The 123,839-nt window shown below is 37.5% G+C and overlaps 2 protein-coding genes and 3 pseudogenes across 2 annotated transcripts; 2 read left to right on the forward strand and 3 right to left on the reverse strand.

The window, feature by feature from the left end:
* Positions 1-26,465: 26,465 nt before the first annotated feature.
* On the forward strand, positions 26,466-85,418 carry USP8 (ubiquitin specific peptidase 8). The gene is made up of 19 exons (XM_068551489.1): positions 26,466-26,575; positions 39,235-39,403; positions 43,131-43,275; positions 48,123-48,208; positions 49,893-50,055; positions 52,639-52,681; positions 54,441-54,585; positions 58,532-58,694; positions 61,712-61,856; positions 62,158-62,378; positions 65,884-66,468; positions 75,485-75,562; positions 75,977-76,239; positions 78,246-78,458; positions 79,519-79,729; positions 80,626-80,862; positions 81,576-81,718; positions 84,275-84,407; positions 84,576-85,418. The coding sequence occupies exons 2-19, from the start codon at positions 39,300-39,302 to the stop codon at positions 84,759-84,761; spliced, it is 3,264 nt and encodes a 1,087-aa protein (XP_068407590.1). The 5' UTR covers positions 26,466-26,575; positions 39,235-39,299; the 3' UTR covers positions 84,762-85,418.
* LOC137769553 (ATP synthase F(0) complex subunit C2, mitochondrial pseudogene) lies at positions 70,103-70,659 on the reverse strand (annotated as a pseudogene).
* A 1,069-nt stretch (positions 85,419-86,487) lies between the features above and the next one.
* On the reverse strand, positions 86,488-110,100 carry USP50 (ubiquitin specific peptidase 50). Its single transcript, XM_068536039.1, has 7 exons — positions 110,048-110,100; positions 108,288-108,482; positions 107,854-108,049; positions 106,008-106,217; positions 104,619-104,761; positions 101,051-101,183; positions 86,488-86,679 (listed from the first exon to the last, which is right to left on the reverse strand). Exons 1-7 carry the CDS (start codon positions 110,098-110,100, stop codon positions 86,488-86,490), a joined length of 1,122 nt encoding a protein of 373 aa, XP_068392140.1.
* LOC137765778 (acyl-coenzyme A thioesterase 9, mitochondrial pseudogene) lies at positions 90,427-100,734 on the forward strand (annotated as a pseudogene).
* A 7,106-nt stretch (positions 110,101-117,206) lies between the features above and the next one.
* Positions 117,207-117,306, reverse strand: LOC137777911 (U6 spliceosomal RNA; annotated as a pseudogene).
* Positions 117,307-123,839: the final 6,533 nt, after the last annotated feature.

Genomic DNA, 123,839 nt, shown 5'->3' on the forward strand with positions numbered 1-123,839 from the left:
GACGTGGTCCAAGGGCTCGCTGTGGACAGTGATGTTGAAGAACACAGCAGAGTTGACTGTGGCTGGGTGGTGGTGCTGTCTGCAAAGCCAAACTTTCTTCACTCTTTAGTCCAGATTGCTTGTCCTCCTGGGAAGAAATCTCTTGTATTTTTACCTGTATCTCCACAAGTAAGGACTTCACCCTAAATGAATCTTTATCACTTTTCCTTAAGGTGACTGAGTCTTGTTGCCCTCTTTGAATTTAACCTTTCCTTCCTGCCCCCAGACTACCCTGCCTGACTACCATTGTGATTTTCTTCATATATTGCCTTCATCTTGAGACTCCTCGGAGCATTAGCCTACAGAGTATCTAGGCCCTATCCAGCCCTGGGTATGAGCAGACCTGCAGTCAAAGATGACAGGATGTGAAAACACCTAGTATCGTTCCTGGCACATAGCAGGCACTGTTGACTTCTTTTTTCTCTTCTTATCAAGTTAGTTCCTTTACCGTCCCAAAGACTACCAATGGTTGTACCAGCCTCATAGATTACAGGCATACCTTGGAGATATTGCAGATTTGGTTCCAGACCACCACCATAAAGCGACTATCACAATAAAGTGAGTCACATGAATTTTTTGGTTTCTCAGTGCCTTTGAGTTATGTTTACACTATTCTGTAATCTGTTAAGTGTGCAAAGCATTATGTCTAAAAAAATACCTTAATTAAAAAACACTGTATTAAAAAAAATACTTTATTGCTAAAAAAATGCTAACCATCATCTGTGTTTTCAGTGAGTTGTAGTAACATCAAAGATCACAGATCACCATAACAAATATAATGAAAGTTTGAAATATTGCCAGGATTACCAGAATGTGACACAGAAACATGAAGTGAGCAAATGCTCTTGCAGAAATGGCACCAGTGCACTTGTTTGATGCCACAAACCTTCAATTTGTAAAAAAACACAATATATGCGAAGTGCAATAAAGTGAAGCTCAAACTTTTTGATAAAATGAAATATGCCTGTATTCTCCCTCCAAGAAATATATTCACTCCAATCTTTTGCCTCTCCAAATCTATCAAGCATGAACAAATTCAAATTCTACATTCAAACTTTAAAACAACCTTGAAGGTCACAGAAGTAGGAACAAATGGAAAACCATACCTTGTTCTTGGCTAAGAAATTTAACATCATAAAAACAATGTTATTTAACATGTCCAAAATACTAGTAAGGTTCTGGGGGGAACAAAGGAAACGGGAGGAGGGGAGCTAGCCAAGCTGATTCTAAAGCTCATATGGGAAAAATAAAGCAAGAATGGGCAGAAAACTCTGGCAAAGAAGAGCGATAAAGGGAGATGAGCATCTGTTAGATATTAGTCAGATTATAAAGCCTAAGTAAGGGCACTAATCCACCCTCATGACCTAAACACCTCCCAAACATGCCACCTCCAAATACCAATACATTGGGGATTGGGTTTCAGCAGAATTTTGGGAGGACACAAACATTCAGTCTGTAGCATCAAATGTCCATCAATAGGGAGCTAGAGGAAAAAAAAAAACACTAAAAGTATAATATAAACTATATCATTAAGGGCTTCCCTGGTGGCGCAGTGGTTAAGAATCCGCCTGCCAATGCAGGGGACACGGGTTCGAGCCCTGGGCTGGGAAGATCCCACATGCCACGTATCAACAAAGCCCGTGCACCACAACTACTGAGCCTGTGCTCTAGAGCCCGCAAGACACAACTACTGAAACCCATGCACCTAGAGCCCGTGCTCCACAAGAGAAGCCACTGCAATTAGAAGCCTGCACACTGCAATGAAGAGTAGCCCCCGCTCGCTGCGACTAGAGAAAGCCCGCGGGCAGCAATGAAGACCCAATGCAGCCAAAATAAATACGCTATTAAAAAAAAGAGTACACGCACATTTTCTAAAAATATATATATATATCACTAAGTTAAAAAGTAAGGTGCATAAAGTATATATAGTGTGCTACCTTTTAATAAAAAGAGAAGATATATATATAGATATATAGATATATATAGATATATGCCCATGGGGACAGTAGTGGAGCAGGACCTTTCAGTGTACCCCTTTTGATACTGTTTTGTTTTTGAACCATGTGAGTTAAATGTATTACCTTTAAAAGAAAAAATAAAAGAAAAAGATGCTTTCCCAACTATAAATAGAAATTTAAAAATTAAGAGTTGGGAAGGCCTTCAGAGATCACCTACAAGTTTCTTCATCTTAAAAGTGAGAAAAAGAAAGAATATAAGAGGGAAATGTTCATGAGATAGCATAGCTAATTTGTTACAGAACTAGAATACAGGTCTCTTGAGTGCTTTTCTCTTAGGTTTCTCCTTAAGTGCTGTCTACTCTAGCCCATGCTGATCTCCCTTTTTACTGACTCACTGATACCTTATTTGCTGATTTCATGGGTCTTAATTTTTTCTCATAAATGTTTACATCTTTGAAGGTATTCCTCTGTATTTTCTATAGGACTGCACATGGTGTTTGTTTGGCCCATAACTACTTTGTTCATTTATTCAATAATTTATTGAGTGTTCACTGAAAATGCTAGACACACTGCTTGGTTTTATGGATAGCTGTCAATTGGGATACTGGAAGTGGAGGTAGAAGTTTTCATCCTTGTTCTAAGCATTGAACATAAAGTCAATAAAGCCTGTAATTCATTCACCTACTTATGTGAAGCCATATTTATGTTTACTTTCTTAATAATTCTTTTGGGTAGGGCCTAAGCAGTGGGTGACATACATCCTGCTGCTCATATGTAGGTGTTAGATGAATAAGATTACTGATCACCAAGCCCAGAGTTAGGTAAACAGAGAAAACCTTTAGCCTGCCCGTGTTAGTCAGATTCCCCTTCCATCCTACTTCTGGTGACTGGATCACTCTGGGTTTTCAGGAACCTTTTAGAAAAGACTCTCTCCCCTGGTACCCAGTCTCCTATTTCTGTCAGCAGACTGCCTATGCCAGACTGTCAGTGTCTTGAAAGCAGGAACTCTTTCTTTGTATTCCTAGTGCCTGTTAAAGTGCCCAGCACAATCAATGTTAGTTGAACTGAACCAAACCTCTAGGGCCATACAAACCTATACTTAAAATACAAATGTGTCCCCTCCAATGTGTTTCCACAAGAGTGAATTTCGTTTCATTTCCAGTCTGTTTTAATGTTTCTGATTCCCAGCTATAAAACATGTAGCCTCCATTCCCTTTTCCCATAACCATAACTGCCATCTTTCCTCTGTCCCTTCTGGAAAGTGCCCTACCTGTAAGTGCCCTAAGACTACTGGGAAGCAGGTGTTTCCCTGGTGCTCAAGATAAAACTTGGCAAATAGCCAAAGTAATCTCGAGAAAGAAGAACGAAACTGGAGGTTTTACACGCTGTGATTTCAAACTATACTACAAAGGTACAGTAATCAAAACAGTATGGGACTGGCACAAAAACAAGACACAGATTAATGGGACAGAATAGAAAGCCCCAAATAAATCCACACTTATTGACATATTTTGTTAGTTAATACATGTCAAAGGAAGCAAGAATACACAATGGGGTAAAGATTCCTCTTCAATAAATGGTCTTGGGAAAACTGGACCACTTTCCCACACCATATACAAAAATAAACTCAAAATAGGTTAAAGACTTAAATGTAAGACCTGAAACTATAAAACTCCTAGAAGAAAACACAGGCAGTACACTCTTCGACATCATTCTCAGTAGTATTTTTTTGGATATGTCTTCTCAGACGAGGGAAACAAAAGCAAAAATAAGCAAATGGGACTACACCAAACTAAAAAGCTTTTGTACAGCAAAGGAAACTCAACAAAAGGAAAAGGCAGCCTACTGAATGGGAGAAAATATTTGAAACTCATCTGATAAATGGTTAATATCTAAAAATATACAAAAAACTTACACAATAGCAAAAAAATTTTTTTTTAATGGGCAGAGAATCTGAATAGACATCCTTCTAAGGAAGATATACAGATGGCCAGCAGGTACATGAAGAAATGCTCAACATCATCATCAGGGAAATGCAAATCAAAACCATGAGATATCACCTCACACCTGTTAGAATGGCTATTATCAAAAGACAACAAATAACAAGTGTTGGCAAGGATGTGGAGAAAAGTAACCATTGTGCACTATTAGTGGGAACGTAAATTGGTGCAGCCACTATAGAAAACAGTATGGAAGTTCCTCAAAAAATTAAAAATAGAATTACCATATGATCCAGCAATTCCACTTCTGGGTATTTATCCAAAGAAAGTGAAAACACTAACTCGAAAAGATATATGTAACCTCATGTTCATTGTGGCATTATTTACAATAGCCAAGACATGGAAACATCTAGTTGTCCCTCAACAGATGAATGGATAAAGAAAAAGTGATATATATATATATATATATATATATATATATATATATATATATATATATATACACAATGGAGTATTACTCAGCCATAAAATAAGGATGAAATTCTGACATTTGCAGCAATCTGGATAGACCTAGAGAGTATTACACTTAGTGAAATGTCAGACAAAGACAAATAATGTATTACACCACTTATATGTGGAAAAAAATAATACAAGTGAATGTATATGCAAAACAGAAACAGACTCACAGATATAGAAAACCAACCAATGGTCGCCAAAGGGGAGAGGGGAGGGGAAAGGGGAAAATTAGGGGTATGGAATAAAGAGATACAAACTACTATGTATAAAATAGATAGGCAACAAGGATATGTTGTATAGCACAGGGAATTATATTCAATATCTTGTAATAATTTTAAATCGAATATAATCTGTAAAAATACTGAATCACTATGCTGATAGATCTGAAACTAATACTGTAAATCAACTACACTCCAAAAAAACAAAACTTTTTAGAGAAAGACAAATATCATGTGATCTCTCTTATATGTGGAGTCTTAAAAAGAAAACTCATAGATACAGAGAACAGATTAGTGGTTGTCAGAAGCAAGGGGTGAAGGGTAGGCAAAACGGATGAGGGGAGTCAAACAGCTTCCAGTTATAACATAAATAGGTAATGGGGATGTAATGTACAGGATGGCAACTATAGTTAATACTCTATTGCATTTTGAAAGTTGCTAAGAGAGTAAATCTTGAAAGTTCTTACCACAAGAAAAAAATAGTCTTTAACTATGTATGGTGATGGATGTTAACTAGATTTATTTTAGTGATCATTTTGTAGTACATACAAATATCAAATCATTATGTTGCACACCTGAAGCTAATATAATATTGTATGTCAATTATACCACAATTTAAAAAAAGATAAAACTTGGCAAGTTTATTTTTGTTCCTCAAGGATTTCCTCAATAAAAATTTCATAAAAGCCTGATCCTTGGTCCTGGCAGGTTATGCTACCCTAGATTCAAGTGTTTCTCTAGTGGTTTCTCCAGAAACCTTCTGAGTATATTACATGATGAAGTGAGAAAGAGCTTGTGCTTGACAGTCCCATATACTACCAGCCTTCAAATCTCCTTATTTGTAAATTTAGAAATAATAATGCTCATCTCATAATGTTATGGTGATGTAGAGATAAGGCATGTGAAAATCCCTGGCATATAGTAACTGCTCTAAACACATCCCCCTTCTTATCCACAAAGTAGTTTACAAATTAATAAAGAAACAAATGAACAGCTTTCCCAAGCAGTAATATTTACCTTATTTATAGAAACCTGTGCTACCAGTTCCTGAAGAAACCAGGTCTTCAGAAACCAGGTGTCTTAGTAGCTTGCCTTGGCCTGTCTCTAGCAGTTTAGTTTTGGAACATTGTGCTCTTGAGGTGTGTCATAGTGTGTCCTGATCAAAGGACAAGCCTAGTTTTGTCAATGATATTGGTATGTAAGGATCCCTCTTACTAGGTTCCATGAGGTCCTCAGATATGACAAGGCAGAGTCTCTGCCCCTTAGGTGATAACCATCTATTAGAGGATATAAGGTATTTACATAAATAACAGTTACACAAGGTAGAAAGTAATGTATGTTTTAAGTATATAAGAGATGTACAGATAAAAATGCTATCGCGATTTAATAAGGAAAAAGTACTTCCAGCTGGAGAAGATCAAAAATGGGTTCACTCTGGGACTTCCATGGTGGCACAGTGGTTAAGAATCCACCTGCCAATGCAGGGGACACAGGTTCAATCCCTGGTGCAGGAAGATCCCACATGCCGCAGAGCAACTAAGCCGGTGTGCCCCAACTACTGAGCCTGCGCTCCATAGCCCACGAGCCACAACTACTGAAGCCCGAGCGCCTAGAGCCCATGCTCCGCAACAAGGGAAGCCACCACAGTGAGAAGCCCCTGCACCACAACGAAGAGTAGCTCCCGCTCTCTGCAACTAGAGGAGAAAGCCCACGCAACAATGAAGACCCAACACAGCCAAAAAAATTAATTAATTTTTAAAAATGGGTTCACTCAATCATTCAATAGACACTTATCATAGATGTGTCTCTGCAAGGTATTAGGCTAGACACTAGGGATGCAAGATTTAAATTATATCACATTTGTTCTGGGAGAGCTAAGAGCTTAGTAAGGGAGAATGTCACAGAAAGAATAATTGCGGTACTATGTGGTAGGGACTGCTTTGTAAGTGGGATGTTCAATGTGCTTTGGAAGTAGAGATCAAGGGTGATTAACTCAGTGTACAGAGACTGGGGAAGAAATGATGTTTGAGCTGGGTCTTGAAGGATAAAGAGGAGTTTCCCAGATAGAGAAGATTGGAAAGGGTATTTATTAAGAAGTTGCCTTTTTATCTTGAAAAATGGGAAGAATTTAGACATTCAGAAGTGGGGAGAATCCAGAATTGCATCAACAAAGATTGGAAAATCAGAAGAAAGCATGAAGTGAAATAGTTCTCATGGGTGAGTAGAAATTAATGAATTTGATCCAGTTTGTGGTGGGATTAAAGACAATGGGGAAAACTATTCAAGATCTTCAAACTGGGACAGGATAAGGTTAGAACTTTGAATTAAGAAGATTGAGCTTATAGTTTTGTACAGGATAGTCTGGATAAGACCACACTAGGAGCAAGGAGGGCAAGTAGGAGACTATTAAAATAACTAGGTAAGAGGTAACAAAATCATGTAGAATGTGGCAGGAGGAATGGAAGGGAGAGGCCAAATGGCAGAAGTGTTGCAGGCATGGGGTGTGGTTATTGGCAACCTGAGTGCTTGAGAGGATGCTGTACCATTAACAGGAGCAAGAAACATAAGAGATAAGGCTCAGGAGAAGTGAAAAGTAGACGCACTAATTTTGAGAATCTGCAGTAGACTGGTAGAAAATAGACAAGATGGGACAAGTGGTTAAGGAGGAATGGGAAGTGAGAAAGAGACAACAAATGTGACTACTTTTTGTGAACTTTGGCAGTGAAGGAAAAGAGTTTATGAGGCAAATATGGAGGGTTTTCACTGTATGATGAACTGGAGAGATTGAGCTAATTTGTAGGTGGAAAGGGAAAATGAAGAGCAGACCAAAAATTGAAGATGAAAGAGAAGGGGGTAAATGATGGAGCAAGGTCATAGCTTCAGAGGAATTAGTGGAGGAAAGGATATGAACTATTTCTGTGACAATAATTTGTAGGCATAAGAGGTGAAGAATTTCACTTTCTACTTAAGATGATGTCAGATGATTTGCAGATAATTTTTTTCCAGTATGGAAAATCTCACCCTGTTTTTCCAGTCCCTTGTCAATTAAACCAATTTCTGACCGGCTAGCAACATGGCCTACTTAGTAAGAGACACTTTGCTGTAGTAGAGTGGGAGTTGTGTAATTGTTTTCCCTAGTATTCCTGCTGCAGAGAGCTGCTTGTTCAACCACTTCAGATTTGATATCATAATACTCTGTGACTGGCTCCTCAAAAAAAGCTCTTCAATTTGGATAGATGTTGATTTTCACAACTTTCCCAACTCAGACATTTTAAAAGTCAGGAGTGAAAGAATAGAGCTTCTAGAAGAAAACAGAATAGCTTCATGACCTTAGAATAGGCAAAGATTTCTTAAATAGGACAAAAACCCGCTAATCATAAAGGGGGAAAAACGTGATAAACTTGGACTATTAAACAACTGTAAAGTCTTGTTCATCAAAAGACATCAATAAGAAAATAAAAAAGACCAAGACACAGAGTGAAAGATGTTCTCAATATGTAAATAAAATAGACACATACTCAGAATACATAAAGAACGTCTATAAATCAGTAAGAAAAAGACAGTTCAATCGCAAAATAGGCAAATAATTGAACAGGCATCTCATAAAAGAGATTATCCAAAAGACCAATCAACATTTTACAAGGTACTCAACTTCTTTAGTCATCAAAGAAATATACATTAAAACCACAACAAAATATTTTAGCCATCAGAACTGCTGAAATGAAAACACAAAATATCAAGTGTTGGATAAGGATTTGGAGCAACTAGAACACTCATACACAGCTGGTGAGAGTGTAAATTGGTACAACCACCTTGGAAAATAGTTTGCTCATATCTCATAAAGCTGAACAAATGCATACTCTGTGACCTAGCAATTCCAATCCTAGGTATCTACTCAGCAGAAACAACTGGATTCTATGCAAATGTCCTACAGTAGAATGAATGAATAAACATGGTATATTCATGCAGTGTAATACTACTTACAATGAGAATGAATGAACCACAACTACACACAACAACATGGATGAATTATACTACATCATGATGAGCAAAAGAAGCCAGAGGCAAAAGAGTTCATGCTGTATGATTCCATTTGTATAGAGTACAAAAACAAGCAAAGATAATCTATTCAGTTAGAAAAGAGGATAGTGGTTGCCCATGGTGTGTGTGTGTGATGGGGCAGGGGGGCAATGGAGCAACTGAAAGGGGGAGCAAGAGAAATTAATGGGGATGGGTAACGTTATCTTTCTTGATCTGACAATAGGTACACAGGTGCATTCAATTTGTGAAACTCATTGAGATGTACATTCATAATTTATGCACTTTTCTGTGTGCTTGCTATACTTCAGGATTTTTTTTTTTTTTAGTCAGAGTTCTCAAGTCTGTCAACCTTGTTCTCATAATAGGCTTAAATCAAGACAAGATCAGGATTGTAATTTATCATTTTCCTTCTGATTTAATCTATGAATATTTATTAAAATTATTCATGTTTCTCAGTTTCTACCTTCCAAATCTCTGACAGCCCAGTTCTCCACATCTTGAAACCCTTTAACGATTTCCGCACAAGAGAAATTACCCCAAGTTCTGTGCTTTGTGGTCTGTGCTTTTGTGTTACAGAGCACAGAGTATCTCCCTTAAAATACACAACTCTAATGAAATTGATCAAATAACCAAATGGATAATAACATCCATTTAGTTTGGAGTTCACAACCATAAAGTCCTCTCAGCACTACTACAACTATGGACATCCTCGGTTTGGTCAGTGCTTTTGATGCCTATTGCTGCCACATGCTAGTCTTCTGGTCTCTTTGAGAACATTTTGGATGTTAACACCAAGTTCAAGGGAAAATAATGATAATGGAGGGATATTAAGGTCAGGAGTTCCTTGTTTGGGGCAGCTTCCTGGTTTATTAGTTATTCACCATTCTGGAGAGACAACTAACTATGCAAAAATACCTTCAATATGGACATCTGGGTACTAGAGGAAAAAAAATGAAACATGAACTAAGTTTTAAAGAATAAAAATAAGCTTAATATCATGGATTCCTGGGATTTTTAAAATAATGCATTACTGGTTCAGACGGCATGAACATTTTGATTGGTATTGCATTTCACTGAAAATGTGATTTGCAAGAAATGACATTTTTAATAATGTTCCATTTTCTAATCCAGGAACATGATGTGTCTTTCCATTTATTTTCTTGTTCTTCTACGTAAAGTTTTAAAGATTTCTCATTTAGGCCCTGCCCATTTCTTATTGCGTTAATTAATTTCTAAGTAAACACGAGTGACGACTTTGAAATTCCTGGGGACTCAGGGCTCCCAAGGGAGCCCAAATGAGCACAAAGTGAATCCTTTTACCTCTTTAAATTGTTTATCTCCTAGTATAATTCAGGAAGGAAAGATTTCCTACTCATGAAGCCTCAGATAAATCTGTCTTTTTATTTTGGCTGGGACAAAGGATAGAAGAGAAACACATGGTCGTGTTTTACCATTCTGTTGTTGGGGTGAAAATATTAATATGTTATCTCTTTTTTTTTTTAATTTATAAATTATTGGTTCACAGCTTTCATCCTCACGACACTGTGAAGAAAAGCAAAGCATTCTTTTTATTATTATTATTATTTATTTGTTTATTTTTGGCTGCGTTGGGTCTTCGTTGCTGCATGCAGGCTTTCTCTAGTCGTGGTGAGCGGGGGCTACCCTTTGTTGCAGTGCGCGGGCTTCTCATTGCGGTGGCTTCTCCTGTTGCGGAGCATGGGCTCTAGAGCGCAGGCTTCAGTAGTTGTGGCACATGGGCTTAGTTGCTCCGTGGCATGTGGGATCTTCCCAGATCAGGGCTTGAACCCGTGTCCCGTGCATTGGCAGGCAGATTCTTAACAACCGTGCCACCATTGAAGTCCCAATATGTTACCTCTAATCAGCTAATTTTCTCATTATTATTGCCCTTCTACAGTACTGCCATTAGGCCCAGGATAAAATAAATTATTAAAGAACACAGAAGTGTCTCTGACACTCAGGATGGGATGAAACCCTTAACAATCACTCCCATGATTACTTTCATTTACTTGTTAAGGAAGCGCTTCACATCTCTTGCTCTTTGAAATAAAAGGCGACTATGTTCAAATGCCACAGAGCAGAGGTTCTCAAACGTTTTAACTCAAGATCCCTTTACATTCTTAAAAACTGACGGCCCTAAAGAGCTTCTGTTTATGTAGGTTATGTCTATTGCCATTCACCATAATCTAAATTAAAACTGAAAAAAATTATTAAATCATTTAAAAATAATAATAAATCCATTATGTTAACATAAATATTTTATGAAAAATAACTGTATTTTCTCCAACCAAAAAAATTTAGTGAGAAGAGTGACATTGTTTTACATTTTTGCAGAGCTCTTCAATGTCTGGCTTAATAAAAGACAGAGGGATTCTCATCTGCTTCCACATTCAATTTGTTAGAATATCACACATCATACAGCCTTTAGAAAATTCCATTGTATATTTGTAAGAGAATGAAAGTGAAAGTGCAAATGATGTCATAGTATTCTTAGGAAAATAGTTTTGACCTTGTGGACCCCCCAAATGGAATTGGTAACTTCCTGGGACCCCCAGACCACAGTTTGAGAGCCACTACCACATAGGGTTGGCAATTTCACATGGTTCAACCTCATATACATCTCTTTCTTCAAAATATTCAGTGCCAATAAGTCAAATAAATACTTATATCTCTTTAAACATGGTATTCACTGCTTCTTAATAATTGCCTTTTATAGTAATGTGTGGGTAGTGTGACACATGTATCCAACTTTTACCCACATAGATTTATGAAATCAGAAAATATACCAGTAGAAAAGTGCTAAAGGATAAACGATACATGTGGGAAATTCAGGAAAAAGAAAGACTAATATACATATAAAAACATTTTTTCACTACCGCTACTCAGGGAAACCCAAATAAAGCAACACTGGGTACTATTCTTCAATAGTCAAACTGACAAACTCTTGGGGGATTTACTGTAAAAATATGAATCCATATCTATCATCATCACATTTAATGTTATCAAGCTTTTGGGAAAATGCTTGATAATGGGGTATGAGCTAGTTCAACCTCACTAAAAGGCAGTTTGATAACAGGTATAAAAAAGCTTGGGATTTGCCCTGCCCTTTGTCCCAGAAATGCCGCTTCTGAAAATTATTCTAAGGAGTTTATCATGCATGTACACTAATATTTATATTACAAATCCATAAGAGTATATGTTTTTATATTCAGTGCTTTTTATAATATTGTTAAATAGGAATAATCTAAGTGTCCAATGGTAGAGTTAAATAATTAAGAGATTATTGAATAATATTGTGCAGTTATTAAAAATGATATTTAGAATAATTCAGTAATGACAAGGAAAAGTGTTCATGAAATATTAAGTGAAAAGGAGTATGACAAATCAGTATGTATACTACAACACAATTGTGTAAATGTATGTGTGCCTTTGCAGAGAAAGGAGGTTAGAAGGCAGGTGTGCCATGTCCATGTTGCATGTCGAGCTCTCCAGAGGGAGCTTAGCAGGAGGAGAGTTAGAGCAGAGGTCAAGTTCTACTCCATTTGCCTAGCCCTGCACCTTGTGCACAGGGCTGTCTACAGCCAAGGGAAGGGGATATCTTTTTCTGAATTGTTCAGGAGCATCAGCTGGACTATTGATAGCCCTGGGATTGTGACCAGTATGTATTTTCTTCTCCTGGGTAATCTGTATTTTCTATATTTTCATCAATGAATAAGTATTATTTTTGTGAAAGAAAAAATACAATTATTTTTAAAATTTATTTATTTTTTATTTATTTATTTTTGGCTGCGTTGGTTCTTCGTTGCTGCACACGGGCTTTCTCTAGTTGCAGTGAGCGGGGGCTACTCTTTGTTGTGGTGCGGTGGCTGCTCTTGTTGCGGAGCACGGGCTCTAGGCGCGTGGGCTTCAGTAGTTGTGGCATGTGGGCTCAGTAGTTGTGGCTCGCAGGCTCTAGAGCACAGACTCAGTAGTTGTGGCACACGGGCTCAGTTGCTTTGTGGCATGTGGGATCCTCCCGGGCCAGGGATCAAACCCACGTCCCCTGCATTAGCAGGCGGATTCTCAACCACTGCGCCACCAGGGAAGTCCCCAATTATTTTTTAAATATATCTTTTTACAGGCAGACAAGTGATAGTAGTTGAAGCTGGGGGATGGGTACATGGGTATTCATTATACTGTTCTATTTTTTCATGTGACATTTCCTATAGTAAAAATATCTTTTTTGACACCCTTATGGACATAATACTTTACATAACCTGCTCTTTGTTAAAATATGAACCCGTTTCTCTTGTCATAACTGGAGCTTTGGTCTCAAAATCTCTGAAAGACTTAATTTAATACCTGAAGAGGCTCTAAAAGATTAACTTTAAAGCTATGCAGCAAATACAAGTCTCTGCTAATTTAACCTGGAATGTTTCAGCAAGATTAATAGTGACTCTTTAGACTCCAGAAAGCACTATACTTACCTCACGTATCCACTTAAAATCTAAGCCTGTGGGAGTTTTCAATTTGAAAAAGATTACTAAGTCTTGGTTGATAGTTCTGACCTGTAGCAGAAAAGTATTCAAAACTAGACACAGAAACTCTCTGTCCTTTTTTCCCCTTTCTTTGAGTATATAAAATAATTCTTAACTTGATGAGCTGTTTCCTTGACAATTATCAAAAGCTAAATTGTCACTTTCTGAAATGCTTGCTTGAAATTCGGTCTTTCTAAGCTGTCTAATTGTCCCTTGTGCTTCAATCAAAAGTCATAGGAAAGTTTTTTCTCTCTTACCAAATGTACTTATTTGCTGATCACTATGCCATCCTTAACTGAAGTTGTCTACTTTAACTTGGATGAGAATTTCCTTTTTCACCTTGACTCTGTGAATTCAAGAGAGGTCAAGTCAAATTTTATCTCTAAGCTCTGGACCCATGTATCCAATTTCTCTAAATATCTAACTCCATTTGGAGGTCTCCTAGCCACTTCAAATCCACATGTTCATGGCCGGGGGGAGATGGGGGGCCATGGCTGACTAAATTAACATTTGTTATTTATTTTTTTTTAAGTATAGTTGTTTTATAATATTATATTAGTTTCAGGTGTACGGGACAGTGATTCAGTATTTTTACAGATCATACTGCATGAAGTGCTATTCCAAGCTAACGCCTGTTCAACAGTGAGTCCTTCCCTTTTCTCCCCGAGGCTGATTCTCTTCTAGTGTTCCCCATCTTAATGAATGGCTCTATCATCCACCCAGTGGCTCAAGTGAGAGTCCTCAGCATCCTCATGTTTTTCCCCTCCCCCCGATCTCCCCACATTTCCTCTCACCGACTCCAAACTATTCTCTCCCACAGTAGCAGGAGTGATCTGTAAAAAAGCAAATCGGATCATGCCATCCCTTTGTTTAAAAACCCTTGAGAGGTTTTTCATGGCTTTTAGGATAAAAACAAAATCCTAAATCCTCTGTATGGTCTACAAGGCCCCAGATGACCTGGTCCCTGCCCACTCTAGCCACTCTCAGTTCCTATCAGTTCTCCCAAACACCCTGCACCTTCCTCCTGCCTCAGGACTTCAAATATGATGTTTCCTCTATCTAGAAAGCTCTTTTTCCCCACTCCCCACTGCACTTCTAATTAATTCCCATTAGCCATCTAGAATTAGCAACAATTAACAGTTGGCTAATATTTAGAGGGAGCACTTCTTAGGTACTAAATAATTTAATCCCCAGACCCACCCTGTGAGGTGTGTTATCATCTCCATTTTACAAAGGACATAACTGAGGTTGCAGAGCAGTGAAATAACTTGGCCAAGGTCACATAATTATTAACTGGCAGAGCCCAGATTCAAAAACAGCCATCTGGTTCCAGAGGCTATCCTTTCTTAAATATTACCTTATGCTGCTCTGCCATTTCATCCAGGAAATCTTTGCTCTAGACCTCGAATTATACTTGCTGAGTAAATGGGAGGAAGAAAGAAGGGAGGAAAGAGAAAAAAAGAGGGAAAGAAAAGTGAAAAAGGATTCTCAGTTTATGCATGTCAAGTTGCACACCCTAGTTGATTTCAGTCTTCTTCCTTGGAGGTTTTCTGTTACAACTGGCCAAAGATTTAGCTTCTTCAGTTTGATACCATTTGTGTAGGAAAGATATTTCCTGGAAAGCCTAAGAAAAAGGCATAAGAAGAAACATGGAGTGTACAATATACTATTATGTAACAAGAAAGAATTGGCAGAGACACATGAAATTTAAAGACATTTTTAGTAAATGTTATGAAACTTCTGTAGACAATCTAGAGCACTTCTGTGTCCCAATAGGGGGAATGTGCACCTTGGGGTAAGACATAGACATTATTAACAGAACGGTCTGGGTTCAAAGGCAATGTTTTTGAAGATTTTCAGAAGATCATCCATTATATTTTGCAAAGACCATCAGTTCATCTGGCTGATAGACTGAGATAGCAAGGTTCATTTTGATGGGAAGTATGGATTCCAAAAGGTCCGTGAAGAGGAATGGCCTTGGGGATGGAGAGTAGGAAGGTAGGCTGGGTCAGCTGGGAATGACCGGGTGGCAGCATGAAAGCAGAAAGTGCCTGGTGAGAGGAAGGAGCTGCAGAATAGGAGGGGGAGATAGACTGTGATTTATAGGCTGCAGTTGGTAGACTAAGAAGCAGACAATCACACTAAGTAGGATAAGTATGCAATGCTAAGGGAACTCAGAAGCAAAAGCAAGGAGGGGATGAGAGTAGTGTCCAGAGGAGAGAGAAAACTTGATATGAAGATTAAAAGGACAGTGGGAATTGCCAAATGGCTTCAGGGGAGGGAGAATATTCCAGGTGAACAAAGGGTACAGAAGTAAATGCAAGAAAGCTAAGCTTATTGAGAGAACTGCAGCTAGTACAGCATGACTAGAAATTCAAGTGCTGTGGAGACCTGATGGGGAATAAGATTGGAGAGGGAGGAGTTCCCTGGTGGCCCAGTGGTTAGGAAGCCGCAGGTGTGGCCAAAACAAACAAACAAATAAACAAACAAACAAAGCCTCTTTGCTGCTGCACTGAGGGAGCTTTATCTTGAAAGTGATGGGCAGCCATTTAATATCTTAAGTAGAGAAGTTTTACTTATCAATTAATCAAATATTTTTTAATCACCAGTTGCCTACCATGTTCCAGACCCTACGCTAGATGCTAGAAATTCAAACAAGATTTTTAAAAGAAGGGAAAAAAAGATTTATAAGGAATTATTCCATAAATAATGTGACCAGTGCTTAAAGGAAGTATTATGTACAAGGTGCAATAGGAACATAGAAGTTGCTTGTTCTGCCTGCCTCCTTCACAGCCTAGGTGAAGCTTGAGCTGTGTTCTGAAGGGTGAAAAGTTTTCTAGATGAACAGAATGCAAAGATACAGAAGTATAAAAGAGTGTGGCAAGCTCTGGGGATGACCAAAGAGTCAGTATGAAAGGAGGAGAAGATGGATGTATAAAAATGGCAGGTGAGGCTGAATAAGTTGAAGACAGTCAGATCATGAAGATTCAAGTGGGTGTGCTAAGGGATTCAGACATGATGTATAGATGATGGGTGTATTAGTCACTGTTCTCCAGAGAAATAGAACCAATAGGAGATAGAGAAAGAGAAAGAGAGAGGGAGGGAGGGTGGAAGGAAGAAAGAAAGAAAGGTGGGAGGGAGGGGGAAGGAAGAAAGGATTTTAAGGAATTGGATCATGTATTTGTGGAGGCTAGCAAGTCCAAAGTTCATAGGACAGGCTGGCAGCCTAGAGATTCAGGTGAGTTGATGTTGCAGTTTTGAGTTTGAAGGCTGGAAACTCAGGCAGAATTTCTATGTTGCAATCTAGAGGCAGAATTCCTTTTAATTTCTTTGGGAAACCTCAGTCTTTTGCATTTAAGGCCTTCAACTGATTGGATGAGGATGAGGCCCACCCATATTATGGAGTGTAATCTGCTTTACTTTAAGTCAACTGATTGTGTAAATGTTAGTCACATCTGGACAAACCATGACACCACTTATATGAAGAATCTAAAATAGTCAAACTCATGGTGGTTGCCAGGGGCTGGTTAGGGGAGGAAGCAAGAAGGTACAAGGGTACCATGTACTCCTTTGATCAAAGGATATAAGGTTTCAGCTACATAAGATGAATAAGTCCTAGAGATCTATTATACAGCATAGAGCCTGTAGTTAACAATATTGTGTTGTATACCTAAAATTTGACTCAGAGGGTAGATCTTATAATTGTTCTTATCACACACTCGCAAAAAGTTAATAATCGTAAAGAAGGCAAGGAGAATATTTTAGAGGTAATGGGTATGTTTATAGCATAGATTGTGGTGATAGTTTCACAGGCATATACTGATCTCCAAATTCATCAAGTTGTATACATTAAATATGTACTGGTTTCATATGCCATTCATACCTCAATAAAGTGGTTTAAAAAATGTTAATCACATCTACAAAAACACCTGTAATCTAGCCAAGTTAACAAATAAAATTAACTGTCACAATGGGGAAACATACAGACATAGGTGACTAGTGAGCTGTTTATGTATTTATTTATGTATCTGGAGATCTGGAAGGAGTACTGGGCTGAATAACTTAGAGCCCAGGAGTAGTTGAAGTTATGAATGAATGAAATTTCCTGCGGAGGGTAACAGCGTGAGATGGGGAGAGCACTGAGGGTGGACCATGGGAGACATCAACATCTTAGGGAGGGGGTGGATGAAGAAAGTGATATCCTTGAAGGTGACTGAGAAGGAGCTATCCACGAAGTTGGAGAGGTACCAAGAGAGCATAAAGTCACAGAAATCAAGGGAGGAGAAAGTTCGAATGGATGCTAGAGAAAGGCCAAGGGAGATAAAGACTGAAATGTCTCCACTGGATCTTGCATTTAGGAAATCCCTGGTGACCTCAGCAAGAAGAGTCACTCCTGAGAGAGAGGTGAGGAAAGAGAGACCCTGAATTTAAGCATTCTATTAAGAATGTGAAGGAATCTTGCGTGTGAAAGGATAAAGGGCAAGAGAGTGATGGTAAAGGAGGATATGGGATGGACAAAGTTGGGGGGAGGTATGTGTTTAAGATAGAAGAACATGTTCATGTTCAGAGAGGAAAGGGCAATAAGAGAGAGACAGAGATAGAAGTTACAAGAAAAAAAGGGTAATTGACAAAGCAGGGTTCCTGATGAGGCATGAGGGGATGGGATATAGAACACAAGTAGCCTAGGACTAAAAGAGAGATGGGTGGTGATAGATAACAACTCTCAGAGGAAGACACAGCTCTATGAGTGTTGGAGAATAATAAACCCTAGAGTTGGAATGGACTACAAAATATCTTTAGCTTCAGTCAGGTAGTGCATTAATGTCTCCACTTTATAAATAAGAGGGCTGTGGCCTGGAGAAGTTCATAGTTTACCTATTCATATGACATTATCTTCAGAACCACTTTCTAAACCTTTGGGTAATAAGACTGCCAACTCGTGGGGCTTCCCTGGTGGCAGAGTGGTTAAGAATCCACCTGCCAATGCAGGGGACACGGGTTCGAGCCCTGGTCTGGGAAGATCCCACATGCCGCAAAGCAACTAAGCCCGTGTGCCACAACTACTGAGCCTGCGCTCTAGAGCCTGCGAGCCACAACTACTGAGCCCACGTGCCACAACTACTGAAGCTCGCGTGACTAGAGCCCATGCTCCGCAACAAGAGAAGCCACTGCAATGAGAAGCCCGTGCACCGCAATAAAGAGTAACCCCCCGCTCACTGCAACTAGAGAAAGCCTGCACGCAGCAACAAAGACCCAACAGCCAAAAATAAATAAATAAATAAATTTATTTTTTAAAAAAAGAAAAAAAAAAGATTGCCAACTTGTGCCTTCCAGAAAGAACATTACTGCCTAACAGATCTGTGACAAAAACAGGCTCTGCCTTATTTCACTATTTTTCTGATTCCCTATAAGAGAACCCACTTCTGTTCATAAGCTCTACTGACTCTTTTGCTGTATTTAAAATAAGATGCTAGTAAAGAGGTTCTGGGAATTCCGTGGCGGTCCAGTGGTTAGGACTCCACGCTTTCACAGCTGAGGGCATGGGTTCAATGACCAGGACCAAAAGTCCTGCAAGCCATGTGGCTTGACCACAAAAAAAAAGAGAGATTCTACTCTTACGTTAGTTATGAAGATGTTTACTTTTTGTTATTGTTATGTATCACTTGTGAAAAAATATTATTTTAATTAGAAATAACTCCTTTTAAACGTTTTTATAGAACCATGGCTATAAACAAAGTTTCTGTTTTGCCAAAAAGTTAAATCCCAGTAAAATGTCCTTAAGTCTGTTCCTGACACATAAACTTAGAAAAGTGATAAATAGAACTCAAGGTGCCCTTTAAAATTAAAAGTGTAATATTGTGTGTGCACCTTCTATATCCTAACAGGTCTTTCTTGCCTTTGAAATGCTGTAGGTGGTGTGACTTCCCTTCCAACTCAACATTTTTCGTGGGGGTTAGAGAAGGTTTGAGCTAGACTCTGACCATCTCATCCTATAGACAAAGAGTTTTAACCAGCAGTTTGCATGTTATCAGCTGTGGACTCTAATGTTTCTAATAATTCTGTAAGCAACAATTTTGTAGTGTTCAAGTGAGACCATTCGTGAATTCATTGTTATCTGGCCCTCATAGACATAGCTTTTTGGAGTTTGTTTCCTATTTTTAACCATATTCCACTTCCTAAATCTGCCTTCTAAATTGTGCTTTCAATTAGGCATTAGCCAGCGGTGGATGACTCTCTTCCCAGAGGATAGCTAACTAGAGACACTTTCTTTTTTTTTTTTTTAATTAATTTATTAATTTATTAATTTATTTTTGGCTCAATTGGGTCTTCGTTGCTGCGCGCAGGCTTTTGTCTAGTTGCGTCGAGCAGGGGCTACTCTTCGTTGCGGTGCGGGGGCTTCTCATTGCAGTGGCTTCTCTTGTTACGGAGCACAGGCTCTAGGCACATGGGCTTCAATAGTTGTGGCACACAGGCTCAGTAGTTGTGGCTCGCTGGCTCTAGAGAGCAGGCTCAGTAGTTGTGGCACACGGACTTAGTTGCTCCGCAGCATGTGGAATCTTCCCAGACCAGGGCTCGAACTCATGTCCCCTGCATTGGCTGGCAGATTCTTAACCACTGCGCCACCAGGGAAGTCCCAGAGACACTTTCTTGATGTCATAAACTTTTCTGCACAAGACGCTGCTTTGGAAATAGTTGTTGTCACCTGAGAAAACTCTGTTATATATGTGAGACATTGAACATCAAGGCAGATGGCTTGAGGATGGGAATTCAGGTAGGAATAAAAACAGGCAAGGAAGCACTGAGGGAGAAACATACAGGTTTTATCACTCTGTGGCCCACTGTTACTGGAATATTATAAAATTGTTGCTCACATGCTAGTATGTGACTTACAAAGCAACAACAGCTGAGATGCACGAGGACATGCATTCCATTTCTTTAATATCTGTTCCCCTGAAATCAATGAAATGATGTAGTGTTGAAGACATGCCTTGCAGTATGCCCAGATGTTAGAAGAAAGCAGCGGTCAGTATTGGGACATTCGCCCACCCTTGGCTCAGGGTCTCTGGTCTGGTCTGACTCTGAAACCTTAGTGCTCTGTCCTTGGACTTGACGCTCAGTGCCGTGTAACCCACTGGATCCTGTATTAACCCAGGAGTGCCTTGCTTGTTTCTGTGCATTTAGCTGTGAACTTAAGTACAATAAACTGAATACATTGTTTATAAACAAAAAAAGCGGGGAGCTTTAGCCCATGTAACTTCCCTTGTGCACCCATGCGTTCTCCTTTGGTAGGGAGGAGTTCATATATTCAAATCTCTTTGTGCTGCCTCTCAGCTGCCCAAAGCCTTCTATGAAACCTTGGTTCTCACAATACTCCCATCTTCTTATCTTCACTTTCCAAATCCTATCAAAATTTACCTGTCCTCTGTTTAATTCTCTCTCTTTAATAGAAGGCTGCCTGATATGGGAAACTAGTTTAACACTAGGAAGAAAGGTTTTTTTCAGAGATGCCCCATTTTCATATGAAGAAATGAATCTTTAATGGTAGCATTTCAAATACTATGATAAGTCAGAGGAGGGATTAAAAATGACCTTGTCTGTCTGTCTTGCTACTAGATAGAAGAACTAAATTAACTGTGGAAAACAAATTGTGGAAAGAAAGCAAGATTATTTCAAAGGCAACACATGTCAGTGAGTCAGAGAGCCATTGGCGGTTCCACAGTTTGTGTATAGGAGGGAGCAGTGGAACTGTTGAAAGGACAGGCTTAAATTTGCTTTTACATGTCACTTTACCAAAAAACTGATAAAAATGTTAACTGATCCCATTAAAGAACAAAGGGGGGGCGTGGTTGCTGATGGAGTGTATTAAAGGGTATTAAACCACTCCTCAATTTTTCCTCTTAGGTGCCAGCCACCTTTACAGTCAGGTGGCATATTCATTGAGGGCCAATTATGTACCAGGCATTAGTTATAATCCTTTAATTATACTTTTAAATCCATAAAAGTATAAATCATTTGATCTTTTCCATACAGTCCAATCATGAAGCAGTGGGGAAAAAAATCTACTTGTGCATTTTTCCCTTATCCCAAATCATCACACTCCTAGACACAGACTGGTAAATAGGCTCATCCAGTCATCCCATTTTTACCTGTGAATATACTATACAAAGACAGGCAGAGACACTCACTCTATTACATTCTGAAATATGCTCACCTCTCTATAGAGGTACTGCATAATCACTGAGATATTTACCCAGTTCACAGACTAATATGACCCACTGAGAGGATGCATGTTCTTACTCTTTCTGCATATCTATATATGCAATACACTCACTCCTTTGTAATAAAAATCTAGCAGAATAACTGACATGGAAGAAACATCAACCAGAATGGCACCCTGTTTTTACACATCTCAGTCACAAAAAGGACCATTAAAAATGGCTTGGGCATTGTACCTCTGCACTTAGCAGATTATAGAATGACATACTGATGGATTTAGAATTTTAAAATATTGCAGAGACAAGATTATATACTCCCCAGTAATGTATAAAGAATCTCATCCTCTAGTTAAAATCTCAAAAATCTTCCATACGATTTCTCACAGACAGCTATTACAAAAGTAAATTCAGATTGAAGAGAGTGTTTTGTCATTTCTTCAGGGGTAGTTCATGACCGCCAGCATCGGTATCACCACAGATATTTTTAAACGCAAATTTGTTGTTGCTTTTCCTTATCTACTAAATGTAAACTAGAGGTTGGTTCTTATGCACATTTGAGTAAAGATACACTAGTCTGTCTGCTGGATAACCCGGGTGCTCTCATTCTCTTTCTGCAGCCTAGCAACAAGCTAGCTCAGCAGGGTGGCTCTAAAGGCTCAGGCAGAAACTAGAATTGACAAGGAAAACTTCACAGGCGATTGGTCTCAAAAACCTTGTTTTTTAAACTGATAAAATTGTAACCCCAATAGAAAAGCTTAGTTTTCCAGATTGGCTGGGTGATCCCTGCTCCCTCTCCACTCCTCCAGAAGTATGTGATGAGGCAGGGAGTTGGGATCCCTCATCCAGAACATTTCCCAAGGTGCATCCAGTTGTGCCACGCCCAGGCACAACTCTCCATGTGTTGGCTAGCAGCTGGGGGATCCCAAGCATTGGGCTAGCCCGGAGTCTGTAAATTTTTGTTTTGGGCCTGCATTGTTGTTGTGTTTATTCAAGCCACATATTGCTTGATGATGCTGAAGTTTGAACCACTGGGCACGTATTATTTAACATATTTACCTATAACTTGGAAGACGTAAATGCCACATCAAAAATCGTACCCCTATTCCCATAGACATTACATTACTTTAGATAGTTAAGAGTTGTATAAATGGGAATAAATTACAGAAAGACTTTTTTGGAATTTTGACTTAAAAAGTATCTTCTTTAAATTAGGTGCTTCATTAAAATGTCATTATATCGAAAGCTTAATAAGTTTTTTTTGTAAATATGTAGAAAAGGCTTAAGCATGTGTGTTGATTCTATGATCTCAATTCAATACACTGATAGCTCACCAGTTCCTGTGGTTATTGAATGGGATTCTCTTTCTGCCAGTTAGAGTTAGCATGACAAAACTGCAGAGACAATTCTTAAGAAGTTTAAGTAACTCTTTGATGACCTCACTCAAGTAGGTGAAAATTCTGTGATAGGATCAACAAACTGAAAAATTTATCTTGTTGGGATAAAACCATGTGCATCACCATTTGTAATATTGTATTCTGAGTATTACAAGGAAATATCTTTCTGCAAGGAAAATCTAATGGAAGCAGGAAGATCCAGAAGACAACATTACAATGGGGAACCACTGAAGAACATAATAACCAGATTAAAACTTTTCAGTTTAGATAGAAAATCAAAGGGAGAAAGGAAAGAAGACCTAAATCTGTAAAATCATTCAGGATTGAAAAAAGTAAGTATAGTTGTTCATTAAACCCTGAAATCATAGAATGAGGACATATCTCTAAAACTTAAAGTTTAGGCCAATTAGATAGAAGTATAGGGACTTCCCTGGTGGTCCAGTGTTTAAGAATCTGCCTTCCAATGCAAGGGACGCAGGTTCGATCCCTGGTCAGGGGACTAACATCCCACATGCTGCAGGGCAACTAAGCCCACAAACTGCAACTACTGAGCCCGCACTCTTGAGAGCTCACGTGCCACAACTAAGGGCCCACGCGCTGCAACGGAAGATCCCACATGCCACAACTAAGACCCGATGCAGCCAAATAAATTTTTTAAAAAAAGATAGAAGTACAACTTCACATTAAAAAAAAATAGAACTCAAATCACCTTAAGTGGTGATATAGTAAATCTTTTACAACTTAAGATAAACCAATCTGGTAGGGTCTTAGTGAAGTGCAAAGATTGGTGAGTGCCTAAACTTTGAAGTTGATAACCAGGAGAATAGCCAAGACTTACCACCCCTTTTCTGGTGATGCATTCCCTAGAGATAAAATGTTTGATGGGCCATGCAACTGGCCCAATGCGATGATCATTATGATTTTAGGAAATAAAACCCAGATGAATAGAAAAGAATAAGTGATTAATAAAAAAAAACCACAAGACACTTGTGCTTTGGCTAAAAGATAATTGGGATGAACATTTGTACATAATGTAAATTTTATTATACATATGAAAGCTAAATTTTCTCATAAAATATTAACTTGTGATTCACTTCTTGTGTTAGTTTGGGATAAACATGTTTTATTGGCTTACAAGGCCTATATAATCTGTGCTCTAGTCTCTCCCCACCCCTTTGAGATCATCTCCTATCACGATCCCACTCATTCACTCTATGCTAGCTATACTGTCCTCCTTGCTGCCCCTCCAGCACACTCTCCTTTTCCTCCCTCACTGCCTTCACCTGTGCTGCTCCCAGTGCCTGGATACTTTTCCCCCACACGTATCCATGGCTCGCTCCCTCTTTTCACTAAATGCTCTATGGAAATGTCACTTTGTCAGAGAGCTCTTCCCTATTTCACCGAAAATACCACTGTCTTTGCTGGCCATTTACCCTGTTTTATTTTTCTTTTTAGCACTTAACAACACCTAACATAGTATACAGTTGACCTTCGAACAACACAGGGACCAGGGGCACCAAGCCTCTGCAGAGGTGAAGATTCGAGTATAACTTAGAGTCGGCCGTCCATATCCCAGGTTCATCTGGATCCACCAGTTCAGTTCCGCAACCACAGATTCAATCAATGTCAGGTTGTGTAGTACTGTAGTATTTACTATCGAAAAAAATTCACATTTAAGTGGACCTGGGCAGTTCAAACTCATGTTGTTCAAACTCATGTTGTGCATGTATTTGCTTATCATATTTCTCGCCCATCAGAATGTAAGTCAGCTCTCTGTTGAGGAGGGACTTTATAACCCAAGCCCAAAATAACCCCTGGCATAGTATACATATTCATCGTATACTTGTTGAATGGATGGAGGATGAATCAGGTTCAGTACGTTTTGGACTACTGCTTATGCTGGATGGCCTGGGTACCATAGATACTGCCGCCTGGTTTGTTACAGTACAAATTTGAACAAGAGTTAGGGTTTATAATTCCATTCAATAAGCATAGTTTCATCTAGGTAACCCTGCTCCTTAAGAACTCTCATTCCACTAATTTTGAAAAGTCCAGAGCCCGTCCCCAGATTTTTGTGAATTTCCCAGGAATGTTTTGTTTTTTCCTGCTTTCACCAACTCAGTTCAGTTTTGGAATCAGCTTGTCATCTTGTGCCTGGTTTCTCTACCACACCTGTCGACCCACATGTGGGAACTTCTTAGTTTTCAAAAAAACGCACGCAAATGACTTATGTTTTAGCAAACTTGACTGATGCTTTAGGGAAGTTGGGGAATTCCACTTACTGGGAGGATGGGATTGGGATTGGGGCAATTACATCAGAGCAACAAAAATAACTTTAGGTGAATGTTAAAGAGTCCTATTTATTAAAACCTTTCTGTCATCCCACCATAGGAGACTCTTCACTGGTTGGTTCATTCTTATGGGCTTCGATCTTTATCACCTCACATTCCTAGGATCCTCCCTCTCCGAGATTGTCTTCAGAGAACTTTTCTTCCTCTGTCTTTGTTTGGTTCCTACTCCCAAACTCAACTCTGGATTTTTCTTTGCATACTCAAATTCATCAAGATGCTCAGCAGACCAAAAACAAACCAAAAAAAGCAAACAACCAATAACCAATTTACTTTCTTAAGATCCACCCTCGAAAGATAGATGCAATTTTTCCCCTTAGTTATGAAAAATTTGCTAAGGCTTCCTAGTTAGCAGTCTCAGGTAGTATAGTATACTTCATATTATATGTCTTAAACCTTTTGGGAAAATAGTGTATAGCTTAGGTATAAAAGAGCTACCGTATTTTTGCAGGTATTTCATTGTGATGGAAAGGAAATTACCATTAATGGAAAGACCACTATATGTGAAACACTATTGGGTTAGGTCCTTTCATTTATTCATTACACGTTTACTGAACACCTATGTGGCACACACTTTGACTTAAAGCATTTGCTAGACCTCGCCTTCCAGCTTTTCCATCCAGGAGACACTTGGACTGTCCCTGGGGACTTAGTGACCATGGCCCGCAACTCCATCCAAGCAACTTTATGTTTACAGATAATCGGAGCATTCAATCACCTACAAAGAATCACCTCGCGAGAAAGTTCAGACCTCTCGTTTTGTTTTTGTAAGATTGGGTTTTTAACTGTGTATGTGTATATATAATGTGCTTTAGAACTGTGTCTATTCTTCTCTTACCAGAGGCGTGGCTTCGGAGAACGTTAAACTTTTAATCAGATTTGAGATTCAAATCCCTTTTCTAGTCTGCCTTAAATCTCCAACCTGAAGAGGAAGAGGCGTAGCTAAGGCGTTAAGAGCAGCCCTGCTTCCTTCACAGCAAGGCCCAGGATGCGAGTAACACCAGGGTGACAGAACTAAGCCCGAGAAATGCAGGGCGCAGGGGACAGGCGGACAAGCTCGCCCCAGCTCAGTGTAGCCTGGACACTACCCAGACCGTCCATCCAAAACGTCCTCCTCGGCCCTCCCCCGCCCTCCCGTGCAGCCCTCACAGGGTAGGATGGGGCTGGGAAACAGCAAATAGTCAAGGGCACGCGCGCGCAGCCCCGCCCCTGCGTGACGTCAGAGACGCGACGCGTCGCAACGCAGTGCAAATTGGGAAAGAGGGATGAGCTGAGCTGAGTTCTGTCGGGATAGAGATTTTTCTTCGGGTTGGTGGGAGATGGGCCTTTGGCGAGGAGACCGGCATTAGTGAAGCGCGCCCGGCGCCAAGGTGAGTGCGGGGCTGGTTCCTGGCCTTTGTTCGTCGGGAATCCGTCCGCAGTGAACCCCTTTCCTTCCACCAGCTGCTGGTCACCCGGGAGACAAGCCGTGTCCTCGGAGGGGGTGGGACAACCCCGAACATAGAATCGGCTTTTGGAGGAAGGGTCCTACCTCGAGTCTTTCCCGCTACCCACCTAGGGTTGCCCAGCGAGTTCCGTGTGGGCTCCGGTTTTTCCCGTCTTAGAAGGTGGCCTTGACCATTCTTCCACCTTCTTGGACACTCAGACCGACTTTGATCTCTTTCCTCTTGCCTCCGTTTTCAGATTTTCTGCCCGTCGAGCTACATTCCCAGGCCTTAATACAATCTCTCAGAGTGTTTTCCAATCCCTCCTCTGATCCAGTCAAACTTAATTGTAGTGAAGTCCAGGTATGAGTTTAAAGAAACTGCGAGCGCTTCAGAGTTAAAACTGTGACTTCCCCAAATAAAAGCTTGTCTTTCCTAAAATGTGGCCTCTCTCCGAGAGTTGTGGGACGAGTTAATTTAACCTCCACTCCACCTTGGAAATTATCAGAACCCTGAATTTGTACTTAAAGCTGCAGACCACACTTTTCGGTTTATTTCTTGCCTCCAGTTCATTTTGTGACCTTGGAGCAAGTCCCTAATCACTAACAAAATATTTACCTGGAGGCAGAGGTGTTGCAGAGTCTAAGGAATTTAATATTTGTTAAGAGGCCTGAGGGTTTCAGCTGTAGGGGATGCCGAACTGAGGATTTTACTCTCTCTGCATCAGCAAGCATCCTAATTTTTGTGTACTTTCTACGGCAGCCATGAAAAATGTCAAGTGATTTTTGTTGGGGAAGTGTTCCTCTTCTAGGCTTGCTCTGCGGCTTTGCTATGTAAGCAGATTTTGCATTTCAACAGTTTCTGTTTAAGATTCATTGTTGAGTGTCTTTCATGATGGATTTAGATCGCTTCTCATGATTCCAGAGTACTGGACCAGTCTGTCTGAAAGGTTCCATAGGTTGTGCTATGTCTTTAACACGTTGAAATGTGTATTCCTTTTCTTGTGACACATTAGGTGCATCTTTTAAATTAGATAGTAAGGACCCTATAATAAAAAACAACAACCTGTCATTAATGACATAAATTTATATTAATTGCACATAGGTATGCATTGTAGTTTTTGAGAAAACAATGCGTGAGAAAAACAAAAATATTTTAAAGATGTCTTTCTAGAATTTAATTTTTAATATATTTACTTGAACTTTGTCATTATGGTCATTTGTTTATTAGTGTGAACATAATGGGAAAGAACCAAAATGGCTTTTGTAAAGTAAGAGAGTCAGTACATCAGATTATTTTCCCATAAAATGTCTAGCATTATATTTTATTATGAACATTTTCTACATAAAAACGTACTTATTTTTGTAGAGATGAAAGGGAAAAAAGTGTCTGTTAAATATGAGGTGTTAATAAAATTAGATATTATTGAGTCTTTTTTGTTTTAATCTTGGTCATTGTCCCAGTTGCCTATTGCTATATAACAGATCACTCTAAAGCAAAGTGGCTTAAAACTACAATTCATTATCTCATGTTTCTGTGGGCTGACTGGACTCAGCTGGTTGGTTCTCAGTGAGGGTTTCATGTATTTGTAGTCAGATATCTAGCTAGGGTTGGAGTCATCTGAAAGCTCAGCTGGGCAGGACATCCGAGATGGCTCATTCCCATGGATGGCAGTTGATGTTGGCTGGGAGTTCAGCTGGAGATGTCGACTCTAGTGCCTACAACATAGCCTCTTCATGTGTCTTGGACATATCATAGCATGGAGGCTGAGTTCCAAGACAAGTGTTTGAAGGGTCAGGAAGTGGAAGCTTTCTCTTAAAGTCTTTTAAAGCCTGGACCCAGAAATTGGCACAGCGTTACTTCCAACATTCTGTATTGGTTAGAGCAGTCAGAGCCCTCCCCCAACCAGATGATAGACCTTTTGAAGAGGAGAATGCTGAAGAACTTGTGGCCATCTTTAGCCTACCATAATTTTGTTGACTGATGCTTGGATATAGTAGTAGATGCAGAATAAGTTACGCTTTTGATTTCTTTAGCCATTTCATGGCATGTTATAATTTTCGGAGCACTTTTTATGTATATTTTTTCATTGACACCTTTGAAAACGCTATAGAAGCAGATGGATTATTCCCATTTTGCAGATGATAATAAACTGAGCAGTGGCAGTGGTTGTGGTGGAGGATTTAAGGAATTTGCCCAGAGTTGTATGATAGTAAGTGGAAAATGAGACTGACTTTTATAATATAAAATTTATTAGTAAATGATGAAATGTTAAACTTATTTGTAATAACATTTATAACCATACTAATTCAAGTAACACAGTACTCAATGTACAGTGAATAAAGTTAGTGTTGAGATAGCTAAACCTTGCCTCTTCTAACACATTACAGTTTAGTCTTTCATAATACTGAATTCTCTGAAATGTACCAACAGTGATGTGAACCTGCATGTCTTTCTTGTTTTTTAAATTGAAGTATAGTTGATTTACAATGTTTCAGGTGTACAGTAAAGTGATTCAGTCATATATATGTATACTTTTTCAGATGCTTTGGCATTATAGGATATTACAAGATGTAGAATATAGTTCCCTGTGCTACACTATAGGTCCTTGTTATCCTCGTTGTTTATCCATTTTATATGTAGTAGGGTGTATCTGTTAATCCCAGATTCCAAATTTATCCCTCCGTATCCCCTTTCCCTTTGGTAACCATAAGTCTGTTTTCTGTGTCTGTGAGTCTATTTCTGTTTTGTAAATAAGTTCATTTGTATCATTTTAGATTGCACACGTAATATCATATAACATTTGACCTGATGTCTTTGTAATGTAGTAAAATGAAATTATTATGCATTTTAATACCAATTTCAAAACAAATTGAAAAGCTGTGGGTATAGGAATCCTGGGGTTTTTAATTTCTTAATTACAAAATATTAAAAATTAAAATAATTCTTCATAATTTTGGTAGGTTGGGAGTTATATAACTTAAGATGTTGATTTCATGTAAAATAGATAGCTAGTGGGAAGCAGCTGCATAGCACTGGGAGATCAGCTCAGTGCTTTGTGACCACCTAGAGGGATGGGATAGGGAGGGTGAGAGGGAGGGGCAAGAGGGAGGGAATATGGGGATATATGTATACGTATAACTGATTCACTTTGTTATACAGCAGAAACTAACGCAACATTGCAAGGCAATTATAATCCAATAAAGATGTTAAAAATAAATAAATAAATAAAAATAAAATTCTACCTTAAAAAAAAGAAATGTTGATTTCAGCTGAAAACTAATTGTCATCTTCATAGTGTTTGATTGCTTCTAGTAACATGCTTATATCCATTCTTTATGCCTATGGTTCCCTGTCTTGATTGCACGCTAGAATTCACCTGAGGAGCTTTATAGAAGTACCTATGTGCAAGTCTCACACTCAGAGATTCTGATTGAACCATTTAGGAATGGGTCCTGGGCATCAATATTTTTTTAAAGTTCTGTAGGTGATTCTAATATACAGCTAGGGTTGAGAACCATAGCTCTTTTTTTGGTACTTACTAAGTACAGTTGGGTTCCCAGCTCATCCATTTTGCATCTGCTAAAAAAAAATTAAAGAGGTAAAGAGGAAGAGGAGATAAGAACTGGATCAAGGTTATATAGGTAGATAGACACCTATTGTGTAAAACAGTTACCCTCGTGTTTTTTCTAGGAATGGTCCTTAATAAAACCAGAAAATTTGGGCATGGTACGTTAGTGCCTGTACTTTGCTTTGTATTACCACTGTGTACTTATCTTTCATCCTAAGAGGTAGAAACTATGTTAGGAGGTATATTCTTTGTATCCCCTGCAGCCCCCAGTGCTACACTTTGAATAGTTGTAGGTATTCTAAATGTTTACCACACTGAAGCTGGTTTTTAATCACTCCTCAGAACTAGGGCTAGTTATTTTACTCTGTTTTTCTTTTTAGCATTGTAAGAACTTTGTAACTTTGGACTTCTCTTTTTCTTTGGTTTCCATGATATTGCACGTTCCTGGTTTTCCTTCATTCTGTGTTTCTTTCCTCCTTTAGGAACCACCCGCATCCCCCGCAAGTTCTGAGCCCTTTCAGGTATCTTGTCAGCTGTAGAGAAACAAGATCTCATTTCCTTAGTGATTCATTCTCCTGATTTTAGTTACTAGTGTAAATGATGTTTATGTTTTTAAAACTATTACAGAAGTTTAAAAATATACATGAAAGTGAAGAGAATAGAATTATTTAAACTATATCCTAGATAGCATATTATTTCAATGTCAATACTTTGTTGTCTCCCAAAACACTAAGGATTATCAAAGTAACATTAACGCCTTAATAGTTGATTTAATATCTGGTCTTTCTGTAAACCTGATGTCTGATTACGTATTTACATCTCTATCAAGGCATCCTTCTTTAGATGTTATTCCTTTTGCATACACTCAACATGTTCAAATATTTTTGTAAATCAGTGGTTCTTATTTGGGGGTAATTTTGACACCCACCACCCCCCAACCCCCACCCCCGCCCAGGGGACATTAGGCAATGTCTGGAAACAGTTTTGGTTGTCACAACTAGAGAAGGGTGGATACTACTGGCATCTAGTGGGTAGAGGCCAGGGATGCTGCTATACATCCTACAATGTGTAGGGCAGCCCCACAACAAAGAATTATTCAGTCCAACATGTGAGTAGTGCCCAAGTTGAGAAATGCTGCTGTAAACTGATCAGTGTTTTAAACTTTTTATTTTTGTTGACAGCACTACCATTCTTCACATTTCTCAGGGTTGAAAGTGTGTGTGTGTGTGTGTGTGTGTGTGTGTGTGTATACTCAAGAGAGAAAATACTGTTTCAGTCAAAGCACATTTCTACCTTTTTATGTTCTTTTTGCCATGGCCTGCTAGTTACTCTTTTCTAAAGTATCATTCCCTTGCTCCCATTTCCTTCAAATCTGTCTTGCATATCCCCACTTTGACCTGCCCAGAGATACCATTTGCCCTTCAAGATCTGGCTTCTTATTGCCTGCTGAATTAAATATAAACAATTTGGGTGGCTTCAAAAGTCCTCCATCACGTAATTCCATTTCCTTACCTAATAGAATTTATTATTGTTAGCCAACAGTTATTAAGGGTTGCCTATAAGGACTACTAAGGTAGATGTTAAGAGATCTAGCATGTTAGAGTAATGACTTATATTTTATTTATTTATTTTTGGCTGTATTGGGTCTCTGTTGCTGCGCGCGGGCTTTCTCTAGTTGCGGCGAGCGGGGGCTACTCTTCGTTGCGGTGCGCGGGCTTCTCATTGCAGTGGCTTCTCTCGTTGTGGAGCACGGGCTCTAGGCACACGAGCTTCAGTAGTTGTGGCATGCGGGCTCAGTAGTTGTGGCTCGCGGGCTCTAGAGCGCAGTCTCAGTAGTTGTGGCGCATGGGCTTAGTTGCTCCGCAGCATGTGGGATCTTCCCGGACCAGGGCTTGAACCCGTGTCCCCTGCGCTGGCAGGCGAATTCTTAACCACTGCGCCACCAGGGAAGCCCAGAGTAATGACTTATAAAGACATGTTAGTATAATCCCTTGATCTAATTTGATTATTTCCTAATAATCCCTATAGCATTCTTTATTTTTCTTATTACCTTCCCATACTGATTTCTCATTTTGTGTCTTTGTTCGTGTTGATTTCCTCTTCTGGCATGCCCTCCTTTCTCACTCTATTCATAGCTAACTCCTATCCTTAGGGCCAGTTTCTGTCTCTATCACAGCATCATGAAACTGCATGCTTATAAGGTATGAATATCTTAAAGCCTAGTCATAATTGTCATTTGGTCCAAATTCTGTACTAAAGGAATGATATAGATAACAAATACTGATAGTATAGGATTTAGATCAAGAAATAAACTCCAGGGCTTCCCTGGTTGCGCAGTGGTTAAGAACCTGCCTGCCAACGCAGGGGACACGGGTTTGAGCCCTGGTCCGGGAAGATCCCACATGCTGCGGAGCAACTAAGCCTGTACGCCACAACTACTGAGCCTGCGCTCTAGAGCCCGTGAGCCACAACTACTGAAGCCTGCACGCCTAGAGCCCGTGCTCCACAACAAGGGTAGCCACCGCAATAAGAAGCCCTTGCACTGCAACCAAGAGTAGCCCCCGCTTGCCGCAACTAGAGAAAGACCGTGCGCAGCAACGAAGACCCAATGCAGCCAAAAATAAAATAAATAAATTTATATATACTAAAAAAAAAAGAAATAAACTCCAAGAACTGAGACCATCAAGGATGGAAGAGGTGGAACTTAAGTTGGTTTTTGCAGGACGAGGGATCAGCACAGAAGAGTACACTCTGGGCTGGAAGAAGCTCCCCCCTCGCCCCAAGTTACAGTGAATTTTTCCCTCCTTTTGACTTCCCAGTGACTGGAGTCATGTATTAATGTACAGTGTAGGGATTAATTGTTGGCTTATTATTTAATGGGTTATTAGTTTGGTCTTGATAAACAGACTAAGGTATTTGTGATCAGAAGCCCTGTGATACTCTCTTTATCTCCCTAGAGCAGTGTTACTCAAAGTAGCCAGTCTCTTACAGGCTTGCAGCTTGTGCTAGATTATAAATGAGTACATTGCTTTCTTTGTAAAGAACGTCTTGCTGCTATGAAAAATTCAGTGTGCTTAATAGGTTTACATTCTGTTATAAGCTTATTTTATCACAGACTTGTAACCAACAGTTCCTCAACCAGCACTGGTCTGTGGACCACACTTGGAGTAGCATTGCTCTGCAGGACTTTTACACTTTCAATTGTAACCCATAGACATTTCACATTTATACCCAGTGTTCTACATGTGCATACACAGGTACACAGCCAAAACTAAAGTTTCATGAAACAATTCTTAACCTTACTATGTGTGACATGCTCTGATATTTTCTCTTCAGGTTTTTTTTGTTTTTGCTTTTTTAATGGTGATTGTGACCTTCTAAAGGGATTTTAAAAAAACACTGCTATTGTCACTAGACTCATAGTAGATACTCAGAAAATACTAGAGGTTATTTTAGCAGTGATTACTTCTTAAAAGGGTTGGGCCTTAACTTTAGGATTGATTTAAAGCAGATTATTTCATCAGTACTTACTTGTCTCTGGCATTTTAACTAGAATGAGTATAGAATGGATTATATGAAATTTAAGATAGTCAGATGATGTAGTGAATACTGTTGCTATCTGAAGGCCAGAGACGGGGTGAGATGAGATGATGGATGGCCAACAAAGACAAACTGCTTTCCTTTCAGTGTTGCCAGCAACCTTGGCAGTGGCTGGTGTGAAGCCCTAGTTAAGATATCAGGACCAGTTTGAATGACAACAAACCTCAATCTTTACTTTTTTGCTTTTTAGTCATCACTCTGTGGTTCAGGTCATCCAATCTCTACTCCTTTCTTTGGAAGGATCAGAAAAATGTCAGAAAGAGAGAGAGTGGTATATATGCCTTCCATTTTCTCCCTATTGTCAGCTCATTTTCAGCACTGCTTGTATTTCATTTTTGGAGCATTGCTGTTTGATTAAGCTGTTCTTAAATCTTTATCAGGTTTACACATCTTAAAATTTTTTTTTTAGGAGAACTTTTTCTTACATATACTTAGTTATTTTATTTTTTGTACTTACAATCCTTTTTGAAGTATAACAGTTTTAGTGGGTTATATGTTGTATTTAGTTCTAGAGCTAAACAAGTAGATTTTAAAATTATTTGAGTTCTGTAGTTATTGAACATTCCTATATAAGTATCAGTGGGTTTGTTTTTACTGTTGCAACCAAAATAAGGAAATTGTAAATCCATTCAGTCATTCTGGCCTTAAGTTATTTTATGCCAGTCTCTTTTGAAATTTCTTTAATGGCAAAATGCAGCAGAATGACTTATCAAAAATTTAATACATTAAAGTTTACATACATTTAAGTTGGATATATATTTTTTGCTTTCTCATATGATTAGGGAAAAATACCCTTTACCTTGTGCTTTGACTTCTGCAGAAATATATGTGATTGTGAGGCTAAAATAGCAATTAAGGCAATGCTGGAAGTATTTTTAACACCAGGCATCTTATTTGACAGCATAACGTATAATTTAATGAATGAAAATGGAAACAACTGTGGTCCTTTGATGACATTATCAGAGCAAGTTCTTCATTTCAGCTGTTCTCAAAAATCAAATAAGGACAGAAAAAGTAACTTTAAAAAAGCACAATCTTTTTCCTGGAAACCCTCATTAAAAACTTTGTTGTCATCATAATCTTATCCCTGTAGTTTCCATTGGTGTATCTGATCGGTTGTCACTAAGTCGGAGTCCTGTCATTCTACCTTTGCAGTGTCTCTAGTATCTGTCTGCCTCCTCCATTCCATCTCTACTGCCCTAGTTCTGACCTTCATCATCTTTCCTTAGGATCATTATTATGGGTAACTAATGTCTTCCTTATCTCCAGTCTTTTAAAGCCTAACCTTGTACTGTTAGTTTAGATCATATAACTCTGTTCTTAGAATCCTGCTCTTGCTCTCTGTTACCTTTAGAAAACAAAGTAAATGCTTTAATATGACGTTCATGGCCTTCCATTTATCTGTTCCTAGACTATTTTTCAGGCCTTAGTGCCTAGCAAATCCTTGTTCATTCTGTATACTAGCTAGTTCCTAAAGATGTTCTTTACTTTTTTGACTTTTTCCTCGTACTCTTTCTCATCTCTATCAAAAGCCTTCTCTCACCAAGACTCACAGAAATGCTATCTCTTCCATGATGCCTCCCAAGATCCCTCTAGTCATACTTGATCTTGTTAATTTTCTTATTGTACATTATTTGTAACTCTTTATAGTTTGATATAATACATGTTGTATTAACACTTCTTACAACTTTCTCTTTCACATTAGTTTTTTAAACTTTGTGAGGAAATGGATCACATCTAATTCTTGAGTTCCTGGGAGCACAATGTCTTCTGTACAGTAGGATGCCTGTGAATGTTCTAATGGAATTTAACTTTGAAACAGCTAATGATTTTATTATTTTAAGTTGCCTAGGTAGCATATATAGTATTAATATTCTTTTGTCTTTTAAAGATCCAAGCTTTAAAGGTAATGATGAGAAAAAGATTTGACTGAGACATATTCTAGACCTTCATTTTAGAGGGTTCAAATAAATAGCTTTCTTTTCCCAACCAAGAAACCTAATTGTCATGAATCAACAAAATAGACTCTACCTGACTTTTTGAATATATGTCCTGTGGTTAGACCACTAATACTTAACATGCAGGTAAAGGATAGAGTAGGAAAAACAGATACTGTCAGACTGGTACGAGGTCACTCTGCCTAACTCTGGCATTAATCCTTATCTTAGTACATTTAGTGTTGCCAGTAAAAAATCATTGGGCTTTTTGGAAATAACATTTCAAGAGCTAGCCTATATCAGGGGAGCATATGTTGGCTTTTCGTGGTTGAGTAAGCTTAAGATCCTAGCTGAGCTAGGTGGGGGCAGAAGAGTCAGGGTTAACTCTTGTTACTGTTATCTTACTGTCCTTTAGCCCTCCTTAATAGTCCAAGCTCCAACATCCCCTGCCCTCTGCCACCATGGTGTCGGTTGTGGCATCACTAAGGCCTCAAGTTTCCTTAAGCACCTTCCTGAAAAGTTAGTTTCTTGGCCTTACTGTGCTTTCTCTTAGTCAAAAGTATTATTTCTCAACTGTTGCTTCTTATGTTTCAGTAGAAATCATGTTCCTGAAGCACCACTCTATCCCATCATTTTCTTTTTCATTGCCAATTTTTTTTTTTAAGTTGTCTACAGTCTACTTCCATTTCTTTATTCCTTAATGCTTGTGCTCTTGCTTCCACTCACACCACTGTATGGAAGCTGTGCTCAACAAGGTTATATATACCAGGCTCTTACAATATTCCAAATCTGTTTTTTTTTTAATGAGTATTTAAAAACATATTTTACATTTGCTTGTTTCAACCATAACTTCCTAACTGTTATATCTGTCTGGGTATTCTTTTCATATTTGTAGACAATTGGATATTTTTATTCATATTTGCATTGTTATATAATATAATTGCTTTCTTTAAAATTTTTTAATGAAATACATTACGTACATTACATATTATTTTATGTTATAAAAGCCTGATAATAAAATGAGCATCTGTACAAACTATTATATGTAAAATAAGCTACAAGGATATATTGTACAACAGGGAATATAGCCAATATTTTGTAATAACTATAAATGGAATATAACCTTTAAAAATTGTGAATCACTATATTGTACACCTGTAACATGTAATGTTGTACATCAGTTATACTTCAATAAATACATAAAACAAAACAGTCATCTGTGAGCATCTGTGAACATACCACCCAACTTGAGAAATAAAAAAAACCTTACATATCGCTGAAGCTCTTTGTGTGTGCCTCCCTTATTGTATCTTCTGCCTCTCCAGAAATAGAATTTTATATTTACCATTTCCTGCCTTTATAAATTTATCTGATTTGTATCCTTAAGCAATATATTGCTCAGTTTAGTTTGTTTTAAAACTTCTTACAAATGGTGTCACGTTATATATATTCCTGCTTTTTCACTCAGCTTTAGGGGGATAAGCAGGGGTTGAGGAGGTGGTGAGCATGGGGGAGTAGGGAATGTTCTCTTGTTAAACTTTATCCTGGAAGGTCAGGGACCACGTCTTATGTACCCTTTGTGTCTTTAACATGTAACATAATGTTTTTTTACAAGGTAAGACACTCAATACTGTTGTCTGTACAAGTATGAGGAAATCCAAGGGATCCCTATCATATTCTTTAATGGATGCTCTTAGCTGTTTTGGTGGTGCATTGTTGATGAATTATATACCTAATCAAGAAATGAGAAAGTATTAATATTTAATATAAAATGTGACAAGAATCAAAGCAAATTGGGGTGCTTTTGGAGTTTCACATAGGTGAACAGAAGCCTTTTCGCCCCTAAAGTTGTGTACCTTACTCAGCATCTTAGGATTCAATGTTCATTGATGTCCATTCGTCTAATAATAGTGAACTGATAGAATGAAGAGCATTAAGGTAGTGGAAATAAGTGATAGAAAAAAATTTGTAATCTCTCTTTTCTTTAAATTGAAGTATAGTTGATTTACAGTGTTGTGCCAGTCTCTGCTGTACAGCAAAGTGACTCAATTTTACGCATACATACATTCTTTTTTTATATTCTTTTCCATTATGGTTTATCACAAGATATTGAATATAGTTCCCTGTGCTATACCTTAGGGCCTTGTTGTTATCCATTCAAAATATAATAGTTTGCATCCGCCAGCCCCAAATTCCTAGTCCATCCCTCTCCCTCCCCCACTCCCCCTTGGCAACCACAAGTCTGTTCTCTATGTCTGTGAGTCTGTTTCTGTTTTGTTGATAGGTTCCTTTGTGCCATATTTTAGATTCCACATATAAGTGATATTATATGGTATTTGTCTTTCTCTTTCTGCCTTAATTCACTTAGTATGATAATCTCTAGTTGCATCTATGTTGCTGCAAATGGCATCACTTTGTTCTTTTTTATGCCTGAGTATTCCGTTGTATATATGTTACCACATCTTTATCCATTCATCTGTCGATGGACATTTAGGTTGTTTCCATGTTTTGGCTCTTGTGAATAGTGCTACTATGAACATAGGGGTGTATGTTTCTTTTTGAATTATAGTTTTGTCCGGGTATATTCCCAGGAGTGGGATTGCTGGATCATACGGTAATTCTATTTTTAGTTTTCTGAGGAACTGCCATACTGTTTTCCATAGTGGCTGTATCAAAAAAAGTTGTAATCTCTTAAATGTATTAATGCAGCTATTCATTCAAATTGTAATTAGTTCTTTACAACTGAAGACCTTGTATAAATTTACTTGGGTTCCTGAAGTTTTCATTTGGTGACACTTATGATCTTGCCAAGATTCCCATTTAGTGTGCTCCGCTGATCTGCCCCATCTATATGCATCCCTGCACAGGTACACACACACACACAACTTAATTGTTACATACCTAGCCTTTCTTCTTCTTCATTTTGTTTACTACCTCCATCTTCCTAGTCAGAATTTACCAGAGCAGATGAGGAAACAAAGAATGTCATGAAACATCAAAGACCTTTTCAAAGTAAACCAAAGTATTTGGGTGTATTCTACCAGAAACATGTTCATACATCCCCAGCTTCATATAATGTGCCCTGGCTACCCCTCCCCCCAACTTGTTTCCTTTTGTAAACTGATGAGGAAGAAATATTTCTAAATGAAACTTCCTTCTATTTGTAAACTATACGTTAATGCAGATTGAACAGAAGAAAAATATAAAAGCTTTTATTATTCTGTTCCTTTGACAGGAAAGATTCCTAATACTTAATGCAAAATGATACAAACAGTAATTCATTTAGTTAATGAAAATTTGGAGGGGAAAGTAAATTGTTTATTGATACCCTGTATATTGAACTCTGAAAATAAATATTCAAGATAATTGAAAATTAACTCTGTTAGCAAAGGACACAGTTTAGGAGGTTTGTTTGTTTGTTTGTTTTTTAAACTGCTCACTTGTTTTATTGTTAATGAGGAAAACTAATGAGATTATTTGTGTTCATTTTGTTTCAGAAAAGAACTACTTTTAATGAAGTACACCATCCATTGTGAAAGTGGAGAAGTAAGGATTATTCATCATGCCTGCTGTGGCTTCAGTTCCTAAAGAACTCTACCTCAGTTCTTCACTAAAAGACCTCAATAAGAAGACAGAAGTTAAACCAGAGAAAATAAGCACTAGGAAGTATGTATACTTTGCTAATTTGAGTCATATACAGGTATCCCCCGCTATTCAAAAGTAGAGTGTTCCTATGAAGGCTTTTGTAGGCCAAAATGGCATAAAGTGAGGAAACAATTAACTTTTTTCATGAAAGCAAAAATCGCCTCTGGATTTCTTTTGATTAGTGAAAAAGGTACTTAGTTAGGTGTTCTGTAAAAGCAAAATGGTGTAAAGTGAACTTTTGAAAAGTGGGGGATAGCTGTTAACTTTTAGTTCATTTCCATTTTATTAAATGAGTTAGAGAAGTTCTTAATTTTATCTTGGCAGAATACATATATATTCTGCTAATAAGCATATTATCTGTTTTCTGGACAGTATGTTACATCATAAGTTTAAGAGGTGAAGACTGCAAGGATTCTACAAAACTCATTCAGCCACAGTTAATGTCTTTTCCTAAAACAGTGTAAAAGTACTTCTTAATTAAAGATCATTTTTATCCTTGTGTATTTCACATATAAGATCTGGTTCTAGCATAGTCTTTGATTAAAAAAGAAGAGATATGTATTTTTTATGCCGTATTCAGCAAAGTATTTAATTTTTACCAATTTGACATGAACTTTTAACCTAATGATTTTTTTTTAATTTATTTTATTTATTTATGGGTGCATTGGGTCTTCATTGCTGCACACAGGCTTTCTCTAGTTGCGACGAATGGGGGCTACTCTTTGTTGTGGTGCACTTGTTGTGGAGCACAGGCTCTAGGCACACGGGCTTCAGTAGTTGCGCCACACGGGCTCAGTAGTTGTGGCTCACGGGCTCTAGAGTGCAGGCTCAGTAGTTGTGGCGCATGGGCTTAGTTGCTCCACGGCATGTGGCGTCTTCCTGGACCAGAGATCAAACCCATGTCCCCTGCAATGGCAGGCGGATTCTTATATATCCTCTTTCTTTCTTTTTTTTTTTTTTTTAAGTCTTGTTTGTTTGTTTTATTATTTATTTATTTGGCTGCGCCGGGTCATAGTCGCGGCACGTGGGATCTTTGTTGTGACATGCGTGTGGAATCTAGTTCCCTAACCAGGGAGCGAACCTAGGCCCTCTGCATTGGGAGCGTGGAGTCTCTGCACCACCAGGAAAGTCCCCTAATGATTTATTTTATGTATTTTTATTTTTGAGGGCATGTAGTCTATCTGTGTTGGGGTAGACTACATGTTGAGGCAGAGGCTAGAGATGATACTTTCCTGATAACAGTTGCAGAATTTGTCCTGAGATAAAATATAATAGAGATGGAGAGGTCCAGCTATTTTGATATTTACTGGAAGTTACTTTGCTAAAAATGGGATATCACTAAAATTGTTAACTTGTTGATAGTTTTATCTCTGTTAAGGAGGGATAGGAGACAATAGGGGAACTTTTCCTCTGAATTTATTTTGACCAACAAAGGAGAAGACTTAGAGATATATAACTATATTATTACAGAGCTGGGAGTAAGAGTTTCAGAAAGAAAGGTGGGTCTAGCCAGCCTTACAACCTACACTTGAGGTAAGCAGATTTTAGGAATCGGGGAAAACAGGTGTTCTTTGGCTGGAGATAAATGTGAGGCTCTAAAAAATGATATGTATGATCCCAAATGAACCTGTAAAGAGGCATCTTAAACCTGTGTTTTCACAGGAACATCTTTATGAGTCATTTTCTAGAGGAAATAAACAAGATGGGAAGGAAATAAAACATTAAGGATGAAGACAGGAGAGTAGTAAGAACTTTAAAGAAGGTCAGGAAGGAAAATCCCAGAATGAACTAATATTCTTAAACATTACTAAGTGTAAAATGGGCTTTTAAAAAGATCTTTGGGTGGGGAAGGGATAGGAAGAATAAGAGAGGGATTGGCCTACTTCTTGAGCTTAGTTGGTAATGTTGATGGGGTGATAGAGAAAGTAGCGCTGTTTAACTCACATTGAATGATTTTCAAATAGGAAATAGTGAGAAGGGTAAAACCACCTTGAAGCTTTCTCAGAGAGCTTCATCTAATCTTAAAACAGATAAATCTGTTTTAGCAATGTCTGGTTTAGCTCTAGGACTACCCTGATCCCACAGGAAGTGGTATGTTGGCCTAAGTGTACCACCACAACATGTAGCACTATTCTAGAGAATGCTAGAATCCTTTTAGGATATTTGGCTGGTTCACTGGGCTCACAGTGGCATTGCAGCCATCTCAGCTGGGTCTGCTACATATGGGCCCATGAGATATACATGCATCATAATGAAAGAAATTTGGAAAAACCTAAGGACTGTTGTACCCACTCCTAAACTCTTAGAGAATCTTCTTACTGGCTTTGGTTTGATTTACCTCTATCCTGGGACTTTGATGCCATGCTTAGCAGGGCATGCACACTGACTGAAATTGTCCTTGTGTAGGACCATCTTTGGTCTTAAAGACCAGTTTGGCCCTGTTCCTTTGTGTGGTGTTCTAGTTCCTTGGCCTGACCAACTTCATCACTAATCCATGTCTCAATCGTAGAGAGCACAGTTTGAAAAATATAGAAAACAAGATGAACTGATTTGTAGAAATAAGTTATTGATAAAGCATATTGTATATCAGCATTGGCACTACAACTTAGTTCCCAAAACTTTAGTCCTAAGTAAATGAATTCCTCTTGCAGAAATGTCTGTTTTATTAATTTGCTTTCTGAAGACTGTTAAACCAGGAAAATGTCCTTAGAATGAATGCCGTAGTGGACTTCCCTGGTGGCTCAGTGGTTAAGAATCTGCCTGCCAATGCAGGGGACATGGGTTCGAGCCCTGGTCCAGAAAGATTCCACATGCCGTGGGGCAGCTAAGCCCGTGCACCACAACTACTGAGCCTGCGAGCCACAACTACTGAGCCCGCGCTCTAAAGCCTGCGAACCACAACTACTGAGCCCACGTGCCACAACTACTGAAGCTCACGCACCTAGAGCCCGTGCTCCACAACAAGAGAAGCCACCACAATGAGAAGCCAACGCACTGCAACAAAGAGTAGCCCACGCTCTCTGCAACTAGAGAAAAGCCCACGCGCAGCAATGAAGACCCAATGCAGCCATAAATAAATAAATAAATAAATTTATTTAAAGAAAAAATAAATGAATGCCGTAGACCCCTCAAATTATTTTACTGAAGTGGAATTTTAAGATGACATGTTTTTAGACTTTAAATCTCTTTTCTTTTCAGGGCCAGTAAATCAGAGTGCAGTTCAGCCATTGTGTAGAAAACTCTAAAAGATTGAGCTCATGTCCCCTTTCCTGTCCCTAGTTTCTTGAGTTTTTAGGTGGGGAAAATTTTACATCATGTTTAGAAAGGAGTCAGAAGAATTGAAAAGTATTTGTTTTAACATTAAAATAATAAATATTTTAGCTCCCCTACTTCAGTACAAGTAGTATGCAGCTATGTTCTTTAATTATAGAGTATGACTATTATATGGATGCCGGAGGACCGTTTGCCTCAGGATTATCTATTGTAGCAAATCTTTTAAAACTGGATTTAGAATGCATTTTGAACAGTTTGGTGACATACAAACAACTATTAATGAAACATAAGTATTTAATTGTAGTATAAGGGGAATTTTCATGTTGCATCCAAACTTATATCTAACTTTGTATAATTCTGAAGTAGTGCAACCTAAATTATGATATGTATTTTATTGAGATTCTCTGTGGACTTTATACATGACTTTTTTCCCCCAGATGTCAAGTGTTTTAATTACTTTTTCTCTAATTTTAAGTTATGTACAGAGTGCCCTGAAGATCTTCAAGACTGCAGAAGAAAGCAGATTAGATCGTGATGAGGAAAGGGCCTATGTGCTATATATGAAATATGTGACTGTTTATAATCTTATCAAAAAAAGGCCTGATTTCAAGCAACAGCAGGTACCTTTTATTTCTATGTTTTCATTTGCTAAGTTATTTTTACACAGTGGAGATATTGATCTCCTCTAAAATTTTTAACTGATACTGAAATTTAGATATTATGTAGCAGCAAGTTCAAACTCTTCTGCAGATAGAAAAAGCAAACTAAAGATTTTGTTTCATTATTTGCAATATATGTGTATATGTATGGATACACTCACACTATATACACGTACTTAATTTGCTTTGGATTAGTACAGGTTTATAGCAACATACAGACCCATGATTAGTCTTCTGTTGTAATAAATCACTGCCAGGTCAAATAGAAGGATTCAGTTTACTCATGCATTCAATAAGAAAAATATGACTATAGTTGTACTTTTTCGAGGGTCAAGGTTTAGTCACTTGTTTTTATGTGACAGCTTTTTGTATTTAATTGACATTATAGCCATATTAAAGATCTCAGTTTGCAAAAATTAATGTTGATTAATCTATTTAATTTAGATAATCATTTTTATCTATTTATTTATTTTTTGCTTTTAATCTTTTGAGCCAGGTGCCTTTCTTCCAATTTGCTGAAGCGTGAGGAGGGAGGGAGGATGGGAGAGGTGTAAATGGGTAAAGAGAACTGATGACTAGTATAACCGTTGCTAGAGAAGATGGTTGCATTTTTATTACACCAGAAACAGACAAAAGAAGAAAATAGAGAGTGGGTTAAAGAAATGGGAAGAATATTGTGTTGGTGGTTCCACCTTTACCTAGGAATGATCTTGCTACTAGAGAATAGTAGCAAAATACTGCTTATAGATTTCTTACCTGGTAGACAAGCCATTGTTTCATTTTTTAGCCATGGCATGTGGCATGTGGGATCTTAGTTCCCCGACCAGGGATCAAACCCATGCCCACTGCGTTGGAAGTGTGGATGGAGTCTTAACCACCAGACTGCCAGGGAAGTCCAAGACAAGCCGTTCTTGAATTAATATTGAGATTTTTATTTAGTTCACTTTTGGCAGAATTGTCTTGCCTCATTTAAATTTTTTTTTTAATTTGTTTATTTTATTTATTTATTTTTGGCTGCGTTGGGTCTTCGTTACTGTGCATGGGCTTTCTCTAGTTGCGGTGAGCAGGGGCTACTCTTCGCTGCAGTGCGCGGGCTTCTCATTGTGGTGGCTTCTCTTGTTGCGGAGCACATGCTCTAGAGTGCAGGCTCAGGAGTTGTGGCATGTGGGCTCAGTAGTTGTGGCTCACGGGCTCTAGAGTGCAGGCTCAGTAGTTGTTGTGCATGGGCTTAGTTGCCCCGCGGCATGTGGGATCTTCCTGCCTCATTTAAATTGACTTATAGAAGTGGAAAAAAAAAAAGTTCTCTTATTCTTCGAAATAACCTTTTTTGGTCCACAGTAGTGGGACTAATAAAATTTCTTTTGGTTGTTGGTTATGGGATAACTTTAATGTTTTATTTAATGGTGACAAATGATTGCTGGTGTTTCTTCTCAACAGCAAAATTATGCTGATAATCTTTATGGGGTTTTAGATGTAGCTTTGGAAAGGTAGCTCCTTGCATTTGGAGATTCATCTTCCTGTCTACAAATGGCTGGGTTGGTCCTGCCCTTGGAACATTCTTGGACATACTTATCTGCAGATAGAGACAGAGGCTTGTCTTGCACACTCTTTGATGGTTTTTACAGTATCTGTTAAAAAGATACTGCTTAGAGCCAGGATACGGTTCATGTGTTTAATACTTTCTGTCATCACTGATATTTTTCCTAACCCCACTGGAAGGTTTCAGAAAACAACAATGATGTAATGGTCGTTTTACTCAGAGAGTCTTTGAGTCATGTTGTTTCTGCCCAACATAAAATTGAATAAAAGCTGCTCTGCTATATACATGATCTATGGGATATGAAGGACTACCCACAACTAAAAGTTTGGCTTATTTATGAGATAATAAAGAGAAACCCAGTGCCGGAAGACCCTGGTGGCATGACAAAAACATCACAGACTGGGGTAGAGTAGACCTGGGTTGGGAATGTGCTCTCTCACCTTGGGCTCTCTTACTTCATCTTTCCTGAGCCCCCCAGTACGTTCATCTCTAAAGAGGACCTCCTTGGTGGGTTGCTATAAGAATCGAAAATAAGTCTTGTATTCGTTCCTGTCATACTATAAGTATTCTATAAATATTGGATGGGTGAATGAATGAATAAATGACTGGTGGCAATTATTCTGCTTATTACTATTGTAAATGTATATTTTATTTATTAAAACATAAATCTGAACCCTGTCAGAAATTTTAAAAAAAAAAGATACTGCTTAAAAAGAAGTGTAAAAGTATTTACTGAAATAAATATTTTTGAAAGATTTGCGAATTTGGAGAACTTCGGAAGTTTTGGTGTTTCCTTTTTTGTCTGTTGTGGTAGGGCCAATTTTTTATATACTTATTTAATTTTTGCTTTACTTTTCTAACTTACTGGTTACCTTTTTTCTTTGGCAAGATTGGGAGTGGTTTTGTAGCTACCTTTTTTTTTTTTTTTTTTTTTTTTTTTTTTAACTTGAGAAGGTTGGGAGTAAATTTTAATCAGTAAGAAATTTTTCCATTTCCACAGAGTATCTATTGCATTTCCAAAGAGAGTATCTAATTGAAAGTGGCAGGAGTTTTTCAGGTTAGGAAGCTCCCTGCAAAGGCTCAAGTAACCCAGGCTGTTACTTCATATGCTGTAGATGTTCAGTTCCTGATATTAGTAAAGGGACTGTTTCCATTTGCTCTGTCCAGGGTACCACATCTGCTTCTGTCTTAGAACTGTTTTTTGTTTTATTTTATTTAGCTCAACGTCTCCAGTGCATTTTAAGTATGTGAAGTGTTAAATTTAGTAACTACATATTTTCTGGTTTTTACCCTTTAAATCAGGAAGCGACAGGATGTAATGTGACCAGCCTTCTTCAGAAACTTACATTTTTCACTTGTTTTACACTAAGATTTAGATAAAACTTGTTAATTTAGCAAGCTCACTAGTAGAAAACACATTACATTATTGTTTACTCATTGAAAAAAATTAGTTTATGAACAATTTTTTCAGGGTTATTTGAAAAGGGGGGGAAGGCAAATATATTGAAAATCTTAGTATAGCAAAGTCTAGATACAGTTAGAATATTTTTAAATATCCATGGCAATCATGATAATTAATGCTAAATATTATTAGTAGTGAACCATTTTGTTTGGGAAATCATGAGAATTGCTTGAATTTGTGTGTTCAGGAGTAGGAAAGTTCTACTAAGTAAACCTAAGAAGCAAATGTTTTTAGTTGTATAAGAGTTGGACTTTTTTTTTTTTATTCTGCCAATTGTCAATACTATTGAAAATTGGAAAAAAATTATACTTACTCCAACTGTGTTCCTTTAAGAGCACAGAGAGAGGTAATTATTGACAAGAAACCTCATTAATATTAGGGGAGTGTCTTCTGGGAGTTTGTACCAGACATGCCCAAACATGATTTTTTCAGCATTTTAGCAGTGTTAAGCTGGGCTTTTAAATGAGTTCATGTCAAAAAAATTAATAAAACAAGTCATATAAAGCAACCATACTCCAATAAAAATTAATTAAAAAAAAAAGTCATAGTGTTTTTTGGTTTTACTTTGTATTTTGTTTTTATCAGAGAAATATTACAGTAATGGCTAATATTGTTTTCTCTTAAAAAAGTATTGCATCAGAAGTCAGGACATTGTGATAATGGAAGTAATTACAGCTTCCACTGTAATTTTTAGTTGATATAATATTGAACAAACTATATACTTTTATTAAAAATTACATAGTGAATGGCCCTTTTATATATTTTATCTCTAATCTAGAAGAATAAAATCAAATAAAACACGATCTACTTTTAGGCTAGATAGATAGACATATGATAACTGTTATCAACAGATCTATCTTACCAGCTCTTCGTAACTGCCTCTCAAAGAGCCAGAGATGGGTATTTCTGGCCTCCTGGCCTTTCTTTTTATAACTTCTGATTACAGTATCATTTGTGATAAACTGTGTTAGTAGGCTCTATTTGCAAAGTCATAGTGATAAGTTGCGGCAAGTTAGATCCACTAGTCAGTTAGCTGAGTCTCACTGCACTACTGTCATGTTAAACCAGCCTTGATTTGGAAATATCTCTGATTGCAAGATCTAATGAGTGACCCCTTAGGGAAGTGATTTATTTTTTTTCAGTTCATTATGCTTGTTAATAAATTATGTGCTAAACCTTTTGTGTACGTGTGTGTTTTAACGTAGGTCATACTATTGATTTATTTTCTACCATTTGATTTTTGGTTACTCCAGGTTTCCTCAAGTGTAAAACTTGTTTTATGTCTAAAGTGATTTGACTCCAGTTGGGAGGTAGGTAGGTATTATAAAATACAGGTGGAAGGAAACATCTCAGTTTAAAACAGGCAAAACAAAACAAATTCTATGCTGTGGATCAATACAGAATTTCCTTTACTGCTTCTGAGACTAAAAGAAAAAACTAAGTAACATATTTACAGTAGGAAAATATATTTTGCTCCTAACGTATATGGTTTGCTTTTTGGCACTTATTCAAAAACAATAAGAATAGTATTTACACTTCATAAAGGTGCCTTACAAATAAGTAAAATTATTACCTACCGGCTTTTTTTTTTTAACATACTAATAGTATGAAAAAATATTTTTGAAACAATTGGAGAATAAGTTGTACACTTTTGTAGGTTAAAAGTTTTAAGAAATATTTTATTCAGTCATAATATTTTTATCTAAACTTTTGTTTATATGAACACCATAATTTTGTGTTTTTAGCATTAGTGCTATGTACAGTGGCTAGTACTAACAGTATAAGATGGTTTTCGTATAATTTTAGGACTACTTTCATTCAATACTTGGACCTGCAAACATCAAAAAAGCTATTGAAGAAGCTGAGAGACTCTCCGAAAGCCTTAAACTCAGGTACAGACACTATTGTGAAATCTTTAAAAGAATGTAAATATAGAAGATTAAAATTATATTTAGAATTTGTCCATTTATATATGACCATGCATATAAATCCCAATTCCTAATAAGTCTTGTATTCATGTGTTACCATTAATGTTCTTTACTGAAAATTTGTAAATGTTTAGACTGATACATTGGTAAGATAAGCATTGGTCTATTAGATTATAGCTCAGGTCCAGTTTTTTCTAAGTTTCTGACAGGATTCTTCGGAAAAACATAATATTCTCATATGCTTCATGTCATAATGTGCTACTGGACACTGGACTTGTGGGAATGAAGTATTTAATGTTAGTTTTGACTTGACTGGTTGCAGAAGTTACGTATTTAAAAAAAAAATCTAACTCTAGTATTTGCCATGACTGACTTACCAGGCTTATAAAATAATTAGAAATTAAAAACAGTATGTTTCAATTTTTAGTCATTAGTCACTCTTTAAATAACAAAATTAAAAGGGAACTATTTTTACTCCAGTATTTTTTTTTAACTTGGATCAGTTAACTGCTATAGTTACACAGGTTTTCCCCTGCTATCTGAAAGTAAAGTGTTCCTATGAAACTTTACCTAAGCCAAAATGGCGTAAGGCAAAGAAGCAACTACCTCAGGACACGTCTTGCTACAAGAGGCACAAAATAAATCGAGATAAAGCACAGATGCTCGCAGACACAGTTCAAAGCTATGGCAGCTTGATGCTGAGATGCTTGTGTAATTCCTGGGGAAGGAGCTTGGTGGTGCCACTCTCTGATCAGGGTGTGGCTACTTCTAACAGCTGGCTGCAAAACAACTACTAAACGCTATTTTCATTTTTCACCTTTTCTCCATAAGTGAATATCCTCTTCAGATTTCTTTCGGTTAGTAAAAACAAGTACTAATGTAGGTCTTTTGTAAAAGCGAAGTGGCATAAAGAAAATGTCTGAAAAGCAGAGACACCTGTATGTATCATAGCTTTTACTTAGAAATTATCTTTTTCAACTAGTGTGTTCCTTGGTCCTTTCCACAATTACTAATCTTGGGGCTGGAATATGTTAAGGTGGATGAAGTCATTTAGAATTACTATTCTCTTTCTCCTTAGCCAGTTAATCAACTGAGTAGAATAGAATTTCTCCTAATCTTTGGGTTACCCACTATTAACTGTTCTCTCTTAGATTGCCTAGTTTTTCCCTAATTATACTACTGCTAGCAATAATCATGTTCTTTACTCCTCTATCTTTGGGGCTTTAGGTTCTTTCACTTATTTATTGTGTGTACTTTTTTGTATTTTGAGCTATTTTATAAGTAAATCGGGCTTTACAGTTGATTTTAGGATTGTAAATCCTTTGAAAAGGAGATCGCAGCATATTTGAATCTTTAAAGGGTTGAAATTAGGGGGAGGGAAAGAGCAAAAAGAATATTGAACAACTTCAACTTGAGAGCACAGAGTTTCTTTTCAAGATTTTTGAGCAATTTGAAATAAATCTACAGAGGACAAATTTGTGAGTTGTGATTTGTAATGGAACACTGGCAGAGTTGAATTTCAACTGGAGGGAGAAAGAATGCAGCCGTAAAATACCTCACGGCAGGATATTAACTTTATGGAACTGGAAATCCTTTACTTTCCACCATCATGCCAATAAAAGACATCCTGACTTCTTTTTTCAACTAGATATGAAGAAGCTGAAGTTCGGAAAAAACTTGAAGAAAAGGACAGACAGGAGAAAGAGCAGCTGCAGAAACAGAAAAGGCAGGAAACAGGAAGAGAGGATGGTGGCACATCAGCTAAAAGTTCTTTGGAAAATGTATTGGATGCCAAAGACAAAACCCACAAGGTATTTCAGATTTATTCTGCTAGGTAAAAAGACTGGTTCTTTTTGTCAGATGATTTGCTTAAGAAGAGTTGAGATACCACTATATCGTTCTTTTGGGCAAAAAGGATAAAATTTAATATGTTTTTATTAGAAATTGAATTAATTATTCTAGCTTTAGTTGATTCCAGGTTTTTCTTGAAACTTCTAAAGAAATATGTTGTGTGTATTTGTTAGTTTTTAGCAGTCACTATAGACTTGACTGGAGCAGTGGAAAGAGCATTTGGGCTGTGATGCAGTATATCTGAGTTCTGGTCCCATATCAAGTCTTGCTTAACTGTTTTGGGACTCAGTTTGGCCAATTAAGATCTTGAAATAGATGATCTTTAAGGTCTCTCCTTTCTAATAAATGTAATTTACATTTGGGAAAGATTTGGTACACTATTTATTTGGTGTGAAACTTTTTTTCTATTTCTGGCGTCTCGTTCTCTCCCCTTTGCTTTTTCCTCCTTTCTCTGCCTCAGTTTCCCCTTCCTCTTTCTCTCGCTCTTGTTCCATTTGTTCAGCGACTACTTGTAGTCTTTTCAGCTACATCATTTGTTTGCCAGAAACTGTTAGTGACTCAACCTGTACCTGCTAGCTGTCACTGTATCTCCCTCCCTTTACCTCCTCAGAAACTATTCTTTCTAAAATATAATTTCTTCTGCACTGTTGAAATTCATGGAAAGATTTCTAATTTAATTTTTCTTAAGCATTTTGTAGCTTTCAACTATCATTTGTATGTGGGTTATCACTGATTTCATTAAGAAGTAGTAGTTGAATTGCTTGTGACATTGGGCTAGGCACTATGTAAAAAGAAGTGAAGAAATCGGTCTTTTGATTTTAGGAACTCCATAATGTAAGGTAAATAGTACTGCCTTAGAGACATGTTCATTTATAGGTCAAATGACTGATATAAAAACATACTAAGATTCCAAAGAACTATATGAAAGGGACTTTTCAAATTCTTCATTTTGTTGCTTTTCCAACAGCAGGGCCAACTACCTTTCGTTACCTTTACTTTTGTTTAGCCTTTTTATGTTGAAAAGAGAATACAGTTAAATCCTGTTACCCAGCTTCAATAATCAACTAACATTTGCCATGTTTTTTATCTGCACCTCTCACCTCTTCAATCAAAGTCCAGACAACATATCATTTTACCCCTAAATATTTCAGTATGCATCTCAAAGAAAGGAACATTTTTTTTAACCTTTTTTTTTTAAAATTTTATTTTTGGCTGCATTGGGTCTTTGTTGCTGCGTGTGGGCTTTCTCTAGTTGCAGCGAGCGGGGGCTATTCTTCGTTGTGGTGTGCGTGCTTCTCATTGCGGTGGCTTCTCTTGTTGCGGAACATGGGCTCTAGGTGCACGGGCTTCAGTAGTTGTGGCATGCGGGCTTCAGTAGTTGTGGCTTGCGGGCTCTAGAGCGCAGGCTCAGTAGGTATGGCACGCGGGCTTAGTTGCTCCGCAGCATGTGGGATCTTCCCGGACCCGGGCTCGAACCCGTGTCCCCTGCATTGGCAGGCAGATTCTTAACCACTGTGCCACCAGGGAAGTCCGAAAGGAACATTTTATTAATAACCGCAGTGCTATTTTCCCACCTCACAAAATTAACAATAATTCCCTGATATAATCTAAAGCCCAGTCTATTCAGATTTTTTACCCACTTGTCTCATAATGATTTTTCAGAGTCAGTATGTTTGAATCAGGATCCAAACAGGGTCCACTCATTGTCTTTTGGTTGCAATTTCTCTTAAGTCTCTATAGAATTCTCTGATTGAGTTTCCTTCTCATTTTTCATTTCCTGCATTTGGCTTTTTAATACTGGATCAGTTCTGTAAAATCAGCCACATTGTGGATTTGTCTGATTACTTCCTCCTTGTGTCACTTAATTTGTTCTTCTGTCTCCTATATTTCCTGTAGGCTGGAAGTTCAACCTAAAAGCTTAATTAGATTGAGGTTCAGTTTTTGTTTTTTGGCCAGAATGCTTCATAGGTGATACTGTGTACTGTATCATATTAGGAGGTACATAATATACATTTCTTTTTTACTTTTAGTGATGTAGAAATTGATCAGTAGGTTCTAGTGGGTCCTTAGTTTTCCCATCTATGAAATGAGTTAGTACCTTAGAGAATTATCTCATGTTATCTTGGTTAGGAAATGCAAATGTATAAAACTTTGTATCACTTCATTTTCCTTTAATTCTGTAATGGAGGACACTGAAGGGCTTGACCAGAATTTTTATTACATTGTAAGAAGTGCTCTCTCGTTAAGTTAAATACTAAATTTCTCTAATAATCTGTGCTTTGAAATCATATTTGGCCTTTAACTGGAGAAAATTTTGAGGAAATGACATATGATTGTGATATGCTACTAGTTATTTTAGTTGTTATCAGGGTAATCTGTTAATGCCATTACTGTTCATCTGTATTTTTATAAAATGCCAGTACTCTGCACATTTCATTTCCTAGAAGACTTTCAGTTTCAAAGAAGTATTAAAGTTGAACTTTTTCTGTCTATAAAAATGTGTGTTTGTATTAAAGTTGAAACTTTTTTTTCCTATGAAATAGATAAATGGTGAAAAGAGTGAAAAAAATGAGACTACAGAGAAAGGTAAGTGTGCACAGAAAGAGGGAGTTCTTTTAGGCTATTATTGAGATCTTTTAATCAGAATAAGCTTCAGATTTTAGACAGTGAGATTCTTAGCATTGCGTTTAGTCTATATATGAGCTTTATCATTTTTCCTAACCTGTACAATAATATTGAAAATGTATTATATTCTGTATTTACATGTCATGGGGAATATTTATGGTAATATGCATTTGAAAACATGAAAACCACAGTTGGTACTTGTCATTGCTTTTTTTCAAGATATAATTTAGCATAGTGGTTAAGAGCATGGACTCTCAGAAGTCAGACTTCCTAGGTTTGAATACAGGCTCCTCTGAGTTTGCATGTCATCTTGAGCTTATTACTTCCCCTTTCTACTTTAGTTTCCCCATCTGTAAGGTGGGAATAATAATCGCATCTATTTCATAGTGTTGTTGTGAGGATTGACTGAGTTAATGTATGTGACATTCTTAGAACACAGTAAACTTCATATAAGTAGCTGTTAGTACTTATGACTTTAAGTGGAAAACTTAAATATTTAAAGGCTTTTTCACTCCCCTCAAAAAAAATCTAAACCAGTAATTTGGATGTTATCCGTAGGTGGTGTTGATGCGCCAGTAACAAGTATGTGACCTAAACAACAAGACTTATTAGGCAATTGCCTAAGTTTTCCTCTCTCAGAAAAGGTTTAATTTAAACATTAATTGTATGTAACACTAAAATTAATTATCTATTTAAAATGTTTCCATACAACAATTTAAAAAATAAAACTGAGTGTAGTAAGGTACCTTCCTAAAAGCTGTTATCAATTCATTCTAAGATTAGTTTTCATCCATATGTTCCTTTGTATCTCACCCTGCTTAGGTGTTGCACGTCTTGGTGGTTTGTTCTCCACTTTAGATTGTTTTGTTATCAGAATGATCTTGATGGTTAGAAAGGGAAGTAAGATGGTTATTAGCAACTGGGTATTTTAGCTTAGGAGATGGTGTGACTGTGTTCTTCGTACAGCTTACTGCTGAAATAGTTCTTTCCATATTTAAGCTTCCTTTTAGTGCTTTTTAATCTTTCACTTCAGGTGGTAGAACCTGGAAGAGGAAAATAGCAACATAGGGAATATTTATTTTGGCTAAATATTAAAGGGCTAGATATTAAACATTTTAGGCGTGGGGGGCCCCGTTGTCCTTGCAAGGAAGCAGCCATAGACAATATGTAAACAAATGAGTGTAGCTGTGTTCCAGTGAAAATAAGTGGCCATAGTTTACCAACCCCAGATGTGGAACACAGATAACAAACTTTTGGCTTATTATTCTAGGAGACCTACAAGTTTTTCAGATAGCCCCCATAAGACCCCATGGAGACTTTTAAAAAAGAATTTAGAACCTTCCAAGAACTTTTGAACCACAGGTATTTCTTCTGGTTGACATTTCTCAAATGGCTTGATTTTTAAAAATAGAATATTTTCATGAGACACACATACTAATTTATTTTACACAGCAGCAGAGCCCACACCAGATGTAGCTGTAACATCACCAGCAAGTTTTGGTTTTTAAGTCTTTATAAACAAAGCATTGAACTAGTTTTTTGATAAATGTCAAAAACATAAATTGTATTTAAAATTAGTTTAAAAAGTAATAAATAATATGACAGACTAGCAAGTATATGACACTTCTAGGAAAAGCTATGCTTGTCCTGTATTTAGTGATGTGATAGCACACGGAACTGGGTGTTTCATGTCACTTATATTGTCTCTCTCGATTCCAAGGAGCAATCACAGCAAAGGAGCTTTACACAATGAGGATGGATAAAAACATCAGCTTGATTATAATGGATGCTCGAAGAATGCAGGATTATCTGGATTCCCATATTTCAAATTCTCTCAGTGTTCCTGAGGAAGCCATCAGTCCAGGGTGGGTCGCTGTATATTTAGATAAAATGGTAAACTGTGGACAGTAGTAAATATTACTACTTAGCATCCAAGCTAAATGTGATAAAGTAGTCTTTTCTTTTCCTGTGGACCTTTTCATTCTTTGCTCCTTAGTGGCACACCTTACCCTTTCTGAAGGGTAGTGTAAAGGACATTCCAGTTTGGCTGTTGTTTCTTATCTGTGGCATTTGGAGTCTTATTAGAAGAGAAATGAAACTCCCTTGTGTGTCCTCTTTCCCCAGGTGTTTGTTGACTAATTTCTCCTGCTATTTTTTATTTGAATTGCTTTCTATTTTGAAATTCCCCATACTATTATCTGTGGTAAAAGATTACACAAATACTTTTTTGAAGAAGAAGCAGGATAGCTAAGTGATTAAGAAAAAATACAGGCTCTAAAATCAGACTATATTCAGACTACATATTATAACTCTGTCTCTAATTAGCTACATTACTTCTAGCTAGTGGCCTAACCTCTCTAAGCCCATGTTTCCATCTGTGAAATGGGAATAATGATAGTACCTATCTCAGAAGTTTTGAGAAGTTTAAATGACAAATTTTGTATATGCACACAGATAACACAGTGCCTAGCACTAGTAAGGACTTACTAAAAAAAAGTACCTTTTTCTTTCTTTTTTGATAAGAAGGCCTTTAACCTATAAAATAATTTAAAGTTACTTGCATGAATGTATGGTATATTAGAAACTATCATAATAATGATAGGGCTAAAACTCCAGTCCAGGGCTATTTTCAACTATTACGAGTGTTATAAAAATTATATAACCTCTCTAGGTCTTATTTTATGGGACTGGATTAGTTAAAATCTATGGTCCATTCCAGTACCAACTTAAGCAACCTTAAAAAGATATATTTTTAAAGTTAGCTAATAAAATTTGCATAGTTTTTAGCATATTGCCGAGGCTTATGAATGTTCGACCTGAAGAATAAAGTGCTTTGTAAGTATGCTATTTAAAAATGAGATTAGAAAGGAAAAAAAAATTAAAAAAAGAAGACAAGAAATTTTTTTTAAATAAAAATTTTAAAAGGAAAAAAAAATGAGATGAGGGTGCATAGTCTAATCAAGTAGGTATGAATATGTTTCCAGGATTTGAAAAGAGAAAGTTATGATTAATCTTTGATGATCTAATCTTTACTGACAGAAAGCTGGTGACTTTTATTAACTGTTTCCCAAAATGTGAGAATTTGACTAATGTGAAACTCAAGATGAGTTTAGGTTGAAGATTGAAGATGAATTGCATACCAAGAAAATTATTACCTTTTAATTTCTGTTTCAGTCCTTCTGAATTAGTTAAAAGAAGTTTCAATTTGGTGCTAGCATTCCTTTTTAGTATTTGATAATATCCCTTTCTTACCAGAGAGCAGGCCTCAGAGCTCACTGTAGGCAACAGTATCTTCAGCTAGCTGATGGTGAATACTATGTTACTAGTTTTTCACTGTCTGTTTTAAAATTTTAATACAGCATAATATACACACAAAATCACTCTTATCCTCAGTATTTAGCCCAGTCAGTTTTCAGAAACTGAATGCATCCATTTACCTAGCATCTGGACCAAGAAACAGAACATTACCATCACTGCAGAAGCCTCTCTTATGCCACCTGTCAGTGGCTACCCTTATCCCCACCCACCCAAGGGAACCACCAACAGAATAGATTTGTTTTTGTAGTTTATATAAACGGAACCATACAGTCTAAAGTCTTTTATGTCTGGCTTCTTGTACTCAACCTTATGTTTATGAGAGTCATGTATATTATTGTGTGTAGTTGTAATTCGTTTATTCTCATTGCTATATGGTGATCTATTATGTGAACATAGCATAATTTACTGATCTGTTTTATTTACTTTTAGGATTATCCTTTATTTATTGGATAGGATGCTATTTTCCATGTATATAGGAATATACATTTTCCTGTTAAAACAAATTTAAGTAAAGTATCACTTTCAGTTAAATAATTAAATTAAAACATTACACAGTAGACAAGGTAGAGCAGAGTTGCAGCAGCTTGTGAAGGGGTTACATGAAAGACTGAAGTCTGGGGAGTACTGACTGATATTATTGTTTCCCAAACTAGTATTCTGCAGAATACTAATGTTGAGTTTTTAGACAGAGTGATTTAGGCAAGTATATCCTTAGTGTCAGAAATTGTCCTTAAGAATATCATGTTTCAATTTTTCTCATTCTTTGTTGACCAAGCATCCTTCTAATCGCTATATATCAAGTGAGACTTATTACGAAACAGTATTTTATATTTCTTTTTTTTTATTTCCTAGAAGGTACGGTAACCAACATTATTATATAGGAACAGGATTTTTTTCCCCTTCAATTAGTTAAACCATTTAGTTTTACTTAAAATACAAGTTTCTGCCCAGCTTGCCAATATCACCAGTTAAATACCTGAAATACCTAGGTGCTTTGCTAGGAATAATATGGAGTTCCTTTCCTGGAGGAGCAAATCTGTATTATTCATTCCATCATTCAGCAGATATTTACTGAGCACTTATTATGGGCTGGGTTACTGTGGTTCTAAGTGCTGGGGCTAAATCATTGAACAGACAAAAATCTTTGCTTCATGGAGCTTATATTTTAACAGGGAGGTGGGATAGGTGAGACAGACAATAAATCTTAAAATGTGTATCTGCTGTTGATAAGTGCTATGGAGATGGTTGTGTCAAGTGTGTATGTTGGGGTGAGCATTGAAAATTTTAATCCATGAAGGCTTCACGGAGAAGTTATTCCTGAGCTAATCTTGAGATAAGGGAAATGAGTGATGCAGTTATCTGAGGGAAGAGGATTCCAGAAAGAGGGGACAGTAGGAGCAGAGGTAATTAGGCAGGCGCATACCTGCATAAACCAGGAATTACAAGGGAGCCAAGGGTGGAGTGGAGAAAAGGGGAGTAAGTTAGTAACTAGTGATGAGGAAGTTGAAGTAATAGGATTGGAGAGAGGGGCCACGCATCGGGCCATGGGAAGGCCTTTAGGTAAGAACTTAAGCTTCTGTGTGAGTGAAGGAGGACGTGAACAGCATGCTTTAGTGTAGAGTTGGTATTGTTCACAGGTGATGATGTAGAAGGCAGCACAGCAAAACAGCTAAGAGCATAGATGTGAGCCAGATTGCCTGAATTTGAATTCTGGCTCCACTTGGCAACTGTAACCTTGGGTAGGTTACTTAACCTCTTTGGGCCTGTTTCCCCATCTATAAAATGAGGATAATAATGCCTGTTTTATAGGAGTATAGTGAGGATCTAGTGAGAGTCAATGAGAATAAAACATTTAAAATAGTACCTGGCACATAGTAAATGCTGTATGTGTTTGTTAAATAAGCTGTATGTGTTTGTTAAATAAGCATTTTGGTATTTGGTTAACTATTAATTATCTCTATAGGTATAAGAGAACTGAAATATAAAGTGTTACCCAGGTGCCCCCCCCCCCCACCAATTATTTATATTTGGCTGAGACATACTCAGATGACTTCCTGTGTTTTCATTTTTGGCCCTTTTTTTTTTTTACATAAAGGGTCAACTGAGTCTATTTCTTTCAGTCTCTAATAATTACTAAAATACATTCCAATATTATGCAGTGGTAAAGGTGTTAAACACTTTAGGCTATATACTATCTTAACATACAGTCTGACCTTAGAAAAGGAAGCTGTCTTAAAGTTTGCTATGGTATGGGGAAATTTCCTGGCAGTCCAGTGGTTAGGACTTCAAGCTGTCACTGATGAGGGCCCTGGTTCGATCCCTGGTCAGGGAACTAAAATCCCACAAGCCCCGCAACATGGCCCAAAAAAAAAAAAAAAAAAAAAAGTTTGCTACGGTATGATAAAGACTGAAGAACAAAACTCAGTGTCTTATATTAGTATGTTAGGACCTCTCATCTACTTTTGCCCCAATACAAATGTTAATACATTTCAGAGTCACTGCTAGTTGGATTGAAGCAAACCTCCCAGATGATTCTAAAGACACATGGAAGAAGAGAGGGAATGTGGATTTTGTGGTACTTCTTGACTGGTTTAGTACTGCAAAAGATTTACAACTTGGAACAACTCTACGGAGTCTGAAAGATGCACTTTTCAAGGTTAGCAAGTTTCCTTGTTAGCTTACTGTAATTGCAAGCCTTCTCTGGTTGTTAGAAAGATATGTCGACTAGTTGATTATCTTAAGGACATGAAGATCCGACATGCTTTGGTTGTAGACTTTTAAAAAATTCAGATTTAAAAGACCAGTTTTGACTCACCCAATAACAATAAACTGATCTTTATAAAGTAGGATATTAGAATTTTCCAAAACATAAATTGTCTGGAAAAAAGTGTAATTTTTTGTTATGAAACATAAAGGCAAAGGAAACAGTCACTAAGGAAAAAGAAATTGATAGATTTGACTTAATAAAATAAAAACTTAGGTGTGCAAAAAAATACCAGATTTGAAGGCAGAAGACAAAAAAAAATATTTGCAACACATATGGCAGTGATTTAGAACACCTAAAATCTGAAGAGCTTTTGCAAATAAATAAGAAAATTACTTAAGATAAAATGTTGAAATAAGCAGTGGACACAGATAGACGTGAACAGAAGAAGATATGCAAGTGACAAAAACATAAAAATGTCAACTTGACTAGTAATCAGAGAAATGCAAATTGAAACAGTAAATGCCACTTTCATGATCAAATTAAAGATAAAAAATAATACTCGGTTTAATTTGTTAAATTATTAAGCAATAATAGCACTGAATGCTGGTGAGCATGGGTAAGTATAAAACTCAGTCTGCTGGTAAGAGGGTCAGTTGATGGAACATTGCCCTCCAGGAGAGTAATCTTAAAAGCCTTGAAACAAATCATGCTTCAAAGTAAGGAATCTAGAAATATACCCAGATATAGGCCAACATATGAGATTGCCAATATTCAACTACAGTTAAGTCCCCTACATACGAACGAGTTCCGTTCCAAGAGTGTGTTCGTAAGTCCAATTTGTTCGTAAGTCCAACAAAGTTAGCCTAGGTACCAACTAATACAATTGGCTATATAGTACTGTATTTTATTAGGTTTATAATACTTTTCACACAAGTACTACATACAAAACAAACACAAAAAAATAAAGAAAACATTTTTAATCTTACAGTACAGTACCTTGAAAAGTACAGTAGTATAGTACAACAGCTGGCATACAGGGGCTGGCATCGAGTGATCAGGCAAGAAGAGTTACTGACTGGAGGAGGGAGAGGAGGTGGGAGATGGGAGAGCTGAAGAATCGTCAGCAATAGGAGACAGAGGGCAAGATGCAATTTCACTCACGCCTGACTTTGATGGAACGCACGTTCGCATCTTTGAAAGTTCACAACTTGAAGGTTCGTGTGTAGAGGATTTGACCTAAAAAAGTGGCAGCTTCATAAAGTTACCTGAAAGTTTAGTGTATGATAAAGATGATATAACAGATCAGTGAGGAAAAGATGGATTGAAATAACTGGTTTGAGGACAGCTGGCTAGCCAGCAAGTAAAAGAAAGGGGATCCCTACCTTATTTCTTAGACCACACTAGATTCCAAATGGGTAAAAGATATAAATATGTTGATTCAAACAATGAACTACTAGGAAAAAGCATTGGTAAGTGTTTTTATTACCTTGATCCTGAACCAAGAGGCTAATATTTTTGACCGTGTTAAAAACACCACAAATAAAGTAAAAAGTCAATTAAGGGAAAATATTTGTAACAAATATGACAAAGACCTATTTTCCTTAATATTCAGAGTACATTCACTGTTTACCAAGAAAATAGCAAATTCTATAGAAAAATGGGCAAAAGATGAGATTAGTTAAGCCATAGACTATAAGGGGTTAATAAACGTATTAAAATATGTTCAGCTTCACAAATAAATACTAACTAAAACAACCTGGGCTTCCCTGGAGGCGCAGTGGTTAAGAATCTGCCTGCCAATGTAGGGGACACAGGTTCAAGCCCTGGTCCAGGAAGATCGCACATGCCGCAGAGCCACTAAGCCCATACGCCACAACTACTGAGCCTGTGCTCTAGAGCCCACAAGCCACAACTACTGAGCGCACGTGCCACAACTACTGAATCCCACGCACCTAGAGCCCGTGCTCCACAGCAAGAGAAGCCACCGCAATGAGAAGCCCGCGCACCGCAACGAAGAGTAGCCCCCGCTCGCTGCAACCAGAGAAAGCCCGCACACAGCAACGAAGATCCAGCACAGCCAAAATAAATAAATAAATTAATAAAATAAAATAAAACAACGCACTTTATGTCCACCAGTTTGATAATAATTATAAAGACTTATAACAGGCATTCTCATACACTGTTGGCAAATGTGTAAATTGGTATTGTCTTTTTGAAGGGCAGTTTGGTGGCATCTACCAAACTTTTAAGCCAACAGTTCTCCTAGGAAATTATTTTACAGAATACACATATTTTTAAAAGATCATTTCAAAGATTAGCAATATACATTAAAAGCCTTAAAATGTTCATGACCCTTGGCTTAGCAGCTCCACTTGTGGGGATTTTCCCTAGTAGAGTTGATTGGGTATGTACATGTATGAGGATCTTTAGTTTTTATCTCAGCATTGTTTACAATTAAATAGGAAAAATAATAATTGTTCAAATGATTGATTCAGTTTTGGCGTGTGTGTGTATGTCTGTTTAAAATACAATATTATCTGTTCATTACAGATGATGAGATAGTTCTTTATTAATAACAGATGTTCATGTAAGAGAAAAGCAGCATAAGTTTCATTGTTTTATAAAAATAAAATTTAAAAAGAAGTATGTCTATGTAGAAAACTGTAAAAATAAACTCTAAAATGTTAAAGTGGTACCTCTGGGTGATGAGGTTATAGAAGATTTTTATTGTATTATTAAGTTGTTTTCCTATTTTTCTTCTAAGATCATGGCTTACTCGTGTGGTTTTAAAAACCTGATCTATCTATTTGTTTCACTTAATGCTGAATTTTGAATTCAGCTCCCTCTTTGTTTTAATCATTTAGAAGATGAATCTTTTAAGAGCAATTTTAACATTCAGTTTTGTTGTGTTTTTAGCTGTCAAGAGGCTGCCTCCATGTTAAACATACCATTTCCTTATTTTATAGTGGGAAAGTAAAACTGTCCTGCACAATGAGCCTTTGGTTTTAGAAGGAGGCTATGAAAATTGGCTCCTTTGTTATCCACAGTATACAACAAATGCTAAAGTCACTCCACCCCCACGAGGCAAGAATGAAGAGGTGTCTGTCTCATGTATGTATGTGAAAATTTTTGTTTAAAATTGCTTCGGTAAAATAAACTTTATTTATGTTCTCAGGGTAATGTTCTTGGTTGTGTGTGCATTTGTCCTGTCAGAAAGCAGTTTGCTTTTAGGCATAAAAATACAAGATGTCCCCATCCTGGAAGTTAATGTTTATTAATTCTTTAAGGCTGTTGTGGCTGTCACCTCTTAGTTTACATTTAACTATCACATATAACATGCATGAGATATGAAGTACTGTTTATGGGGTTTGCTGTTCTTTCAAAAATATTTTTATTCTTTTGGGGATTTTAGTGGATTTTACTTACCCGTCACTGGAAGAATCAGTTCCTTCTAAACCTACTGCCCAGATCACACCTCCTACAGAAGTCAATGAAAACATAGAAGTGGTAAACAATCAAGATGAGAGAGTGGGACCACTGAATATATCAACTCCAGTTGAACCAATTGCTGCTTCTAAATCTGATGTTTCACCCATAATTCAGCCAGTGGCTATTATAAAGAATGTTCCACAGGTATGTTCTTGATTTTCTTTTAACTTTATTGTCTCTTTTTTTTTTAATATTATATTAAATATATAGTATAGAAATATGTATCTAGCATATATATGCCTTCAATATTTTAGAAAGAAAAATATTGAGAAATATCTATATGTTTTGGTACCTTTTTTGCTATAAAAAATTTTCATTATTATTGTCTTACTGCCACAGCAATATTAGAATAACTAATTGGAAGGATTTTAAACCCAGCTGGGTCCATTTAGTACAGGCAGTACTAATGAAAGACAGTATTAGCACAGTGAAGTTGAACAACACTTTCAGGTGTTTTTTATTATAATTTAATTCATAGTATTTTCCCAAATAATTTGGCTTATAGATGATAGATATGTGATGTCAATATTTTGGTTTTGAAATAGTACTTGAGTTCCATTTCCTTAGAATTTGACACATAAATAACAGACATGTTTTAACAATAATTATTTAAAAGAGTTTAAATAAAAGGTGTTACAATAGGGGGCTTTCCTGGTGGCGCAGTGATTAAGAATCTGCCTGCCAGTGCAGGGGACACGGGTTCAAGCCCTGGTCCGGGAAGATCCCACATGCCGCGGAGCAACTAAGCCCGTGCGCCACAACTGCTGAGCCTGCGCTCTAGAGCCCGCATGCCACAACTACTGAAGCCCGCGCACCTAGAGCCTGTGCTCCCAACCAGAGAAGCCACCACGATGAGAAGCCCGCGCACTGCAATGAAGAGTAGTCCCCGCTCGCCGCAACTAGAGAAAGTCTACACGCAGCAACGAAGACCCAACGCAGCCAAAAATAAAATAAATAAATAAATTTATTTTTAAAAAAAGGATGTTACAATAAAAAACTTGTAGCATCTTTCTCTTCATTAGATTTTACTTAAAGGAAGGTTAACTGATTCTTTCCTGTGTGTTTTCCAACAAGATTTTTTAGCATTTACTTTTAATTTTTTTTCCTCAGATATATTTAAATAGTATTTCACATTTGAAGTGGATGACATCTGGTTTGTGGAGCAGGCTCTGATTAGAAAATTAGTCATTTTTTTGTTATAAAATGAAGTGGTTCATTTCTTCATTTTTTACGGCCTGCTTCTAATATTTCTGATTAAATCTTAAGACTAAATAGTATTTGAATAAATTATTCTTTTTTTTTAAAAAAATTTTTTTTTAATTATTCTGTTTATATATATATATTTTTTTAATTTTTATTTATTTATTTATGGCTGTGTTGGGTCTTGGTTTCCGTGCGAGGGCTTCCTCTAGTTGTGGCAAGCGGGGGCCGCTCTTCATCGCGGCGCGCGGGCCTCTCACTATCGCGGCCTCTCTTGTTGCGGAGCACAGGCTCCAGATGCGCAGGCTCAGCAGTTGTGGCTCACGGGCCCAGCTGCTCCGCGGCATGTGGGATCTTCCCAGACCCGGGCTCGAACCCGTGTCCCCTGCATTGGCAGGCAGATTCTCAACCACTGCGCCACCAGGGAAGCCCAATAAATTATTCTTAAAATGGAAATTTAAGGAATTTTAAAAAGAGCTTATGATATTGCACTTCCTTTCAACATAATCAACATGCTATTTGCACCCTAATCCCTTTGTGACTTTCCGAGATATGTACAAGGTATCAAACACATTTTGAGGATTTCCTATATGAAACAAAACATGAAGGTTTACAAATATGGGTAAGCCATGGATTCTGTCTGATGTTTAGGAGAGACATGGACAAAATCAGCCACAGCATAATGCAGAGTATCCTAAATGTTTTTAATAGTCACTAGAGCACACAGCAAGGAGAGAAATTCTGACTGAGAGCGGGTATCATCAGGGGGTCTTCATGGAGGAGGTAGTATTTTTATCTGAGTTTTAAGGATTGAGTAGGATTTGAGAAACAAGTGGAAAATTGTATGACTGAAGGCACAATTATGTTCTGGGGTCAGTGAGTAGTTTTCACATGCTTGGGCACAGCTCTCAGTTGGAGACAGGTGAGTGTGATAGTAGATAAGATTGGAAAAGTGGACAGAAGTCATCAAGAGAGACTTGGATCTCTTTTGGAATTTTATCCTGGAGGCAAAGGGAAACTGTTAAAGAATTTTAAACTTGAAAGTAACAAGATCATAGCTATGCTTTTAATATGAGTGGAAAATGGATTATTGCCAAAATATGGATGAAAACATTTATTTTGGTCTTGTTCACCTTTTATTAACCTCATTCTCATAGTGGTTCTTCCCACTTCATTCTCAAATAAATTTAGAAAAGGGGGTGGGGAATGGTTTTGTTTTTATTTTAAGTGAAGAGGCAAAAAGAGAAGTAAGGAGCAAAGGAATGATTCCTTCTTCCTACGGTAGTGTTTCTAATGGAAAAACATAGTTCATTTTGTAAGAACACTACACAGGTTGTTACTGGCAGATATTCTCATTTTTGTTTCAGTAAACTTCATTCTCAAGAAATGATGTTAGGGTCACTTTTAACACTTTTGTATGGTTAGTATGTTGTTAAATTGAGGTAATTACTCAATTTGTCATTAGTATCTTATCTCTTATGAAAGTTGTTATGAATATTTTATTCATTTGCCCTGCAACATTTATTTACTAAGTGTCAGGCACAATCTCTACCCTCCTGGAGCTTATGTGCTCAGAGGGAGGAAAGATTTTAAACAGACAATTATAGTTGTTTAATCAGAATCCCAGTAAGTACTATGAGGGAAAAGAATAGGGTATTATGAGGGCATGTATCAGGGGACTTGGCTAGTCTTAGGGATCAGGGAAGTGTTTAAGGAAGAGATATTTAAGCCAAGATCTAATGTTGTGGTGGGGATTATCTAGATGAACAGCTGGTATAAAGACCTGAGTTGGGAAGGAGCATGGCATCTTTGAGGAATTAAGTGGAGGGAGGCAAGTATGGCTGGTGTAACAAGTAGTATGAGATAAGATTGGGGAGATAGGCAGAAGTGAGACCACACAGGCATGGCAAGGATTTTAGATGTAATCTAAGTACAGTGAGTGGCTATTTAAAATAAGGTTTTAAGTCGGTGGTCGGATTTGTGCTTTAAAATGATTAGTCTGGTAACAGTGTGGAGAAATAAATTTTCTGGTTTGAGCAGCTATTTGCACAGTGGTCACACCCATGTGTTTGTGGGGCGAAATCATGAATTCACTTTTGGCCGTTTTAGGTTTGTGGTATATGTGAGACACTCACATGAAGATATTGAATAGGCAGTTGGTTATGTAGAAATGGAACTTTAGGTATGCCCAGGTCTGGGTTTTATGTTTTAGAGTGAACTCTTCATATACAGAACATATCAGGGTATTGAAAGTGTGGAATCAAGAGGACGTAAGTGCCAAGTGCCTTCTGAGAAATCTTGACATTGGATAATTTACAAGTAGATGTTTTGGTAGATGCTGTCTCCACACAGTGATGGTTCTTTTATCACAACTTGATATCAAGAACTGAGATTACTGTGTTCCTGGATTTTGACAAAAGTATGTTTTTCTCTGTTTTTGTTGATATAGATTGATCGTACTAAAAAACCGGCAGTCAAATTGCCTGAAGATTATAGAATAAGATCTGAAAGTACAGATCATGAGCAACAGTCTCCTCAGAATGGAAAAGTTGTTCCTGATCGGTCCACAAAACCGGTGTTTCCCCCGCCAACGGCCATGTTAACAGATGAAGAAAAAGCTCGTATTCATGCGGAAACTGCTCTTCTAATGGAGAAAAACAAACAAGAAAAAGAACTTAGAGAAAGGCAGCAAGAGGAACAGAAAGAGAAACTGAGGAAAGAAGAAGAAGAACAAAAAGACAGAAAGAAACAAGAAGCTGAAGAAAATGAAATCACAGAGAAGCAACAAAAAGCAAAAGAACAAATGGAAAAGAAAGAAAGTGAACAGGCCAAGAAAGAAGATAAAGAAACCTCAGCAAAGAAGGGCAGAGAAATAACAGGAGTAAAAAGACAAAGTAAAAGTGAACATGAAACTACTGATGCCAAGAAATCTGTGGAAGATAGGGGGAAAAGGTGTCCAACCCCAGAAGTGCAGAAAAAGTCAACGGGGGATGTGCCCCATGCCTCTGTGGCAGGAGATTTGAGTTCAGGCAAGGTAAGCAGAAACACACAGTACAGGTTGCCAACTAAGTGTAATAAAATGTACATAAAAAGATGACACCAGTAGCATTCCATAAACAGGGCAGGCATTTTAAGTAATTTTCTTAGGAGATGATAGATTTGTACTGATCCACCTACATTTGCTTACCTACTCTTATTTGATTGGTTGGGAATGGAATTGCTTTTGCGTCTATGAAATGCAACATATTTTCGATAATTGAGATAAATAGCTACGTTCTTCTTTTTTTTTAATAAATTTTTAAATTTATTTTTGGCTGCATTGGGTCTTCGTTGCTGCACGTGGGCTTTTCTCTAGTTGCAGTGAGCGGGGGCTACTCTTCGTTGTGGTGCTCAGGCTTCTCATTTTGGTGGCTTCTCTTGTTGCGGAGCACGGGCTCTAGGCGCAAGGGCTTCAGTAGTTGTGGCACGTGGGCTCAGTAGTTGTGGCTCACGGGCTCTAGAGCACAGGCTCAGCAGTTGTGGCGCATGGGCTTAGTTGCTCCACGGCATGTGGAATCTTCCCAGACCAGGGCGCAAACCCATGTCCCCTGCATTGGCAGGCAGATTCTTAACCACTGCACCACCAGGGAAGTTCTACATTCTTTATTTTTATTCTTGATGTATGATCATCAGAAGACTAGAATGAAATATAATCTGATCTCCGAATGGAGGAATTTGCTGCCAAATATTTATATAATGAAGTTTGTCTCTGCTTAGAATATGTCCAAAATCAGTGACATGTGAATGAACCAACATTTATCTTTGTGTATAATGACTTTTTTTGTCACGTCTATGTCATTTTGTTTGTTGATTCATCTAGTCAATAATATTGGCAGTAACCCCATTAATGTTGCCTTTTTCTGCCCTTGGCTATTCCCCAACATTGATTTTCATAATTTTGGAGATTTTTTTTCTTTTTCTTTTTCTTTTTTTTTTTTGTTTGGCTGTCCCGTGCAGCTTTCAGGATCTCAGTTCCCAGACCAGGGATTGAACCTGGCCACAGCAGTGAAAGCACCGGATCCTAACCACTAGACCACCAGGGAAGTCCCCTGGAGGAGATTTTTTTTTTTTAACCTAATAATATCGTGTATGCTTTTCATGGGCTTTTTTTTTGCCTTTTTTTATTTTGTTGCTGTTGTTGTCTATTATGCAATTAACAATGCCTTTCCCTTTTGAACACTAAACTAAATAAGTGTTTTGGGTTTTTTTTAATCCTACTTTGTTTTTATTTTTTTTCCTTCTAGTTATATTGCGATATAATTGACATACAGCACTGTATAAGTTTAAGGTGTACAGCATAATGATTTGACTTACATACATCATGAAATGATTATCACAGTAAATTTAATGAACACCCATCATCTCACAGAGATACAAAATAAAAGAAACTAAAAAAAAAAATTGTGTGATAAGAACTCTTAGGATTTACTTTCTTAACATCTTTCATATGTACCATACAGCAGTGTTGAGTATATTTGTCATGTCGTACATTACATCCCCAGTACTTACTTACCTTATAACTGGAAGTGTGTACCTTACAACTACCTTCATCCAGTTCCCCCTACTCCCACCTCCCACCTCTGATAACCACAAATCTGATCTTTTTTCCTATGTGTGTGTTTGTTTTTGAAGTATAAATGATTTCTAACACTCTGTTAGTTCCTGTTACACAACATAATGATTTGGTATTTCTATACATTTCAAAATGATCACCGTAATGTCTAGTTACGATATGTCACCATAGTAGGATACATAGCTATTGACTATATTCCCCACACTGTATATATTTCATCCCTGTGACATTTATTTTGCAACTGAAAGTTTATACCTCTTAATCTCCCTCACCTATTTCTTTCCTCCCCACACTGTCCTCCCCTATGGCAACCACCTGTTTGTTCTCTGTATCTATAACTGTTTCTGTTTTATGTTTGTTCATTTGTTTTTTAGATCCTACATGTAAGCAAAATCATACAATATTTATCTTTTTGGGGCTGACTTATTTCACTTAGCATACTACCCTCTAGGTCCATCCATGTTGTCACAAATGGCAAGATTTCATTCTTTTTTTTTTTTTAATGGCTGACTAATGGGCACCTGGGTTGCTTCCATATCTTGGCTATTGTAAATAATGCTGCAGTGAATATAGGGGTACATATATCTTTTCTAATTACTGTTCTGGGTTTCTTTGGATAAATAACCAGGAATGGAATTGCTGGATCATATGGTAGTTCTATTTTTCATTTTTTAAGGAATCTCCGTACTGTTTTTCATAGCGACTGTACCAATTTACATTCCCACCAACAGTGTTGTAGTAAGGTTCCTTTTTCTCCACATTCTCGCCAATACTTGTTATTTGTGGTCTTTTTGATAATAGCCATTTTGACAGGTGTGAGGTAATATCTCATTGTGGTTTTGATTTGCATTTCCCTGATGATTAGTGATGTTGAGCATCTTTTCACGTGCCTGTTGGCCATCTGTATGTGTTCTTCAGAAAAATGTCTATTCAGATCCTCTGCCCATTTTTAAATCAGGTTTTTTGTTTCTTTGATGTTGAGCTCTCTGAGTTCTTTGTATAATTTGGATATTAACCCCTTATCAGATATTATCATTTGCAAGTATCTTCTCCCATTCAGTAGGTGGCCTTTTCATTTTGTTGATAGTTTCCTTCTCTGTGCAAAAGCTTTTTAATTTGATATAGTCCCATTTGTTTATTTTTGCTTTTGTTTCCTTTGCCTGAGGAGACATATGCAAAAAAATATTACTAAGACCAATGTGAAAGAGTGTTCCGCCTGTGTTTTCTTCTAGAAGTTTTATGGTTTCAGGTCTTACATTTAAGTCTTTAATCCATTTTGAATTTATTTTTGTGCATGTTGTAGGAGAATAGTCTAGTTTGATTCTTCTGCATGTAGCTGTCCAGTTTTTCCAACACCATTTTTGTTTTGTTTTCTGGGGTTTTTTTGTTTGTTTTACATGTTCTCTCTTGGTTTTTTTGTTTGTTTGGTTGATTTTGGTTTTGGTTTTTTTGGGGCTGCTTCACACAGCTTGCGGGATCTTAGTTCCCCGACCAGGGATTGCACCCAGGGCCACTGCAGTGAAAGCGTGGAGTCCTGACCATTGGACCACCAGGGAACTCCTGGCTTATTTTTAATATTAATAAAATGTCAGTGCTCTTTGAATGCTGAACTTTATACTGCATACATACTTTGAATTATTTCATCCAATAAAAAAGTGTGGAAAAAAATTACTTGCTTCCTTATGTATCTCAAAGACCTGATCCATCAACAACACCATTTATTGAAGAGGTTGTCTTTTCCCCATTGTATATTCTTCCTCCCTTGTCATAGATTAATTGACCATATAAGTGTGGGTTCATTTCTGGCCTCTGTGTTCTGTTCCATTGATCTGTGTGGCTGTTTTTGTGCCAGTACCATACTGGTTTGATGACTGTAGGTTTGTAGTTGAAGTCAGGGAGCATGATTCCTCCAGTTCTGTTCTTTCCCAAGATTGCTTTGGCTATTTGGGGTCTTTTGTGTTTCTGTAAACATTTTAGATTATTTGTTCTAGTTCTGTGGAAAATGCCATTGGTGTCTTTTTTGTTTTTTTCTTTTTTCTTATTAATACAGTATTTATTTGTCTACCTTCTGTCAAACCCTGAGCCAACCCCTTTCCCCAGGCTGCCTGGGGTGGTACAGGAAAAGGAACATACAGGGCAGACAAGACACAGGAGAAAGAACTATGGGAGGTGGAAACAGCCCCTTCACATGGCGAAGAGGATGAGAAAGGCCACCATCAGGCAAAAGAGTCCCATGGCTTCCGAGAGGGCAAAGCCCAGAATGGTGTAGGAGAAGAGCTGTTGCTTCAGAGAAGGGTTCCTGGCATAACCAATGATGAGGCTCCCAAACACAGTCCCAATCCCAGCCCCAGAGCCAGCTACCCCTATTGTGGCAGCCCCAGCTCCAGGAAACTTGGCTGCTGTGTCAGTGTCCCTTGAAATGGCACTGGTTTGGAAGCTGCGGCTAGGAATAAGTGAGGTGGTCAGGGGACTCGGGGCTGCCAAGCTGCTGTGGCTGTCATCTGTCAGCGTCTCTGGTCGTTTCAGCACCACTGCAGACAGTGATCGGCTCATTAGTGGAGAGGTTCTCCTGATCAAGGAGGGGATGGAGACGAACTTGGTGCAAGTGTACATTTTCCAGGGCTGAAGGGCCGTGGCAGAAGAGCTGCTCCCAGTGCAGAGAAGAGAGAGCACCATTGGTGTTTTGATAGAGATTTCATTGAATCTGTAGATTGCCTTGGGTAGAATGGACATGTTAACAATATTAATTCTTCCAGTCCATGAGCACAGTATTATCTTTTCATCTGTTTGGGTCATCCTCAATTATCTTTCATCGGTGTCTTATAGTTTTCCAAGTACAGGTCTTTTACCTCCTTAGTTAGATTTATTCCTATATATTTTATTCTTTTTTAAAAATATTTATTTATTTTCTTTATTTTTTTAAATTTTTTTTTGCTGCATCGGGTCTTAGTCGCAGCATGTGGGATCTCTCGTTGCAGCGCAGGCTCTTCATTGTGGCGTTCGCTTCTTCTCTCTAGTTGTGGCGTGCGGGTCTTCTCTCTCTAGTTGTGGCATGAGGGCTCTGTAGTTGTGGTGTGTGGGCTCCAGAGCACATGGGCTCTGTAGTTTGTGGCATGCGGGCTCTCTCGTTGAGGCATGCGGGCTCTCTTGTTGAGGCGTGCGAGCTCAGTAGTTGTGACATGCAGGCTTAGTTGCCCTGTGGCATGTGGGATCTTAGTTCCCCGACCAGGGATCGAACCCACGACCCCTGCATTGGAAGGCAGATTCTTTACCATTGGACCACCAGGGAAGTCCCTATTTTATTCTTTTTGATGCAATTGTAAATGGGATTGTTTTCTTAATTTCTTTCTGATAGTTCATTATTAGTGTATACAAATGCAACAGATTTCTGTATATGAGTTTTGTATACTGCAACTTTACCGAATTCATTGATGAGCTCTAGTAGTTTTTTGGTGGCATCTTTAGGATTTTCTATGTATAGTATCATGTCATATTCTAACAAATAAGTTTTTATAATAGCAAGAACAGCTATAGCCCTTTTTACATTTCATATAAATGGAAATATATTTTTGGTAGTGTGAAAATGAATTCTAATGGGAGGCGAAATACTGTCTGTATTGAACGTCAATTTCTACACTTCTCAAGCAGCAGTTTATGCATATACCAAAATTAACAATTCATATTAGTGCCACATTTATCCAGGGAACACTTAACCTAGTAACTTTAATTATCAGAGATGTAGGTCCCATGCAAAAGCCTTCTAAACATCCAAAGGTAGGAAAATGAAGCCCATGTTCTAAAATTCTCTAACTTTATTCATAGGAGAAGCAGAACTTAATGAGCTCTTACCTTTTAAATATTATTCATTGTGTAGCTAGTATATGCCAGGTATTTCTTCTATTGATACATAATCTTACTTATTCCTCCTAATGATAACTCTATGAGGAATTCAATTTACAGATGAAATTGAAGCTTAGAGGTTAAGTAAGTTGCCTGTGAATCACATATGCAGTTAAATTCCAAAGCCACCTTCTATCCAGAGGCAGGTAGTCTTAAGAATTTAAAGCATTCGTATTTCTGGGGTCATTTAGTATAGGTGCCAAATATCCATACAAGTCTAAATAGCCCTGAGATGATCACATGTAGTTTTTTTATGTTTCCTATAATGTAACACACTGAAGGAAAGTTAAGATTGTATTCATTGTATGGTCCTTTTAAAAGTAGGCAAAATGTGTGATTTATTCTGGAATAAATTTTATTTAAATTATCACACTTTTAAGTTTTTACTTTGCTGTAGTTATTTTTAAAATCTTTAAAATTAAAGTGAATTTTTTTAAAGCATCTATGAGAAGTTCTAAGAGGATATAAAATGAATTTTGCACTCCTGAATATTGCTCTGTATGAAATTCTATAATCGCTTCATTCTCTTTAATACGTTAGTGATTTTAGATCACGACCACTTTCAAGGTAGCCAAAATCATAAGAGATTTAAATAAAAGGATAATGTTCACAAGAGGCCATGGTGTGTGTACACTAATGACCCAACATCTTATACTTGGCCATGTATTATGAATCAGTGCTTCATAATCCGCTGTGATTGACATCTCTTCCCCACCACTGATTCATCAAAGTTTCTTAGTTCTTTACCTTTAGAGTTAGGAAATCCCTCATGGGCCCTGCCGCCTTTAATTTTAAGTGTCTAATTTGACAATAAAATCAAATAAACTTTTCAGAGCCTCATTTTTTTTTCTCTCTTTTTACATTTGCAGTCTGATGGATTTGCTTGTATTAGCTAGTGATAGGTAGGTTTATGTTGGGGGAAAGTTAAAGTTTTGTTTCACTTCTGATTTTAATAATTTTACAGCCTGTTAAGATTAAAGGACAACCAGAAAGTGGAATTCTAAAGACTGGAACTTTTAGAGAGAATACAGAAGACACTGAAAGAAATAAAGTAAGCAACAGTTCATTGGATAGGAAAAAAAACATGGATTATAACCATGTGGTTATCTCTACCATATCATCCTCCTCCATCTTAAAATCTTCTCTCTGAGGGAATCTTTGCTATCTTCGGTAGCATTTTTTTGCTTGTTTTTACATGATGGATCCACTTACATGCTAAAGGGAATAGATCCTTATCTTCCTATTTAAAGTATGATGGTATGTTCTATTCATTTTATGAAATTAAAAGATACTTAGGCCTTATTGTATGATCTAGCAATTCTACTTCTGGATATATAGCCAAAAGAATTGAAAGCAGACTCTCAAAGAGATATTTATACACCCATGTTCATAGAGTATTATTCATAATGGCCAAAGGATGGAAGCAACTCATGTATACACTAACAGATGAATCTATAAAAAATGTGGTATGTACATACAATGGAATATTATTCAGCTATAAAAAAAGAAATTCTGACATGGATGAACCTTGATGACATTACGCTAAGTGAAATAAACCAGTCACAAGAGGACAAATGTTCTTTGATTCTGTTTATATAGGGTACCTAGAATGGTTAAATTCATAGAGACAGGAAGTAGAGTGGTGGTTGCCAGGGACCTGGGGGTTGGGAGAAGTTGGGAGTTGTTTAAATGGGTACAGAGTTTTAGTTTTGCAAGATGAAGAGAGTTCTGGAGAGTGGTTGCACAACAGTGTGAATATACTTAATGCCACCTACCTATACACTCAAAAATGTTCAAAATGGTAAATTTTACGTTATATTTCATCACAATTTTAAAAATATTTAGGCCTTTTATAAGATGTCTTTGCCTTTGTTTTTATTTAAGAGTTTTCTTGAGGTATAATTTGCATACCATAAAAGTAATCCATTTTTAGTGTACAGTTCAGTGATTTCAGTTCAGAGTTGTGAAACAGTTTTTATTAACACAATCCAATTTTAGGACATTTCCATCACACCAAAAAGATCTCTGTGCCCAGCTATAGTCACTCCCCATTCCAGGCAACCATGAATCTAATCTTTGTCTCCACAGATTTGCCTCTTCTAGGCATTTCATACAAATAATATATATATAGTCTTTTGTATATTTCTTCTTTCACCTACCGTAATTTTTTGACATTCATCTATATTGTACCACGTATCAGTAGTTTATTCCTTTTGTTGCTGAGTAGTATTCCATTGTGTGGATATACCACATTTGATGGACATTGGATTGCTTCTGCTTTGGGGCTGTTATGAATAATGCTGCTATGAACATTTGCATATAAGTGTCTTTGTATGGAAATGTATTTTCATTTCGTTTGGGTTGACACCTAGAAGTGAAATTGTCTTTGTGTTTCTGTTTCTTTGTTTTTTGGGGTTTTTTGATGAAGTCCAATTTATTATTTTTTCTTTTCTTCTTTTATAAATTTCTTTTTTTCTTTTTGGCTGCATTGGGTCTTTGTTGCTGTGCACGGGCTTTCTCGAGTTGCAGAGAGCAGGGGCTGCTCTTCATTGCAGTGGGCGGGCTTCTCATTGCAGTGGCTTCTCTTGTTGCGGAGCACAGGCTCTAGGGCACACGGGCTTCAGTAGTTGTGGCACGCGGACTCAGTAGTTGTGGCTCACGGGCTTAGTTCCTCTGCGACATGTGGGATCTTCCCGGACCAGGGCCCGAACCTGTGTCCCCTGCATTGGCAGGTGGATTCTTAACCACTGCGCCACCAGGGAAGCCTGTGTTTCTGTTTTTCTAGAGAAACTTTTACAAGTCACCGTTATTATAGGCTTGTGCACACACACTCCTTCTCCTTGCTGGGATAATTTTAGGACTTTAAGAAAACATATAAATGGAATATTACTCAGCCATAAAAAGAAATGAAATCGAGTTATTTGTAGTGAGGTGGATGGACCTAGTGTCTGTCAATAGGGAGTGAAGTAAGTCAGAAAGAGAAAAACAAATACTGTATGCTAATGCATATATATGGAATCTAAAAAAAGAAAAAATGGTACTGATGAACCTAGTTGCAGGGCAGGAATAAAGAGGTAGACATAGAGAATGGACTTGAGGACTTGGGGTGGGAGGGGGAAGCTGGGGTGAAGTGAGAGTAGCATCGACATATATACAGTACCAAATGTAAAATAGTTGGCTGGTGGGAAGCAGCAGTATAGCACAGGGAGATCGGCTTGGTGCTTTGCGATGACCTAGAGGGGTGAGATAGGGAGAATGGGAAGGGGATATGGGGACATGTGTATGCATATGGCTGATTCGCTTCGTTGTGCAACAGAAACTAACACAGTATTGTGAACCAATTATACTCCAATGAAGATCTATTTAAAAAAAGAAAAAAAAAACTTGTATAGTTCTTCATCTTTGAACTTGTTTTAAAAAATACTAAGGGCAGCAACACAAGGCTTTTTGGTTGTTTGGTACAAGTAGCTTAAGTTTGTATGTGGCAAAATGTAATTTAAAAATCTTTTACTTTTTTGTTGTTTTTTTTTTAAACTAGTCTCGAGAGCCTTTGACAAGAGCACGAAGTGAAGAAATGGGGAGGATCGTACCAGGACTGCCTTCAGGCTGGGCCAAGGTAAAATTCAAAATTAGCACAGAAATAAATTACATGGTCACTGTTTTTTTAAAAAACAAAACATGTATTTGTTTATTCTGCATCTTCTCTAATGCAGAGTCGATTCTGTTTCTTCATTATAAAGGACATAGCTCATTTCCCTAATTACAGCAGGGTTAGATTTTTCGATATCCATTCTGGGATGCTGGCTACCGTATATGAACATACTGGCATTTGTCATTGAGAAACAGTGTATCACTTTAAAACCTAAAGTTCTTTGAAAGTTTAATTATAGAAGTGATTATCACCATTTTATTCAAATTATTTTAATTCACAAGTAAATTTAGCAGTGAAATACTTTTGAGTGATTTTTTCATTGTTGTTCACTCAATGTTCATCATTTTTTGACCTGTCTTTTTTTTTTCCCCATGTAAGTTTCTTGACCCTATCACTGGAACTTTTCGTTACTATCATTCGCCCACCAACACTGTTCATATGTATCCACCGGAAATGGCTCCTTCATCTGCACCTCCTTCCACCCCTCCAACTCATAAAGCCAAGCCACAGATTCCTGCCGAGCGGGATAGAGAACCATCCAAACTGAAGCGCTCCTACTCCTCCCCAGATATAACCCAGGCCGTTCAAGAGGAAGAGAAGAGGAGGCCAGCAATAACTCCAACAGTTAATCGGGAAAACAAGTAAGTTTATCCTAACTCCTAGAAACAGAGTCATCTGCTGCATTTGAAAACTTCTACTCTAAGCGTATCAGTTTATTAATATCACGGCATCAGAAAATTCTGTGGATGGCTATCCCAGCCTTTATTTACTAAAGAGGAAAAAAGAAATAAATGGATTACATGTCCTTGGTTTTTCTCCCAAGTGCTAACTTTAAATATATCACAGAGGATTATCATACGTAATAATGTAGATATAAAAGTATACACCTTGTTAAGTTTTAAGGCAGTGTGCTGTAGACTGCTTAGATGTGTTTTATAAACTTCCTGTGATCCCTGAATCTCCTTTTGAGGACCATAATTTATAGGATTATTGAGTATGTCTTGTTGCAGCTCTTAAATTCCAAACTTTTTTTTTTTTAACTCAGCCAGTAATGTGGGAGCAAACTTATATAGTATTAAAATAATGAGCATTTTAGTGTGTATCAGCTTCTAATCCGTATTCTGCTTCCTTTTCCTTCATTGCATTTCTGTTACTCTGTTCACAAGTGGTGATCAGTAGGTGATTCATTTAGGTTTCCCCAAAACAGTATCTCATTTAGATGTATTCCTGGCTTTATCCCTTATTGAATACTCTAATGCTCCTAGCTTATGATTGATAGGATTATGAGAAGATAGTTTGCTAGTCTATTTACCACTTCTGATCATTAATTTTGGGGGATGTAGGATAGATGGAAGTGAAAATAAATGGATTTTTCTATTTATTAAATACACTCTCTTAATTGCTAAGGAATTCTAACTAGGCTGTCTTTTTGGCCCCTTCAGAATCACCTCTGCAAAAAGTAGTTAATATATTTTCCTCATGAGAACCTTCCCTGCCAGGTAGGACTTACCTGGAGGAGATTTTGTAAAATCGGTAAATCTAGTTATAGATTTTAGGGCTCACTATGAAAGCTGGTGAGGTGTAATTCCTTCTTGAATTATCATTCTTATGAAAGTTTGTTAATTTGACAGTTTTAAAAACTACAGCATATGCAGTTCATGTATTTTTTTATCTGTGTTGAACAGAGAAATAGCACGTGAGTACATACACCTGAGCCATGTGTAAAGAAACGGTGGTTGAAATATAATCTGTTCTCAGTATTCCTTTCAGAGGTGGAAATATACTTAGGATCAATAATAAAAGAAAGACTTATCAATTAGGAGTTTTCTTAATGCTGTAGCTGTTCTAGAAGTTCCAGATATAAATCAAATACACTAAGTAACAAAAGTCTTGGAGGCATTCTCTAGTCTAGTGCTGTCCAGTAGACATGTTGATAGAAACGTTCTGTATCTGTGAAGATAGAAATGTTCTGTATCTGTGCTGTCCAGTATGGTAGTGGCTATTTTGAATTGTGGCTAGTGTAACTAAAAAGCTAAATTTTAAATTTTATCTTAAATTTATATAGCCACCTGTGGCTAGTGGCTACTACCATATTTGTCAGCACAGCTCTAGACTTTAGGTTATAGTACCCCAAATAACCTCTGCCTGCTTGATAATACACTCCACAGTACCATATATATATACACACACACACACACACACACACACACATATATATATACACATACACTTTTTTTTTTTTTTTTTTTTTGATTCCTTATTTGGCATTCTGGTTGAATACAACATTTGGTAATGCTAAACTTCCTGGGATCATTTAAAGAAGTTTGAAAGAGCCTTCTCTACTAGAAGACTCTACCTGTTCATGAGAAGCCAGAGAAGCTATCTCAGGGTACCTGTAAAAAACCATGGACTCACATAAGAGGTTAAAGGTGTTTGTTTCATGGGAGGGTCACAGAGTATAACCAGTGTTAACCTAGATACCAAATGTCCTGTAAGACCCATTACCTTATGAGCTAACTTAGTAACTATTTGCAAGATTACTGTATACTCTGGTACAGATGCTGGAGTTTACTGCCCTTTGTAGTGTGAACCTTCATTTCAGGTGCTGTGCATTTTAAGGTATCTTGTACACTTTTTTCTTCCTTAGGCCAACAAGCTACCCTAAAACTGAGATCACAAGGCTTTCTGCTTCTCAGATTCGGAACCTCAATCCTGTTTTTGGAGGATCTGGACCTGCTCTCACCGGACTACGTAATTTAGGAAATACTTGTTACATGAACTCGATACTGCAGTGCCTATGTAATACTCCACATCTGGCTGATTATTTCAACCGCAACTGTTACCAGGATGATATTAATAGGTAAAGAAATATCATACTTTTTGCAGTACAGTATTAAAAGGGTGATCTAACCACACTTCCTTACCAGCCAGTTGCAGAGATGTCAAATTAGGAAAGAGGAAAATATTCTTAAGGACAGTGTAGAAATTGCCAGGACATGGAAGCAACCTAAGTGTCCATCGACAGATGAATGGATAAACAAGATGTGGCACATATATACAATGGAATATTACCCAGCCATAAAAAGAAATGAAATTGAGTTATTTGTAGTGAGGTGGATGGACCTAGAGACTGTCATACAGAGTGAAGTAAGTCAGAAAGAGAGAAACAAATACTGTATGCTAACACATATATATGGAATCTAAAAAAAAAAAAAAAAGTGGTTCTGAAGAACCTAGGGGCAGGACAGGAATAAAGACACAGATGCAGAGAATGGACTTGAGGACACTGGGAGTGGGAAGGGTAAGCTGGGACGAAGTGAGGCAGTGGCATGGAGTTATATATACTACCAACTGTAAAATAGATAGCTAGTGGAAAGCAGCTGCATAGCACAAGGAGATCAGCTCAGTGCTTTGTGACCACCTAGAGGGGTGGGATAGGGAGGGGTGGGCGGGAGGGAGACACAAGAGGGAGGAGATATGGGGATATATGTATATGTATAGCTGATTCACTTTGTTATAAAGCAGAAACTGACACACCATTGTAAAGCAATTATACTCCAATAAAGATGTTTAAAAAAAAAAAAAAAGAACGGTGTAGAGAAAAGCCTCCTCTAATTGGTAAAGAACAGACAGGAAAGGAACAGTACAAGAAGGTGGACCTCACTGTCATAAACTGGAGCCTGTTGATAAGGAATAGGAGACCGTGCAGGGCTGGCAGCCAAAAGGAAGCAAGTTGGAGGGGTGTAATCAAAGTAAGATTCAGATAGGTGTTTGGTAATAAACCTGTGAATAAGTATTTTAGTGTAGGGTCACATATTACAGTATGTGAATAGTTTAATGTTGATGTCAAGAACCCACTGTACCTTGGCTTTTTATAATTCCTGTATTGCTTTTTTGTAACTTTAATTTTATTTGCAAAGGTCAAATTTGCTGGGGCATAAAGGTGAAGTGGCGGAAGAATTTGGCATAATCATGAAAGCCCTGTGGACAGGACAGTACAGGTATATCAGTCCGAAAGACTTTAAAATCACTATTGGGAAGATCAATGACCAGTTTGCAGGATACAGCCAGCAAGATTCACAAGAACTGCTTCTGTTCCTAATGGATGGTCTCCATGAAGATCTTAATAAAGTAAGAAATTTTTCTAAGTTGCAAAGGCCCCTTAGGGTTGCTTAACATTGTACTCATTTTTATAGCAATTTAAAATTATAGTTGGTGATTGTTTGGTGCTAATTTATTGAAACCTAGTGACTGTACTATGGCATGGAACTTTAAAACAAATGTATCTGATAGGTCTAATATTTGAAAGGAAGTATATGCAATTTGTATTTACTTATGAAAATGTTAACAGGTTGTATTACTGCAAGAAGTTTGTAAATGTTGTAAATTTGTAAAAATAGTTGTCAGAGATGCTGTGTTTGTGACCCACATGACCAAATGATTGATGTGAAAAGTTATTACTGAGGCATCTTTGTCTGTGTACTGTGGCTTCTTTTTAGCACCAAGCTGTCCTCTTTCAGATACCTTTGGGGTCACCTTTCTTACCAGCGACCATATACATACACAAATAGACACACACACTTATATATGTATATGTATGTGTGTGAATATATGTATGTTGTGTGTGTCTATATGTGTATATGTGTGTGAAGGTAGAAAGATAGATAGATAGATAGAATGTATCCATCCATGAGACTAGGACAGCAAAATAACATCCGTCTAGTTGTAGCCCTAACTCCCAGCTATATGTGGAATGTCTTCTCAAAACCAGACTTTTCAGCTCTTTAAATAAAAATTTGTTAAGAAATTGCAACAAGTTACATCCTTTTGATAAAGTGAGTTTTGGTATTTTAGGAGGTTTTTTTGGCTAGAATTTTTTTGTAGCACTTGATGAGATTAGAATTCCTTTCTGAAAAGAACAAGAAGTGTTTCTAAATCTGCAGTGTTTGTATTTAATATACTCTTTCAATTTTATATTTAAATGTTGACTTTGAGATATTAATATAGAGTCTAAATCTTATTTCCAGGCTGATAATCGGAAGAGACATAAAGAAGAAAATAATGATCATCTCGATGACTTTAAAGCTGCAGAACATGCTTGGCAGAAGCACAAGCAGCTCAATGAATCTATCATTGTTGCCCTTTTTCAGGGTCAATTCAAATCCACAGTACAGTGCCTCACCTGCCACAAAAAGTCTAGGACATTTGAGGCTTTCATGTATCTGTCTCTACCACTAGCATCTACAAGTAAATGTACATTACAGGTAAGTTTAGGATTGAGAGAAAATGATTTGTTGAAGAAAAATTCTGTTCATATGCACATAGAGGTGTACTTTATTCAGTAATTTATTTCTCTTGTTTGCCCCATAAACATTTTATAGGTTAAAACTAAAACAAAAATTTTGTTTTAATTAGGTCTCTGTAGATTAGGAAAAAAACAGCATTTTTTAAAAGATATTTTCCTATAAAATATTCTTTTAGAGTTAATAATTTTTTTTAAGTTTGTATTTATTGAAGAAGTTTTAAAAGTTAATTTGGAAAATTGTATGTTGACTTTAACTTAGGTACAGTTTTTATAGGAATTTGCTCTACATGGGTATATCAAATAAATATGTTTTGCAGGCAACAGCGGTGTGATTTAGAGAGCTTGTTTACACCCTTTAGTGTTGGCTTCCTGTTAGTCAGAACTTCCTGAGCCACCAGGTAGAAGTTGTTCCTCAGTGCTCTCAGGGCATGCAGGACTTCTTCCCTCCACTATAGGCAGCACCACCACTCGCCACACTCTCTGTCACTGTCAGCTCCCATCTGGGTCTGCATTCCTCACTAGATCATAAACTTTGTGGGGGCAGGAACTGTTTTGTAATAGTTTACTGTTGTATTCCTCATGCCTGGCAGAGTAACTTATTGAATAGATGCTCAGGGATACTGTGTTGAAAATATTAACAAGCATCTATCTACTACTTGTTTTTGCCTCCAGGATTGCCTTAGATTGTTTTCCAAAGAAGAAAAACTCACAGATAACAACAGGTTTTACTGCAGTCATTGCAGAGCTCGACGGGATTCGCTAAAAAAGATAGAAATCTGGAAGTTGCCACCTGTACTTTTAGTGCATCTGAAACGGTAAAAGGAACACATTTTTCTAAGTGTTTAGTACTTTTTAGATGAAGGACTTCTAAGTCTTTTATTCTGAACACTTTGTTGTACTACCTGCTTAGGATGTATAACAAAGGAAGATTATCTGGTTAGGGTATCTCTAGGGAAACTAGGCAGAAATAATGAGATTCTAGTTCACCTTAGTGTTTGTAATAACAGGGCAAAGTGACAGCATCACTCTTTCATATAATTCTGTCTTTAAAAATCTGTGAAACTAGCGGGGAGGGATAGATTGGGAGTTTGAAATTGACACGTACACACTGCTATATTTAAAATGGATAACCAAGAGAATTCCTTGGTTGCCCAGTGGTTAGGACTCTGCACTTTCACTGCCAAGGGTGTGGGTTCAGTCCCTGGCTGGGGAATTAAGATCCTACAAGCCATGCAGCACAGCCAAAAAAATTAAAAATAAAAAATAAATAAAATAGGTAACCACAGGGAGCTCTGCTCAATATTCCATAATAACCTAAATGGGAAAAGAATTTGAAAAAGGATAGATACACGTATATGTATAACTGAATCACTTTGCTGTATACCCAAAGCTAACACACATTGTTAATCAATGATACTCCAATATAAAATAAAAAAAAAAAATCAGTGAAACTAAATTATTGCATTTCAAATATGAAAATTTTAAATCATTACAAAGCATTCAGTGAAACTGTATAAAAATAATGTTATACAATATAACTCTAACACACTATTAGATAAAATTTGTTATACAAGCCATAAAGTAAACATAACAAAAAAGAATACTGTGCTGAAAATGAAATATATGAGTTTTTTTAAAGTGTAATTTTTAAAGATAAAACATTAAGGATGCCATTGTAGAGTGCAGACATATTTTTGCCCAGATTTTTCCAGCCAATGAAAAAGATCTGGACCTATAGCAGTAGGAGAATAATGGCGAGAGAGTTGTAAAACATGTGCCAGGTCTTTTGCTCTGATTCTTTGTCTTTATGGTATCCATCTGTGGAGTGATAACTTCAAGTCATTTTTTGGAAAAACTTTAAAAGGAAGTTTCATCTGTTTATTGAGAGCTCTAATTTTTGTTTCAAAGAAAGCATTTCTTTTTAATTTTTTGTTTCATCTTATATTATTGGAGATTCTTAGGCAGTTATTTATGTTAATTTCCACATTGATATGTTCAAATTCCTCTTGTGTAAATTTTCTAACAAAAGCTTATTATATCAGTTGTCCTTTTCTGCTTCTTGCAGATTGTGGAGGTATAAACATTCTATAAATGATTACACATTTGTTCTGTTAAAATTTTTAATGCTGTGTATTACTCTTGGAGAATATCTAAAAGTATAAATGGTTCAGAGTTCATTTTTTTTTAAATAATTCTGAAATAACCATATTACACTAACCAAAATACCAGTATTTTGGTGTTTAAAGAAGCAGAATATGTCAGGATAATGGAATGCCATTATTTCAGTCACTAGTTATATGTGCTTGCAATTACCAGCTCTAGTGTCCCCAAAAGTACAAGCTTAAATCTAGAGCAGCTCTCCTCTGTCATTCCTCTGTTCTTTTGTGGTGATTAGCATTATAAATGGGGGTTTTCATAACTTTTTACCTTTGTAGAAGACTAATCTAACAGCTTTAGCTGGTCTAGGGATTAAGGGACCAAGGTATGGCCCTACCTCTACCACTCTAGCTGTTTGACCTGGGGTTAGATATTTAACTCATTATTGATTGGGGATTTTTGCAGAAACTAACGCCTGCAGCTGGTGATTTGTTATGTAAATGAATATTGAAATGCCTACGGTCAATAACGTTCAGGTAACAAAAGACGTATTAATACGTCTCTGGTCAATAATGTGTTAATATCTGTGTACGTCAGTTTCTTCATTTGTAAAACAAATGACACCAAGTACAGCAAGTCCCCTACATAGGAACGAGTTCTGTTCTGAGAGTGCGTTTGTAAGTCCAATTCATTCGTTAAGTCCAACAAAGTTAGCCTAGGTACCCAACTAACTCCGCTGTATAGTACTGTACTGTAATAGGTGTATAATACTTTTCACACAAATAATACATTGTTTTTTATGACAAACACAAAAAATAAAACATTTTTAATCTTACAGTATAGTACCTTGAAAAGTATAGTAGTACAGTACAACAGCTGGCATACAGGGGCACATTTACATCTTTGAAAGTCCACAACTTGAAGATTTGTATGTAGGGGACTTACGTTATCTTTTTCTTCTTCTTTTTTTCTCTTCTTTTTTTCTTTTTTTGGCCGTGCCACGCGGCACGTGGGATCTTAGTTCCCTGACCAGGGATCGAACCCACGCCCCCTACATTGGAAGCGCCGAGTCTTACTTAACCTTTGGACCACCAGGGAAGTTCGAAACCAGGTGTCTTTAACAGGTCCCTCCACTATTAAAATTCTGATTGTGTGTTTGAAATGGATTTTATGGTCCTGTCTAAAAATCTGGATTGTTAATGAATGAATTAGGGTTCATTCTGATGTCTTTCTTTGGTCTGTCAGTGTAATTGCTGTAATGTTATGCTCTACAGTTTTTCCTACGATGGCAGATGGAAGCAAAAATTACAGACATCTGTGGACTTCCCATTAGAAAATCTTGACTTGTCACAGTATGTTATTGGTCCAAAGAACAATTTGAGGAAATATAACTTGTTTTCTGTTTCGGTAAGTATCTCATTAAACTAAATACGTTTTCTTTCGAAGCAAACTAAAAAACCAAGTTTCAAGTGGTTCCTTACCTCATAGGAAAGTAAGAACAACGTAAGTCTTTGAAATTATTGACATATTTTAAATAATTCAATTTGATTTGATTTTCTGTCTTGTTTGGCACAGAATCACTATGGTGGGCTGGATGGAGGCCACTACACTGCCTATTGTAAAAATGCAGCAAGACAGCGGTGGTTTAAATTTGATGATCATGAAGTTTCTGATATTTCCGTTTCTTCTGTGAAATCTTCAGCAGCTTATATCCTCTTTTATACGTCATTGGGACCACGAGTAACTGATGTAGCCACATAAGGAGAAGTAGGTTATAAGCTAGTTATCTTTTAACAGGCTGAGCAACACAACTCTTGAAATGCTTAAAGATTCTGGATAGCTATAGCTGGCCATTTAAAGGAATTCTAGGACAGTGAGAGTTGTGTTACTATACCATATACTTCAGGTCAGTGCTATTATCAGAAAACTGACCAAGAACATTTAACAAGAAGTATTGCAGTAAGCAAGCATTCCTTACAGGTACCATTTATTTCAAAACAACTTTTTTAGTTTACTCCAAAGTTAAAATAATTAGCTAAGCATAATTATTCTACTGGTCTAAAAACCATTGTATCCTTTATTTTCCTTTTTACTGTTATGGCCTTTTCACATTTCTAAATCCCAGCTTGATCTATGAATACTCTAGAATGATGTAAAACAGATAGGAATGTATGTGTATATATTTATTGCACACTTGCACATCAAATCAATGTACATAGTATAATATGTGGTCCTTTTGTGAAGCCTAGAACTCAGAGGATTGCTTTTTTTTTTTTTTTCTTTCCTTTTGGCCTATTCTGAGTAATTGCAGTGCTTTCTTAGGGAAATGACAGGGCAAAGCTATTTTTCTGTTGGCTTTGGGCTGTATTTGTGCACTAAATCTTTATTCTAAAAAAATAAATGGAAACTTTTCTTTAATTTTTTAAATGAGAATTTTCATTTACACCTACATTAAAATCTTAATGAGAAAAATAATTTAAAACCCTGTAAGTGTTCTGTCTTTAATTTTGTATTATTAAACATAGAACAGTAGAATTATAGATTTTATACATACACTCTTTATACCACTACAATGACTTAGAATTTAGTACACTTATTCCTTTGCATCACTTGATTCCACTCGTCCTTCACCTTGACCCTGAACTGCATATAGCACTTATGATTCTCTCAGAGTTGGGAGTCAGAGTAAGATATAAATAACTTAATGCCCAGACTCATTCTATCAAGAGTAGTAGAATTCTTAGGATTAAGATAAAAAGAGAAGAGTCAGACATGACTGCAAAGTGAACTGCATTATAAACCACATCTTTACAAAGTGATGTATTAAAAGGGATAGAGGAGCTTAGAATTTATCATTTACCTCAGGGACTTAGTTGTCATAGTTAAAGTCAATATATAACACTCCATATAAAGACAAGATTCTAAAGGTGCTTCTGAAAGATGTCACCATTAGTGGACTCCCAGGAAGAAGATGAAAGGATGGTGTTGAATTGTGAAACTGACAACTTTTCATGTTCTACAATTAGTCGGAGAGATTATAGTTTCTTGCCTAAATTATCTGAACAATTAAATATTTTCAAATCACATTCCTAACCTCACAGAGCCACTTGAACAAAAGTTATTTTGGTTTAGCTCCATGAAGTATCTTTGGAAAATAATTTGTTGGATATATATAATTATTATGAGATAGTTTATGATAAAAATACACACTAATAAACACTGTACTTTGAAACCTGAACACAATACTTATAATCTGATTGCTTTGAAGGTCCCCATTCGTTAGCATTGCATCATTTTCATGCTGCCTCTTTCAGTGGGCCAGGACCCATCTTTTTATAGACTTACCTTGTGAAAGGTTGCATAACATGCCAGAAAGACTTAAAAATGTCAGTGATGCAAGTAAGTTGCAAGAGTTTTAATGACAAAGCAAAACTTAAGTACTAGGTTCTAATTGCTAGTTTTGCAGTTTTCAGGAAACACCATTTTCCTAGCTCTTGTGTTTTTGTATAGGTATAGAAAAGGGCTGGCAGCTATAGAACAGGAGATATGCTGTAGCGGTTTGAACTGAAGTATCTGGAACCTCACTGGCTCGTGTGTCATCAAAGTTATACCAGGTGTGAGTCACTGAGTTTTTGCAGAAAGCAGTGTAGTGGCCACCATCCAGATCACCAAAGTGGTTCTACGGGAGAAAGGAATGTCACACAGTATTTACATTTGAATACCTTAACTATTAGAACCAAAACGGTAGGGCCAAGAAATATTTTTATAATTGTCCCTTATACTGGATTAAAAGGAAATCATACGTTATGTTAAATCATACATATAGCCTGACTGGTATATTTTTCATGTCAGTGAAATGGTTATATATTGTGTCCATCGATTATTTAATAGACTCTGTGAATGAAATAGGATAGTATTTGGCATCTTCTAATATTTATCAGTTAATACTGAGCACCAACTGTACATAGACTATTAAACATCAAAGGAAATTTTAAAATAAGAAAATAAGTCATCTTTCCTAAATGAGCCTATAGTTTAATTTTGAAGACAGTCTAAGATAGACATGAAAAAAGACATTTAACATTGGAACAAGACATTAAAACAACTGCATACTCTGCTACCACACAGTTTGAGGAGGTTGTACAGCAACAGCCCCCTTGGTCATCCAAGGCCCAGAAAAGAACCTGTTCTATTCTCTTTTTCCCATGTCTTCCCTAACCCAGTAAAGCAATGTTTGAAACAAAGGCATTGGAGAACCTCACTTCTCAGAAGGTGGTATGGCATAGAGCAGGGGTTGACACACCATTTGCCCATGGGTCAAAGCCAGCCCGCTGCCTGTTTTTATATGGCCTGTGAACTAAGAATGCATTTTATATTTTTATATGGTTGAAAAAAATCAGAAGAATAATATTTTGTGACGTGTGAAATTATATGAACTTCAGATTTTTCAATGTCCTTCAATAAAGTTTTATGGGAACACAGCCATGCTCACTTGTTTATGTTTTTAAGTGGCTGCTTTCACACTACAACTGTAAAGTTGAATAGTTACAAGAGAGACTATAGACTACATGGCCTGCAAATCCTAAAATATTTACTATCTAGCTTTTTAAGTTTGCTGACTGCTGGGGTAGAGGGAAGAAAATGGATTTTTCTAGTCAATTTTATGAATACAGCTCTAATACTACACAATGACCTTAAGGAAATTATTTAACCTTTCTGAGCTTTAATACCCCTATCTTTTAAAATGGGTAATAAGACCTTGTCTTATACAACTACTGTTTCTCTTATAGTGCTAGCACATAGGAGGTACTTATTAAGTGTTCCCTTAGACCTTCATCTTCCCCACATCTCCTGTTACACCTTAGAGAAATATCCCAAAGCTGACATTTTAAAGATTCAGGCTCTGGTCCTGGTGTTGGCCATGTGACCTTAAGCTGATATGCTTAAACTTCCTTATTTATAAAATGGTGCCCATAATAGTGTGATGTAATTTGAGAAAAACAAAACATCTGGTGGATCCAGATGATGAAGTAATGTTCTAAAGTGACTAGACAGATTATGGCTGGAATATGTTCTGTTTTGATGACAATGTAAACAAAAAAAATTGACATAGTAGAATAGGGTAGGGTGAAGCATCATTCTAGACTTCCATTCCCAGTAATTTTGGCAGACAATTAGCTAGCCTAAAAGCCTTAGTTACGAAACTGTAAAGAATGCTCGATAGGGACTTCCCTGGTGGCGCAGTGGTTAAGAAACTGCCTGCCAATGCAGGGGACACAGGTTCGAGCCCTGGTCCGGGAAGATCCCACATGCCGCAGAGCAACTAAGCCCATACACCACAACTACTGAGCCTGCGCTCTAGAGCCCACAAGCCACAACTACTGAGCCCACGCACCTAGAGCCCATACTCCGCAACAAGAGAAGCCACCACAATGAGAAGCCCACGCACCGCAACGAAGGGTAGCCCCCGCGCGCCATAACTAGAGAAAGCCCATGTGCAGCAACGAAGACTCAACCAGCCAAAAAAAATAAAACAGAATGCTGGATAAAACATGGTAAATACCCTTTAAAATATATGGCTAACTTTAAAGATTGTATAGTGAGAGTAATCTCCAGGGGCCAAGAACAGAGGAAATAAAAGATTAGCATGATGTGTGGTTAATGCTGTGACTGCCTGAGAGCAAAGACAGTTCCTGGAACCACAGTGCTTGGGTTTTAAAGGTCACACAAGGGCTGGAGGTAAAGTCTTAAGTCCCTGCAAGATGAGGAGCTGGATTGAAATCCACACACATAGCCACAACCTCTTAAAGAGAGTCACCCTCAATAAAAGAATACACTAGGGGGGAACAAATCCATCCTCCAGTGCTTAGCTTAGGCTTTGGGTACAAAGAATAAAAGTCATTCCTGGAAAGTCGTTTCCACAGACCTGGCTTCTCTTTGGTTTGGGATTCAAATTTATACTGCCGTCTGTGTCTCAGAATCCTGTGAATTTAAGGTGAGAATGAAAAGTATTTTGGGGTTGCTTGGCAAAAGAAAAGAGAATTACTTTCTGATTGATGCACCTTAATTCAGGCTGTACAGGATACCCACGTATAAAACCCAGTGATGCTGAACTCAAAATTCAATATTACAGAACAAACAAGGAAACAATTCACCAGGAGTAAGAGAAGGCAATAAATAGCAAGATTAAAAACTCCAAGGACTTTAGGTAATAGAGACTATACAGAAAGTATATAGACATTTAAGAAAAGGAAGCAAACTGAAAACCTAAAAACTTTCAGAAATGATAAATACTTGAAATTAAAAATTTAATGTACAGAGTAAATAGTACATAGAATTGAAGAGAGAATGAATAAACTATAGAAACAAAACAGGAAATTACCCTGAGTGTAGTAGCGACGAGACATTGAATGAGGGACTTCCCTGGTGGCATAGTGGTTTAAGAATCCGCCTGCCAGTGCAGGGGACATGGGTTTAAGCCCTGGTCCGGGAAGATCCCACATGCTGCAGAGCAACTAAGCCCGTGCACCACAACTACTGAGCCTGCACTCTAGAGCCCACAAGCCACAACTACTGAAGCCCGCACACATAGAGCCCATGCTCCACAACAAGAGAAGCCACCACAATGAGAAGCCTACACACTGCAACAAAGAGTAGCCCCCGCTCGCCGCAACTAGAGAAAGCCTGCGTGCAGCAACAAAGACCCAACGCAGCCACAAATAAAAAAAAAAAAGTTGAATGAGAACATTCAGTATATGCCTAGTAGAAGTTCTAGAGAATATAGGAGCAAAACAGTATTGAAAGTGATAATGACTAGAAATGATTAATGAAAGGCATGAATCTTCAAATTTAGGAAATACAGTGAACCAAGGATAAATAAAAATAATACTGCAAGACAACAAACACAAAGAGAAAAGTTTTTAAAGCAACAAGAAGAAAAGATTACCTACAAAAGAATAACATGATGGTAGAACTCCATGGCAGCCATATAAACAGAAATAATAAAATAGTTTCAAAATGATAAAAGAAAATAATCTAGAATTTGGTCTCTAGTTAAATTATTCAAAAATCAAAGTAAACTAAAGACTTTTTCAATCAAAGACTTGGGAGACTTCAGGATAAGAGACCCTTGTTGAAAAGTCTACTGAAATATGTCCTACACAAATAAATAAAATTGAATACAAATGAAAAAGTAATATATAAGAGAGATTAGTTTGCAAAAAGGTTGGTAAAGATCCTGGTAAATCTAGCCTGCCCCTGCACCCTCCCATGGCCACACTGCAAGGGTGAGGTCCTGGGGAGCAAGGTCCAGTCCGGCACCTGCTATCCCTCTCCCTCTCCTGCCATCCATTGCCTCAACTTCCCTCCACCGACCGGCACACAGAGCCCAGGTCTGTGGTCATGTGCGCGGCGGCAGGCAAGCGCGATGAGGCGGGCAGTGCTGCAGCTTTGTACCCTGAGTAAAGGGCTCCTTGCTCCCATCAGAGAACTGACTCAAGGATCTCAGAATCCCGAGAAACAGAGAGTCTTCCACATTCATGAAATTCCAGATAAGTTGCAGGAGATAGTAGGAGCATCCACAAACTGGAGAGACCACGTGAAAGCAATGGAGGAAAGAAAATTACTTCATAGTTTTTTGGCTAAGTCACAGGAAGGACTGCCACCTAGGAGAATGAAAGACAGTTACACTGAAGTTCTCTTACCTTTGGGCAGTCAGCCTGAATTACGAGAGAAATATTTGACTGTTCAAAACACTGTAAGGTTTGGCAGGATTCTTGAGGATCTTGACAGCTTAGGAGTTCTTATTTGCTACATGCACAACAAAAAACATTCAGCTAAGATGTCTCCTTTATCAATAGTTACAGCCCTGGTGGACAGGATTGATATGTGTAAGAAGAGCTTAAGCCCAGAACAGGACATCAAGTTCAGTGGCCATGTTAGTTGGGTTGGGAAGACATCCATGGAAGTGAGGATGCATATGTTCCAGTTACACGACAATGAATTTTCCCGTTTTGGATGGTGGCTCGTGATTCTGAAAACAAAGGGCGGGCATTTGTAAATCCACTCACCCTTGAAAGCCCAGAGGAAGAAGAGCTCTTTAGACAAGGAGAATTGAACAAGGGGAGAAGGGTCGCCTTCAGCTCCATGTCATTACTGAAAATGGCTCCCACTGCTGAGGAGAGGACAACCATACATGAGATGTTTCTTAACATGCTGGATCCAAAGACTATACGTTTTTGAAGTCGAGTTTTGCCTCCTAATGCAGTGTGGATGGAGAAACCTTTAGCGAGAGTCATCAAGGAAAAAAAGAGAGAGGGCCCAAATCAATGTAAATCACAAATGAAAAAGAAGTCACAACTGACACCACAGAAATACAAAGGATCATGAGACTTCCCTGGTGGTTCAGTGGGTAAGACTCCATGCTCCCAATGCAGGGGGCCTGGGTTTGATCCCTGGTCTGGGAACTAGACCCCGCATGCATGCCACAACTAAGAGTCCACATGCTGCAACGAGGATGTCTGAATGCCACAAATAAGAAGCCCTCGTGATGCAGCTATGAGCCCGCATGCCACAACTAAAAGATCCCGCATACCACAACTAAAGATCCCACATGCAGCAACTAAGATCCCAAGTGCCACAACTAAGACTTTTCACAGCCAAAATTAAAAAAAAAAAAGTACAAAGGATCGTAAGAGTACTACAAGCAACTATACGCCAATAAAATGGATAGCCTAGAAGAAATGGACAAATTCTTAGAAAGGACAACCTTTCAAGACTGAACCAGCAAGAAATAGAAAATATGAACAGACCAATGACAAGTACTGAAACTGAAACTGTGACTAAAAATCTTCCATCAAACAAAAGTCCAGGACCAGATGGCTTCACAGGTGAATTCTATCAAACATTTAGAGGAGAGTTAACACCTACCCTTCTGAAATTCTTCCAAAAAGTTGCAGAGGAAGGAACACTCCCAAACTCATTCTATGAGGCCACCATCACCCTGATATCAAAACCACACAAAAAAAGAAAATTAAAGGCCAATATCACTGATGAACATAGACGCAAAAATCCTCAACAAAATACTAGCAAACCGAATCCAACAACACATTAAAAGGATCATACACCATGATCAAGTGGGATTTATCCCAGGGATGCAAGGATTCTTCAATTTATGCAAATCAGTCAATGTGATACACCATATTAATAAACTGAAGAATAAAAACCATATGATTATCTCAACAGATGAAGAAAAAGCTCTCAACAAAATTCAACACCCATTAATGATTAAAAAAAAAAAAAAAAACTCTCCAGAAAGTGGGCATAGAGGGAACCTTCCTCAATATAATAAAGGCCATATATGACAAACCTACAGCAAACATCATTCTCAATGGTGAAAAACTGAAAGCATTTCCTCTAAGATCAGGAACAAGACAAGGATGTCCACTCTCGCCACTATTATTCAACATAGTCTTGGAAGTCCCAGCCACGGCAATCAGAGAAGAAAAAGAAATAAAAGGAATCCAAATTGGAAAAGAAGAAGTAAAACTGTCACTGTTTGCAGATGACATGATAGTATACATAGCAAATCCTAAAGATGCTACCAGAAAACTACTAGACCTCATAAATGAATTTGGTAAAGTTACAGGATACAAAATTAATACACAGAAATCTCTTAACACATTAAAAGGAACACTCCCATGCTCATTCTATGAGGCCACCATCACCCTGATACCAAAACCAGACAAAGATATCACAGAAAAAGAAAATTAAAGGCCAATATCACTGATGAACATAGACGTAAAAATCCTCAACAAATAACAGCAAACCAAAAGATTAGAAAGAGAAATTCCAGAAACAATCCCATTTACCATTGCATCAAAAAGAATAAAATACCAAGGAATAAACCTAGCTAAGGAGGCAAACGACCTGTACTCAGAAAACTATAAGATACTGATGAAAGAAAGAAAAGATGACACAACCAGATGGAGAGATATACCATACTCTTGGATTGGCAGAATCAATACTGTGAAAATGACTATACTACCCAAAGCAATCTACAGATTCAATGTAATCCCTATAAAATTACCAATGGTATTTTTCACAGAATTAGAACAACAATATTACAATTTGTATGGAAACACAAAAGACCATGAATAGCCAAAGCAATATTGAGAAAGAGAAACGGAGCTGGAAGAATCAGGCTCCCTGACTTCAGACTATACTACAAAGCTACAGTCATCAAAACAGTTGGTACTGACACAAAAACAGAAATATGGATCAATGGAACAGGATAGAAAGTCCAGAGATAAACCCACGCACCCATGGTTACCTAATCTATGACAAAGGAGGCAAGAATGTACACTGGAGAAAAGACAGTCTCTTCAATAAGTGGTGCTGGGAAAATTGGACAGCTACATGTAAAAGAATGAAATTAGAATGCTCCCTAACACAATACACAAAAATAAACTCAAAATGGATTACAGACCTAAATGTAAGATCAGACACTATAAAACTCTTAGAGGAAAACATAGGAAGAACACTCTTTGACATAAATTGCAGCAAGATCTTTTTTGATCCACTTCCTAGAGTAATACAAATAAAAACAAAAATAAACAAATGGGACCTACATAAACTTAAAATCTTTTGAACAGCAAAGGAAACCATAAACAAAGCAAAAAGACAACCTGCAGAATGGGAGAAAATATTTGCAAACGTAGCAACTGACAAGGAACTAATCTCCAAAGTATACAAACAGCTCATGCAGCTCAATATCAAAAAAAGAAACAACTGAAGAATAAATGGGTGTAAGATCTAAATACACATTTCTCCAAAGAAGACATACATATGGCCTAAAAGCGCACGAGAAAGATGCTGAACATCACTATTAGAGAAATGCAAATCAAAACCACAATGAGGTATCACCTCACACTGGACAGAATGGCCATCATCAAAATATCTACAAACAATAAATGGTGGAGAGGGTGTGGAGAAAAGGGAACCCTCATACACTGTTGGTAGGAATGTAAATTGGTACAGCCACTATGGAGAACAGTATGGAGGTTCCTTAAAAAACTAAAAATAAAGCTACTGTATGATCCAGCAATCCCACTCGTGGGCATATATCTGGAGAAAGCCATAATTTGAAAAGATACGTGCACCCCAATGTTCATTGCAGCACTATTTACAATAACCAGGACATGGAAGCAACCTAAATGTCCATCAACAGAGGAATGGACAAAGAAGATGTTGTACACATATACAATGGAATATTACTCAGTCATAAAAAAGAACAAAATAATGCCATTTGCAGCAGCATGGATGGACCTAGAGATTGTCATAATAAGTGAAGTAAGTCAGACAGAAAGACAAATATCATATGATATCGCTTATATGTGGAAACTAAAAAAAGGGTATAAATGAACTTATCTACAAAAAAATAGAGTTACAGATGTAGAAAACAAACTTATGGTTACCGGGGGGTAAGGAGAGGGGCATAAATTGGGAGTTTGGGATTGACCTATACACACTACTATATATAAAATAGATAACTAATAAGGACCTACTGTATGTATAGCACAGGGAACTCTACTCAGTACTCTGTAATGACCTATATGGGCAAAGAAGCTTAAAAAACGAGTCTATATATGTATATGTATAACTGATTCACTTTGCTGTACAGCAGAAACTAACACAACAATCATCTTACTTCAATACAAATTTTTTTAAATAAATAAAATAAAATAAATAGCGTTAAAAAAAGAAAATCCTAAGATGCCATCAAAGAACTACTAGAACTCATCAAAGAATTTGGTAAAGTTGCAGGATACAAAATTAATATACAGAACCTACTGCATCTCTGTACACTAACAACAAACTGTCAGAAAGAGAAATTAACACAAAAACAGACACATAGATCAGTGGAACAGAATAGAGAGCCCAGAAATGAACCCACATTTACATGGTCAATTAATCTATGACAAGGGAGACAAGAATACACAATGGGGAAAAGACAGCCTCTTAGAGAAATGGTGTTGGAAGAGAGGACAGCTACATGCAAAAAAATCAGACTAGATTACTCTCTCACAACATGCACAAGAATAAATTCAAATGGATTAAAGATTTAAATGTAAGACCTGAAACCAGAAAACTTCTAGAAGAAAACATAGGCAGTATGCTCTTGGACATTGGTCTTAGTAATATTTTTTTGCATATATCTCCTCAGGCAAGGGAAACAAAAGCAAAAATAAACAAATGGGACTACACCAAACTAAAAAGCTTTTGGATAGTGAAGCAAACTATCAACAAAACAAAAAGGCTGCCTACTAAATGAGAGAAGATATTTGCAAATGATATATCAGATAAGGGGTTAAAATCCAAAATATATAAGTAACCCATACAACTCAACATCCAAAAAACAAAAACCCTATTAAAAAATGGGCAGAGGAGCTGAATAGAATTTTTTCCAAGGAAGACACACAGATGGCCAACAGGTACATGAAAAAATGCTCAATATCACTAGTCGTCAGAGAAATGGACATCAAAACCACAATGAGACATCACTTCACACCTTAGAATGGCTATTATTAAAAAAGATAAAGTGTTGGTGAGAATGTGAAGAAAAGGGAACCCTAGTACACTGTTGGTGGAAATGTAATTTGGTGCAGCCACTATGGAAAACAGTATGAAGATTCCTCAAAAAATTAAAAATAGAACCAGCATATGATCCAGCAATTCCACTCCTGGGCATATATCCAAAGAAAACCAAAACACTAATTTGAAAAAATATATGCACCCTTATGTTCATTGCAGCATTATTTACAATAGCCAAGATATGGAAGCAACCCAAGTGCCCATCAATAGATGAATGGATAAAGAAGATGTGTGGCGTATATACACAATCGAATACTAGTCATCCATAAAAAAAAAAAAAAAAAAGAATGAAATCTTGCCATTTGTGACAGCATGGTTGGACCGAGCGGGTAGTATGCTAAGTGAAATAAGTCAGCCTGTGAAAGACAAATACTATACAATTTCACTTATATGTGGAATATGAAAAACAAAACAAATGAACAAACAAAACAGAAACAGAGTTATAGCTACAGAGAGCAAACAGGTAGTTGCCAGAAGGGAGAGGCATAGGCGAAGGAAAGATAGACGTGAGGGAGATTAAGAGGTACAAACTTTCAGTTGCAAAACAAATGAGTCACAGGGATGAAATATACAGTGTGGGGAATATAGTCAATAACTATATAATATCTTTGTGTAGTGATATAGCATAACTAGACTTACTGTAATCATTTTGAAACGTATAGAACTATCAAATCACTCTGTTGTGTGACAGGAACTAACATATTGTTTTAAGTCAATTATACTTGAAAAACAAACAAACAAACTCATAGAAAAAGAAACCAGATTTGTAGTTACCAGAGGCAGGGGGGTGGGTGAAGGAGGAATTGGAGGAAGGTGGTCAAAAGGTACAAACTTCCAGTTATAAGATAAATAAGTACCAGGGATGAAATGTACAACATAAGTATAATTAACACTGTTGTATGTCATATATGAAAGTTGTTATGAATAAATCCTAGGAGTTCTCATCACAAGGAAAACTATTTTTCTATTTCTTTAATTTTGTATTTATATTAGATGATGGATGTTCATTAAACTTATTGTGATAATTTCATGATTAAATAATTATGCTGTACATCTTATACAGTGCTGTATGTCAATTATATCTCAATAAAACTGGAAGAAAACAAAAGAAAAGGGCAGAAAAAGAACAAATAATATCATCCAAAAGAAAGCTGGAATAGTTTTTTCAATATCAGACTAGACAGACTTTAAGTGAAAAAGTATGGCTAAGTATAAAAGATTCCCCTAGCATGATAAAAGGAACAATTCACTACAAAGATATAAAATTGCACACATAGCTTCAAACTATGACAACTACTGGAAAATTGTGGCAAAATCACAGTCTTTTTTATCATATATCTTTCAGTTATTAATCTTGTTAAAGCAAACAAAAACTTATTAAGAGTATATATTCAAACAACACAATTAACGAATTATATTTAATGGACATATGGAACCCTGAACCTAATTTAAAAATTCTTTTCAAGCACACACAAAACTATGACACAAAGTGAGTATCAACACGTACCAAGAATGGATACCATTTGGACCATATTTTCTGATAAGAATGCAATTAAGTTAGAAATTAGTAACAAAAAGATGACTAAATAAAATTATGTTTGGAATTTTTCAAATACACCTCTAAATAACATGTTGATGGAAACTCAAAGAAAGTACAAGAAGGAAAATAAAGACCAGAAATTAATGAAATAGAACACAAAGGAATAAAGAATCAACAAAACCACAAGCTGGTTCTTTCAGATAACAAAATAGATAAACTTTGGCAAGACTGACCAAGAAAAAACAGATTAGACACAGATAATATTAAGAATAAACAAAGGGAGAACTGAGAATTCCATAGAGATATTAAAATGTCAAGAGTATAATGTGAGCAATTTTCTGCCAATAAATTTGAAAATGTAAAAAGTGGGAAGTTTTAAATATAATTTTTTAAACCATGCTAAAGTAAAACAAAGCTTTTATAAGATAGAATAGGTAAGTGTCTTCATGATCTTTGGGTAGAGCAATTTGTGGTATTTTCACGCAGTGTAATACTATAGAGCAACGAGAAGGAACAAACTACAATACATGCAACAATAGGAATGAATGTTGCATAATTTTGAGTAAAAGAAGCCAGGCACAAAAGAGTACACACAGTATGATTCCATTTCTATAAAGCACAAGAGCTGGCAAAACCTATTCTGTCAGCAGCCAGTGGTCTCCTGGACTAGAAGGGGGCACAAGAGCAGTTAGGGTGCTGGTAATATTCTACTTGGACTATTTTCTGGTTACATGGGCAGGTTACCTTTACAAAAATTTATTGATTTTTACATTCATGGCTTGCATTTTTCTATATGTATGTTTTATCTCAATAAAAAGTTTATTTTTTCAAAAATGAAAAAACAGAAACTCCTGAATAGTCTCATCCTGGCTAAAGCAAATTGAAAAAATATTTAAAAATCCACCCACCAAGAATAAAAATTTCAGGACCAGATAGTTTTTTTGTTTAATTCTACCAGCCTTTCAAAAAACAAGTTATTTTTATCTTCTGCAGACTGTGCCAAAGAATAGGAAAGAATGACCAGCTTATTTTATGAGGCTAGAAACAGGCTGATCGCAAGACAAAAACAGAAAAGAACAGTATGAGAAAGTTACACGTTAGTTTCTCGACTGTGAAAATAGATACAAAAAATGTGAAAACATTTTTAGCAAAGAAAAAAGAAATTAAGTGTTTTACGTTAATAGATTAAAGGAGAGATTCAGGTCAGTTATCTTCAAAATGTGATCTGGGAGAACACACACACACACGTATATATAAAGGTTCATGTGTTAGCACATGACAATGCATTATACAAAGTTGTAGGAGCAGAATGCTGGAAACAACCTAACTGTCCAGCAACAGGAGAAATGATATATAAATAGACACAACGAATTAGTAAATGCAGGTAAATGTATGCACTAAAGCTAATATATCACTATGGATTAATATCATAAAAATAATGCTGAGGAAAAAAGTTACAGAAGGATATGTACAGTTAATGATACTAGATTTATAAAACACACAAAACACACTATATCACACATGTGTGATAAAAGTGTGAAAGTATAGTACAGACACATATGAAAGAATGCATGGGTATAATTCCCTCCAAATTCAGGACAGAGAAGGGAGAGGAGTGGGGTTGTTAAAGATACACAGGGGCTTGATGTTTTCTACAATATTCTATTCTTAACATCTGTGTGCACACTTACTGTATTCTGTTTTCTGTGCCCGAAATATTTCATAATTTAAAAAAGTTTTTCTAGAAGCCAATCATCTGAAAAGGGTTGAAGGAGGTAAACACTGTTGGTGTATGATCACTATTTTCAAATATTTGAAGGGTCATCATGTGTAAGAAAGAAGAATGTGTTCTGTTTAACTAACACATATGTACAAGCATTTGTTAACCAAAAATCCACGTACATATTACTATTACTACCTCAGAGGACAGAATTAGGACAAATGGAAGGAGTTACAAGGACGAAGGTAGATTTGTGCCCCATACAGAGAGACAAGTTAACAATCAGAGGCAGCATAACATGGCAGTGAGAGCAGGACAGTTTGGAGCCAGCCTGCCTGGCTTCAGGTCCTGGCTCTGCCCTTTGTAGGCAGTAGATTGGAGCAGATTATTTAACCTCTGTTCCTGTTTCCCATTCTGTAAGATGGGGATAATAATAGTGCCTACACTTCACAGGGCTACATTAAGGATTAAATGATTGATAATGCATAAAGTGCTTGGAACAGTGCTTGGTACATAGCAAGCACTATATGTTTGTAAAATAAACCAAACAAATCTGGCAGATAAAGAGCCTTCCTTATAAAGCAGGAAGCTCTTTAAGGGCTTATTCAAAAGCTGGATAAATCTCTGTTAAGGGTGGTGTGGAGGTAATCCTTCCCTTCTGGTCTAGCTGAGTACTTCTCAAACTTCCATATGCATTCGAATCACATGGGGATCTTGATAAAATGCAAGTTTCTAGTCAGTAAATGTGGGGTGGAGCCTGAGATTCCTTATTCCTAACAGGTGTCTCCTGGGGACGACACCTTGAGTAACAGAGCTATGGATGGCCTTTCCCTATGACCATACATTGTAGTTTCTAAGATGCTTAGTTCTTGTTTCTGATCAATCATCAGTTTGCAGCAAATTCTAGATATATTTCTCTTTCAAAACCAATTTTTACCCTTCAATTAACTAATAATTTAAACACTAAAAGGATTAAGAATTTATAGGAAGCTTGGGTGACTCTTTTTATGTAACTGTAGATAATTACCACATAATTTTTAATAATTCTGCTTTTGGATTTTTTTTGAAGCAGAAACACTTATAATGAGATGTTAAAACAGTAAAATATAGGGGGGGACGTATCATTTTGGAATTCACATTAGAGTCTATTATGATAGGGAAGAGGATGTCACTCTAGATTTCCAAATTGGCGAGTGAGAGAAGGAAAATCATGTTTAAGGGCAGGATAAATTAGAAAGGAGAATGTCAAGGCTTGAAGTAAAAAGGAAAAAGTAAAGAAGGATATTTTTTTTAAGTTTGAAGTATGGTTCTGAGAGATGTTAAAGAGAAAGACCAGTGGGATCAACATTTTATATTAATTCAGTGATAAGCCAAAAAGGGAAATTAGACTTCAGTACCCTGGAGGGCTCTGGTGAATCATACTGGGCTCCAGGGGGAGCCCCGCCCATCTGACATTGGACACAACTGGACCTCCAGGTTCAACTGAAATCTGAATGTTCTGAAGCAGATCTTTAACACTGTGATCCAGAATAGAAACCCAGAAAATGGCCTGGTGCTTGGGGTGGTTGATGCTGTGGGAAGTTCTAAACGATTTGGTCTGAATTATACTCCATGCTTTCTTTCCTTCAATGATGACAGTTGATTTAGAGCCAGAGGGAACCCCCAGAGTTTCCTTAGGACTGATGCACACAGGCAGTGAGTCTATGACTACCATGTACCTCGTGTTTGGGGCTTTCACCGTAGAGGGGCTCATGATTATTCAACATAAAGCTATTGGAACCGACTTCTGCTGCCCCCAGAGCACAGCTCACAAATGTCCCTAGATCTGAAATAGCCTCTCTCTACTATTGTTATAGTATTATTTATTAGTATAAATACTAATAAATAAATACTCTGTAGTATTATAGAGTAGAGGGACAGTGGGGAGGCAGCACAGAGGACATTGTATTCTTTCATGTATTCTTTCACTGCTCTACTGTTCAAGGTCAAAGCAGGGAGTTTCCAGGCTCTATATTTTGTTTTAAAAAGGGCAGTATAGGAGAATTCAGGGAGAGATAGAAGTAGTAGTCATTCAAGCAGATAATTCTACAGTTTTCTTTAAACCTGTGTTACTTTAAATAGTTTCAGTATTTTACTCACCACCACTGCACAGAGGTTATATTTAGGATGTTTCCGAAAAACTGGACAAATGTAAGGAGTAAGGTCCAAGTTAGTGAGCGGGTAATGAATATCTGTGCTCAGTTTCCTTTTCATTGTACCCAGAATGTCAAACCTGCAGAGATATAATAAATGTGTAAAATAGAAAGTAAGTTTGTGAACCACTCATGAAGTCCACATACCTTCACAAGTTCCAAGTATAGTTAAAAGTAATTTCTTGGAAAGATTATTTGGTGTAGACCTATACATAAATTATTTTTTTCTTATCTACATATATTTGAATCTCCACAGCCAAAACTGAGGCTGAAGTGGGCCAAGAGCCTGAGTCAGGGAGTGAGACAGGGTAGAGTCAATCTAGCGGGAGAAAAAGAAAGGGATAAAGCCAAGCTCAGCATCGGGGGGAGTAGAAATCACATTGATAACTTCCAGAAGTCTTCCCTCCATCTGATGCTGTTCACTCTAACCAAGCTGACTCAGCTTTTCCTTATGTTGATTTCAGCACACACTGTCTTCGCAGTGTCCTGTTTTCCAACTTGGAGGTTTTAATATATCTTTAATAAGATAAAATTTTGTGAAAATCTTGTCACATTCTCTATGTGTTATACAGATCAGCAGTTCCCAAATCTGAGTTCATATCAGAATCACCCCAGAGCTTTTTAAAGAATAAATTATGTTCATTTTGGAAAAACAGCTGGTTTAGGTCAGGGGAAGGGAAATTACTGGGTGAGGCTGAGATTTTCCTGTGCCAGAAAGCAAGAAATCTTGTTTGCAAAAACTAAGGGAATATCATATCATATGACCCAGCAATCCCATGCCTAGGTATCATCTCAGAAGAAACAAAGACTTATATCCACACAGAAACCTATATGCAAAACTTATACCAGCTGTATTCATATCTGCCCCAAACTGGAAACAACTCAAATGTTCATCAACTAGTGAATGGATCAACAATTTTGGTACATTCATAAAAAGGTATACTACACAGCAATCAAAAGGAAGGAACCATGACTACATTTCACAACATGGATTAATCTCATTGTGCTAAGTGAAAGAAGCCAAACTCAAAAGGCCACATATGGTATAACATACGACATTCTGGAAAAGGCAATAAAGATGGAAATCAGATCAGAAGTTTCTAGGGGCTGAGGGTGGGAGAAGGAATTGATTATAAAGGAACATGAGAAAACTTTTTGGGGTGATGGAAAGAATCTCTGTTGGCAGTGATGGTTACATTACATTTATCAAAATTCATAGAACTATATAAAAGAAGGATACATTTTATATATGTAAGTAAACTTAAATTAACTAATGGGGTCACAGGAGCTGGCTTGAAGGGGATCCCACTGGCCAACTTCGAATAATTTGAACATGGAGAAGAATGATAATAGTAATGGATATTAAACCAATTAAGTTTAAAAATATCCATGAGTCCAGAGTGATACTAGTTACAGAGGGGAAAACTACTATACCTTAAAATGGTGAGATCTTATAGTCACTACCTTAACTAAGTGATCAAACTTAACATTACCAATAGTGGGACAAACTTTTATGATTTGCCTCCTGATGTAATGTAATGACGAGTCCATAACATCAGCTATGGCAAATTCTTGCTAAAAAAAAAAAAGTTTAGCCTGAATCTAACTATGGGGAAACAATTAGACAAATCCAGGATGGGTGACATAATCTAAACAAACTCAAAATGAGAAAAAAATGTTTAAATATGAAAAAAGAGGGAAGGATTCTTCTAGATTAAAAGAAACTAAAGAGACAGCCAAATGCAATGTATGACCCTTGACTGGATGCTAGATTGGAAGAAAAGTTATGAAAGATATTTTGGGGATGGGGGAATTTAGATATGGACTGTATCTTTGGTGATATAAAATTATTGTTAAATTTCTTGGGCTATATGATAATGGTGTTGTGATTATGTAGGAGAATGTCCTGTTCTCAGGTGATACATGCTTAAGTATGTAAGCATGAAATGCCATGGTGTTTGCATCTTACTTTAGACGGTTCAGCTAATAAAATGGAAGGGAGGGCTGGAGGGAGAAAGAGACAGACAGGAAGAACAAAAGGAAATGTGGCAAAGTGGCACCAACTAATGAAGATTCTAGGGTATATGGGTATTCATTATATACCTTTTCAAATTTTCTGTAGATTTGTAACTTTTAAAAATAAAAACTGGGACTTCCCTGGTGGCACAGTGGTTAAGAATCCGCCCGCCAATGCAGGGGACACGGGTTCGAGCCCTGGCCCGGGAAGATCCCACATACTGCAGAGCAACTAAGCCCGTGCGCCACAACTACTGAGCCTGTGCTCTAGAGCCCACGAGCCACAACTACTGAAGCCCGTGTGCCCTAGAGCCCGTGCTCCACAACAAGAGAAGCCACCACAATAAGCCTGCGCACCACAACCCATGCTCCACAACTAGAGAACGCCCGCACAGCAACAAAGACCCAATGCAGCCAAAAATAAATTTAAAAATAAAAAATAAAAATAATAACTGAGCACGGTGTGGGGGCGGGGTGTTAAAAATTTAAATAGTGATGCTTAGATTCCACTTCAGACCTGTGCGAACAGAATCCCCAAGGGTAGAGCTAGGGAATTTATTTATTTAATAACATCTTTATAGGAAATTTATTTTATTTTTTTTAATTTTTATTTATTTATTTATTTATTTATTTATTTATTTATTTATTTATTTATGGCTGTGTTGGGTCTTCGTTTCTGTGCGAGGGCTCTCTCTAGTTGCGGCAAGTGGGGACCACTCTTCATCGTGGTGCGCGGGCCTCTCACTCTCGCGGCCTCTCTTGCTGCGGAGCACAAGCTCCAGACGCGCAGGCTCAGTAGTTGTGGCTCACGGCCCAGCTGCTCCGCGGCATGTGGGATCTTCCCAGACCGGGGCTCGAACCCGTGTCCCCTGCACTGGCAGGCAGACTCTCAACCACCGCGCCACCAGGGAAGCCCGGAAATTTATTTTTTAAAAGCACTCAAAGTGAGTGCCAAATGTCCATCGACAGTTGAACAGACAAACAAAATATGATGTACATACATACGATAGAGTATTATTCAGCTATAAAAAGGAATGAACTTCTGGTACACGTCACAACAAGGATGAACCTTGGAAACATGCTAAGTGAAATAGGCCAGCAAAAAGGACAAATGGTGTGTGACTACACTTATATGAAGTATCAGAACAGGCAAATTTATAGACACAGAAAGTAGACTGGAGGTTACCAGGGGCTGGGAGGGAAGAGGAATGGGGAGTTATTGCTTAATGGTTCCAGAGTTTCTGTTGAGGGTGATGAAAAAGTTTTGGAAAATCGATGCACAATACTGTGAATGTAATTAATGCCAGTGAAACTATATACTTAAAATGGTTAAAATGGCAAATTTTGTTATATATATTTTACCACAGATTTTAAAAAATTAATGTAATATACTCAACACCATTGAATTGTACACTTAAATAGGTGAATTGCATGGTATGTGAATTATATCATGATAAAGCTGTTCAAAAAATCTGCTCACAAAATGTCAAAATCCATACCTTTTTAAGTGAAAGACAATTATTTTTGGTGCTTTAGAAATACTGGCCTTCACAGCTGTTTCTTGCTTGGTTTCGCAAAAGGAACAGTAAATTTGGTTGTTCCAGGTCAGTGTGTCTTGTTGAAAAAAACACTGGAGACAGTCCTGTTGAGGAAAAAAGCATTTGGTGACCAAACTGAATCCACTGCAACCTGGGGTCCTGTCTATATTAGAACTTTGAAAGAGCTGCGGAAATGTAATCCTCGGTGCTTTTCTCCAAGTTAAGTCCAAGAGATGCCAGCGCCGCAAGCTGCAGCTTGGATATAGTCCACCAGGCAAAGGAGGTGCTGCCTTCTCACTGAGTTACCGAAATAGATCCAAATGTCCATCTCATTTCTAATCTCTGAATCAGCATTTTAACACTTCTGGTTTGTTTCAGAATAATACCAACTATGCAATTTCCACTAACAAGTCAGGCAGCTGCTTTAAGTTACTCATCTCATCAGAAAAGTGATCTGGGGACTGAAAAATGACCGTATCCCTGTATTTGGGGGTGGCCCATAATAAAGACAGCAGAACAGAGGGAATTAGATCTCATGCCCACAGGAGACATCCTCAACCAGCCAGGCTCCCCACTCTGCAAACCATTAACCTAAAGAGGAAGATGAGCACAGATTGCCAGCACCTCACTTAGAGGCTTTGGAATTATCTTCAGTAGTGTTTAGCAGTTTGAGCTGAGAACAAAGCCCAGTTCTGAATAAGTAGTAGGATTATTTTCTCTAACTCTGGTACTTGAAGACTTTTAGCAATTTAAGAAGAAAAATATAAATGTGTGTTTTCCTGCAAGGAAACTTATTGCTCCCTGCCTCCTCACAGTTCCCTGGCTTTTACTGCCACCTTCCACCCACTCCCACCACTCCTCCGTTTACAGATTAACTTTTGGTATTATGGTAAAGAAAATTCGAGAGGTAAACTAAGGCACTATTCCATTCTATCTTTCCCCCCAGATTCCTCAGCTTTTGTCCAAAACATAAGAGCTCAAGAATAAGAGTCAAAGTCATTTCCTAATATGTACCTACAGACCTCTGGGATGAGAAAGGGCCATAAAATTTTTATAAGTGTAAATTCCCTATATGCACCAAGCCATCTCAATAGACTGAATAAAGCCCACCCATCTTTCCAGTTTTACAGTGAGGCTCTTTCATTGAGCACATTTAGAGATACATCTGAATTCATAGTAACTTTTGGCTGTATGTCACTTTTCTACAAAACGTTTTCATCACGGGTCTCCAATTTTTTTAAGTTATAAAGTAGCTCCCCTCATACTAGAAAATGTAGGAAACAGCCTTGGGAAAACCCAGGGCTGGGGTAGAGAAAGACAAAAGAAGTCTCCAGGAGTAAGAATCCCTACCTGAAGAGAGCACTCGTATTTGGATGGAATGGGGAGGGAGAGGACGGTGAAGACTTCATTCTTGTAGGTACAGTTCTCACACTTTAAACATATGATGCTATAATTGAGCTGCCCTTCAAACAGCCGGGTGATGATGGAGGACTCGTTGGCAATCATCTTCCTGCAGAATCTCGGAATAGATCTTTTTTCATATGCTCTTCTTCGGTGGTACTGAATAAAGGAACAAATTTACCCCAAATCAACTACTGGTTATCAAAATTTTTTTAATAGAATGACCTGATTTTTCTAACAGAATGCTACCCAAAACCACTTAGTTTTGGATTCAGACAATAAACAGAATAAGATCTTCTTAAGAGCATATAATATGTGTGATTTCTGATAATTCAGTTATTTCCCTCTTTAAGTGAAGCTGAGGAATGAGGACACCCTAACCCTGGTAAAACACATGTCCATGGTGCCATAAACTGACAGTAAATGATAATGTGATATAGGGTCCTGCAGGCAGTTTTTCCTGGGAAGAGGGTAAGCTGCAAACTAGCTTCCGGTCATGCAAGCTGATCTAGAGGTAAGATAAAGGAATTGGATCTCTCCTCCAGTCCCTTCAGGTTATGTTCCTTAGCCTCCTCTTTTATTGTTAGAAAAAAAATTTTTTAAAGAGCAAATCTTAAACTCCAAAGGCAGCCCGATTTCACTAGCCTTGTAGCCTGATTTGAATCTAGCTGGTGCTCAGGAACAGTATTTCCGGGAGCACACCCTGACCCGTGATTCTACAGCCTCAGCAGAATATACATTCTGAAGGCGCTTTAGCTCCACAGTCAGCTCTGCTTTGGAACTGTGCACCAGGCTCCGCTTTGGCTGCTTCTTTCATCACACCCACCTGCCCGTGTCTTCCACCTGACAGTAGTTTGATGCCTCTAACTCCAAGTTTAACCTTGAGAACCAGAATGCTATTTATTTCAGACTGGCTGCAGATGAGGACCTCAGTGATTTTTACTGACCATCACCCTCCCCTCTGGCTAAAAAAAGTGCTGCTGTGAATATCTCAGTAAAAATTAAAAATGGAGCTGAGGATTGCAGATGAGAGGAATTAACAGTAATAGTTTGTGGTCTTTCGTGATAAGTGTCTCCTGGCTATGAGGTAAGCTAACAGCAGCACAAAGACACTGCATAAAGTCTAGGGCATATCTTTGGAGAGTGTGGGTCTCAGATCAAGGCTGAAGGTAGTGAGTCTTATAAATAAAGGCAACCTCCTTAGTAGCTGGCAATTTCATGTTTTATTCAATGTATGTCCTAATCCAGTGAAGAACTCAGGTTAGCCACATTTAGTATAAAGATGAAACTGCAGTTTACAGATCTGTCCTTTCACCTCACACCAAGCTTAATATTTCCTCGGGTTTGTAACTACCAAGAACACTTGTTTTAAGTTGTAAATTTTACATATTATACCTCATGAGGAATATATTTTTATAAAAAAATGTAATTTTCACTCTAAAAAAATACTCAAAGCAGATGTTACCGCAAAGGGAACTAGACCAGTGGTCCCCACACCTGCTGATTACTGGAAATCCCAAGTGAGTTTTCCCAGAAGACAACCCAGACATTCTAATTCAATAACACCAGAGGGCCTAAGAAGCTGTGCCATAAAATCTCCCCAGGTGATTCTGATAAACAGCTAAGTTTGGGAAATACAGGCCCATTCAAATACTAACCTGAATGCTCCCCATAGTGACCCCAGCACCTGTGCTCAGCACAGAGTAGGCAATACTGACTGAACATATGAAAGAATGAAAAGTGAAAGTTGCTGATACAGCTAAAGGTCTATTTCAAGGCCATTAATTCTACTTACCTTTTTCAGAGTTTCATGAAGTTCATTCAGGACATAAATCAAGAATTCCTGAGCATCTTGCTGCGTCTTTTTCATAAATGCTGGGTAGAGTTTGCCAAGAGCTGACCAAAATATTTCTGGTGAGACACAGTCAGAGTCTCCAAGCCACATATCTGTCATCACATAGGCAAAAGCAGTGGCAACCTCACTGCAATCCCTTGGAAGAAGGAAGGGAAATGATTCTGGCTAAGCATGTGGCATCAGACCCCAAACAAAGCTTCATCCATTTCTTCGTTGACCTTGCCGTTTTACTCACCCTAGAAATGGGATCTGGGGCACTGCAGCCTCTCCTAACTGCTTTAGCCCTTCATAGGGACTCCAGAGGGTCCCTTCCCTAACCTCACCTTGGAGAGCAGGGGTGAGGGCCCGGCTGCAGGGATGGCAAATGGTCTTACTTTTGAAGAGCGGTAATGTACTTTCCAGAGAGAAAGTATTCCACCAGCGGTGAGATGCTGCAGAGACACTGTAAGATGGCATTCATGTAGCATGTGTTGCCCAGGTTCCGCAGACCAGTCACGCCCTGGAAATGGGGCCGGTTCTCATCAGCCTCGTTAACTGGAAAGGGGTCATAGTGATCTGTGCACTCTGTGCTGTGTTGGTGCCACATGGAAAGAAAGGAAAGCATTTTGAGGAAACAAAATACGTACAAATGAAATAAGGCCGTCTCAACCTAATGACACAAAGAAGAGTCCTTCATAAGACTTCCACCCAATACATTCCCTATCAAAGACAGAAGTATTCGGACTTGGGAGTCTAAAATTGCATTACTTTGTTTGGGACTCTTTGAACACTGCCTGCAGCCAAATAAGCAGAGATAAAGTTTCTTCCTAAAACCAAAGCAAGAGGACAGAAAAGACTGGCCTTTCAGAGACCTAGAATTGCTTTGCTAAAATGTAGACTTCCTCTCTAAATACCAAAGTATTTCCTTTTTTGCTGGGCAAGTAATTTAATTATTATTAGCAGTAATAATAATAACAATAGATAGTAGTTAATAACAATAGCTATCTTGTATTGACCTGACACTATGTTAAGTACGTAACATGAACTTTCCCATTTAATTCTTTCAACAATTCTATGGGGTAGGTACAGTTATTTTTAAATCCTGTTTTACAGGTGAGATATCATGTGTAAATAAATGGTTTCGTCATTTGCCCATGGTAATATACTAAGGCATGTACAGTGGCACATAGAGAGAAGGGACATCTATCTATCTACCTACGCATCATCTGTCTGTCAAGTTATTTGGATTTGTATATCAAATATTAGGAGTATATACGTGTTTGTATATACATATATATGCCATATATACATTTGAGAGCATAATATATACACATATTGAGAATATATACATATATTAAGAGCACATACATATGTATGTTATGTATGTATATATAATACATACATATATAAACACACACACACATACATAGAGAGGGGGAGAGAAAGAGCATTTAGTTTAAATTTTGACTGTCACTTACTAGTTACATGATCTGGGACTCGTATCTGTTTCTCATCTATAAAATAGGAATAGTGTTACCTGTCTTATAGGATTGTTGGATTGTGAGGATTAAACAATGCAAGGAACGAGGCACAGATTACATAGTTAATGGTAACCTAAAAAAATTTCTTTAAAGAAATGACTGATCCAGGATGTCCTTAACAGTAGCTACGGAATTCGTGTGTCCATGTGGATCAACCAGACCTGCACAGAGGAGAGGGTCCTCTTCTTTCCACACAGAGCTTCCTTTTGTAATTTGGCTACTGTACCAGGCTGCCCAGTATCTTCATCCTTTTGGGTTTTCTTTCCATGTAGTATCTAAAATTGGGACTCCAGGAGACAGCTACCTCATGTCAGTACCTCTACTTACAATTCTGCCAGTTTGAAAAGTGCTCTCTTTTACACGGAGGGACATTTCCCCTTTTATTTACCAATGTCACAGGAGGCCCTGGGCTGTCACTCTTTAGGAATAACTATTGGCTAGATATTAAATAACATCGTCCCATCCCTTCCCTTTGGGAGACCTCCAATGGGTCAACCCTGAGGAATCCATTCAAAATTCGGCATGTACCTCCTGACCCCTTTAAGCATGGCTTCCCCCACCCCACCCCAGCTCAGCTAAGCTTATCTAGAAAACTGTAGTAGACAGAGGCTCACAGGACATAGTAGATACTGAAGTCATCTGCAGTGAAAGGCTGTCGCGAAGCCATTTTAGTGAAATGACGTTGATCTTTCACTTCTATTCAGGAGCTCCGTCTAATCCTTTTAACTTCATTTCTCCAAGCCTGTTACTTTGGCTCTTCTTGTTTGTAATACACAACTTATATGTTCCTTCCTACTGTCAGTAGCTGCAAACTGATTTCATCCGTACTTCAGGTACCTTCCAACTTGGATTTCCCATACATCATAATCCTTTATATTACACTTCAAAATTCTAGAATGCTGCCATGAGATACTGTTACTTGGTTGCTTTAAAACTTAAAAGATTAGATTTCAGAGAATTAACTGAACATATAACCTCTCTTCATCTTTCCAAGTTTCTCTTGTATATATATATTACAGACACACACACACACACAAACACAGAAGATTTGCCTCCATATCAGTGGATACTATGGCAACTCTGCCCCCTTAGGGTACTCATCCACCTTCCCAGTAACCACACCACTCCAGGGACTTTGAGGGACTGTGTCTCACACCGGGGAAAGAGGCAGATGGATTTTGCTGCTTCCCAAAATGCATAGCATTGGGATAGACTGGAGTATTTCCCTTCACGGTCATCAATTATAGTGCAAAAGAGGTATACACACACACACACACACACACACACACACACACACACACACACCACTAATGCCACACTGGGCAAATAAAAATATTCATCAAAGAAGAAGTTATAAATTGAGAAATAGCAAAGCACACATGAGATCCTGAGCTCTCATTTTCTTCACAGAGAACTGTGCTTAAGAAAGCACTTCAGCAGCATAGCACAGGGAGATCAGCTCAGTGCTTTGTGACCACCTAGAGGGGTAGGATAGGGAGGGTGGGAGGGAGATGCAAGAGGGAGGGGATGGGGGATATATGTGTATGTATAGCTGATTCACTTTGTTACACAGCAGAAACTAACACACCATTGTAAAGCAATTATACTCCAATAAAGATGTTAAAAAAAAAAAAGAAAGCACTTCAATAGAGAGGGACCCCCCAACCCCTGCAAAGAACCCTTACCCAATGCTCTGTCTAGATGAAAAGGGGTCAGAGAATACATGCGACCAAAGCAGTGATAGCAACCTGGTCGAGGAAGTGGCCTTGTTAGAAAGGGGGAGCTACTGGAGTTCCGGAGCTAATACCAACATGTTCTTCCTCCGAGCTAACTTAGAATCTGTAGAGAGTAGGTAAAGAAAGAGCCATTAGGGCCAATTCAATTCATCTTTTCTCAACTCTACATCAAGTAAAATGAATGAGGTAACAAAAGGAAAAAACTCTTCAAAATTGTCAATGTCAGGAAAGAAAGAAGGCTGAGAACTATTTCAGATTAAAAAGAAACTAGAGAAACAAGACAAATACTCAATCCTGGGCGGGATCCTTGATCAGGAAAAAAAATAGTATAAAAGGACATTATTGGGACAACTGATGAAATCTGAATATGGATTATATAAGAATAGTTTTATATCTGAATTTTATAAAACTGTATTCTGTTTATTAAAGATAATGTCCTGGTTTTTAAGAAATACACATTGAAGGATTTAGGGATAAAGGGACATGATTTATGCAACCTGCTTTCAAATGGATCAGGAAAACACACACAGACACAGACACACATGAGGAAAGGAGGGAAGGGGGAGTGATAAAGCAAATATGAAGCAAATGCAGCCCAAATGTCTGCAATTGGTGAATCCGAGTGAGGGTATATTGGAGTTCTTTATCCTCTTCCTGAAATCCTTCTGTAAGTTTGAAATTATCTCAAACTAAAAAGTTTAAAAAATAAGAATGTAGTAGACATATTTGTAACTTGGATTTATCTCCAAGATACAGTACTGGTAAGTCAAAAAGCAAGGTGCTTAAGAGTTTGCCTATAGTATGTCCAAATGGTTATACATATACATTTATATTTATATATTTATACTCAGGCTACACAAAGACATTAAGAATAATCACTTTTTGACACCAGGATAAGGGATCCTGGCAACTAGAGGTGCTAACTCTTGCAGCTATTTGATCTTTGCAGCCTATTTACAGAGGAGTTTCTTGAAGTCACCACAGTGGTGGTTCTGGAGGACTTGAATCCTATCATCCTGCTCCTTTTGTCAGTGAAGTTCTCCCAAGACCTTCAGTTTCTCCTAATCAATATAGTCTTGCTAAAATTTCATTTTAATTTGATGCTGGAAGGTAAAAATACAATTCATATTCATATGTTGATCTTGTATCCAGGAACCTTTATAAACTTACTTAAGTCTAATTTTTATTTAGGTTCTTTGGATTATTTCCTTTCCAATTCTTACGACTTTTATTTTTTATCTTTTGAACTAGCTAGCACCTCTAGTAAAACAGTGAATACAAGTGGGATAGTAGGTATCCATAGCTCATTCCTGAACTGAGGAAAAGCTTTGAATAATTCACCATTAAGTGTGATGCTTACTAAAGGCATAGTTTTTTTTTTTTGAGAGTTGCAATCATGAATAGATTGTGAATGTGATCAGGTTTTTCTGTATCTTTTGAGGTAATCATGAGATTCTATCTTCTTTATTCTGTTATCGTGGTTAATTATTGATGATGGTCACGTATTAAACCCATATTCTATTTCTTGGAGAAACCTATCTTATTTGTGATGCAGCATCATTTTCATGAATTGCTGGATTCTATTTGCTAATCTTTTGTTCAAGATTTTTGTATCTATGTGCATAAGTAAGATCACCCATGGATTAGTGTTCTATGCTGTGTAACAAATTACCAAAAACTTAGTGGTTTAAAACAACACCCATTTACAATATTATCTCAGTTTCTGTAGGTCGGAGTCTGGGCATGGCTTAGCTGGGATCACATATTGCATTTTGTTATCACGTCTCTTTAGGATCCTTCAACCTGAAACGGTTCTTATATATCTCCTTGACTTTCAAGAACTTGACACTTTTGAAGATAACTGGCCAGTTATTTTGAAGAATACCCCTTAATTTGGGTTTGTCTGATGTTTCCTCATGATCAGATTCACTTCATGCATTTGTAATACAAATATCACAGAAGTGATGCTGTGTTCTTACTGCATCATATTAGGTGCAACACAATTTTGATCTGTCCCAGCACTGGCAATGTTAACTCTAATCATTCAGATAAAGTGGGGCCTTCCAGGTTTCTCCAATGTAGTTACTTTTCCTTTTTGTAATCAGTATTTTGTGGGGAGGACTTAGAGACAGTGTAAATGGTCCATTCTTCATCAAAGTTTCACACATTAATCAATGTTGCTTGGCTGGATTAATTATCACTATGGTGGTTGCCAAGTGGTGATTTCCTAATGCTGTTATTCCAACTACATTCATTAGCTGATCCTCTACTATAAAGAGAAGTTTTCTCTTTTCCTCATTTGTTTTTTTAAAAAATTAATCATGGTGGACTCATGAATTTGTTTTATTCACTGGATTAGAATCTGTTATTATTATCATTTATTTCTGATGTATAAATCATCTCAAGATTAGCCAGCAGGAGGCCCTTCAATATGTTTTCTGTACCCGTTTGACATGTCCCCATCATTCTTTGGGCACTTCCTTACTTTTTGGTACAGCAAGGTCTTCCAGACTTACCTTGTATTGTCCCTGTCCCAGTCCTGAAGTCAGCCATTTCTCAAAGAGCCCTGGTTCCTGTTAGAGGAGAACAGTATTTAGAAGATCTGGGAGCTAGGTATACTCACACTATTACAGTGTCACAGCCCCCCATTACTCTCAATATGTTTCCTTATTTGATCAACCCCTATGCATGTAAATTTTCTCCTGTTGCTGCCACCCCTGATCCCCACCCTATTACACTACACACAGACACCATCCTTACCCTGCCTCTCTGACACCCCACGTCAAGTCACTGCTGCCCTGCAACAATATGAGGCCCTAACTAGATTGGTCTCAGCTATGGCTTTTAGACTAAAGTGTGAAAGAACGAAGGAAGAAAAGAAGAAAGGAATCAGGCTCTCCCTGTTATTTTCTGCTTCTGATTTTGATGGATTACTTTTTTTTTTTTTTGGTCTCTCTTCTCAGATGGCTTTAAGTTCACTAAAACTGCACCAGAAACTGAGTAATATGGCTTTTTAGCCTGAGAGTGAGTGTACAAGTGTTGGGGTGGGATGAGGCTGTCAGCAATTGTAGGCAAGTCTTAGCAGACTTTCAGTGGGAACAGCCTGCAAAGACGTGTGGGAATAGAATTCTAACACACGTGGGTAGATTGCAAGTGTTCCAACAGAGGCCAGTAATGCCCACAGAGGCCACTCACACTTTGTCATGGGAAGAACCCGAAAAACATGGGTCTGTCCTGCAAATGTCTGTCCAATTTGTTGTTGTACAACTATTTGAAGTATTCTCTTATGATTGTATATCTTATCTGTGATATTGATTGTAACTTCTCTTTCATTTCTAATTTTGTTTATTTGGGCCCTCTCTCATTTTTCTTAATGATCTGGCTAAAGGTTTATCGATTTTGCTTATTTCTTGAGTTAGGCCTGTATTGCTATAAACTTCCCTCTTAGAACTGCTTTTGCTGCTTCCCATAGATTCTGGAAAGTTGTGTTTTTATTTTCATTTGTCTCAAGATATTTTCTGTTTTCCTCTTCGATTTCTTCATTGACCCACTGTGGTTTTCTTTAGTAGCAAGTTGTTTAGTCTCCATATGTTTGTTTTTCCATTCTTCTTGTAATTGATTTCTAGTTTTATCCTGTTGTGGTCAAAAAGAAGCTTAATATAATTTCAGTCTTCTTAAATTTATTGATAATTGTTTTATGGCCTAGCATGTGATCTACTCTGGAGAAAGTTCCATGTGTACTTGAAAAGAATGTGTATTCTGCTTTTTTGGGGTGGAATATCTTGTACATATCTGTTAAGTTCACCTGTTCTAACATGTCATTTAAGGCCAATGTTTCCTTATTGACTTTTTGTCTGGATGATCTATCCACTGATGTAAGTCTGGTGGTAAAGTCCTCTACTATTATTGTATTACTGTCGATTTCTCTCTTTATGTCTGTTAATATTTGCTTTATATATTTAGATGCTCCTATATTAAGTGCAGATAGGCGCCCATTTACAAATTTATAGCCTCTTTTGGATTGACCCCTTTATCATTATATAATGCCCTTCTTTGTCTTTTATTATAGACTTTGTTTTAAAGCCTACCTTGTCTGATGAGTACTGCTACTCCAGCTTTATTCATTTCCATTTGCATGGAACATCTTCTTCCATCCCTTCATTTTCAGTCTGTGTTTTCAGCTCTGAAGTGAGTTTCTTGTAGGCAGCATACAGATGGGTCTCGTTTGGTTTTTTTACATCCAATCAGCCACCCTATGTCTTTTGGAGCGTTTAGACCACTTACATTTAAAGTGATTATTGATAGGTAGGTACATATTGCCATTTTGTTACCTGTTTTCTGGTTGTTTTTGTAGTTCTTTTCTGTTCTCTCCTCTTAGTCTCTTCTTTGTTGTTTAATGATTTTATTTAGTGTTATGTTTGGGTTCCTCTATTTAATTTTTGCATATATATTTTAGGTTTTTGATTTGTGGTTACCATGAAGTTCATATATATCGACCTATAACTATATCTACTTGTTTTAAACTGATAGTCATTTCAGTTCAATACATTTTAAAAGATCTCCATTTTTCACTCCCCCACCACGTTTTATGTTTTTGATGTCATATTTTACATCTTTATGTCTATCCCTTTACTGTTTATCGTAGTTACAGCTGATTTTACAATTTTGTCTTTTAATCTTCATGTTAGCTTATTTCAGTGGTTGATCCACTGCCTTTACTGTTATTTGCATTTGCCACTGAGATTTTCCCTTTCATATATTTTATTTCTTGTTATAGCCTTTTCCTTTTCACTTAAAGAAGACCCTTTAACATTTCTTATAAGGCCAGTTTAGTGGTGATGAACTCTTTGTTTTTGTTGTCAGGCATACTATCTCTCCTTCAATTCTGAATGATAACCTTGCTGGGTAGAGTATCTGAGGTTATAGGTTATTTCCTTTCACCACTTTAAATATATCATGCCACTCCCTTCTGGCCTGCAAAGTTTCTGCTGAAAAATCAGCACATAGCTTTATGGGGGATGCCCTGGATGTACCTCTTTGTTTTCTCTTGCTGCCTTTAAAATTCTCTTTAATTTCTGCTGTTTTAATTATGGTATGTCTTGGTCTCTCTTTGGGTTCATCTTGCTTGGGACTTTCTGTGCTTACTGGACCTGGGTATCTGTTTCTCTCTTTGGGTTAGGGAAGTTTTCAGCCATAATTTCATCAAATACATTTTCTGCCCCTTTCTCTCTCACTTCTCCTTCTGGGATCCCTATAATGTGAACCTTAGTACACTTGATGTTGTCCTAGAAGTTGCTTTAACTATCATTAAAAAAAAATTTTTTTTTTTTTTTGTCTGTTCTGATTGGGTGATTTCCATTATTCTAACTTCCAGGTCACTTGTACGTTTTTCTGTATCACCTAATTTGCTATTAATTCCTTCCAGTGTATAGTTTTCATTTCAGTTATTGTATTCTTCAGCTCTGATTGGTTCTTTCTTATATGTTCTTTGTTGAAGCTCTGAGTTCCTCAATTTTTCTCCTGAGTTCAATGAGCATCTTTATGACCATTTCTTTATACTCTTTATCAGGTAAATTACTTATCTTCATTTTATTAGGGTTCTTCCCCCCTTGAGGTTTTCTTTTGCTCTTTTGTTTGGAACATATTCCTGTCTTCTCATTTTGTTTGACTTTCTCTGTCTCTATGAAATTAGGTGAAAGTTACCTATCCCAGTCTTCATGGTGTATGGGAACATCCCTATGCAGTTTGTGTGTGGCCAGTGGCTTTAGTGCGAGAGCTGGACATGAAGTGAACAGGGGCCATGTCTTCTCCTGGCGTGCATTGGCAGCTGGCTTCTTGGTGGGAAGTAGGGCTGGGGTTGGAGTGGCTAGAGTCAGTTGCAATCTAGGGCTTCTCCTGGTTCAGTGGTGGTTGCTGCCATGAGGGGGGCTAGTCCAGGGCCCAAGGGGGTGGAGCAGGAGCCCTGAGGGAGCTGGGCTTCTTCTAGGAGCAATGGCAATCTCTGCCATGGTTGAGGGCATGGCCGGGGTCTGAGGGGAAAAATATGGAACACTTCACAAATTTGTGTGTAATCCTTGTGCAGGGGCCATGCTAATCTCCGTATCATTCCAATTCTAGTATATGTGCTGCTGAAGCAAGAATTAGATTTTATTTTTCTTTTTGCTTGAGTTTATCCTTAATATTTTCCAAGAAAATTGTAAACTTTCTGAGAAAGCCATTAAATAGCTGGGTTCAAGCTCCCCCTTTTCGCTTAACAATATTGCTTTGTTATCTCCTAGATACTATAGGACAGGAGAAAATTCTTATGTCAATCTGACTTTTCTCCCCTTTGTATACTTACCTTTTTTAAAAAAATTTATTTATTTTTGGCTGTGTTGGGTCTTCATTGCTGCACACAGGCTTTCTCTAGTTGTGGCGAGCAGGGGCTGCTCTTTGTTGTGGTGCGTAGGCTTCTTACTGTGGTGGCTTCTCTTGCTGCAGAGCACGGGCTCTGGGCACGTGGGACTCAGTAGTTGCAGCACGCGGGCTCAGTAATTGTGGCTCACGGGCTCTAGAGCACAAGCTTGGTAGTTGTGGTGCACAGGCTTAGTTGCTCCGCGGCATGTGGGATCTTCCCAGACCAGGGATCGAACCCGTGTCCCCTTCATTGGCAGGTGGATTCTCAACCACTGTGCCATCAGGGAAGCCCTGTATACTTACTTTTTTGCTCATTTGCAGAGTGACCAAAATGTGGCATTAAGTAGGTCTTTTCACTTATTTCCTCTCTTCTAGGTCTTTTAATCTGGAACGCCTATTAAATAGTTATTATATCTCATTTACTAATCTAGAAGATATTTATTGTGACTCTACTTTGTGCCAGTCTCTGTGCTGGTTGTTTAGCAGTGAATAAAATACAAGTCTCTACCTTCATATAACTCACAGTCTATTGACCACTTAGATTTATTCTCTGTGCTTCCAACTCTTCCCACAGATTTTCCATTATTTTGACTTTCGTACACTTGCGCTTGTATGGTTACTTGACTTGAATTCTCTTGATGTTTTAGTTTTACCTTTGTGCTTACGGCAACTTTTTACATCTTTTTTTTTTTTTTCTAATCTCACTCTTAAAGTCTTAAAGGATAACTTAAAAGTGCCTTCAAATGTTGAGATGAAGATGGAAAAGACATACACTTTGAGCACATTATACACATATACATGTCTCTTAAGCAGGTGCTGATATTTTAACTATACTAACAAAAGAAGCTACAAGATAATAAGTCCCTTTATAAAGAGAAAAATCACTCTCAGAATGTTCTCTATTCTTCATCGTACCCTCCTCTATTGGAACTTCCAAGAGAAAAAAAGGTAGCATGAAGAGACCTATTATTTGAGTACTTTTATTTGCTGAGTACTTAACTCACTGCACCTTCACAACAATATGAGACAAATATTGTCAAATAGGCTTGCTCAATAAGTTGGTCAGTCATGGAATAAGTGGCAGAGCAAGAATAAGAATCTGAGTCTATCCAGCTGCATTTTGCACTGTGGTGTATACACAGTTACTACAGAATTGAAAGGCCCATGGGATGTTGTAGGATACATCAGTACTTCCTTTTATAGCCAGACAATATTCTACTTTTGGATATATCATATTTTATTAATCCATTCATCCAATGGACATTTGTGTTGTTTCCACTTTTTGGCTGTTATCAATAATGCTGCTATCAACATCTGCGTACAAGGTTTTGTGTAGACATTTTCATTTCTCTTGAATATAAACATACACCAAAGATTAAAACTGCTTTGTCATGAGCTGTCTTTTTATTGTTGTGTTGTAAGTTCTTTACACAAGTCCTTTATCAGATATATTACTTACAAAATTTTTCTCCCATGCTGAGAGTTGTCTTTTCACTGCTGATGGTGTACTTCGAAGCACAAAACTTAAAAATTTTGACGAAGTTCAATTTGTCTATTTTTTCTTTTGTTGCCTTTGCTGTTGGCGCCATATCTAAGAAACTATCACCTAATCCAATGTCACAAAAATTCACACCTACATTTTCTTCTAAGAGTTTCATGATTTAGGCTCTGACATTTAGGTTTTCAATCTTTTTTTTTTTTTTGGCTGCGTTGGGTCTTAGTTGAGGCCCACAGGATCTTTGTTGAGGCATGCGGGATCCTTCCGTTACAGTGAGCTGTCTGCTCGGGCTCCTCTCTACTTGTGGCGTGCAGGTTTTCTCTCTAGTTGTGGTGCATGGGCTTCAGAGCACATGGGCTCTGTAGTTTGCAGCAAGCAGGCTCTCTTGAGGCACGTGAGCTCAACAGTTGTGGCACGCAGGCTTAGTTGCCCCGTGGCATATGGGATATTAGCTCCCTGAACAGGGATCAAACCCACATCCCCTGCATTAGAAAGCAGATTCTTTACCACTGGACCACCAGGTAAGTCCCTTCAATCCATTTTGAGTTGACTTTTGCATATGGTGTGAGGTAAGGGTTCAACTTCATTCTTTTGCAAGTGGGTATCTAGTTGTCGCAAAACAATTTAATGAAAAGTCCATTCTTTCCCCATTGAGCTGTTTTGGCACCCTTGTAGGGTGCCAAAATCAACCACAAATTTCTGGACTCTTAATTCTATTTTATTAATCTATAAGGCATAACACACTGTCTTTGATTTGTCTAGCTTTGTTTGGGAAGGAGTATTTTAACAGGCTTTTTAGATAGTTGTGGATATTCTTATTTGAGACAATACCAAAATTTGACAAATGGTGGTTTCTTAAAGGTCAGCTGCACTGTAGAATCTGAAACCCCTGTAAACTTCTTCTACCCTGCTAGAGTTTCATTCACGGACCATTTTGTAATCCATGCACAGAGCATCTGGAGAACACTGGTTGTTTTGCAGATCGTCCAAATGTTGACACATTTCATTATAAACTATCAAAAATAACTGTTGTTAAATCAGCACTGATTATATTGGAAAAGTATTGGGAAGCTGTCATGCTACGGTGTTAAGAGGCAAGTTTTCTAAAATTCCAACTTTCTCTTGAAAGTTCAAATTTTAGCAGTAACAAGTACTGTTAGTTTTCTGCCAAACACTCAAGTCAGAAGAACCCTGGTTTGTCTGCCAGTCATTCTTCCAAGTAGACATGTTCAATGAAAAAAGTGACTAGTTCAATTTGTAACTCACACAATTGCATAATTGCCTTTCCTTTGAAACAATCATCACACTTCATTATGTAGCAAAAGTGCTTTATGCATATTTTTCATTTTGTTCCACAGACTATTAAAGACATGTTTTCAAGGTCAAGATTAATTACAAATTGAAATGAACTTTAAAAAAAAACTGTGGCATGAAGGTGAAGACTATAATGAACAACAGTACAGTTTGGTGCTACTGCCTTGATTCATGCTAAGGTACCAGCAGTTTTACCCATCAATAATTTTGCTACATCAATAAAACTTTCAACACATTGAAAAAGGTAAATAATAACTTAAGAGTTATGAGACGTTTTGACCTTGTAGGCCCCGTGAAAGTGTCCTGGGGACTCTCAGGGTCTATGGTCCACTTTGAGAACCACTGACCTAATTAATACATCTAAGCAATGACCACCAAAAAGACAAGACCTGTGTTTCCTAGTGGAAGTATACACCACCACCAATGAAGCATTCTCAAAAAACCAATCTTGAATTTGACCAAGCCTCTAAACCTAACAACTAGCTTATGGCATATACAGGAAACATAAACATAAAATGACAACTAATGAAATAATCAGCAAAACCTTTTATGTGGGAAACTTTTTAGAATGAATGAGCTGGTTCTTCAAAAAATAAACTGGAAAAAAAAAGGTGGGAGGAGAAACCTATATATTAAAAGAGAATTTAAAGACAAATCAAGCAACTGCAAAACATGAATCTTATCTGGGTCCTGATTCAAGCAAATTATAAAAATAATGTTTTTTGAGAATGACTATATTATCTGATATTAAGTAACTTAAGTTTTTTAGATGTGAAGATACTACAGTTCTTGTATTTTAGAAACATATACTAAAACATTTATAATTGAAAGTCAAGTTCCATTAATGCAGGACTCCACAGAAATTCCAATGAAAAAACAAGGGCGAGAGCTAAATGTGGGGTGGGACAGTGCATGAAAGTAAGTACCCTGATGAAAGGTACTGTTTACTGTAAACTGGCGCATGTAGCTTTTCTGAAGAATAACCATACCCTTTCCCACCTCTCTCATGCCCACTGAGGTAGAATCAAGAACCCCAGGAAGAAACTCTGCTTTGAGGAATTTCCAAAAGGCCTAGAAGGAGGAAAACATATTCCAGAGAGGATCAGAACCTTACCTTGGGATTTCTCCTAAGAAAAAGCTCGCAGATCATCTAATATTGGAAATATTCTGTGGTACTTCTTCAATACGTACTTATTGAGTACCTATATTGTATGCTACAAAATCCAGCAAGGCTCCAAGGGAAATACAAAAATAAGACAACTCTTAGCTGGTAACACAGACGATCTAGTTTTGAGAGACACACACAGTGGTTGAGTAGTTTTATTCCAATATATAATTACTGAGTATTTAACTAGGTGGTTAACTGTGACAGATCGGGGGATACAGGTTCCTCAAATACAGATGCCTTGTGTGAAATCTAGCTAGGAAACAATCAGAACAGATGTGGTAAAACAAGGAGATCTCAAAAATCCCTCCCTGCCTATAGATGCACCGCTTCCTGCAAATAATTATTTCATCTGTCTTGTAAGTGATAAACAGCTATTTACTGGGTGCTTTTGCCTTGATTGTCTACTTAAATACACAAGATGGTATCATTTTGATCTGTCTTCCTCAAGAGAAAGTTTGATATTGTGGAAAAACATTTAAAAACTCAATTATTTTTACGAAATGTCTGTCACAAGGCATGTGGTATACAAGGTGGTGGGTGCTACAGGAGCGAAAAATCTTAAGGGTCCTTTCCTCTGTGAACTGTACAGTCTAACAGGGTATAAAGACAGATGGTAACTATGAAAGCAACATAGTCCAACTTAAAGGTCGAAAAGGAGGGTAATTTTATATTTTTCTTTACATTTAAAATTGTTTCCATATGTTCCAATACAATCAACATGCATTACTTTTAAAATAATAGTGGCTCACATATACCACCAGACAGAGGAAGGCATATTATTAGAGAACATCTACAGAAGATATTTTATGAAGTAATATTTGGTAAAGAGGTGGAGTTCTGTTCTAAGTAGGATGAGACTGAGAAGCAATGTTAAAGAAATTAAAGTAAATGACACTTTCAGACCACAGAGTAATAATGATGAACTTGAGTAATCTAAATGTGATTTTCAGGTAAACTGTTACTTTCTAAAATTAACTAAAAAAGTTAATGGAGTAAATTTGTTTCAGAAAAGTGATTAGGAACTGGTACAGAAATCATCAATGGTCATTGCTTCAAAGTTAATATAGCATGGGGCTTAAAAGCATAGATAAAAGCCTATCTGCCACTCATCCACCAGAGGGTAGAGAGCAGAAGCAAGAAGAACTATAATCCTGCAGCCTGTGGAACAAAAACCACATTCACAGAAAGACAGACAAGATGAAAAGGCAGAGGGCTATGTACCAGATGAAGGAACAAGATAAAACCCCAGAAAAACAACTAAATGAAGTGGAGATAGGCAACCTTCCAGAAAAATAATTCAGAATAATGATAGTGAAGATGATCCAGGACCTCGGAAAAACAGCAGAGGCAAAGATCGAGAAATTGCAAGAAATGTTTACCAAAGGCCTAGAAGAATTAAAGAACAAACAAACAGAGATGAACAATACACTAACTGAAATGAAAACTACACTAGAAGGAATCAATAGCAGAATAACTGAGACAGAAGAACGGATAAGTGACCTGGAAGACAGAATGGTGGAATTCACTGCTGTGGAACAAACTAAAGAAAAAAAAAGAAAAGAAATGAAGACAGCCTAAGAGACCTCTGGGACAACATTAAATGCAACAACATTGGCATTATAGGGGTCGCAGAAGGAGAAGAGAGAAAGGACCCGAGAAAATATTTGAAGAGATTATAGTTGAAACTTTCCCTAACATGGGAAAGGAAATAGCCACCCAAGTGCAGGAAGCACAGCGAGTCCCATACAGGATAAACCCAAGGAGAAACACGCCGAGACACATAGTAATCAAATTGGGAAAAATTAAGACAAATTATTGAAAGCAGCAAGGGAAAAACGAAAAATAATACACAAGGGAACTCCCATAAGGTTAACAGCTGATTTCTCAGCAGAAACGCTACAAGCCAGAAGGGAGTGGCATGATATACTTAAAGTGATGAAAGGGAAGAACCGACAACCAAGATTACTCTACCCGGCAAGGATCTCATTCAGATTCGATGGAGAAATCAAAAGCTTCACAGACAAGCAAAAGCTAAGAGAATTCAGCACCACCAAACCAGCTCTACAACAAATGCTAAAGGAACTTCTCTAAGTGGGAAACACAAGAGAAGAAAAGGACCTACAAAAACAAACCCAAAACAATTAAGAAAATGGTCATAGGAACATACATATCGATAATTACCTTAAACATGAAGGGATTAAATGCTCCAACCAAAAGACACAGGCTTGCTGAATGGATACAAAAACAAGACCCATCTATATGCTGTCTACAAGAGACCCACTTCAGACCTAGGG

Source organism: Eschrichtius robustus, chromosome 1 (genome assembly GCF_028021215.1).
Source record: "Eschrichtius robustus isolate mEscRob2 chromosome 1, mEscRob2.pri, whole genome shotgun sequence".
Taxonomy (NCBI): Eukaryota; Metazoa; Chordata; class Mammalia; order Artiodactyla; family Eschrichtiidae; genus Eschrichtius; species Eschrichtius robustus.

Bases quoted from the DNA above. Each gene is read 5' to 3' on its own strand.
- USP50 (XM_068536039.1), bottom strand. From the start codon at position 110,100: ATGGCTTCGCGACAGCCTTTCACTGCAGATGACTTCAGTATCTACTAT. The intron at 108,050-108,287 runs GTAAGACCATTT...CCTTCTTCCAAG, and splicing joins TACATTACCGCTCTTCAAAA to GGATTGCAGTGAGGTTGCCA. The intron at 86,680-101,050 runs GTGAGTAAAATA...TTTCTCCCGTAG, and splicing joins ATAACCTCTGTGCAGTGGTG to AACCACTTTGGTGATCTGGA.
- USP8 (XM_068551489.1), top strand. From the start codon at position 39,300: ATGCCTGCTGTGGCTTCAGTTCCTAAAGAACTCTACCTCAGTTCTTCA. The intron at 52,682-54,440 runs GTAAGTGTGCAC...CTCGATTCCAAG, and splicing joins AAATGAGACTACAGAGAAAG to GAGCAATCACAGCAAAGGAG. The intron at 75,563-75,976 runs GTAAAATTCAAA...TCCCCATGTAAG, and splicing joins TGCCTTCAGGCTGGGCCAAG to TTTCTTGACCCTATCACTGG.